Source organism: Hippocampus guttulatus, chromosome 19 (genome assembly GCF_054856545.1).
Source record: "Hippocampus guttulatus isolate MCC_2025c chromosome 19, RoL_Hgut_1.0, whole genome shotgun sequence".
In the NCBI taxonomy this organism is placed as follows: domain Eukaryota; kingdom Metazoa; phylum Chordata; class Actinopteri; order Syngnathiformes; family Syngnathidae; genus Hippocampus; species Hippocampus guttulatus.
The window spans coordinates 6,389,158-6,494,993 of NC_141279.1; the positions used below are offsets into that span (position 1 = coordinate 6,389,158).

Below are 105,836 nucleotides of genomic sequence, written 5' to 3' on the forward strand. Positions count from 1 at the left end.
AGATGGAACACACACTTTATCACATGGGATGAAATTAAAATGACAATTTTGGACAAAATATGAAGGCCGAGGTGGTACCATCTTGACCACGCGCCATGACGTGGATGTATTCTGTAAATTCAACAGACTCACTTTCTTTTTTCAGGGGACATGAAGTTAAGCGTTCCAATAAGATCACAAAAACACGGCAAGTAAGACTCACTTGATGCTGTTGATCCACTCGTCCTTCTCCTCTACGGTGGGGGCGGAGATTCTGTAAAAAGTGTGGTTGCCCTCAACGACGCGGCCGTCCGCCTCCGTTTTGCAGGCCTTGATCACCTGATCTCTGTGGTCCGGGATGAAGAGCTCAAAGCAGTTCTTGGGAACGCGACGAGAATAAAGAGCACCAGTGAGCCGTTGGAAAACCACATCCAGCGTGAAAAGTTCAAACGGTTTACCGGCTTCTTTGAGTCATCCACTTCGCGGATGCTCAAATTTTCCAAGGGAATGATCCCTCTGGGTTCTTTGTCCTTTGCGGCGTCAATAAGATATTTTATCATGAGAGTACTTCACGGCACCAAATATTCATATGGCGGGTTAAAGCCAACTTACTGTTGTGAACTCAAAATAATAAAGGCAGTTATCTGTCAGGATGAACCAGCGCCTCTTCCAAGTTTTTACGCGTCCGCCTGTTGACAAACGACAGGTCAGGCGCGAGGATATTCGATTGCAACTTTTGCTGTTAGATTTGGCTGCAGTAAAAACAACAACAAAAAATAGGTTCAGGGGATAAGAAGCCAGCGCGTTTGTCAGATGAAAAGCACAGCGTGGGGAGATGAGGCGTGATGTGTGGTTTGCGTTGTAGCGTGGAAGCTCAAAGCTAATGCGCACACAGCCGTGAAAGGAGGCAAAGCGGTCGGTGCATTGAAGCCGAGTCGGACGGTACTTACCTCCTGGTTTCATACAACAGAAAGAAGAAGAAGAAGAAAACAGTCAACTTTTTTTTTTGGCCAAGCACGTGCTGACATTCACATGGTATCAAATTCCATCATGAATGAGAGTGCTCCCTTGGGAGGAGCCACTAGAGGGCGCTCCTGCAAACACGTACCGAGTTTCAGCAACCAGCCCTCTCTGTCGGGATTGAAAAAAGTGTGTGTGAGGTCATTGCCGTCATCCTCTGGGATTTTAAAGGGCTCGTTCTTGATGCTTTCAAACAGGTTCTACACACAGAGAGCAAGACAAGAAGTTAAGCATTGCAAAAAGCCACCCAAAATGACGGAAGCTAAGAAGAGAAAGCAAAGTCTCTCACTCGGAGAAGCTCGTCTGGCAGATCTCCACCGTCGTTAATGCCTCGATTCATGGCGGTAAATCTCTGAACGGAGGGCTTGTCCTTCACGTTGGGGTTGTGCAAACTGGTGTTGAGCATGATGACGGCGAAGGACAACACGTAACACGTGTCTGCGGGATAAAAAGTGGTCCTTATTACAAGGGGTAGAGTCAATCGGAATTCTGCGGTTGAAATAATCGCCTCACTCACCTGTGCTCTGAAATACGCCGGGATTGCAGCGGCAGTAGCGCTGGGCGAAGGCCTCCATCATGCGGTCAATCTTCTGGGCCTCACCGGGAAGACGGAAGCTCCACAGGAACTGCCGCAGGGCCTGGACCAGGTTCAGGTCCGAGAACTCGTGCAGCTGCAGGAAGGCGTGCAGCACCTCAATGTTGAAGTCGTCTCTGAAAATCACACACAAAGATTTGTCGATCGAGGGTGGGCCACTCACGGCCCACTCCGCCCCACAGATTGTTTACATTCGTCCAGGAATATTTGTTGGGTTGAAGAAGTTTTTTTTCCTGTTGTTTTGACTAAATTGTTTTTAATCTGTACATCGCATTAAATCTTTGAATGGTAACTTTATTGAGACTACCAGATTCGATGTCGTGCTTCAGATGATCCTTTTGGGAGACTTATCTGGAGGCAGCGTCTGGGAAAAAAAATCACTGACCTCTCTCCGAGGTAATCGCCGATGGCCGTCTTGTTGAGGCCCTCGCCCTTGTAGAGGAAGCGTGCGATGTCGTCGCTGGTGTTTTTCAGCAATGAGCAGTCAATCAGGAATTGGATCCCCTTGGGACAACATGTCACAAATGGATCATAAAGCGACGACTGTTTCAAAACTGTTGTCTACTTTCCAAATGCTCTCTCGTCATCTCTCAGTATACTGCATTGCAGTTTAACAAGCAGAATAATAAATCCATGATCAAAACTGAACGTTATCGTTCCAACAAAAAAATTGTCTTCATTTATTTGTTGGAAGTGTTTCGCTCACCTTTTTGGGGTCCATGTTGAACTTTTTCCGGCCCATGGCCATCTGTTTATTTCTCTGCATGCTTTTCCTAAAGACCCATAAAATAACATGAGCCCCCCAAAAAACAAAAACAAATAAACAAAAAAACATCAAAATAAGGTAATACAGTATTGTATACAGGGTCCCTGGTTTGGTTCAGTTTCTACAGAAAAAACGAAATTTTTACACATGTCAGTGCAGAGCTGGATAAAGTTGAGTTAAAGTTTATTCCAGATTCAAAATGGCCTCTCCGGTGGACCAGGAACTAGCCCGCTGACCCGCTGACAAATAAGCAGACAAAATGGTGCCCTCAATTTTTGAGGGTCATCTTTCATAACCTTGGCGGAGATCTGCACTCGCACGCAGTAGAAGTTGTGGTAGAAATATTTACCTTTCTTCAGTCAGGCCCAGGTTATCAATCTCGCTGGTGACCTCTGCTATCTCATTCTTCAGCCTCTAAGAGAATCAAAACAAAACAAAACAAACAAAAAAAAAGAAGACAATTGACAAACCTTCCAAAACATACACAAGTGCAACTCTATAACTCTCAGTCTCTCTCTGTCCCGACAAGTCTTCTGTGGGATCTGGAGCACCTGTTCTCGGGTCAGCCAGGCGACTTTGCTTCCCCTCTCCTCTGTCCTCGCACCCTGACCCACATTCACTAGCCTGCTCAGCCAACCCCCCCCAACCCCCACTGTGCCCCCCTGACACTTGGCCCAGACTGACTGGAGCAAGTAGTAGGGATGATGAAGAATGGCAATAAAAAATAAAAAAGACGGGATGGGAGACTGAAGGAGCAGAAAAGATACCAAAAATGTTACAAGGAATGCTTATCTGATTCGATACTGCCCAGACACAAGCCTCATCCCGACTAAATAACTTCAGTCTGGACTGCTCCACATGCATCTCCATGGTTACCACCACCCCCGCCCTCCCTCCCTCTTTAGAAAGCGACGGCGTCCCGTCTCTCCATGACTGGAATATTTGACGCCCCATTGCCCATTTGTCCTGAGGGCACGTGGAAGCAGACAAGTGAGGTTCGAGACTGGCTAAGAATCGCGTCAATTGGGGGCGGCTGTAATTTTTTTGTGTGTGTCATGTCTCATACTGTATTACGTAACGCAGAAACTCTAAAAGTGGTACATGGCACATTTACTGGATTAAAGAAAATGCTGCTCATGTCAAACAAAACATGGATTTCAAACTCACTGCAAGACGGCAACAAAGTGAGACATGACGGTGCAGTTTTTGCCACAGGCAAGTATGTTCGTGTTTGTGTTTACTTGTATGTCCTGCAGTAGCTCCTGTTTTCTGCGGCGGATGCTCTCCAGCTCCTGTCTCTCCTCTGGACTGAGGTCGTCGGGCACTGTGGGCCAACAAGAATGTGTAAACACAACAAACCGACAAAAGAGATTGGGCTGGGTCGCTATGGCAACAACATTTTGTATCCATTATGACCCCGCCCCACAACCCACATCCAAACAAACACATCCAGTCCCTGAAGTTCCACATTTCCAACACGATCCATATTCATACAATAGAAAACAAGCGCCGTGGTTGTTATCGAAAAATCTCGAAACGCAAATGCAAACGAAGACACAACAAGTTTCACTTTGATCCCACGCTGGCGTTCAATAGCCACCAGAATGACGGTGATAATAGTTCTGCCTTGTGATTCGGAGGTCCATACTTTGTCACAGCTCCCAGACAGACGTATATAACTCGACTGCAGTCTTACTATAACCCGGGACAAGAATAACAACGTGGCATTGTGAGCAGACGGCAGCGCTAACACAGGATTGACATCAGCACATTTAAAATAACACGTTAAGTTATAACACACACACACACACACGGACTGAAGCAACAAGAGACTGCGGAGGCCCACTAAGTGTGTGTTTTTGTGAGTAACGCGACTCCTCGTCATAGCGCCAGCTGCTCGGGACCGTGCAACATACGCGCAACTTCACACGCGATGTTAAAACGCGAACAAATTCAATTTGACAAATGGTGGCCACTGAAGTTGTTCGGAAAAGTAATAACGTGCCGCCTATCACATGTCACGCTGCTTCTTACCAGTCAGAGGATATGGATGGAACGCCTCGATCCAAGCCAATCCACCTGTCTTAATTTTCAAGTTCATCAGTCCACATTAATGGCCTTGAGTCCTTCCGTTCGGGAATGACAGAGATGGTTTAGTAATTAGGAACTCCAATCCGGATCAGATCAGACGCTCATTCCAGCATGGGAGAACAAAACGATGTGTGACCGCGAGAGAGGGGCAAAACCCTTGAACATCACACTCCCCCCTAGTTCCCCCCTCCTAGGTCTCGTCTATCTGCTCCCTCCCAGAGCGACCTTCGAATTGGGCATCATGACCTGAACGTGGAATTTGATTTATTTAACATTCGCAGAGCTGCTCATAATTTTCTCATATATCGAATGTCAGAGAATATTTAGAATATTTTTAAACAAACCCAACAATGATATAATTTCCCGCTGATTGGTAGTTGCCAAGTTGCCAACAACACCCCGTTCTCAGTTCCCTAATAGTAATTTTTAAAAGTCACCTCTTGCGGCCGTGTCGTTTTAAACCTGGAAATGTTACTGGACAAAGCACCGCTTGTTCCGAAATGGCTAGGAGGAATCGAAGCTGTTTATTCCTCAATTCCTTTATGGTTAGCAGCTGATGCAGTTTTAGCTTTGCACAACATTGATGGTGATGCATTGTAGCCGCCAAGTCCCTGAGGGGAGTGGGCACGCCATCACCACAAAGTAGGCAGTTACTCGAATGAGTCACACGTGTACATCACAACAGCGTCAAATTCAAATTTTCTCGTTTCTGAAAGTCGTTGCCTTTCAAAGGCTATTGCATGCAAACCACAAACTTAAACCATGTCAAGGAATCCTTTTGACTTATGAATAAAAACAGTGGAAAAAGAACTGTAGCTTTATTCGATTTTTTTTTTCCTCCCCAGAAATGTATTTGAGTGGAATGAGGAGCATGGCAGGACAAAACTTTGCTGTGGTCACTCCATGCCAACAGCCACAAATTAAACTTGGGCCGCCCTCCCGGCTGGGTCCAATTTCGTCCAGTTTTACCCCACTGGGACCGTCAGAGGCAGCTGACCCGGGACCCGAGGCCAAACGGGTTTATTTGTGAAGAAAAGAAAATGATGCATGTGGTCGTCTCGCTCCATTCATAAAGCGAGGATTGTCCATCGGCACGGCAGCTGGCCCCCCGAGGCTAACCGGCTCGCCGCAACGTGATATAATCCAGCGGTTACGGTGAACTCGCCCCGAAGACTGGGAGGCATTCAACACCAGAAACTCAAACGTGCATTCAACTCAGCACAGCAGACATGTGGCCAGAGAGAAAGAATGAGGAATGAGCTGGAGCTGTTTTGGGACACAGGACATATGACACAAACTACATAAACTGCAGAAAGTCACACCACTTGCAACAAAACTAATACGGTGTGACTAGTATTTATCTTTTTTTGTCTTGTCAACACACATTGCTGGGTGTGACAGTATAGATATTCGAAAGACGCAACATCAGAGACACCTGCAATAAGAATAATCCTGCTTTTTTTGTTGTGTATTGTACAAATGGGATATTATTGTCTAGTATGCATTTTTCTTGTTGTGTTCTTTTTAGAGTTATTTCTTCTTTTTTTTCAACATAGCAACAAGGGAATATGCTTTTTCTTTCCCCAACACCAATCTTTCCTTAGTTCACACACAAATTGCTGGGTGTGACAGTACAAATATTAGCAAGACAACATCAGGGACCACTGCAATAAAAATGATATATTTTGCTCTGTTAATTTCCAGACTCGTTTACATTTTTATATTTAATACATAAACCGGACTGGATTAACACGTGCATTGCTGGGTGTGGTCAGAAAAACATAAATATTAGCCACCGCCTCTACTAAATGGCTGAACCAACATTGAGAGACAAATTTAATACAATATGAATGAACATTCATGAAACGTCACACAAAGTCCCGATATCTAAAATATCCTTAAACGACGTCAAAAAAAAACCCAAAAGACTTAAAATGGATGCGCGGGTTTAAAGTGCTAATAAATGAGAACAGAACCTCATCAAGTGTGGCCTCGGTCCAAGTTGACTAATAATGGCTCGCTTGTGTGGCCATAAAGAGCTTTTATTGACACAGTAGGAGACGAGTTACTTACTTACAGCACTAACTTAAAAAAATGTGTTTCGGAATAACATCACGTTAGCTGCTAATTAGCTCAACTCGCCGAGCTAACTTAGTTAGCCTCGGTTAAATTAAACGGACCCCCAGGAGACTTACCGACGCCGTCCTCCGACTTTAAAACCATGTTTGCGTCGCTGATCAACGGCCCGCCGGTGAAGCGAGGACCAAGTGGAGCAAAAATACACAACTTTGAGTAACTTTAAAGGGTAAAATGGTGGAGACTTAAAAGTAGCGGTGACCTGGGGTGAAAAAATGACAACTGTATCCATCGGCGAAGACGACCGGTGTTGAGGCTCGGTGTAGTGGGCGTGGTTTCTGTAGAAGCAGCCAATCAGAAAGCGGCTGGTATCTGATCTCAATATCTGACTGGAGGAGCGAATTTTTATCTAAATTTGCACAAATTAAAATTAAAAGTCTCTTTCCAATTAAACAAATTTATTTATATTATAAAAGGAACTGGAGACTCATCAGTTAAAAGTATTTAAAAAATGAAGAGTAGTGTCGATATGGAAGTTTTTGATAAATGTACACAAATTATACACATTACATACAATAAATAGTAAATAAATTAGGTACAAGTTACTGTAGCTCCAATACAATCACTGTATCAACGTCATGCTATCATGTCTCGGTTATTTTACATGTCTCGTGTTTCTAAATGAGATCACTCAAGTATGGGAAATTGCTGAGGAACAATGAATACCTCTCTGACAGTGTAATGACAAAACAAAATCGTTTACTGTGGGAGATGCAGCTGCCGTATTGGATGTGTTTGGATGGAAGCAAATTAGCCAAAGAACGTTGCAGCTGTGCACTTTAATCAGTCATTTTGGACACGCTAACAACAGGATATGCTGCGGATGGGTCAAAGGAAGTGCTCAGGATCTCTCTAATGGCCTTTTTCCTGAATCAGATAATCGACATGGTTACCAAAAAAAAAGTTGAGACTCAATACAAATCTAACACCTGAGTGGAGCAATTTGTTCTTGATTTTACCATGCAGTAAAACTGACAAATCTGCACACAGTCCAAGTCCACTACAACTCTTTTTGACATTTCATGTGTGTTCCAAATGGAGTTTGAATGAGGTAAAATGACACACGGGCTACAAGGGCAAGAGTGGTGGGCCGCCGTGGAGATGATATCACTCGGGCACCCACTTGAGAGGAGGATCCATTCTGGGCCCTAGAGGGCGAAGACTGTGCGTCACGCTCTTGAATCGAGCCCACCATTTCGTGCACGCAGGTTTTTTAGCCTGACTCATGCGTGCGTGTGTGTACACCAAAATGCCAAATAAATAAATGAAATAAAACACAGCATGGCACACACACACACACGCACACACACACACACACACTCAGAAATCACCACGGCAACGGCCGCAACATGTTGCAATGAGATTGACATGAGGGATGGAGATAAAGTCTTACATTCATACTCATGGCATCATCAATATCAAGAAATTACATTTCTAATCTTTCATTTTCAGTTATGCGGAAGATTTGGGTGGACATTACATTGCAGTGGTTTTCCGTCTTGTATGTCTCAATAACATGGGTTTACGATTGTTTTCACTACACCAGCATGTGATTGTTATGTCACATTTAGCTGTAGAAATTTGTATTTTTTTAAAATTACTAACGAGAATTGTTATTTTGACTTTCGTTGTGATCCATCAGTGTGTGACAGTGAAGCAAGACATAGGTTTGATAATGATTGTTTTGATTCACCGGAGTGTTCTTGTTCTACTCAAAGATAGTTTTGACATTTATTGTTTTGACTACCCCTAAGTGTGACTGTTATGTCACATAGAGTTGAGAATGTTTTGACTACACCAGCATGTAGTCATCCTGCATGAAACCATCACTCTCCAACCCATGTGTGGCATAACAATCATACACACACCATATGTATGATTGTTATGCCACACATGGGTTGGAGAGTGATGGTTTTGATTACACCAAGTTGTGATTTACCAGAATGTGATTCTTATGTTAGCTTTGAGAATGTTTGTGTTCATTACACGTGTGCGTGATTGTTATGCCACACGTAGGTTTAATGACTCACAAGAGCCTAATATGCCACATGCAGTGCTACATGTCAACCTATCCATCTACCCATCTATATATAAGGTAAACAAACACCGACCTTTCGTAGCAGGAGCAGCAGCAGATTCCAAAGACGTCACCGTCGGACACAAAAACGCCTGAAAACTGGAAGCGCATAATTCACTGACACTCCCCATAATGCAGTCACTCTTTGGTTGATGACTCCAAAATATTTGAGGCTCACAGCACCATCAGGATTTGTCTCCATCCAAACGACACCAGCACTTTGCGACGGACTGTTACAAAAGAAGCATGTTCTTCTTCTTCTTCTTCATCTCACTCTCTCTCCTCCCTCAGCACCGCTCACACACTTGACCTGACTCTCAAAACACACACACACACACACACACACACACACACACACACACACACACACACACACAGAAACGCCCAATTTGACACTTTGAACAGTTGCTCAAGTATTATTGGAAATGATGGTGACATATGGGCGTGCACACATGCACACAAACGGTTTCTCCCACACACGGACACACATACATATACACAAATTCGCACGAGCTTACACACATACACAAAGCTATTTTAATTTCAGGCGTGGAGGAATTTATTCCCAAGGATTTGTGCTGTGTCTCTGGTTCAAAGTATGCATTTATTTCTTAGTGTGGGTCAATCAAAAAAATAAAACCCAAAGTAAAATAAAATAAACGTATATCCTAAGTTTCTGTGTCATACTGATATTCTCTTTCCCTTGCACGCCATTTTGGTCCAATAATAACTCTCCTTTTCCCCGCTGTGCTGACCTCCTTCTGCTGACCTCTCCCTTTCTCTCACTCTTGAACTTTACTGCCACCAGCCCGTTTCACCTCTTCCACTCACAGCTGTTTGTTGTTTTTTTCAAACATTCTGTTTATTTCCACAATTGCACGTTTTTCCTTCTCGCTGCTGTATGGTAATCGGAACGCGTGTAGGCGGTGAAACGCAAGCAGCCTGGCCAGGTCATTTGCATGCAGTTAATAACAACAACCCAACATTGTGACTCATCGGGAAAAGTGTAGGGTCCAAAGTGTACAGAAAATTAGCATCTTCTTCATTTTTTCTTCAGAGCAAAAACGGCCTCAAAGATTTAACTGTCTTCTTGGAGGAATTCAGAGTTTAAAGACAAAAAACAAGCACTGTGAAATAATTTGTAAAAATGATAAGGATCTATTATCTTCCATTTTGTCTGTAAATGTATCTAATTCAAGAATAAAACACATAGGTGGACTTACAAATTCAAAAACTATCCCCACAATGGCAGAGTTTACTAAACATATTTTGTAAAACAGTGGCATCACGACTGCGGTTGTTGCCATTCGATGGCGCAGCATAATCCGGAGAGTAGACGATTTTACATCGAATGGCCACTAGAGGGAGACAGACTACAGATTTCGCATTGGAAAAGTTTTTCATTGGAAAAAAAAAAAGAAAAGAAGAATAGTTTTACTGGTGGCTATGACACAAAAATCATGTTTACGCTTGAAGTTACATACTAACCTGGAAAGAACATGAGTTTCGAAATAAACGAGTTTTCAGTGATAAAAATCAACTTAAGGGGGAAAAAAACTGAGCGTTTGACCCATTTGCACGTTTGTGCAGCCAGGGGAGTCAACATCCAAGACCAAAGTCAAAGGCAGATCACAAGCTGCTTGACATGCAAGCGCACACAAGCACACGCATAATCACAAAAAAAAAAAACAAATGCAAGCCACGCTCTCTCTCTCTTTCTCTCATGCGCGCGCGCGCGCGCACACACACACACACACACACACAAACCTTAGCCAGAGTAAAAATAAATAAAAGACAGGAATGAGCAGAAATGACAAAACCTGCTTCCTGGGCTGGGCTGTACATTTTCCAAATATTTTCCAAGTGGAGTCAAGGAACTCAGATGATTTGTCTGTGACATCTTTCACACTTGCTAGCAACCTCCCAACTGAGGTTTAAAGATGTATAAAAAGCATTTAGACGTCAAATGAGGTAGTTTGGGATTCCAATTAATAATGAATAAGTAGTTTTGAAATCAGAGGCCCCACAAAAACAAAACAAAAAAAACCCCTCTTTGTTCAAATATGACATCTATTTCAACAGGGCAATTGGTTAAAAAAAAAAAAACCGAAGACAACTTGGAATTTTGTATTTTAGCAAGGAACATGAAGTCAAAAATGATGTGGCGGAACAGATATGGACCCCAGACCTTGAGTTTGACATGTACTGTTGGGGGAAAAAAACATTTTCACCAACTGTTAATTATTATTCAACATGTTTTTATTTATTTATTTCCAAAAAGGACCAACTTCAAAATATTTTACGCTTAATTAAAAAAAAATCACTTGCCTTTTCATTTTAGTTTTTTAAAAATTATTTTTAATCAAAACAATCTAAACAACTATATACATTTTTATAAAGCTACATGAAAAATCGTTCAAACCATTTCCACCATGTTTTATTGTACTCTTTATATTAGTAGTACTGCGTTGTACTTTAATGTTTCACCAAAGTCGGGGAAAGAAAATGCGACGAGAACATTCATCCTTTCAAAGGCATCTTTTTATTTGATAATATGGAATACTTCGGTCCTTTTTTTTTTAACCGGATGTACACAAAGCATCAGACACATGCATGGTGGTCTATTATTATCATCATCACCATCATCATCCTCATTATTCACGCAAGAAAAAAGAAAAAAAAAAGAAAGGAATATTCTCTCTTCACTCTCACGGTGCTCCAGCGCAAGAGGACCTCGCCTCGACGGCTAAACCCATTTTTTTAAGACAATGAATGGAAAAACAGTCTAAAACACACAAAACAGATTTGAGTTTAAATTATGCCTCTAATACTCCTTTTCCATACAAACAATCACTTGCCAATTTATCAGGTTCACTTTAAAGAAAACCAACGAAGCATTCCTCATTTTGAGGGGGAACGCTTTACCATTTAGCGAGATGCAGTGGCTATTTGGGGAAATTATGAACACTTTCAAATTCTAAATCGGTCAGAACAAAATATTCAGGAAAGAGAAAAAAAGACAGGAAAAGCCTACTAGAGCATCTGAACTTTATTCGCGGCACTGGAAATAGCGGGAGGTGTGTGCTGACTCCTATTTCACATAAGTTTGAACGAAAATTGATTTTTTAAAATTATTTATCTCGGTGTCAATTAATAACAACAAAAAAATTATATTTGAACAGGGGTGTGTACATTTTTTTAGATCCACTGTATATGTTGGAATGTGTAATTATTAAAAATGGGTGTTAAAATACATTTTAAATGGTTCCGATCCATCTCGTTTTGTTGGTTTTTATCTCAGGGTGCAGTACCTTTTAAAGTGGAAAACGCCTGTACGCAATTTTGTTGTTTCTTTTTTTCTAAGCTAATTTCTTTGCGTATAAAGCGGCGCTGTAAACGTGCGATCTAAAAGGCGGTGAGAAAGCTTTGGCGAGTAACTTGGTGGGCGAAAAGACAAGCAATGCCACATTGGGCCCTCCATACATTGGCAAACGGTGAAAATGCATGTACAATCAATGAAAAGACACTAACATAAGCCATAAAATTAAAAAAAAAATTAAAATATCTTTTCTGTCACTCAATTCCTTTCACCAAGGACCTGCTGTGGGGAGGCATGCCATCAACATGAAAACACAACTAATACAAATTGTAACATCAGTGTTCAGGCCTTTCGGTAATGCTTCCTCTCCAAAAAAAAAAAAAAAAAAAAAAAAAGTGCAAATCTAGTTAACTGACACTGTAAATAATTCGTAGAAATAATACTAAATGCTCAAGTCAGGACAAAATGACAGATGCATAGGTGCTGTACAGCTGCAGGGTGAGATGCGGTTAGAAGGTGACAGGCTAGTAATGCAATTAATAGTTGATTTGAATTCACTCCTAAAAATATAACACTTGTACGCTCATTCTTGCTCCCATTTAACATGAAATTCAGTACAAAAGTTTAGACGAGAGGCTTAAGAAGCTCGGCGACTCCATTGACACGGTTGGATCATTCCGCCGAAGAATCAGCTGACATGTCACCGCTCACTGATTTGAGTTGGCGGGACTTGGTTGCATCGATCCGCCAGTCGGAGGATTAAGAAGATGTATCACTTCACAGATTGAGTTGGTGGACTTTGTGACGCTTTTGTATCGCTGGACGAACTCAAGTTAGCAGCTCGGGTGACTCGGTTGCACCGGTTCACTAAGTTGAGTCGGTCCACTAAGATGGTATCAGTTCACTGACTTCAGTTAGCTGACTCAGCGGCGGGGAAAAAAAAAACCTTGCGGGCTCAGATGATCAGTAAAATTGATTCGACTTTGTCGACTTGGATCATTTTTACACATTTGTCAAAAATAAGCCTCTCATTTGAAGTCGGTTCACCCTACTTGATGGAAAATGGGAGCAAGCAAATGTGTATCTTTCTGGTCGTGTACACGCACACACACACACACACACACACACACACACACACACACACACACACACACACACCATAGACTGGTCCAGTGAGTCGTTTGTCACCAAACGAAAATGCTGAATCGGGTTGTTTTGAAAGAAGACGAGCCTGACGTGGGCGTGTTTCAAAAAGGACATACAAAAATTTTAAAAATAATAAAAAAAGGCAACTTGGAATTTTGGCTTTGGATAAAATGGACGATGAGGTCATTGAAGTGAATCATCTTGCACAGCTCGGGGATGGATTGGTTTGGACTTAGAAGAGCTTCAGAGGAAGTGCTCCATTGCTACGAAAGGAAAAAAAAACCCAAAACAAAACATTGCGTCCTCCTGACGCCAGCCTCAGGAGGAAAATACATCATCACTTGACCAGTCTCATGCTTCCAATGCGACAACAACAAAGAACCCTCATTTGGTTTAAAATGGACACAGAGGCTACAGATTCTTCTTTTTTTTCCCCCTACCTCTTAATCGAAAAGGCCTGATGATGTTTTTTTTTTGTTTGTTTTCACGGGGTACGAATCGATACTTTCAGGCCTGAGCGGCAGTGCCTCCCCTAGGGATCCTCCGCATCCAGGAACTCTTTTTTGGGCGGGGCCACTCCGCGATACCAAGAGCAGGATCCATCGGCGCGCTTGACGCAGGCGTAGTGGTTGGCCTGGCGACCGTACACCTGCTTCTCGATCATCAGGTCCGTCCACAGGCACTCCTCGGGGGCCGAGATCTCGCAGGGCAGCGAGGGGCAGCGCACGATCTGCAGCAACCCCCCCAAAAACGGACATTTTTTTTTCTTCATAGAACGCAGGAGAGCGTCGGAGAGGACGAGAAAGCGTGGCCACTTTTGGCAAAAGGGGGCCCCAACTCCAAAAGTTCCAGAGCGCGTCACAAATCCTTGGGGTACACCCAAGACGTGCGTGCTGGAGGTGGCTAACGTCCATTCAATGCCACTTGTAGCTTTAATTCTTACTTCTTTTTACGCTAAGCTGCTCATAGCAACTGCATTGGGTGCGAAAAAACTATATTTTCGCGTTCGGCTCTTACCTTGCACTCGCAGCCCATCTGATAGCGCTGACTGAGACTCTTTTTCTGGGTGTTGCTCAAGAAGTCCCAGGGCATAATGTAATCGCACAGAGTCACGTGCATCTGCCCGCCGGCGTCGGCCTTGCCTGCGAAAAAGACACAGCGGACAAGCAAAACAAAATCAGCGGTTTCGGGGGAGGGGGGCGGTTCTGCTTTCGAAACATCTGCAGAGTTTGCAGGATTGTCATCTGCGGAGCGTGCCGCAGCCATCTCGTTTCATAGATGGACACTCCTTGCAGCTGCAGGGAAGACGAGTTATCCCACATCAAAAAGGAATATTTGGGCTGAAACTTTCTGAATGCCTATTTTTTCGGGGTGGGCGCGGGGGTATTCGAATTCACTATAGAGGTGTATAGAGTTCCCATGTGGTCTAATCAATAAGGGACAGGAAAAAAAGGTTTTTTTTTAAAACGTTGCTTACTTCCCTGGATATAAACACATTGACTTACATTTACTCTTGAGAGGTTTGTCAACGATTAATCAGAAATTAATCTCCACTAATTTGATACTTCCGAATTATTAATCCCTGCACCTGCAGTATCGATCATTGTGGGATTCCCACCAGTAGAGTTAAAGGAGTACACACCGGAGATCAAGTACTCCTTCTTGCCGCTGGTGTCCAGGGTGACGCCGCACACGGCCGACATGGGCGCGGTGAAGATGGTGTCGATGTCCTGATTGGGTCCCTTGAACATCTACGGCGCAAAAAAATAAAAACCCGCCAACGTTTCAACGTGAACCTTTGCGGCCGAACGCGCACGAGCCGTCCGATTGGCGAGTACGTACGCACCTTGATCTGTTTGACGTCATACTGAATCCTCTTGATGGGGTTCCCGTAGATGTCGTTGCCGGAGTCCACCTCACGCTCGCCCACCACCTTCGCTCGGATCACTGTGAACGAAAACACAGTTAAAAAAAAAAAAAAAAAAGAGTGGAAAAAACAAGTCGGTTGGAAGAGTGACTTTTTCCATGCCAGCGTGACGGTAAAAATGGACAAAATGAGCTTTAGCGGTCAATAAACATGACATGGGGGGTGGGAGGGGTCTTTGAGTTGCATTTGGACTGACACTTCCTGTTTCCAAACATGAGGAGCTGAACTGCAGACGCCATACGATGACTAAAAAAGGCATTTCATTCTACTCTATTTAAAGAACCTGAAAGCTGAGGCGAACGGTGTGTGCGTGCCAGTGTGTGTGTGTGTGTGTGTGTGTGTGTGTGTGTGTGCGTGTGTGCGTGTGTGTGTGTGTGAGACGACGTCCAGTTTCAGCTATGCTCACACCATTAAACTCTCAATGGAAACTGTGAGCAAGAGAGTGAAATGGGGGGAAAAAATATCCCAAGTGGAGAATACACATTCAGACACACTCTCAAAGTTTATTTTACACACTTTTTAACGTCACGCTCCCTCCACCGTTCCCTGGGGGGGGGGGGGGGCGGTCAGAGGCGCGGTGCTTGAATGAGAAGTCTTTCAAGTGAGGTTTTTAAGCATTTCGTACGGGTTGAATAACGCTCAACTTTCTGCGCTCGGAACTGTGGGCAAACCTCAGCGTTTTCAGTTCCACTCTGCAAACAACACACACTCACACACAAGTGTAGTTGTACCTGGCTGGCGCTCTGGCTTGCATTCCTCTCCGTTTCCCCCCACCGCTCTCGCTTCCTGACCTCATTCCGAGTTGGGATTCTAACGAGCGGAGAGGATCGGCGGCGGGGGCGCGAAGCTGACAGGAAGTTGCCGTTAAACTCACGGCGTCGGCAACGCGCGGGACGCGGTCCCGAACGAACGCGGTCGGCCACCAGACAGATAGGCCAACACGAAAATGACGAACCGCGGAGGATGGAGGAGACCCGCCTGAAGAGCAGATGAAGAGCTCAGAGGAGAGAAACCGTCGAAGATGAGAATCATAGAGAGACTCAAATATCAAAATATTGGGGGGAAAAAAAAATGAACCATAGAAGATGCAACCTAGAAGAAAAGACGAATCAGACTCCAGGAAGACGACGCAAACCCTTTCAAGACGACGAAAGCTTCGAAAACAAAATGCTAACTCCAACGGAAGACGCTAACCGTCGAAGAGGCCGACGCAAACTGCGCCCGGCCGCGCAAACCGGATGATAACAACGCGAGCTGTCGCAGACGCGAGCTGAAGAAGAAAACTCCGCGAACCGGAGAAGTGGCAACATCGAAGAAGAAGCGAAAGCAAGCTGGAGAAGACGCAAACCATCAAAGACGGGAATGCTAGTAGGACGATGTGAACCGAAAACGGGAATTGTAGATGAACCCCAGAGTGAAACAAATCCAAATAAAAACATTTTTGACTTGATAGCTTTTTGCGTTTGATTTGAGTTGCGCTCTTCAAGACGCCCCGGCCGGCCTGGCCGGCCGGACTTTGGACAACCCCGATCCGCATGATCTCACAGTCACGTCGACAGACTGCAGATCAAACACCGCAAGGTCACGTGATCCGCGCCAGGCCCTCCAATCCCAACAGAAAACCACCGAGTGACCCACATTTCGCTTGTTAGCGCTCTCAGGATGCGGCGACATGACTCAGATTTGGAGCAACTTTTCCATGCGCAAACCACTCGGCCCGCCACCACCGTGACGAGCCTCGTCTTCTCCCGTCCGCCGCCACATGTTGAGCCAATTACATCAGGCTGTGCTAAAGCAAAAGCGTCAGCAGTAATTTCCCGTCACGTCAGCCGTATTCCGTCTGCAGCGCTAATGTGCAACAGCGGCGTGTGAAACAAACACCTTTATTTTGAAATCCCCCCCCCCCCCCAGTTTTGGACTTCCTGCGAGCGTGGCATTAAAGTGTATAAATGAACCAGTTTCATATTCTTGCCCGAGTCCTGACAGTACGTTTCTGCGACTCACTGCCACTTCTCCCCGTCCTTTCTCCGCCATGTGGGGTGGCGGCGCCACCTTGTCAACGTCCCAGAAATCACGCCGAGCGACAAGCAGCTTTGCGTAACCTTGAGAGAAACTCTGCCGCACTAATGAGCGGGTTAAAATTGTTTTGTCACCGTCGTTTGCGGCGGCGGGGGTGTCATGACGCCGCACGACCGCCGCGGCTTTGCAGCATCGACGGGCATGAAAACTGCTGGTCATACATGGCAGTTATTTACAGTACGGAAGCCATTTCAACTCCACAAACACCCAGCGTCCGACCGCATCGTTTTGATAGCGTCGTTTGCAGGAAGCACGCGGAGACGTGCGGCCTCAAAACAAAAAAGCCTTTCTATGACCGCGCTGCTGTGTCACGTGCAAACCCCAAACCACATTTGAAACTTCCTGTAATGGTTTATCGACTGACGAAAGACCTTAAAAAAAAGGGCTCACCAAACACAGACGTCCTGTTTCTCAAGGCAAGTAATCAAAGATTTGTTTTTCAAATGTTTATTCTTTCTGTGGAAGCTAATGTAACGGTTGAATGACATCATTGTCGTGTTCTGCAAAAGGGGAAGTTGGATTTTTGTGGAAAAAAAAAAGTTATTCCATTTCAAAGGGCTTTTGAAATCCCTGCTGCACTTTCATGTCACGTCTCTTCCCCATCAAAGGCAGTTTGAGTGAAACCACTAAAACGTTCCCACTCGTCTGACGAAATGAGCCACCGAGTCAGTAAATAGACAAAAAACGATAACAAACAACAACGAAGGGGAAGTGCAACTTCTCCCACCCATCCCCCCCCCCCCCCTCACTGGCATTGCTTTTTCTCTCTCGCTTGAAAACAAACCCTGGATGTCATCCAGATGTCACCCCAGCTGCAGCGATCCGCCACTTCTCCCCGTCCCTTTTTGAGGGAGTGGGGGGGGGGGGCGTTTTAAAGCACGCGCCTATATTGTGAAGCATTCCTTTAATTCCAAAACTTGACCCACCCCTCCTCACAAAAAAAAAAAGGGAGTGGAAATGAAGTAAAAAGACAGACTGGGTCAAGAGGAAAGTTTGCAGTGTGGTTGAGATTCGATTTCTTCTCAAACGCACCCCCACCCGCCCTTATGTGAGACCGACCCTTTCCACACTGCTTCTCTCCTTTCCCTCCGCGGTGCCACGTTGCCCCAGCCAAGCCGCGTCGGCATCCCGAAGGCCTCGTAAAAGGCGCCGTTTCGCTCCCAGATTGTGCGTTTGACTTGCGCATCGACAACAAAAACAGGGGGAAAATAAATAAATCAAGCGAGTATTTTTAATTGCAGTTTAATTTGTTGCTTCTATTTGGGATCCAAAACATGGGAAGAGGACCTTGAAAAGAATCCGATATTAAATCAGCAAAAACCGACAGATGTGGGTCACTGCCCCACTTGGCCCCACGATACAAGAAAAATGAAGAAAAAAAAAAGTCATCCAACAGCAATAATTCATGCTTTAATGCCGACTATTTCGATCCCAGTCAGTTTGACGTTTTGACCTTTTGAGACTCAAATTTGAAAATACCGACAACTTATCCATCCATCCATTTTCTTTTTATGTCTTTTCCAGTTCCGGGCTCGCGGGAAGATGATCCCTTTTCCTAGCCGACTTCAGGCGAAAGGGGGACCACACCCTGGAATGGTCACCAGCCAATCACAAGGCATACGGGAACGGAACTCATCATATTATTCATTCATTCATATCCACAAAGAACAGCCCGCTCATTTACGACGTTTCCTTGGCAAACTTGGGGCAGAGGTCATTTTGGGACAAGCAAACACATTTATGGATATTTTTTGATGTCACAACCGAATCAGCACTTTATATGTAACGTAAAGGCCAGCAAGACACAGACGCTCCCCATCCATCCTTGATGGGAGCTTGAGAAGTATACTGCAAAGCGGAATGGGCAAAAGTGGCCAAAGATCGGCGTGCTAAGCTTGTGGCATTCGATTTAAAAAGACTTTGGCCGCCAAATCCACCAAAGTATTAAGCAAGGGTCGACAATACTTCTTTTTAAAATTGGGTATTGTTATGAGACAAACTGGTAAAAGGAAAAATTACTATTTTGGGGGGGGGGGTGAATTTATTCCATTATTGCACTTTCAGGATGCACTGCGTAAACATGTATTGCATAGATGGCAACACAGTAGAGCAGAACCTTCAAACCTCCGTCATGCGGGCTAACATGATGCAACGACATCCTCCTTCCAGTCCACAAAGAGGAACTTGTACATTTCACAATTTAAAACACCAAAAAGGCTGAAGGTTAAGCCGCATCAAAGCTTAAATTTACAATTGCCAAGTTAGGATCCATGAAAGGTACAATGCACCCCAACCCTACCTCACTTCAGATATTCAGTGAAAACACTCACAGAATTTTGGGGGGGATTGTTCTGTAGCTACCGTAATTGCAACAAGATGGCACCAAAGCCTCGTCTCAGAAAAAAGTAGTAATTGGTGTCAAGAAAGTACGGGGAAGTGATACATCCTGTCTATTCTAAACCCATTTATGTAAGGGAGGAGCCAAGTTTAGCCTGGGTTGTTAACAGATTTTAAGGAGAGTTATTCTGCATGTTTTTTTTAAACAAATCAAATCATCAGTAATTCTAATTTTAAATTCAACATTGTAAAAGGAGAATGAAATTATGTCTAAATTTTGGGATTATATTTCGTGATATTTTGGGTCAAAATAAGCAATTTTTTCACGATGTTTAGTTTAATGGGGTTTTTTTCCACATCCCAGTCCTCAGTTTCTTAATTTAATATGATGCTCTAAAAGTGATGTTTAAATGTACAACAAACACATTTTGAAAGGTTATTTTTGAACATGAATCATTCTTAAATTAGTCGGTCATGACTTGGTGAGATGGTTAGGCAGTATAAATAAATACAGTATAAAAATGTTGGGGGGTTTGAGGCAAACTACCTTTGCAAGAAATCTTGCTGAAATTTGATTTTTTTTTCTTGCTCGGTTAAGACCAGTTTTTGCAGAGTAGGGGGATCTGTGATGGTCTGGAAGGGGGTGTTGCGGAAGGGTGCTGCTGTACGAACACAGAAATCAGTATGCAAAGCGAGTCGTGGCCTTGAGCAGCACATCACCACAACAACGCTAAACAGATGAATGATTTGGATGCGAGTCGTGGGGCGTGTGGAGCAGACGACAACAACAACAACAACAACAACAACAACAGCAGCACAAGCGTGTCGGGGCATGTGTGGGCGGCGTACTCACCCACGTCGGCGTTGCAGAATGCCTGTTGCGGGTGTACCGGGGCGCAGCTGCACGCCTGGGCGAGCTCCTCCGCCCGCCACACGAGCAGGAACCCCAGCGTGCACAGGACCCCGTTCAGCCTCAGCGGCATTGTTGACGCAGAAACGGCGACGCAAGTTTCTCTTTTTTTTTTTTTTTGCAGTGTTGGCAGTGCAGATGCCAACGAGAAGCGACTCTCGTTTTTTTCCCCCTAATATAAGTAGCACAGATTTTTTTTCTTTGTTTTTCAAGGAGCGAGTCACGACGTCAACAAGAAGAGCGTTTGACGTAAGTCGCGAAGATGAAGTCGGATTTTGTATCTCAGTCGAGGGCGAGCGCGCTCCGAAGTGTCGTTCAAAGACCCTTGTTTTCGTCTGGCGCTCGGGTGTTTTATAGAATCTGCTCGCTGGCCACGCCCCCTCATGGGTACGGCAAGTGGGAAGAACCGAAAAGATCCCAATCACGTCAACGCAATTTGGGGGCAAAAATACTGAACTAAACTGGAATAACGTGGTAGCAAAATTGTGCACACCCACATGTAATAGGGCTGTATTAATAATTACGCACACACAGTCTAATTTACGTTAATCGGTAGTCATAGCACGCATCAGACACACATTCACCCTCAGTCTATGGAAAGTTTAGTCAGAAATGGACCTGGCATGCCCAATTGTTGAACCAGAAGCCAGACTAACCCAAGCAAGCATGGTTAGAACATTTTAACACCACGGAGGAAGGCTGGAGAAGAAATTCAACCTTGTACCCCTCCATTATGAGGCAGATGCGCTTACCACTCTCCACTGTGGTGCCTCCGCTAGGACTCAAATCCTTCGAATTCTAACTAAACTGTATCCTTTGTATGAATATTCTTACAACAATTTAAAGGCGACATACCGAATCATAGAAAATTTACTTTTTAGTGTGTTGTATACAGGGAGCTGCTTGCCCCCCCCCACCATCATGTGTAAAAGTAAACAAACGGAAAATCTTTACTCATCTGCCTATTTCTGAAAATGTCTGTGAGCAAATTGTTTCTGCCCTTCCACCGCACTGTTTGCCAAATAAAAAAAACACGCGTGCACCAGCAATGAATATCAAATATCGCAAGTGCTTTAATCCAACGCAAACTAAGGATTGTGGTATCATTTCTTTGAAACAGCTTCAATTGAATCATGCATATCAGAGTCAGTTGTGCCCTCCATTTTGCATAGCACTCCGATATTTCTGAAAGCAGCGGTGTCGTTTGGCCATCTTGAACCCTGTACAGAAGTCCATTTGTGTTTTGGGAACACCCAGGGAGCCTTGTTGATGTCGAGACGTTGTCCAAGGCAAGTACCGGTAAGCGTTAAGACAAAAAAAGAAGAGCCAGGATTTTTTTTGTTCAGTTCCGACCTCGCAAAGCCAGAAAAAGAAAATTCCTGAGAAGAAATTATTTGGTTTGTAATGTCAGAGAAACATAAATCAACACAGCAGATTTAAAAAGCATTCGTCGAGACATCCCCACGAACACGGCGTAAATTCCAGAAAATAAGCACCTCTTTAAACATGTGAGTAACCATTGAGAAAAGGAGTAGTGTGAGTGTGCAGTGAGTCCCGCGGGCGGAGTTCTCAGAGGCCTTTATTGAAGTAGACGCGCTGCACGCCGTCGCCGTACTTGGACGTGATGGCGTCGCGGAGTTCGGGCTCCAGCTTTGACACGGCAATGGAGCTGCGACACAAAGATGAAGACGACCGACGTGGTCAGAGGTCGGCAACCGATCAACAATATATGATTATTTCCACTAAATCAGAGCACATAAGTGGATTTCTTTCTAATGGGCACTCACAAAAATGCAGGCACTATTCTTCACGGACAAACATCAACTACTTGGGGAATATTAACCCTTTCATGCGCGCTGTAGCCTGATAACATGATAAGCTGTCCCTAAAAGGGTTAAGAACTGAAAAGTACCTTATATACAAATAATAATAATAAATCAGATTTGAGTTACCATCTTTGGGGGAACAGGGAGCAGGCTGCCGGCACCATGAAGGTCAAACTGTTCAGAGACAAGCGCAACAAAAGCGAGCCGATCCCACCATGAGAATTGTATGACAAAAACTCCTTGGGGGGTGCCCTTTTACTCGGGCCAGATGTTCTACTTACAAGACGCCCACCATCATCACTTGAATGGGCCCGTGGAGGTATGTGATTCTCTGCAAAATAGACGAAAAGAAGTCATCATGGGGTCCACGCTCAGTCAAGAATTGAGGGGGGCAGTAGGGGCCAACCTGCATGAATTTGTATTTTTCTAGCCGTTGCATGATGATCGGGAGGATGACTGTGGAGGAGAGCGCAAATGAGGGGGAGGGAGACGCCAAAATAAAGAGCTGTTTTAAGACTGGGTTGTTGTTTTTTTAATTTTTCCATATACGTACTCATTCCCGGCGCGGCCATGGTGATCCTGGAGATGACGACTTGCGTGATGCCTTTCACCGCCGCTTTCTGGACAGGGAAAAAAAAAATGAATGGGATGTGAAGCGAATGTATTCGCATTCCCTATTCGTACAAATAGCTCACCTGCGAGTGGCCCAGCTTGTTGCCGTTTTCATCGGTGACGGCGATGCCGTTCAAGATTTCCCTGGAGGCACATTTTAGACACATTTTTCAAACTGAAGAAAATAGAAGCCTATAAATTCGTATCTCAATTTGTAACTCATTGGACGAATAATCGTGTGTCTGAGGGACTCACTGTTGCCTCATCATGGGGATGTTGACACAGTTGGCCGCCGCCACGGCCGCGAAAGGGACCCATCGCGCCACCAGTGGAGGTGCTCTCTGCCGGAGGGCGGGGGGGAGGAGAGTGTGATGTGGAGCCATGGGCAGAGAGACTTCATATCCAAGAGTACTTGACGTAACTCGCCATCCGTGGCAACCGTACCTTTGTGTAGAGGTTGAGTCCCACCGCTGTGGCTAAAGCCGTGCTGGTGGCGGTCGCGTAGGCGACGCCGATCTGCCTGAGACGCGCAAAAGGTGATGTCATTTGAAGGGCGGACCCGAAGAAGGCTTTGAAGGTCTTACTTGGGGGTGATGGGCGAGGCGGCGTTGCGGTTGGTGTAGTTGACTAGCGCGTTGAAGGACTGATTGACCCACTGCCAGAAGACCACCGCGGGCACAGTCCTGGAAAGACGCAGGCCAGCCGCACACTTTTTGAGTCGTGAGTCGGAAGCGCAACGATAACGCAAACGCATCGGTGGCAGAGCTTTATGTTTATCAAAAGTGCAGCCTTTAAATAAAAAGAATATCTAGAAATGATCTCGTGGAGTGAACTCGGTCAAAGCGCCACGTCATCTGATTAACGCAATGCTTCTTTTCTCCTGTCAGTCAAGATAAACCTCCCCGCCTTGCACAATAAAAATCAACAGAACGCTGCAGGCGAACACGTCCGCGGTGACGCTTGCACAACTGCACCTGTAGAACTGCAGCATGCAGCCGGTGATGGCCATGCCACCGGGGACCTGGAAGGACATGCGGCCGATGATGTTCATGCGGTCACCCGAGTCAGGGTGGAAGGCCGAGTCGTACAGCTTCTTGGCGTAATGGAGTTGCTCCTCAGTGGTGCCCGGTGGGACCGAACCCGCCCTGGAGTAAAGAACATGCAATCGAATGTGTCGTCATGTCATGTAGAAATACTGTACAAACATTTGATTTAAGGGGGGCGGGGGGGGGGGGGGCGCACGCTGTATTTCGCCAAGGCCTTCCTACCTGCAGCTCTCCACCAAAGCTTTGGCCTCGTCCAGGCGCGAGTCGGGCAGAAGCGCCGTCCGCCAATCGGTGATATTAAAGAAGTGCTTGAGGCGCCCCATGAAGGTGGTCTGGTCCCATCGCGGGGCGTCGATGTCGAACGCGGGGCTCAGTGCCATGGCGGAGGATTCCCGAGTCGCAGGGGGAGGGCTGACGTTTGTCCTCCGAAAAGGTTCGGATGAAGACCTGAGCAAGGGAGCGCAATTACATTTCTGCCAATAGGGGACGCGGAGATGAAATGTGCCCTTTGCCACCAGTAGTTAACCCAAGTCCCGAAACAAGTCCCCTGCTAGAAATAATTGACAGGCACCGAGTGAATAGTTCCTTGGGTTGTTTCACTGCAGCAGCGTTCCAATAACCGACCAGAACCGCGAGAAGGTAGATTCTAAACAAAACAAAACCTTGTAATTATTCACAGGAGGAGTTAGTTATTCACAGATGTTTGTAAATTGTTGCTTTTAAGAGACTTTGCTCAAGCCTAGCCTGGCTTGATCTAGATGGCTCTCGGTCTGTTTACTTTAAAATGCGGGCTTGCAAAAGTCAACATTTTTCGTAACACTTTCTGAGCTTTACCAGCAACTGATAGGCCCCTGAAGGACATTAACATGCATGGAAGTAGGTCATTCGAAAAAGAAGACGTGGTTTTAAAAAATAAAGTTTTTCTTTTTTGTAACGTTCAAGTTTCCAGATGTTTAGCTCCTCACATGCCTGCTGGGTTAGTAAACAAACGCAACCATCACGACGCTAAACGACTGCAGCAACTTCAGACAGCATTTCAATCCCGATTAATACATTATCGTACACTTACAGCAATTTTTAAAAAAAGCACCTCTGTGCAACTGGTGCTTGACAAACTGGATCTACAAGCTGTAGCGTATCTGCATGTAGCGCACGCTGTCCCGAGAGGGTCTAGATGTTTAAAATGAATTTAATTGCATTAAAACATAACAGACGATGTGATTTAATTGCATTTCGGAGTTAGGAGGAAGTTGGGTTGGGAGGTTATGATAGAAAGAGGAGAGAAAACCTATGTCCTATAGACTGATGCAACTTGTGTGGTCATGTTACTGGCGCTCTTCACGCGGCGACGAAGGAAACCAAGCATAAAAAAACACATTTTTGTGCTTGTGAATGCACGTAAAGATTCAAAACTCACCTCTGTGATCCGCCGGTTGTGATCCAAAAGCTGACAGGTTCGGTCAAGAAAATGTTGCACGTGGCAAGCTTTCCGCCAATAGCGAGGCGGGGCAGCTCCCCACAACACTATAACCCGCCGGGTCCCAAAGCCCGTAAAAATGTACGACCCAAATACTCCTCAGTAAAAATGTATTCATATTCCAAAATATTGAGTCACAAAATATTACGAAAATGTCTCTAAATAAACTCTGACTGACTGGATTGCGTGCTACCGACAGTTACATTCATGATAATTCCATATGTATCTAAATTCTACGGCCACGTGAAGCAACAAGACGCGAGTGCGAGTGAGGCTTGTGATTGGTGAAGAACCCGGAAGCGAGTAAATGTGGAACGAGTTAGTACCCGAGTCCGGTTTCAATAGTTGTTTTCGTAGGTTACGAGACCGGCAATGGCCTTTCAAACAATCGAAGTGAACCTTCTACAAAACAGCCGTACCCCTATGTCTTGTTATAAACGCTACTGTGTTTTTTTGCGAGATAAGATACATTTAGACAGGACATTGTGGGTGCGTGCGTGCGCTTACTTGGCGGTTGTCAGGAAAATTCGGCTCATTCATGCCATCTGTGGCGTGGCATGGAATAGCAGCCACCAGCGAGTGGAGTGGGTCCTAAAGCCCGCAAAGTGAAATAAATCGGTGCTCAAGTTTACGCTCACTGACTCTTCTTGGTCCAGCTACACTATTCACTCCCATGTTGCTGTAGAAATAAAACGAATTAATTTATGACAGTAAATATAAGTAAAATACAAATCGTGTTTGGTGCAAGCAAATTTAGACTCACTGTCGCCACCCATGGAATAGAGTGAGAACAACTGATTGAATTCTTACGTGCACTCGTTTATTTCATTGCTCACCATTTTTAGGTAAGGTCTCTTAGTACATTTAAGCGTGGAGATAATATTATTAAAGTGCTTTCTAAGCACTTTTCCGGCTTATTTAGTCACCCACTGGCGCGCGTGCCTGTGTGAGTGACGTCATAGTCCTTGGTAACCTCCGCGGCGGCGTCTCCACGACACAAGACAACAAGATGGTGAGTGTCCGTAATTTGCTAGGAATGACCGTTAACTGTCTGTAAACGGATAGAAATGTATTCGTTTGGACAGAGGGGGGAGTGCAAAGTGGTTAACGTTGTTCGTCGGGGCGATCCAAACGTGAAAGCCGCCTAGTTGCGTTTGCTTCGGTTGCCAAGAGATTAGCTTCGCAAATTAGCCCCGTTTAGCATCTCCCGTGCTGTCGTTATCCGGGCCCGGCGAAAACACATCAGGACACGATTGCAGAGCTTATTTGGACCAAGATCGTTTAGATTGTACACTGAATACATGTCTGGAAGACGCCAGCAGTGTACAGTAGCGTTTTGCACATCTGCCCCACAATTCTGAGGTTCGGTGTTCGAATCTCGGCTGAGGCCTTCCTGTGTGCAGCATGAAAAATGAAAAACTACACTTTCTCTGGTATTTCTTGCATACAAATTAAGTCTAATGAAAATATACTGTGTCAATTCAGCAAAGACTGCTAAAAAAAACACGTTGTTCTTTAGATGTTGCAGATGAAGAAAAGGTTCATTGCAGGCTCTAAATTGTCCACGAGCGTCAATGCTGAGATTGTGCACTCATGAAGAAGACTATCTATAGAAAAAGGATGGTCTGATGTTTGGAAGATGTACAACAATGGCAGCGATCACCACCGTGCTATGACATGTTATTTATAATGTCATTTGTGCGTGTGTGTGTGTGTGTGTGTGCGCGCGCGCAGGGATTGCTGTCAATCCTGCGCAAACTGAAGAGCACACCGGACCAGGAGGTGAGGATACTGCTGCTGGGGCTCGACAACGGCGGAAAGACCACCCTGCTAAAGCAGCTGGCCTCCGAGGACATCAGCCACATCACTCCCACCCAGGTCAGCACTCACCCGTAACCACCGCGGCGGGCAAATGATCAGATTTCTCAACGCTTGACTAGTACGAGATATCTCTGCAAACCCCCATAAAACAATAATGACTAAGAGTCACAAATGCTCTCCTCCTCCAGGGCTTCAACATCAAAAGCGTACAGTCGCAAGGCTTTAAGCTCAACGTGTGGGACATCGGCGGCCAGAGGAAGATCAGGCCCTACTGGAGAAACTACTTTGAAAACACCGACGTGCTCGTAAGTTTGTAACGTTATCGACAGGTCGTGGAGCTGCTCCGTCACGGTTCATGTGGTAACGCATTGTTTCCTGGTTTTCAGATTTACGTCATTGACAGCGCTGACAGGAAGAGATTTGAGGAGACGGGGCAGGTATGGGATACTGTCAAAGGTTATTAGCGACTTGTGTGACATTATTCGCTGTTGAGCAACATGCTACATGTTTTAACATATTTGGTTTCCGGTACAGTATCAACTTGGCAGCCAGTTTGAGAATCCTCGTCATGCCAACTGACTAACTTGTTCTTGCTTTTTTTTTTGGGGGGGGGGGTCATCTTTTCAGGAGCTGGCTGAACTGCTGGATGAGGAGAAGCTGAGCGGCGTACCCGTGCTGATCTTTGCCAACAAGCAGGACCTCCTGACGGCAGCGCCGGCATCCGAGATCGCCGAGGGACTCAACCTTCACACCATCCGCGACCGCATCTGGCAAATCCAGTCATGCTCCGCCCTCACCGGCGAGGGCATCCAGGTCCGGCATCATTTTTATTGATTTATTTTTTACTGCACACTAAGCTTTGAGTCATACTGTTATTTCTTCTTTTTTTTTTTAATTCTGTTCTTTTCCGATTTGTAAATCTCACCTGCAGGAGGGCATGAACTGGGTGTGCAAGAGCGTCAACTCCAAGAAGAAGTAGCTTGGCTTTTCAGTCATCTTCTCCTCAAGAGGGGAGGGACGTGCGACGACACCTCCTGAGCCTTAAAACACTCCGGGGTACACTTGTGAATGTACACGCACGCACACTACTAATCCGAAATGGAGGTTTTGACATAACTGCTGCATTCCTTCCCCCCCCGTTCCACTTTGACCACGAGTGTTCCCGTCGAACTGCTGTGTTTCAAGAGGAACTCCCGCCTGATTATAGGCTCAAAGTGTGTCATGATTAATCGTTCCACACACACTTTCATGGCTCTGTTTGACGTGCGGTCTTCTATTTTTGTGTTTTATTTATGGCAGGCAGGAGTGAAGTAGAGTGTACCCCAAACCCACTATAGAATGATACTGTACATGTTATGTATAAAAAAAAGCGTGCAGAATTAGGAGTTTTTAAATCCACTGTAAATAGCGTGGGACGTCGCCCCCATTGCCCCCCACCCTTATCCACAGCGTTGGTATGTTTTATGCACATTACTTTGCTTTTTTTGTAGTCCCCGTAGCACTTCTCGCGACACTTTTTCAGGTTAGATGGCTTTTGATATTCCCGAATGTGATCTGTGCAGAAGTGAAATTACTGTATGTGAATAAAAGAAGAAAGAAATAAGGGGAGAGGGTAAAAAAAAAAAAAAAGTGTGTTTGTTTTACTTGCATGAATGGAAGCGGCTTCAAGTGGAGCAGGTGTGCTGGGCAGCTGTCGGTGGCGGCGGAGAGGTCTCTGCGGCACGCGTGCGTGTGGGGGAGACGGCTCGGCTGAACTCAACTGGACAAAAACACTCAAATGGATCTTTGGAGAATTTCTCGTGGTGCGCAATCTGGATCATATACCATGAAAGCAAAGACGAATCCTGCCGTTGCAAAAAGATTATCGGCGGCCTCAACTCGTCCTCAAACACAGACGTCCATTTTGACTCATTTAGCAATTTTCATCCACGTTTAATATTTTGTTTTAATTTTCTGAATTAGCTCTGATGACAAAAGTAGATTGTGCCATTAAATTATTTACATCCACATTTGAACCGTTTTGGCACTTGACAACACATTTGCTCACCAAATATTTCATCCCATTCTTTGCACTTAGGTCGTTTTTCTGTCAACTAATGATCCAACGCAATACCCGCCTTCACCCCCAATTTGACTAACTGCCTCCTCAGATGTACAGTATTACTTATACGTGGGCGACCATATCTTCTTTCCGTTGCGTCGGACAGCTGCACGACAGCTGTGTGTACTTGTGTGGGAGAATGTTAAGGGGGGGAGTGTTTTATACTGTGTGTGCGTCTGTATAAATACTGTAGGAAGGCAGACGAACCATTAAAAAAAAAGAAGAATAAAGCGGTACTGTCAAAGATTCCGGGAGGGAGGGGCGCGTAGGTGGGAGTGGGGTGAGGTCGGAAATGAGTGATGTCATAATGTTGACAAATAGAACGGAAGACGGTCACGTTTTAAATTCCTTTCTTTATTTGGAATTCTCCAAATCACGTCGTGTCATTTTTTTTCCATTTCACAAAATATTTACAAAAAAAGATACTTTCAAGTTGTACTCTCCGTTCTCTTAGTCGAGTGTCCTTAATGGCTTCTATTGTAAGAAGGATGACCGGTCCATTCTCGTTCTTTTAGAAAAAGTAGATCATCGTACACTCTTCTTTTTTTTTTTCTTTAAAACTGCATACATTGTCTCTTCTGAGTGCTTAAAAAAATGTCTTCCTTTGCGTGCTTACAGCTGCAAAGAGGAAGCCAAGAGCTAATGCGCACGCGTGTGTGTGAGTGTGTGTGCTTATTGAAAGGAAGTGACATCGTCGCCCTGAAGGAAGTACATGAAAAAGCGTCATCGGATCGTCTTCTAGTCAACGCCTGATTCGTTTGGTCTGTCCTGCCACTCTGAGGTCTCAAATTTCCGTAAATATCGGGTGGGTGGGGTAAAGTGTCCTCCAAGTGCATTGTGGGTGTGCGGTGGAAGAGCCTGTGAAGCAATAACAAGTGCCACGAGGGGAAGAAAAAAAAAAGTATTATGTCACGACGTAAGGCAACGGACCTCTGTTGACGCTAAACTGGGGACACTCGGGAGAGGTTCTCTTTTTTTTTTGTGGGGGTGCAGAGGTGAGGGGGCCACCCTTAAAAAGTTTGTTTCCATCTCTCACTCCATAAATAAAAATACAACTTGCGTTCATCCTCCTCCCTCAGAGTCTCTTAAAATGACTGATAGGATGTTTCTATACTTTTTAAAGGTTGTTTTCTTTTAGTTAAATGTACATTTTACAACACTGACCGAAAAGAACGTCAAAATAAAAAGCGATCGACCCTGCCCCCGAATGTGTATACATTGTATTCTAGAGGTGTGTGTATGTGTGTGTGGTTTAAATGTGTGTAGGCTATAACGGCTTTAAAGCAGTAATCCCCTGCGCATTTGCAGTTCACAATTAAGGAATTTACATATTCACAATTTTTTTTTTTTTTTTTTTTAGCTCTTTCTGAACAAGATGATGCATTGGTGTTAGTCGCGGACAGAATTTGTTTGAATTACAGTTTTCACTTTTCCATGAAGTATTTTAAAATACTTCATGGAAAAGTAGCCCTAATTTTTTGTTTTTATATTTGACATGATTGAGATTGTTTCTTGGGGGAGGAGCCAGTTTAGCTTGGGGCTGTTGCATTGAGTCTGCACCCCACATGATTTTGACATTTTTTTTTTTAATCAAATCATCTGTAGCCATTAATGTCACAGTAGTGTTTTCTCCTGCTTAATAAAAAATAGTCCTATTTTTCCGTATTTATATTATGTGAATTGTTTCATGGGGGAGGAGCTTGAGTTGTTAGCGGGGGGGCTTTACCACATGTGCATATACAGTATATACACACATTTTTTCTGAGCCCCCCCAAATAAAAAATCCATAATCCATGTATTTTTAGGGGCAGTGTAAAATGAGTTAGAAATGATAATGAATTGTTGCAGTATCCGTTTGGTGGTAATTTACAGTTGAAACTATTAATATCGGCAATTAGGAGTCAATTACTCACAAATAGCAGGGGATTACACATTTTACAGTGTGTGTGTGTGTGTGTTTGTGTGTGTGTTAACTGGTGACGTAGTGCTTCGTGGAGGGCTGCCCGTACAGCCCGTAGAAGTCGGCGTGTCTGTGCGACTGTGAGGCATCGATCCAGTTGCCCATCGACAGGCCCTGCATGGACGGCCCGCCGGAGGCAAGGCCGGGCGGCGGGGGGTAGTCCTGCGCGCTGACCCAGGGGAAGGAGCCCGAGCGCGGGTAAGGTGGGTGGGCGCGGTGGCCCGACACGGACGGGACACCGGAGCAGTAGCAGTTATCCATGGTGCACACCAGGATCTTGCGCCCGCCGTACTGGGGCAGCACGCTCTGCTGGGAGGAGTGCGAGGAGCCGCCGGTGCCGCCGCCTCCTCCGCCGCCCCCGGAGGGAAAGTGAGAGGAGCCGAAGACGGCGCCTGAATGGTGGTTAGTGCCATCCGCGATGTGCGGCGGGCCGCACGGCTGATTGGCCGACTGACCTTCTCCGGAGGTCGAGGAGGAGCCCAGGTAGGGCTGCTTGCTCGAGGAAGATGATGAGGAGGAGGAAGAGGAGGCGTCTTTGAAACTTGCTGCGTTGTTTTTGCCCGGGTTTCCTTCCGGGAAAGCGGCGGAATGTTTCCGTTTCTCCGCTCCCGAGGCCGAGCTCTGGCCGCTGGGGAAGGCGGGGATGGACTGCAGGAAGGTGGAGGGAGGGGTGAGAGGAGCTGTGGGGAGAGACGCGAGAACACGTTTACACAAAACTCTTGAGAAAGGACATTTTGATCATTTCCTTTGGAGGAGGCGAGCAAAACTAGAATCAGACTTTATACCTTCCAGCGTTCTCTTCAAGCTCTTCTCCCGCTTGGAAATCTCAGAGAGGAAGAGCTTGGCGTTCAGATTGCCCACCTTGTAGGGGGGCAGAGCGCTTCCCACGCACGCCTGAGACCTAAGGAACATTCCAGATGAGAATCCGGGGTGGCAAACGAGAATGGCAACCCGCGTACCTGTCGGCGAGGATCTTGACGGGCTTGGTGTTCTTCATGAAGCCCAGCTCCTCCGCCTTGCCGAACGCCGTGTTGATGGCGCTCAGCAGCTTGTGCGCCTCGTGCCTCTGCTCGCCCAGCGCCAGAACCTGGGCGGCGTTCTCTTGGCAGAAGCGCGCCTGCGCCCGCTCCAGCGCTTCCAGCGTGCGGCCCAGGTCCTCCTCCAGGAGTTGGTGCATGCGCTGGTACTGCAGGCGCACATCCTCCTTCAGTTCCAGCACGCGGTCCTTGTGGAGGAGGAGGAACGGAGACCGGCGTCAACACAAAATGGAGGCTCAAAATAAACATTTCTTTTGTGTCAAAGTAACGTTTAGGATTTTTAGCGTTGCAGATTTTTTTTTTTTTTTTTGAAAGCTCTGGTACAGGCTATTGGGAAAGTGCATTGTCTCCATGTGCCAACGCACCTCCACCACGCACTTGTCCGAATCCAGCTTGCATAGCTGCTCCTCGATCTCCTGCACGCGGTCCTCCACGCGCTCCTGCTGCCCGAGTAGGCTTTGCTGCAAGGTGACAGAAAAAACAGGGGGAAGAAGGTCTTTAAAAGAAGGCAACACCCCCCCCCCCACCTTAGTTAGTTACTCCCCATGCGAGGCGCACAATCCCCACAGGAGGGGAGGACCATGCTGTCATGGCAACCAGCAGCTGTTTTGTGCTTGCATAAGTGTATGTGTGTGTGTTGGGGGTTTGAGTTGATAAATGAACCAACATAAGCAGGCAGGAAAAAGCTCTCCGCCGCTTTCGCGGCCGGCTAAAAGCACGGCCGTGTTTTCATGACGATAGAAAGAATGCGAGTCGCCAATGATTGGAATGCTTTTCATTTCAAGTCGTGTTTATTTTCGTTGTGCAAGGTGGTGATTATCATGAACAACTGCTGAGGGGAAGCGGTTGCCTTGCGCATGAACGTGACCCCGATGTGAGCTGTATGTGGGTTTTCTTTCTTAAATGGATTATAGCACCAGTTTGGGTTTTATTTCTGTTGGGAAAGGTGGAGGCTATCATGAATAACGGGCAAGAAAGGTCCAATGACATGTTTATGTTCGATGAACAGATAATGAACAGTGGGTCTATTTATTTTCACACTCTTTGAATGAATTCATGACATTTATGTACTGAATTCCAATATTCCAACAGACAAATGCTGGCTAAACAGAAACGGAAAAGCTACCGTGATTGGCGTGGACTTGATCCAGATTCAAGTGAACAACCCCATCCCCCTTTTGTAGTCACATTAGCGCTCGCAGCTAAATGCTAATGTCAGCGCACAGACCTGGCTGTGTGTTCACCGAGCCCATCTTTTTTCCTTATTTCGCTAGATCGGCGCTAGCATGCTCACAACAAGCCATTTCAGTACATGGGGGATCAGCGTCGCGAGAGTCCATCGTGGCAAACAAGGCGCCCCTTTTAACGTTTACCCGCTAAGTAAACAGCGGATTTTATCATTGGTTCCACTGTCCTAGATAGCACTCTCGCTTTCGCTCTCATTCACTGACTCTCTCTCACACAGTTGCCGTGTTACATGCAGGACTGTGACCTGGTTGTGCTGATTGATTGAGTCGGGCTGCAAGCAGAAAAAAACAAAACAAAACCTGTGAGGTCGGAAGGGAAGACGCTTAGCAGAAGGAGGTTGCAACTATGGATACATAGAGCAGGGGATGGGCGGGTGTGATCGGGGAGTGGGGGTCAAGGGAGGGGGTTGGAGGTCCCCTCTTTAGCTGTCATTTCAGTACAGAGTCTTTTCCATCAGGACCAGGGGGCCACGGGGGAGGGCTGGCTGCCCCTGTTGGTGCAGGGAGATGATTTGCAAGTGCGGGGGGGCTAATGGAAGTGCAGGGGGGAAGGGGGGGGTGGCGTAGCGAGGAGGTGAAATCACATTAAAGATGGCCGACGCAGCTCGAATCAACGGTTATTCATCTTAAAGGCCTGGCTAGCAAAATAAGAGCCATGGTGGATTTGGCGAATATGTAAATCTATGTTAAATAGAGGCTCATATTTATGGACATGAATGCAAAACGCTAATGCAGTGTAAATATGCAGGCCTAAATAATTCAGGGGATTCTAATTAGCGACCATCCAGACCATTAATAATGTAGAGAAAAAGATGGCAAACGTTTTTTTTTCTCCTTCCTTTTTTTCCGGGGGCATGGCTTTAGAGTTCATATGGGCAACCACGCCCCCGACTATAACCCCGTCACCCCTCCTGCTGACTCATAGCGACAGGAAGGACAAGGCAGCGTGACAGGGTCGACGCCGAAAGCCGGTGTCATGTGTCAGTCGACCCTTCACGTTTCCCCCCTCTATGACTAATCTCACCCCCGCAACACACACAAGCCTTTGAAAAAGAAGCATGTGTGTAAAGGGAGGGTTCGAAACAGCAGGAAACCGAGATGTCATTTAAAAATAAAAAAAAGCCACACAATCAAGTGACGAATCACTCTAATCCCTCGCTGGTGATACCCGAACGAGGATGCACCTGTGCCGGGGAGATAAGCCCACCGCTCCTTCCTTCGCAACGAGGGACCCTCATTGTCCCCTCCACCCGCAGCCCCCGCACCCTCCGCCGCTGCATTGTGTGGCATTCCAACAGATGAGAAGGACAACCGCAGCAAGCTGGATGCATATTCCGGCCTTTGAGTAAATAAAACGGGACTCTTTCAAGGCCCCAGTTTAAATAAGGTTGTTGTTGCTTGGCGACAGCATAAAATGTAAAGTGATCGCTTTTGTGCCCGAGTGTGTGTGTGCGATGCAGCCATGAACGCATTTATTGATCTCAGATAAACTAGACAGAATTCCCTCAAAATGTCAGCCATCCGCTTCCCTGGCTAACGTACATGCTAGTCAATAGAAGACAACAACTTATCCATGAACGCACACGTGGGGGGAAAAAATATACCTGTGTAGTCCAATTTCGGCGTTAGCTTGACTTTGTGCCGTAGCTTGACGTTTCTGATCAAAATAATCTATTAGGCATGTATTTTAAATTTATAATCTTCTAATCAATGTAGTGCATCATTTCACAAAATTACCCTGCAAAACAAAGAGCAGCCAAAGTGCATGAATTCTGTCGTAACCTCTGCCGCTAACAACCCAGGCTAAACTCAGCCCCCCCCCCGACATACAAAGCTTCCCTCGCAGTTAAGATGTATCCCTTCCCTTGTACTTGATTGACACCAACAAACTACATTCCCTTTGAACGGTACATTAGCACTATCTTGTAGTCTTAATAGGTTGTTTTAGAAAACAGCACTAAAAACACAACATGGTATCGCCAACAGTGTATTCTCTTCTACTCTATGCGTTACCATGTCAACCTAAACCTCCCCAGGACCTGTGGTGAGCGTGTGGATGCCTTACTCGGATGTCATTGCGGCGCAGCTCCACGTCAGCGACAGCGTGCCCATGGCTGGGGTGGCAGCGGGCGAAGCAACAGTACTGGCACACGGCCGTCTGCTCGGCCTCGCAGTGGTACAGCCGGTACTCGTCGTGCTGCGGGCACGTCCACGCCTTGACCGCCTCGGCCTCCACCAACAGGTGCCCGAGCGCCGAGCATGGTTGCTGCAGGTGTGTCTGCACGTGTGACTGGCAGCAGGGCGCGTTGCAGCGCAGGCACACTTTGACGGCGGGCAGCGGAGGGCCGCGTCGGCACAGGATGCACTGGGGCGGCAGCACCGATGCCTTCTCCACGCTGAGAGCGTTGTACTTCTCCACGATGTTGGAAAGCTTGTGGTTTTTCTCAAGGCTGGGCTTCTGGCTGTATGCATGGTTGCACTCAGGGCAGCGAGCCAGCGTGGAGTCCTTGGCCCAGGCCTCGCTGATGCACGCCCGGCAGAAATTGTGCTTGCAGGGCAGCTGGATGGGCTCAGAGAAGACGTGCAGACAGATGGGACAGATGAGCTCCTCCTCAAAGCAGTTCTTCCAAGTCTCGGCCATGTCGGATGCCATGGCGGTGGGGGCAGGCATACAAAGCCCCCTCCGGATTTCAGTCTGTGTGTTCTCACGAGCGTCCCACCCGACACCACCCTTCCCAGAAAAAAAAAAACAAAAAACGGACGCTGTCCTTAAAGTGTGCGTTTACCACTGCGCCGACACCCTGACTTGTTAGTTATTGCTGCGGCAAGTTCCGGAAAACTGACCAAAGGAGAACACACACATACACAGTGAGGCTGACGTTACAAGATTACTGTAAACTGTGACACACGCGCGGACGCGCGCACCCCCACACACACAAACACAAGGCGTATTTGTGTGTGGCCTGCAGGAAGAAGCAGCCTGTAGGTAAAACCTTGGAATCCAAACAAGGCACAGATAACTCAACCAGGATCAGCCCAATATGCAAATGAGTACAGGACCTCCTGCACGTGCACTCGCAGCTTTGCCTGGCGCTTGATTCATTAACCTGCTTCCACACCCTGATTAACACTCTACTTCTCTCTTTTTTTAACCTGACTCTGAACCTTTAACAGTCACTTTTTTGCCCAAAACTCCCGAGCGGAGCAGCTAAGCGCACAGCGGCCTCGCAAAAGATTCAGAATAATAACGCCTCCGTTTCGTTTTGACATGAAACGCCATTTCCATGAGATGAATAATAATCCACAGACTCGCACACATACAGACAAGGCCGCGGCTCTCTGGCACTTTCCACTCGATAACAAAAGGGCCTACTAATCTTATTAGATGGAGAAATCATAAATTCATAGCCGGACCGTCGCTTTGGATGCGGTTTTACTGCATAGTTGTCGCTTTTTAAGGGCTCCAATCGAAGCTACTTAACAAAAGAGCTTTTATTTAGCTTTAAGGATCTGCAGGAATGTTGCTTGCTTCGACACCCATCGATCGAATAAGCCCCTCTCCTCCACACAAAAAATACACTTATTATTCAATTATTTATTCCTTAAATCTTACTTCGGCGTTCTGCTTATACGCCTTCTCTCGCCTCCACCGTCGATCAACAACATATTTAATCGACTTATCTCGACGAAAATCGTGGGGGGAATAAAGCGAAACGACTCACCTCACCATTTTGTAGTACAGGTACACATTTTAAATCGCACTTTCGTCGCAAACGTGGCCCTTGCTTGAGAACAACATATGCATTATTTTATTAAATATATATTTGTAACTATTCCAAGGTTAGAATATAAAAAATATGAGGCTATTAAAAGGGGACGTCGCTCCGCCGTCCTTGTTATACGGGCTAGCTGCTGTCATCAGCCATCTTGATATTAAAAACACACACACACACAGGATATCCACGGTGATAAAGGTTGGAGGTCGTTCCACCGAAGCTTTTCACCTTTTTACGCGGTATTAACGACGAAACGGAAAGAAAAGTCGGTCGTTTTTGTGGCTCTTTAGTCACCCTCTTCTCCTCGGGTCCAAAAGTCGACAGTCCTGACGTGCTTGTTATTTAGTCACGGCCCATATTTGGTCAGAGAGTCCGGTGGAAGAGTCGCCTACTCCGGCTTTATAAAAATCCAGCTTGCTTTGGTGCTAATGGGAAGACAAAAATATAGCATTTGGCGTCTTCTTCTTCTTCTTTAATGGCCTCCTTTCTTCTTGTGCCTCACTCTGCCCCAGCCAGGCTGTCGACAGAGGAGGAATGCGGGCGAACTGGATGCCTCCTTCGGTTAGCGTCAACGTAGGCGAACCGGCTACTTCCGGAATTTCAAAATTAAGCGGATAGAGAGTTCGGACCTTCAGCTGTCAAGATAGTCCCAGGTTACTGTAAAATAACTAAATAGATAATAATACTAATAATGAAAACAAATAATGATAGTAATAATATATATTTTTAATGTGCTTCTCCAGTGACTTGTGTGCTACCCATTAGCCACGATGCTATCGGACACAGTCTACTGTATTTGTATTTGTATCAGTTTGCATTAGCAGATGTTATATGGTTATCCTCACACTGACTCAAAACACATTAAATCCTTTTGATGCCCCCTAACTGGAGGTTTCATGAGATTTTCAGATTTCACGTGTGATTTCTCTTCATTTTGAAGGCAACCAGTTGTGCAACTGCGGTTCTTTCCAGATCGATGCATCTACCCCCACCTTCCTTTTTTCCTTCCTCCCCAGCTTCCACCTACGTCCGGATGGACCTTGAGGTCATCACGTGACGCACCACGCAAGTGTGTGTGTCTATACAGCAGGAAACTATAAGTTGCCTAACTGTGTTTCAAGGTCCCTTATCGCAGGCCCCATATTGTGTATTGTCTGCCACTGAATGTCTTTGTTTTGCTATGTTTATACATCTGTGAAGGTTCAGTCGGGGTGGTCTGCCTTAAAAAAGCACCTCGGTAATCCTGCATGAAACCTTCTAGAAACTTTTTTTTCTTTCATGACCACCTTAGATCAACAATTCCCGACCAATGCCGAGGACTTACGGCAAAAAGTACTTAGACTGTGTACTTAAATAGAAGTACAGACGTTCGTCTTAAAAAAGTCTAAGTATTGATTTACTTCCTCAATGTTAAGTGAAACTCAAATAGTAGGGCTACAGAATAAATTCGGTACAAATCTAAAAAGTGTATTTTTACGGTCATGAAAATTCATTCAGAATTATTTCATGCTGCATCACTGTTAATCATTAAAAACCATCACCGAAACAGTCCCAGGATTTACTTGGTATCGAATCAATACTAAATCTTTCGGTATCGTACACTGCTTTATGAACGGCTTTCTTTGGATTGGATACAACTTTATTGTCAAATGTGCTGTATGTTGTATGTCGCTACTCCATATTTTGAGTTACTGTACTGAACATGATTTAGCGAATCAAGCTTTGACGTTTCGTGAGTCGTACTAAATACAGCCTTCAGGAGGCGACGAAAGTCTTTTGCTGCTGTGTAAGGTGAGCATCTTTGTTTTGGGCGAGTTCGTTTAATAAAGATGTGGTGAAAGAAAACAAAGACATGGCATTTGTTTCAATCTAAATTGTTCATTATATCTTTAAATCAACAATTACTTTGATTATGACAACTTGATGAATAGAATAGTTAAGCTTAATGTTCAACCCTTTGGTTCACTCTGACACATACAGGGCTTTATTGACTGGTCGACGGGATTTTGGACAGAACGAGAGTAAAGGAGTGAACTTTACGTTTTAATTTCACCAAGATAGAAAGCCCCGCGTTGGCAGGGCATCAAAAAATTGGATAAGACTCTTGATGTTCCTCCCCACGGAAATCTTTAGTAAAAGGCGAAAGATTTATGCGATCTGAAGAGAAACAAGAGTGTACTGCCTTTCGTCTGAAGCAACAGGCAAGTCATCGTAAGTGGTACGACTTAAACTAGCGGTGTAATAACAACAAAAATTCAAAACTCACGCAAAACATCGAAATAAAGACAACAACTTTTGAATAAGATAAATAAATCAAATATATGGAAAAAAAGTATTACTAAACGAGTATAAATCCTTTTAAAAAACAGTTCTTTTGTCGCAAAGCATGCTGGGATGTTATAGGATTTTCGGGTTGGTGGTGTCATCATCGCTGTTAGCTCCTCCCCGCAATACCCTCACGCTACATTGAATCGTTTAAAAACAGCAAATGTTAGGTGAGACTTGCGTGTGATTAATATATATTGTGAATGTTAAAAGACCCCCATGATAAATGAGTCATACGCAAATGAATCCGTCCTAAATATTCCCACTTATTATGTTGTTGTTATTATTGATGTTATAAAATAAACCCTGTTTGGTCCGACAAGCTTTTCAGAGCCCTTCAAATGTCTTTCAAAGTAACGCTATAACCTATTGCTACAACTAAGAATAAGTTAACCCATTGGGACATTCTTCCAAATTATGTTTTATGACGAGGTTCCTTTTGAGGTGGTTCCTTTTCACTGCTTTGATACAGACGCATGATTTTGCTGTTGTGCAGCTTCTCCCAGGTTTTCATTTCCAGAATGTAGTCGTGATTTGCGTAGAAAATCACCCGGCTCTTGTCATGCTTCTCGTAATAGTAGTTGGAGTACTTAGCGTAGTCTCTCGTCATGAAGCCGTATGCATCAACCTGGATAGAAAAAAAATAATTGGATGAGGAAAATATGATTGAGACATTTAATTATTGGGTCAAAAACGAAAACAAGAGCAACTGACAATATCACATGTGTGAAGAGCCAAGAAGACCGTAAAAGCACCGTTGGTTGGTCGGACTATTGCCCAGTAGGTTTTATTCAGGTTAGGAGATCTCAGGAACCTGAAAAATGACAAATATATGCTTGCAGTAGGAACAGTATATTAATGAAACATAATTAATGAGTGAAGGTCGACCTGTTGCGCACATATCGCAGAAAGTCCTGGTGCAGGACGTAAAAACGACTCTCATTGTACTGCCCCGTGTAATACGTCCGAGGCCTGAATGTGAAAGATTTTTAAAAAATCATACAATTGTCAAGTGACAATCTAAAATAAAATGTAACTTTCATTTTGCTCTTAAAAATTCGCCCATAAATTAACACTTTATAGCACACTGGAGTACATAACACGAATGCACCTTTCTGACTCAACAATTACAATAATAATAAATCATTCGGCCCCAATAAACACAACACATTCAGGCCAGGATATACATCACCATTTGTTTTTGTACTGGCCGAACTCCACTCTCTGTCCTTTGAGGAGTCCTTGGAGCCACTGGAAGTCCCTCATGCCCTCTGGAATCATCACATATTTGATGCCCTGCACGAAAAAGGTGCTGCATGAGTGACCGACTCTGATATAATCAATAACTGGAGTTGAAGGTAAGCTGACCTCGTCGTGGGGGGCCGATTCGTAGCCGTATTTCTTGAACAGATACAAAGACGCGGTGATGGAGTGAGCCGTGTGGACGTAAACTGTTGTTTTGTTCCCCACGTCCTCCTCGTAACCCTGGACGACCGCGCCATTCATCCTGACACACATCATTAGAGTTATTAGTGGGGTTTTTTTGTCGACTTTACCCGCATACTCCATCAACACGCTGATGAAAAGTGGATGGTTGGAACTGGAGAATTTACCATGACTCTTCAGTGTAATATAAAAGGTTCAAATTTGGGAGGAATAGGAATGAATATTTAGGACGAGGATCCTTGAAAAGTACTACTTCAAATGTCAGACTTATTTGATATTTTTAGACAGTAATTCTTTTGGAGATTTTTTGTTTTTGTGGGTCTTCTCTGAGTCTTGACAGATATGCAGAACTAATTTCATGTCGTTAAGTGATACTGGCTCCAGGGGAGGCTTTTTTTTTTTTAAATTCCCGGGTCCTGAATAAATGACCCCAAAATGGCCACTGTGATCTTTTCACACAGGGCTTTTTGACACTTTTTTTTTGGAGGCGACACGTGATAGACATGCGAACCAAATTTCATGTCATGTAGTGAAGCTGCATTCAGGGGTTGGGTTGTCCCAAATTTCTGGGTGCTTTAAAAAAAAAAAGAATCAAAACGAACCCTAAAATGACCACTTCAGAACAAAATGGCAGACTTTCGGTCCTTTCCGGAAAGCTGCTTGATACCTTTTTTTTGTTGTCCTTGTAACACGCCTGGCTGGAAGAGAATGTCACTTCTCCTGTCTGGTGGGCAGAACACTTTTGTCTGCTTCATCTGTGAACTTACCCTTTGAAAACAAACAAGAATCCTCGCTGATACAAGATATAAGCCAATGCCGTATGTGTTTTTTGGGGGTTTTTTGTTTTTGCCTCTGACGAGGTGAGACGCATACCATCAGGAATGTACTGTCACACCTTGGAGGACAGCTCCATCCACTTACACGACGTGGACTAAAGTATTGGGACACCCGTGGGTCTCGTGGGTGGTGTGTTCCATGAGATCATCTTCAGCGATCAAGCGATATGATTCCCCGTGGAGTTACGTGTCAATCACTAGAGCCTTCAAAGTTGACGTCGCACATTTATTAGCCAACGGTTTTTAAATCAAAATAGACCGCAACACAATTGCGTGCCGCAGCAATGATACCGCATGAAAGCCCATTGTATTGGACGACGCATGTGGGCGAACTGGTTTTGCGAATAGAATTTGACATTGGCTCTATCTTGCATTCGTTTGGTGCTCATGCCTTGCTCAATATTTATTCAAGACATCCTGAAGCTTACCGAAGGCCAAGTGCAAAGAACGCTGCTGACGTTTTGACTAGAATAAGAATGGACTGAAATAATATTGCATGACGGCTCATCATTCTATCGCCTGATATTGGTGCTTAGTGCAAACGCACTTGACTTTAACCCTTTCGTCCATCCTGCAACCAGATAACATGGTCACCTGTCCACTGGAGTCACCGCTGTTCCTGAAAAGGTTAAAGTGGCTTATCCAGTCCACAAATGAAAAATACCGTCTTAGAGCAGGGATGTTTAGAAGCCGCATGCAGCTAAGCTATAGGCAACTCTACCAAATGGCTCCAAATCTAAACAAAAGAAAATATTACCGAAAGACGTGATCGTGTGCGTCGATTTCTTTCCCCATATTGGAGCCGTTCAGGATGCCGGCATTTCCCACCACAGCGCAACGGATGCAACCGTCGCCGCCAACCTTTGGAGAGAGGAGGGGCTCCTTTGGCTTTGGGATCAACTTGACTGAGGACATGACGTCTGGAAAAAAAAAATGGACAAATTATTATGTGTTTTCCTGTTTTATGGCAAAACATTCAACTGTGCGGCCGTGCTACACTGACATTCAATGACAAAAATTCAATTTCCTCATAATTTAATGTCGCCCGTCAGTGTGGTCGATTTTGTTCAAATCACTCAGCAAATGGAGAAAAATCTCTGGAAGTGTAAAAGTTCATCTTTCAAGGACCCATCGTCCTGGACCCCTTTAAAATGCCTACTCCAAAGTCAAATGGAGCTATTTTTGTACGTCTACTCATCATAGATATGCCTCCAAATGTGAAAACGGTCTTGGCAAAATCACACACTTCATACCAGGATGTCTTTTCAAGTGTAACTCCTTGAGACTTTTTGTTGGTCTACTCATGAGAGTGGGGATTTAAATGTCTTGTCGCGATGTGAAAATTGCCTCACGGCAGAATTTTCGAAAAATTCAGAGGGGGCCTGAAAAACAAAAATGACCCTAAAATGGCTGCTTTGATTCAAAAGGGACGACTTTCTGTGTCTTTTCAGGCAACGGGTTCTTGAGACTTTTTTTGTGGGTCTAATAATATCCGAAAATCTGTAGCCCTAAAAATGGCCAGAATAACCCTCGAACTACCACTTCAAAGCAAAATGACTGACTTTGTAAGACTTTTGGAAGCCATCGGACAAAATCTCTTTCGCTTTAGAAGGGTAACCGGAAAATCCCTTGACTAACCATCATAAGTGTATCCCATGAAGCCAAACGGATTGTTAAAATGGGAGAGTCTGTTCCACTCGCTCATGTTGATGCTGTCCTTGTGCACGAACAAGCGTACGTTGGGAAGGAAAGCCTTTTTGAAGCTCTCGTCCTTGGAGTTCCTCAAAGACTGTTGGCACTTCTGGGGGAAGGGGGGGGGGGGAGAAGGAATTTAAACTAAATTCAGGCTTTACTTTTTTTTTTTCCTGCCATGACGAGCACTTACTCTGTTTCCGGGTGTAGCATCCTGGTTATAAACATCCTCGAAATCCCACACGGGAAGTCTGGAGAAGTTGGCTACAAAGAGGATGGGCATCGGAGTCTCTGGGACGACGGCGGGTGTGGATGTGATTTCTGTCGTGCTTTCAAACTCCGTGGCAGGCGCTGAGGTGACGGATTTGGTAAGATGTGCGATATTTAAAGTGGTGTGTCTGGCAGGGTTTTCCTCATAATCTTGTTTTGAGGTGATGGTGTCAAGGTTCCCAGAGAAAGTGGTCCATCTGAATTGGAGGAGAAGGGATCACATAGCAAGGAGCTGAATGCTCAAAAAGTGCTCAGATGCTTTTTAACACTTAAATTTTCTTTTTTGACACCTTTACAATAAAAAGAACACAACTCTCAATTGTAAAAACAAAACCAAAAACTCCCTCTCTCTCTCTCTCTCTCTCGAGGATTGAGTGTATGTTGACTGTTTTGTCATTAAAAAAAAAATTGACAATATTTTTTTTTTTGCTTCAGTCCAATGGACATTGAACTGCTACAGCTGGTGTGACCCTTGTCCACCTTGGGAAATAGAATACAGCCACAGAGAGAGACACAAAGAGTTTCACAAGTAACTTAATAAGCTGCAGTAATATTCGTCTTTTTTGCTGGATACAGAATGTATGCCTGCATTGTTAAATTGTCTGTCCAACCGTGTTGCTGCACAGTTTGTGGACAAATATTTATTGCTTAAAGGATTGTAATACTGTGACACTGATGCTATTTATCCGCCCAGCTTTGTTGTATCACAATGTGCCACTATAATTAATCACCCCCCCGCCCCACATCCCACACACCTAAAGTCACAGGACCTTTTTACAAAACTAGAATCCTGATTAAATCATAAAATTAGACAATTCTCCCTGCCAAAACGTTTTGCAAAAAACAAACAAAAAAAGAAAGACTTACTTGTTCACTGTGAAATTATCTTGAAAAAGAACAAAAATGACAATTCCGAGTGAGATGACAACCAGCCAAGTAAAAATCCTGGATATGTTCAAGGCCATGCTGTCACCTTAGATCTGTCCTGTTGGAAGCATCGCTGCTCTGCTGGGGGTTGTAGGTGAAGGGGAAGTGGCACCTTGTGGCAAACACGCTGGGCAGGGCTTCTGCTCCGCACTCGCACCCCGGCACAAATACAAATGCACACACATTCCTTAGAAACAAAAAGCACCCGTACACAAAGCACAAAAAAACACCACCTGTGTGTTTCCTGGACTCACTGAATCCACAACAGAGGTTTTAATGGTGCAAGAATCTGCCATTAGCAACAGATGCAAGCTTACATTATTAAGTGGCATCCTCAAAAACTGTTGAATAGACTGACCCCCCCGCCCCCACACTTTATTTCAGTTTAATATCATCCTGAGATACGTTCTACCTTTTCCCATTCTTCAGTAGTCAGCTGTTGAACATACGCTGGGTTCACCAAAAGGAACAGTTTCTTAACGGTGACAACTACCTTTTTGTGAAAAGAACAATATCACGCAATAAAGTGACTTTCATGCAAATATTTTGTAAATGAGTGACACATTTAACAACTTTGTATTGCAGATGTCAGGTGGGATTTTTAGCACCGTTCTAAAAAGGTTTACAACGCCGTAAGAATATAAATCTGCCCAATGTGAACGCTGAACAACAATCGTGTGGTTATTGTGTACTGTGTTGTTTATTTTAACTGTTGGAAAAGTAGATTCACTACACCTACTCGAATACATGTGCGTAATTCCCAGAAGGGAATATAACAACAATGGATCCTCACAATAAGAATGCTTTTTTAAATGTCTTGAAATACTGAGCACGAGCTTCTCTGAACAGCTTGGACGAAATGTTTTTTTTTTAAATGGGTTCATTTTTGACGTGTATCAGTGAGACCTCTGCTGGTGATAAGCAAGGCTGCAGTGGATTTTCAAACGGTGAAAAATATTTTTGACGCTCACACACTGTCACGGTCTGTTTACAAGTGAAGATTTTTGAGACGAGAATGCTGGGGGGGGAATGAGAATATTGTAGGTAAATAGTGTTCAAAAGAGCCCCTCAAAAGTCTAGGAATTGTGCTAGCTGTACGATGTAGCATATGGCTACAACCAAGAAAAGGTGAAACCATTTGGCTGTTCTTTCCCAGTTACCCTTTTGGAGGGGGTTCCTTTTCTTTTCCTTGATAAAGACGGATGATTTTGCTGTCGTGCAAATTCTCCCAGGTTTTCATTTCCAGCTCGAAGTCGTGATTGGTGTGCAAAGTCATGCGGCCCTTGACATACTTCTGGAAATAGTAGTAGGGGTACTTTGCGTAGTCTCTCGTCATGAAGCCGTACGCATCAACCTGTGTAGAAAAAGAAAGATTTGGATGAAGAAAATATTTTGGAGTTATTTAATTATTGGGTCAAAAACAAGACAAACTGACTATATCGCATGTGTGAAGAGCCAAGAAGACTGCAAAAGCACCGTTGGTTGGTCGGACTATTGACCAGAAAGTTTTATTTAGGTTCGGAGAGTTCAGGAACCTGAAAAGGGACAAAAATAAGCTTGCAGTCAAAGTAGTTTCATGATGAACAATAGTTCATGAATGAAGTTCGACCTGTTGCGCACATATCGCAGAAAGTCCTGGTGCGGGATGTAAAAACGTTTCTTGTTAAACTGCCCTGCGTAGTACCGTTGAGGCCTGAGGGGAAAAAAAATGAATCATGCAACAAAGTATCCATCAAAAATAAAAATGTATCTTTTATTTTACAACTTTTGTTATTTCAGGCCACCATAACCTAAATCTTTATTGCAATTATTACAAAAAAATTGGACTTGGAAATTCAACTTTAATTGTATAGGGGAAAAATGACTACTGGTATATTTTTCTAACGTAATACTTACAGAAATGTCAAAAAAATCTTGCCTGAAATCAGCTTGTATCAATGCTTTTATTCTTAGTATGATTCTTTTTAGCAAGATCTCATGAAATTACGATTTTACTGACTTACAAAGCCTCATAATAAGGTCAATAAAAATGATACACGACTGTCTAGTACATACGTGTTGGGCTCTACATATGACACTCCATACATACCGTCTTTAAAATATTTTGTAAATAAGCATTTGAATGATAATTACGAGCGATAATAATGAGGACAATCTTAAAATTGGAGGTAAGTGATACATTTTCTGCGAGGTATCGTATCGGTTCGGAAATTAGTCACATCAACCACCGCGAACAATTCCCAACACATTCAGGCCAGGATGTTCATCACCATTTGTTTTTGTACGGGCCGAACTCCACTCTCTGTCCTTTGAGGAGTCCTTGGAGCCACTGGAAGTCCCTCATGCCCTCTGGAATCATCACATATTTGATGCCCTGCACGAAAAGTGTGCTGTATGAGTGACCGATATATGTACGATACGATCGATAAATGAGGTTGAAGGCGGGCTTACCTGGTCGTGGGGGGCATACATCTGTCCGGCTTTCACAAAAAGATTCGTAGACTGACTGAGGGAATGAGCCGTGTGGACGTAAACGGAGGTTTTTTCCCCCGCGTCATCCTCGCAACCTTTTGTGATGGCGGCGTTGACTCTTGACAAATTTTAAATTGGTGTCAGTCAGTCAACTTTTTGACAGATGAAAATGACAAAAGAACCACAGTACACGGCGTCCTGTTGCTATTTTTTGTATGAGCTGTCTGAAACGGATTTAGAGTAATTTGTTTGGAATGTAAATTTTGTGGTGTGTTTTATTTTAGGGAGCGGGACATGAGTCATGGTTTCGTCTACCAAATATTGAACAGTGTCATTGACACTGCGCTGCCAACACAACACTTTGTTGCCATAACACACTGGTAGGTGTTGAACGTTTAACAGTTTTGTCAACGTTACTTTAACACCAGGTAGGGTACTCCACTTTACCGAAACACGTAATCGTGTGCGTCGATTTCTTTCCCCATATTGGAGCCGTTCAGGATGCCGGCATTTCCCACCACAGCGCAACGGATGCAACCGTCGCCGCCAACCTTTGGAGAGAGGAGGGGCTCCTTTGGCTTTGGGATCAACTTGACTGAGGACATGACGTCTGGAAAAAAATGGACACATGATTTTTAGTTTCTAGGTCTCGGAAGGATAAGTGGAAATGCCTGGACGTACCATCATAAGCGTATTCCATGAAGCCAAAAGGGTTGTTGAAATGCGAGAGTCTGTTCCATTCGCTCATATTAATGCTTTTGTGCATGAACAAGCGTATGTTGGGAAGGAAAGCCTTCTTGAAGTTTTCGTCCTTGGAATTCCTCAGGGATTGTGGGCACCTCTAAGGGGGAGAAAAAAAAAACGAACCTAAATTCAAGCTTTCCTTTTCTTTCCTGCCATGACGAGCACTTACTCTGCTTCCGGGTGGAGCATCCTGGTTATAAACGTCCTCGAAATCCCACACGGGAAGTCTGGAGAAGTTGGCTTTAAAGAAGATGGGAATGGGGGTCTCTGGGACGACGGCGGGTGTGGATGTGATTTCTGTCGTGCTTTCAAACTCCGTGGCAGGCGCTGAGGTGACGGATTTGGTAAGATGTGCGATATTTAAAGTGGTGTGTCTGGCAGGGTTTTCCTCATAATCTTGTTTTGAGGCGATGGTGTCAAGGTTCCCAGAGAAAGTGGTCCATCTGAATTGGAGGAGAAGGGATCACATAGCAAGGAGCCGAGTGCTCAAAAAGTGCTCAGATGCTTTTTAACACTTGCGCCCCTCTGCGAATTTACTCTTTGGACATATTTTTCCCCCTTTGTAATGAGGGTTGGGCAGAACAATTAATGACACTCAAATTGTTTCATCCATCCATTCATTTTCTGATCTGCTTATCCTCACAAGGGCCACGGGCGTGCTGGAGTCTGTCGCAACAGTAGGGGCGGCACACCTTGAATTGGTAGCCAGCCGATCGCAAGGTACATAAACAACCAACCAGCCGCATTCACAATCACACTTCGAGACAATTTTAGCGCGTTCCATTAACCGGCCGTGCATGTTTTGATGAATTTATTTTTGACACACCGCAGAATCCACGCAAACATCTGGCAAGGAGCCTGACCAAAAAAAGGTTTTCAAAGAACAAAAACTTACTTGTTCACTGCCAAATATTCTTGAAAAACCACAAAAAAGACAATTCCGACGCTAATGACAAGTAGCCAAGCAAAAATCTTGGATGTGTGGAAGGTCATACTGTCACCGGTGAATGCCCGGCTGAAAAGATTGCTGCTCTGGCTCTGTTTGTTGGTGCATGCAAATTGTGCCATGCCGCAATCACAAAATGGGAAGGGCCTCTGCTCGGCACTTCCCCATCCACACATCCACAACATATACACGTGCTGCCTTGTCATTGCACAACAAGTGAACAAAGATCCTGGGTATTTTCTGAATCCGCAGGATGATATTTATTTCGCTACAGCAGAGCTGTCCATCTGATTTTTTGCCGCAGGGCACATTGGAGTTATGCCTTCCTTCGGAGGGTTCATTATGACTCGGAACCCCCGATGAATGTACGATTGGCTCATACTACATATACACAAGAAATTGATGAATGGCACATGCACCCATCGCTACTTCTGACGTGCACTTTTATTCACCAGAGACAAGGCAATCAAGAAATACAACATAGTTGTCTATTTATTTCCGGGCTAACACGTAACGCAATACATTTTTATTTAATAGGAATGAACACATTGCTTTGTGCAACGTTGACTGATGTTCTTCCCAACTCTGACTGTAAATTTCCCCATTGCGGGACAAATAAAGGATATCTTAACAGTAATTGGGCTTGGCGAAGACAATGCGACAGATTTGATTTGAAAGAAAGGCGAGCAGAAAAGGAGCGTCAGTTTCTTGTAGCCGACGTGTGCACATTTTGAGCATGACGTCTCTGATCCACTGGTTAAAGGACACTTCGATTCTCTCCTCTTTCATCTCAAACTGCTTCAAACAACAAAGCGTGTGAAGGAAAAGTGGTTAGGACTGCACGACTGTCCATGTTTTATGTTATGTGTTGTGTTTATTATTTTACTTTATGTTAACTGTTTTGTGAAGCGCTTTGTTACAGCTGCCGCTGTTTTGCAAGGGCTGTACAAATCAGCATGTATTGTATTGTGTTGTATTGTAACAGAAGAGTGACTTCTGCACTTGGTATACTGCACAAGTACTGTATTTCCTGTTCTAATTTTGTTGTGTTTTTTACTTGTACTTTAAAAATAAAACGGTTACAATCACACCATGTCACAGAATCCTTTATCAGAAACCAAACTGAACGAGAGCCTTCTAAAATAGCCACAAATGTGAATGTCGCAGCCCATGTTAACTATAGTGTTATTCTTTATTATTCTTATCATGTCGTTTCTTAGTTTTTTTTTGGGGGGGGGGCGCTCGTTTTTACTTCTTTGGTACAGACGAATGATCATGCTGTTGTGCAGTTACACCCAGCATCTAATTTCCAGCTTGTAGTCGTGATTGGCGAAGAAAGTTACGCTGCTTTTTACGCTTTCACCACATTGCTGTTTTGTGATATTTGTCTGCACTGGACTACTTTTGGGGAAATTCCTGGGTGCCCAAAAGCAATATGGTGGTAACGCCCTTTACGACGAATATAACCAAAAGAAGTGCCCGGATGTTGGACTTAATATTCACACGTGCCCAAAGGATGTCACTCCATGCGACAACTCCAGTTCCTCTCGAGCTATCGCCTGCCTGTTTTCGATCCCTCCCTACTGCAACACACCTGATTCACTCTTTCATGATCGTTTCAGGCCTCAACAGAGCTTGCTGATGAGCTGATCGTTTGAATCAGGTGTGTTGGGAGTCGGGAGGGATCGAAAAGAGGAGATGGCGCTCATGGAACCGGACTTCCTTCACCCTGCATTACACGAAAAGGACCAGGATGACTCGAGCAAGTTGCCCATCAGCAACGTGGCGTCAATTCACAAAACATTTTTAACCTTTACTGTGATTAGTAAAACGCATTGTCTAATAGTTGTCTGAGGCTTGAGCACAAAAAAAGTTACTTACCTGACGTTTACCGATAAATTTCCCTGAAATAAAACAAAAAAACACAATACCGATGGAGCCGACGAGCAGCCAAGCAAAAATCCTGGCGATGTGGAGGACCATCATGTCACCTTGCACCTGCCCGGCTAGAGCACCGCACGGTCACAGACACACAAACTCCACTTGCGTGTTCATTTTTTTATTTATTACACAACAGCGGAATGTTACACGGGGGAATCGCGTTTATATTGGAAGTTGATCACTTGGTGTCTTTGTGCTGCGTTAAGTCCAGCCTGGGAATAACCGAAAAAGCAACACTTGTTTTTTTTAGGCGTCACAACAAAATAACGGCTGCTGGAATACTGTCACAAGTATGCTGGTGAGTTTGGTCTTCATGTCAAGGCAGCGTATGTGACGTCGTTCTCTCTCTCCTTCCTCAGATGGAGTAGAGACGCAGCTGCTCCTCCATGTCGCCCTCGGAGACTTCGCCGAACGTCTCCGTGTTGTCCTTGAGCAGTTGGAAGATGGCAGCCAGCTGCTCCCGCTGCACCCTGGGGGGGGGGGGGGGGGGGGGGGAGAGAACAACGCAGGCGGTGATCACTGAAAAAAAGTTTAAGTGACACGTATTTATTGCAATAAAAATGATCAAACAGCTTGATCACACAGGTTTAAAATTAAGTTTCCAAGAAAGGGTGAGGGTTTTATGGCCCCTTAGCTTCCTTGCCTCCTCCATTGAGTCTTTCTCACTTCGAAACAATCCTTGCTTCCTCCCAGGCATCCTTCCTTTCATACGCCCTTTTATCCCTCTTACATCCCTTTGCTGCCATCATTATCCCTCCTTCCTGGCTTCCTTTCACACATCCTTGTTTGCATGCATCATGCCTACTTCCATCCACATCCACAAGGTTCCTTAGATACCATCTTTGTTTTCTTCCTTCCCCCTTAATCCATCCCTTGTTCCTTTCTCTGCCCTTAAATCCTTCCTTACTTTCGTTTCTACCAAGCCATCCTTCCATCTTTTCGCCTTCCTCCCTTGCTTTCTTGCCTTCCTTCATTAAATTACTTTAAAAAGTGTATACTCTACTGTAGTTTTGGTCCACTCTGACATGGACACCATTTAAGTAATTACATCCAGTTTGTGTTCCAGATGCACTACACTTTATTTTTTATAAATTTAACTTTTCAATAATAATTAGTTTTTGGCAAATCAGACCGTTCTCAATAAAAAAATGTGTTGTGAATCGGCCAAAGTAGTCTTTTTCCCCCAAATTGATCTATAGCACCCTCTAGTGGCCTTCATGGCGCAGCAAAAACTGCCTTGAATTTTATAATTCAATTATGATACTCTGGTAAAATTAAGATCAGCTCAATTTTGGTTGACACTGTCAGGAAGGTATTTATTTTAAAATCTGTGTTTTGTTTATGATTGTAGTTTCTACCATTTTGGTTATTTATTTTAATTCGTCTTTTTAAAAGCAACATTTTTCATACAGATTCGGATTGTGGCTACAGGAGCTCATTATGCTTATCTGAAGGACTAATGAACAAGGCTGCAAGTGACTGCTGCGCCAAGAGAGCCAATCAACACTTGGACCCCGACCCGTGACACCCGGGAGTAGCACATTTTGATGAACAAACAGTGCAGGGAGAGGCGATACGTTTCGAAGCAAAATCCGCAGGGCAACTCCCTGTGTCAACGCCAGGCGTCTTTTCTTCTGCTGTGTCCCTGCGTCATGTCCTCGGGTCAAACGTCTTGCATGTTGGCAGGGACTCAATCTGGCCGTAAATCAGTCTAGCCCCCATCGCACAGCGGCTTAAGAGTGCAAAGCTGCGAGTGAAATGCGGCCACCACACAAGCAGAAGCACGTTTTGAACTGACCTCTGCTCCTCTTCTAGTTCGTCTTTGGACATCATCATCTCCAGGTGATGGGAGCGTGACTTTCCGGGGACGTACTTCAAGGAATTGTTGGTGTGGAACTCCGATTTATCTGCAGACATAGACATTTGCTTAATGAATTTATTCTAAAATGAGTAAATAAGTAATTTTACACATATTTGGTGTTCACCATTGACGTCCGGGCTCTCTGCGTCTCCGTCAGTCTGGGGGGAAGAGAAAGCACACTTTAGGAGCTCCTGATCAGAGAGCCCGATGAAGGAGCGCCGGCCACGCCCCGACGATGCCTCGGATGACGAGTCAAAACTGGCATGCCTGGAGTCCGGCCGTGGCACGGACAGGCTGGACGCTGCCGACGAGGAGGAGGAGAGCTCGGCTGGGGCCGTCACCGTGACCCCCGCGGGCTCCAACTCCTCGCTGGCGGGACGGGTTTCAGCCTCCTCCTTTGTGGAACAATGAGACAGAGAGCGGCATCACCTTGGATGGATGCTGATGGTGCCGCTCAGCATCCCTGCTGAGATGATGGACAGTTGACTTGAAAACAACCTTTGATTTTTCTAATGTGAATTGAAGTATTATATCTATTCCAACCTCATGTGTTATGTATGTTTAAAAGTACAGTGTGTAGAATTTAGTGCCATCTGAAAACTACAACCAATTTCTTCAGCAAAGGTATAAGCAAAATGTTATCCCAACCGACTTCTAGTATTCCCTCAAGTGATTACAGATTTTATAACGTCGAGGACTTTCGTTCACTAAGTTTGATTCCTACGAATATCCGTAGCCGAAAGATGGCGACAAAACATGGCAACCGAGCGCAGAGCAGGCGCACCCGTTGTAATATAATTTAGATTACTTCACCTACGAATATATAAACAAATACGTCGATGTTAGAACATACAGTATATTTATATATGGCTGAAATGCATCGACGCTTTTGTTTCGTGTTATATACAATAAATGGACTCACAGTCAAAAATGATGTCGTTTACAAGTTGACGCAGAACGAACTTTCTTTGATCCTTGGCCAGGACTGAGTGGCAGGGGAAGGTAAACTGCTTAAGAGAGTGTCGTAATCTATTACAGTTTTAACATAAACAAATGTAGCTGGAGGACACTCACTGATAGGACAGATTTGACCACGTCCCAGTGGTCGTGGGAGCTGCCGCTCATCTCGCACCAGTCGTCCCCCACCGCCACCTCCTCTGCCGTTCCCTGGTTGGAATTATCCGGTAAATGGCCGTTCTGCTTTGCCTCCGTCTCGCCCCCTCTGACGGCGTCCGCGATGGGTCCATTTGGGTAACTCCTGGCTGAAGACGACCGGGAGGAACCGTTCAGCAGCGACGTCGCGACCACCAGGGCGAGCAGTGTGAAGATGGCGGCGAATAAGATGAAAGTCCAATCCATAGCTAATATATTTTTTAATAGTCTCGTGTGGTTCGACCGGCAGCCATGGCGACGCTTTGAGGATGTAATCTCCCCAAGACAAGCTGCCTAAACGAGCGGTGTTGACTGGATCAAGCAAGAGGCGCTGTCAGTCTGACGTCACGTCACCTGGCACCGCCCCCTCCCTTTCCATTGGCCACCAGGCGAGCCGACGTTCAACGTGCTCGGCTCGTCATCTCGGTGTTAATCGCATCAGCGGACCAGTGTCCAGATGTACCGTGGGTGGATAGCTCGTGACAGCACGCGTGTAGGCGCAGGGTGACTTACACCAAAAAAAAAGTCAAGCAAAGGTCAGCGGAAGACGCTCGCCTGATCCGAGGATGCTTCCGGGTGTGTGATTACATTCGTTTCCATGACGACAGATCAGATTGGCCGGACTTGTCCCAAGTTTCATGAGTAGCATTTTCTTTACGCGGACATAATAGTACACCAAGTGACTTGCAATAACAAGGCGATATCTCAAGTGCAAGTCTCTCTATGAAGGAGCAGTCATAACATTACATATCTGTTGGCATTCGTGTTCAATGCAAATGGGCGGAGTGTTACTTCTGAGTCGGAACCTAAAATTAAAAAGTGCACCATAACGCGTTAAGATGCAAAATGTACCCCCCTTGAATTGTGTTGTATGCCATGTATCAAGATAATCAAATCATCTTTTATTGAAGAGATGCTCACCCCTAATGTATGACAAATACCTACCTGTCGAATTGTGGTAAAACTTCAAATTTTGAATGTATCCAAGTCAAACACAGTAAATCTGGAATAAGGCAAGTTTATAAGTGAGTCTGCACCTTAGTCAACAAATTAAGGACAAAAGCAACCCACTTTCAACAAATACATTTATTCACCTGAAGAAAATGTAAGAGAACAGAGAGGTCAACGGGGAATGCTGGAACAAATAAACGAGGCAGCCAGAGCTGCTGCCCCCTGGTTTTTCATCATCAACCCTGCAACTGTGAGCCACACTGGACCCCCCCCCAAAAAGCAAGTGATGAACCAGACATAGGAGGAGGAAAGAAAGAATGGACAAAGAGCTTTACAGCACACATAAGGGATATCAAAGAGGGCATATGGACAAGGAGGGGGGGGGGGGGTGGATGATCTGCAACACCTGTGAGCTTACAAACCGGCAAACAGCAGCGGAGGGTCGAGCGCCCCGGAACAGTGACCGGGCACTCAGCACCGCAACACGCCACACCATGTCACCACTGCACTGCACCGCATCTTAACAGCTAACCAGCATTACTCAACTGCTACACAACTGCGCCTAGTGCACAAAAGATACACAAGAAAGAGGGTTAGAGTCATAGGAAGCAATTTTAACCAGACAAAGAGCTGACAGAAAAAAAAAACATCAAAGATGAATGAAGCCAGGCTGATTAACATACAGCATGTTTGTCCAATTGAGTGGGGTAACAAACCGATATTTGTAATTGACAACCTCCTGCCAAGACAAAGAGTATAACAAGGTCTTCCATGAATCAAAATAAATCAAGTTTTATTTAAGAGTACAAATTCAAAAATAAAGTCACTTAAAAGGGGAATCAAACAAAACATAAAACAAACAAAATCACCTATTAACTTGAAGATGCCCAACTTTGTGAACGACCAACATGACATTTATTTCGGTAGCGCAAGCAAAACTGGCTATTTAGAAAATGTTTAGACCAAGTTCCAAATAACCTTTCAGTCTGCTTTCAGTGGCAATAGTGGAGTCTCTTGAACATGGTGAGACTCGTCCTGATGTCCTCGGCAAAAAGAAGCAATCGCCCGAGAGATCTGCAACAAAACACAGCATACAGTTAGCAAGAGCACATCGAAAAAGGCACACGCTTAACTCCTGACCTGAGTGTTAACATAATGCGAGTACGCCTCATGTATGTTTACGCACCTTCCGTGGTACCACATGCCCAAAGACTAGCTCTACACAGGACTCTGGCACTGGGGGGTCATTTTCAAACAAACCTTTGGGTTGAGAGGCGGGAGGGCAAAGCGCAGGCGGCGGGTGGGGGTCCGCCCGCAATCCCCGTGAACGTATCTCACCACACCGCCTCAAACACCAACTGACAGCCCAGCACCGCCGCCATGACGACCCACTCCTGAGCAACCAAGCATTGCCTGGGTGACCTGCTCCCGAGCAACCGCCGTCACCCCCCCAGCAACGGGCAGCTGACCTGGGCGGCTCACACACTATAACTGCTCTCACACTGCCACACCCCCATCTCCTCCTCCTCTCTTTGCAAACAGGATTCAGCAGCTTGGAGGAAAGAATTTCACATTAAGTGAACATATGAGTGAAGCACACCCATATATACTCACATTAGCCCAATTCAAACCCTCTATTGTGCGTGTTTGAAATTGTTTATCGTAACAACACGCATGCTTGAGAGCCAAATTATTCTTGGTTATTGCAGTACTAAAATAGAGATGGTTCTGCTGACTTTGTTGCTTGTGCAAAATTTAAAAGAGCAACCTCAAGAAAGCAGAATACTAAACATTGACCATGTATTCATGATATTCCACCCATCCCACTAAATACCGTCATGTTGCATCCAACTTTGAGCTACGGCTCTGTTCCATTGTCCTCTGGAGACTTGGGCCGGCTCTTGGACTTGGACCTGGATCTGGACCCGTGATTAGAGGCGGGGCTTCGGCTCCTTGATCTGGACCGGGACCGAGAGGGTGACTTGGACTTGCTCCGCCGTGGGGTTCGGGACTTGGATTTGGACTTTGAGCGGGATCTGGATCGGGAGTAGGAGCGGGACCTGGATCGGGAGTAGCGACGGCGACTCCTGGATCCGGAGCGGCTCCTGCTCCTGGAACGGCTGCGTCTGCGACGACGGGGGCTCGCTGAATGTCTGCAAAGAGAAACATTGCCATTTCAAGGAAATTACATCTAAAACCTCGCTTTACTGTGGTGTATAGGGACCAGAGTCCAAAAGGCAAACTGCCAGTGTAATAAAAAAAATGGACAAATATACTCAATCTAAAATGTGCCTCTTTCGTCGACATTGTAAAGCTGTTCCATTGCATTTATTTAGGCAGGCATTCCAATAGGAATCGATTGTGTCCTTGTAATTTGTATCTGTACATATTTACACTGTCCTTGTAATTTGTATCTGTACATATTTACACTTAACAGGGACATGAACAAACACGAACTGTTTTTAATGGGGAGGAAATGCACAGTACGACTCGTTTACAGAACTCGATAAGGACTGCAACACCATAAAAGCAAAATTAACATAGTTTGAAACAAAAACAATTTTGCAGTCAGATAGTCTGGCGATGCACGTGGGTTGTGAAGACAAAATGGCGGCATCTCACGAAGTGAAGAAACGTTAAAAAAAAGCGGAACCGGAAACGCAATGTAGTAGACTACCGTCTGAGCGCGTGATAATTTTGACTCGCAATGTAACAACTTTGGCCATTTTTTCACCCCCCTGAGCAGACGTATTCTTTGTACCGTCGCTGTTGAGGTCCTCTCCGGCTGTACATGGAATCAGGGGGCCGACCGTAGCGGGCCATCTGCACGCGCAGCTCCCGTCCGTCGAGCAGCGCTCCGTCCATAGCATCCATGGCGTCCTCGGCGTCGCGCTTGTCCCAGAAGCGCACGAAGGCGAATCCGCGGCTCTCCTTGGTGTACCGGTCCCGCGGGATGTACACATCCCCCACGCGACCGTACTTATCAAATACGCGGCGCAGCGTCTCCGGCGAGGTCCGGTAAGTCAGGTTGTCCACTTTAAGGGAGGTCATCCCCTCCACGTCTGGCGGCGGCCTTCCGTAGCTCATTTTCTCGGTGTAACCAACCGTGGGGGCACTAAAAAAATATTCGTGGGACTTCCTGGCTGTAAAATAACAAGATACAGCTGGTTTTGAAATCTTGGCACGATTCAAAACCGAGTTAAGAAACTCTAGCGTGTGCAGCCCTTGAGCCGTGTCTCACGAAATGGCGGCAACAAAGCTTCTCACCCCCTTTCTTCTCCGCCCGTGGTGGCCTTCTCTGATTGGCTGATGGCCTCGCGCGCTTCATCTGCCTCTACCGCGCCCGATGCCCTTCACTACACCCTGGTGACGAGGAGGTTACATGGCTATAACCAAGGCAACTTCCGTTCCCATTTAGAGAAAACCTTTTCACAATTTTGTAAAGTGTCTCGAACACGCATTTCAACCCATCGAATCAATTGAGATATTGCGGTTGCACAAATGTGCACCCCTTCTTTTAACCGTCAAAGACAGTGGAAATGGTTAAGTTGTGGACTATTTACAGAAATTTGAAAGTGATTGGTTCATTCATGAACACATTACCAATTAAAAGAGAATGTGCACATACTTTTAGTTGTTGTTTTTTTTACTTCCCCTCTGTATAAATTTCATTTTTTTCATTGAGTTTTCCATTGAGTTTTTCCATCGTAGTAATGGTGAATGGTTTTGAAATAATTCACATATTTAGATAACAAAATGTGGTAGATGCACTGGGAGTGTAGAATCACGTCATTACGCAATGACATCATCACGCAATGTGAACGTAACATTTAGCAACTTTTGGCAACAAATTGGCCCGCCTGGTGCAGCACCCCCTGAAAATAAAGAGTTAGGAACCCTGGCCTATCACACCTCTTTTGTTCTGTTCAGTCTACCTCAAAATGTTTCACTTCACCATTAAATCGGAGGATCTCTGATTGAGCAACAATGCTGCTGTGGTGGCGACGTAACTACCCCCGAGGTATCGTGTAAAATGTCATGTTTCGCATAGCTAGCTCATTAAATTACCCCCCCCCCCCCTCCCCAGTTAGCTTTTCCTCGATTGTGTATTACTGTGAGCGAGTTACTGTCCCTGCATTGCAGTCTTCGCCAAGGGGTGAAGGCTCCATATTGTGCGGCTATGTTAGCTGCTAACTTGAGAGTGAAAGAGAGAGAGGACTGCGCCAAAATCAAGGTCCGGATTTGTGACGTCACAGGGATCCAGAGACCTCTTTGACAGGATCGAGGTTGACTTCCAAGACCACCTGGTTGTTCTTCGATGCTGCTTTTTGGTGCTATAAATCTAAATTAAGATAGTTTTTTTTTAAAGAGAATCCTATTATTGCTTCTCCCCCCACCCCTGCCTCCTTCAACCTACCAACCGAGCTCCACCGCTGACCGGCGAGGACAAACAAGCAGCAGACCAGCTACTAATCCCCAGGACGGTCACATCCACGCTGTCGAAGGGCGAACTCGATGTCCTTTTACGACAAATTAACAGAGACAAGGACCGAGTGGATTAAATGAGTCGAAGTAATCATCATCTTGGGGGTTCGACAAAGCGAAGCTGAATGTCCATTGGGTCTTTATTATCGTCACTTGAGTGGAGATGGGGGCTTTCGCGAGCAGACAAAACATAGGCGTGGAAGAAGTCGATATTCCGTCCAATTCGGTGTACCGTTACCCACCGAAATCTGGTAAGTCGCCAACAACAGGTCAGACCAAAGTGTGTGTACGTGTATCTGAGTGTGTGTTTGTCACGGTTTCACGCTGCAGAGCGTGTTGCAGGTGATTGTGCTTTGGGCTAAATGATGAAAAAGTAGCACGTACCTAAGCACAGGGGCTGCTGACAAACTGGAAAAGAGCTGCAGTAAGGCCTTCAGGACAACGGTACATAGCTTGTCATATTTCTGTTCTGTAAAATTGCATTAGTTAAAGCATATAATAACAACAACAACAAAAATCTGCTTTTACAAGTCAGTTTTGCTGAATTTAACAATGCACGACTGAAGATTGCTTCATGCATTGTGTCGTGTACCTAGTCCTAATATTTTGAACCTTTGATGCATCTGTAAAGGTAACCAAAATGAAACTCACCACCTTAATAAACTCATATTTAATTGAAACCTTACGTTGGGTGTTGATTGATGCGAGCACATTTTATCTGTTTTGTGGCACTCCGACTGATTGCCCGCACCTTTACCCAAAGGAAACTTTCATTTAATAAGAGTTTGCTATCAGTCTGGATTTATAGATGTCCTGCAGCACTCAGCCAGCTGAAGTTGGCATGTAGGACAGGATGATTGTGGTGGGTCTCCCCCACCCTGACTTAATTAAACCTAAGCAACATGGTATAAATCCAAATTCCCGCTTTCTGGACCTCAGACTGATACGTGTGTGTGTGTGTGTCTGTTTGTGTTTGTATGTCTCCTATTTGACTGCAGCGTGACTCGCAGGGGAGTTGAGTTGCAATCTCATTTGAAAGATCAGAGATAGATGTTGAAAGAATCATTTCTCTTATCTCGCCATAAAAGACACCTCATTCTGAATTTGGGAATGCGATTGCACTCTGATGTCACACGAATGAATTGCACCATCATTCTTCGTGAAATATAGACGATGAAACCAGTGGCTTTCTTGTTCTTACCTGAGACTGCTGAAAAAAATAAAGGGACGTTCCAAGCTTTCAAAACTCCCCCAAGAAGTACACGTAGACGCAGATTTCTTGCCTTGCCGAAATTTTAATTCTTTTTTGACATTTTGCAAATCAAATTTGGAAATCTGCGCTGCGATGTCACTTCAATTAATTTTGCAATCTATTTTCCGGGTCCGCAGGAAGTTACTTCGCCAGCCACTTCATCATGGGTGGAGAGAAGTTTGATTCAACCCACCCGGAAGGTTACCTGTTTGGAGAAAACACAGACCTTAACTTCCTCGGGACCAGACCAGTAGCGGTAAGATTTTTCACAGTCGTTGCCACTCGTACTCAATTTATTGCTGAATATGTCTGCCCATTAAAAAAAAAAGAAAAGAAAATAATGTCAGCACATAACAACAACAACACAAAACCGCAGTATTTACAAAGTTGAGTTATATATATTTTTAAATTTCTTTTATGATTTCTGCCCATTTGTCAAACAACTCCTTACTTGACAGCCAACTCCATCAGCCGGCACTCATTTCGTGTCGATGCGCCGCACAGCAACCTCGCTTGCCTGCAGCTGACGGCACCCTGCTGCAGCTTTTAGCAACCTTCCACACTCTGCCCGATTGCAATTGACATGCATGTGTCTTCCTGTCAGAGTAATTAAAAATGAAAGGGGAGACTGCCAAGCGAAAAAGGCGTGCTCCTGCGTTAAAATTTTTATTTTTATTTTTTTTAAATCGTGTCACCGGAATGCTGAGCTCACAAGCAGAGAATTTTGAAGTGAAGCTTGCGGTCTTAACGACCGTTTATGTCTAGACTCGGGCTAAAATTAGCTGCAGCGTTTTGTTTTTTTCTCCGCCCAGATTAAATGGACGTTTAAATCCTCCCGCGGGTTGAGAATTCACCAAAAACCTTTTCTCCCCCTCTTCATCTCTCTTTGAATGAGCCGCTCAAAGCAGCGTTATATAATGTTCGGTGGTGTGCTGCGAGCAGATGGCACAGTCAAAAGCCTAAACCCATCTTAAGTTATTGCACTCCGGCTCTCTCACAAATATGATCACGGACAAGCTATATTTAGAGAACCTCCTCCGCCCCTCATGCAATAATCTCCCATAAGGAAGTGAGTGTTTCATCAAACGGTGTTTAGTAAACACAAGCGTGAACGAATGGCCACTGTGGCATTTCGAAAAAGACGTCCACTGTTGTCTACTGAAAGGCTCTTTTCAGGCTCAGCGCGTGTGCGCGTGTGTGTGTTTTACCGCCACAACTCCCACCGAGACCCAGATGTGGATCGCTACTACCATTCACGGTCGCGTAAACACACCAGTGAGGTTTGTGTCGTGTGTGTGTGTGTGCGTGTGTGTGTGGAGTTAGTCCGCACACATCCTCGAGTTGTCCATTAATGCACAGTCAGCATCTTGCGGCGTTGATCAAATCAAAGAGAAGCACAACCGGGATTAAGTTCATCGATTTTTAACCGAGAGCTAATTGTGCCTGAAAGTGCGGGGCTTTCTCTAAGGGTTTGTCAAAAGATGAATCCACAACTGTCGTGGGTACGAAAGGAATGTTTCAGCCACTCCTCATCATCTCAAAGAGCGTGTATTTAACTTACTCATATTATTATTATTTTTCTTCTGGCTTTGCAGTTCCCATACGCAGCCCCTCCACCTCAGGAACCGGTGAAGACGCTACGAAGCCTTATAAACATCCGCAAGGACACCCTGCGGCTTGTACGGTACGGTGGTAATACAACTCCACACATATCCCCCCCACACCACACCCGCGCACAAGCGCTGACTCAGAATATGCAGCAAACGGCTAAACGGAGGTTTTGGAATTCAGCCGCAAAGACCCAACTGTTAGCAACTCTTGACAAAAAAAATAATGTGCATGAAATTTTGGTATCCCGTTGTCTCCGGGGCAACAACCGTCCCCATCTTAAAATCCAGCGCTACTTCATATAATGACTATTTTTAGGACCGAAAAATGAGCGCAGGTTCTTTGCTCGACTTCGCAGGTGCAGCGAGGACGTCAAGTTGCCCGGCGATGATGAGGCGGGCAAGCAGCGGGCCTGCTACAACGTGGAGTTCACTTTTGACGCCGACACGCAGGTGGCAATCACCATCTACTACCAGGCCATCGAGGAGTTTCACAACGGCGTGCCAGTGTAGGTTCTGGAGAAAGACAGCACAATGGGGTACCGGGAGCTTTGGTTTTCTGATTTGTGGTTCCCTCTAGCTACCTGCCCCAGGACAGCTCTCTGCAGTCGGAGACGGTGCACTTCAAGAGGGGGGTGAGCCAGCAGTTCTGTCTGCCCTCGCACACCGTCAACCTCAGCGAGTGGGCGGACGAAGAGGTGGGTTCACCCCCGCGAGTTGTTTGACTCGGGTCAGACTTAAGTCGCCCATTTTTAGGACTTGGTACTTGCTTGGATGCAATTTCTGAAAAGCTCGCCTTGACTTTGACTTGATATTCGTGAGACAAGACTTGTAAATTGATGCTATGTTAAGTCTCGTCTGACCTGACCTTTGCTACATACGTGACTTCGTACCGCCTCTGCCGTATTGAGTTTGACACCTCTTGTTTGTTCTCCCCAGCTACTGTTCGACCCGGACCGGGAAATCTTCCCCATGGTGGTGCAGGCCGCGGTCGACGAGGGCGACGGTGAGTTTCGCACCGACGCCGACGTGGCGCACGTAAAGCTTCAAGTGACGAAACGTCTCCATGTTGTTTTCTATACGCAGAACACTCGGGCCACTCTCACATCCTGCTGGCCACGTTTGAAAAGGTAAACTTGCTGGGACTTTGGTCTTGGAAGATGTGCGATATGCGCATGGAAAGTAGAATTCCTCACCCTGTTTGTTTTCCATGGCAGCACTTGGACGGCAGCTACTGCGTGAAGCCTCTGAAGCAGAAACAAGTGGTGAGTGCACATCTCTTTTGGAAACAAAAGCTTTCATGTCCCCCCTGGAGACGTGACGCTTTTTCTTCCTTTTTCATTTCCCAGGTGGATGGCGTGAGTTATCTCCTGCAGGAGATCTACGGGATCGAGAACAAGTACAACAGCCAAGAATCAAAGGTAAACGCGACAAGAAGGCTTTTGCCGTCTGCCGCCTTACAAAGTGCGCGTTTGTACCAGCGCGGGTCTTTCACCGCCACAGGTTGCCGACGACGAAATTAGCGACAACAGCGCCGAGTGCGTGGTGTGTCTGTCGGACGTGCGCGACACGCTCATTCTGCCGTGCAGACACTTGTGTCTCTGCAACGCCTGCGCTGACACCTTGCGCTACCAAGCCAACTGCTGCCCAATCTGCAGACTGCGTGAGTTCCCACGCACGCACACAAAATGTGTGGAAGTGTTCTTTTGCCCAAAGTTCTCTTAACTGTTTTTGAATTATTCTTTTTTTTTGATAGCTTTCAGAGCTTTGCTGCAGATCCGAGCAATGAGGAAGAAACTCAGCCCTTTGACGCCAACCAGCTTTAACCCCGTCATCACTTCACAGACGTCCGACTCAGAGGAACACTCGGTACTGTCATGGCACTAATCTGAGCTAAACGCAAGCCTTGTAAAAAAAAAAAAAAAAAAAAAAAAAAAGGACGCCAAAACAGAAATTCACGCGCGTTTCTTTTTCTTTCCAGGCATCCGAGCATATCCCCCCGGGTTACGAGGCCGTGTCTCTTCTGGAGGCTCTCAACGGCCCCCTGGCCACGTCCTCCGCGGCGCCCCCGCTCCACTCCGGCCCCAGTCACGTGTCGGGGGCGCTCCCCCCATACGGCAGCGAAGCCCACCCGACGCCGGCCCGTTCCCTCTCCCCTCTGGACCACTCCACCTCAAGTCAGGGGCTCAAACTCAAAAAGAGCGGTTCCAAGTGAGTTGATGAGCTCCTCCCGTGTGCTGTTGATTGTTCGAAAACATCTTCAAAGCCGTTCCAAACCACAAGTCTGCATACTTTAGGTCGCTGTCCCAGAATTCCTCAGTGCTTCCCGAGGAGGAGGATGAAAAGTCTTGCAGTGAATCAGAGGCTCGTCGCCACAAGCGTACAGTGGATCCGCAGGAGGTGTGTCTATTTTGAGAGATATTTAGTCGGGTTTTGACCTCCTGTCATAACGCTCCTCTTTGCTTTGACAGTGCGGAGCCACGCCAGACAGCGAAAACCTGACTCTCTCCTCTTCTGGGGCCATTGACCAGTCGCCATGCACCGGAACGCCGCTCTCTTCCACTATCACTTCCCCCGAAGGTAACACGAAACGTTGTAATCCATCAAATCATCTTCAAAAACAACGTCAAGGATACGCCGTTTGAAAAGTATGCGGTGGTTGTTACAAAGGAAGCTGCTATCGCTCCTAATATTTACCGCACGCCAAAAGCAGAAGTTGTCGGGAAGAAGATTCCAGGATGGAACGTATTATGGTTTCCATTTACAGTATAAGTACTACTTACCCTTCTGGAGGGCAAGATGTACCCAGTAATTTGTAAATGTCGACAAAATGTGAAACTCCAAACCCTCGGTGCAGTTTATGGAGCGTTTTCACATGAATAAATTATGAGCCGGTTCCATCGCAGCAGTTGGCGAATCTGATGGGGAGGATTTTTGGCATCAAACGGGCAGCGTAGGGACACTTCTGAGAGGAAAAGCTGGCCGAGCTTCAATCAGTCGTCTTGCGCGGCGGGAGCGATGCTTTAAAAAAAAAAAATGGCGTCGGATCGTGATGTGTGTCTCCGTGTATCTGCCAGACCCAGTGAGCAGCAGCCTGGCCCAGTCAGTGATGTCCATGGCCTCGTCCCACTCGCAGCACTCCCACATCAGCACTGACACCATGTCCTCCATGTCAGGGTCCTACCTGGCTGGGGCGGACGGCGAGCCCGGGGGGGGCCAGGAGGGGGTTGACGCCCAGGGCGAGGAGAACCGGGCCACCCCCATGGAGAGCCGAGGACCCTCACAGTTTGAAGGGGTAAATATTAGTGACGGTGGATAAACGGGCTGCAGCGATTATTTTAATCCTGATTAATCTGTCAATCAAAAAAAAATGTAAATGCGCAGCCATTGGCAACAAGATCCTCCCGCCTCCTCTCCACCTGAATTTTCACTGACTTTTGGCTCACTCCCTTTCCAAGGAGTCAACCGACTTGAACTACTCCGTAGCCGTCGATGAGCAGGACTCCGAGGTGACTGCCACTTGATGACTCGCATCGGTGCTTCACGTCAACCTTTTATTTGAGCTCTTTTCTTTTTCTTAGGGGAACGATGTCACGGAAGAGGACCGCTCCTCACCATCGAACGGCAAAGGTAACTGCGGTGACCACCCCTCGCTTTACACCGCTGACAACATGCTCCAGGCAAAACCGATGGGCCAAACATCATTGGGTCCGATTAAGTCAATTTGGATCATTTCTTGATACACACTCGATAATCGCTCCTGGTATACTAACTGTGGTTGGAAAGTCCCCTTTTCATGGATGAGAGTACAGAGAGTTTGTCGGCCATTTCAAGCTTGCCTTTGCACGTCATGTACTACACCTTCATGCCATTCATCATAATTGCAGTTTGACTTTATTTGCTCCGTTATACACTCTGATGTGCGCGGCGAGCCAAGAAACACACAGCACAGGGCTTGAAGCAAACAACAAACAAGGTCACCTTTCAACAGACAGCCCGTGACATGTAATTATGTACGTGTGGTTGTGTGAGCACACTGAATGATCCTTCAGTTCTTTCAGGAGCAAGTGCTGCCTGGCAGGACGTGCGTGTGTGTGTGCGTGCGTGTGTGTGTGTGTGTGTGTGTGTGTGTGACAGCACCAGCACTGCCAGATGGCTTATGCGTGTATGTGTTTGTGTGTTGCGGTGCCAGTCATGTGGCCACCCGTGCCTTTTTGTCCTCGTTAGTGCCAACATGCACACAGCTGCTGTGACATGGTACGCATGTCAGAAAGTCGTTTTTTTCTTTCTTATTTCAACGTTTGCGTGATTCCTCAATAAATTGCAGCAAACATATTCACATCAGTTGGAGCAGAGCATTTGTCTGTGTCATGGCTGAAATGACCCCCCCCCCCCCAAAAAAAAGTCAAGAAAATAGCAACGACGAAAAACCACAGTTAATGCTGTGCCACTCCAGTCCTGTAGGTGGTGGTAATGCACATTGCAGAGTGATTGTCAACAATCGGACAAAAACAAATGGCATGAAGCTCAATGCATTCAGCGGCGCTTCATTCTCGCATGGCCGCCCACCGCCCTTCCCGCTTGTCCCCCACCCTCCCCCTCCCCGCTGTGCCTGGCTGCTCTTGTTTGACCTGTGCCCTCGCTTGCAGGTGGGCGGAGCAGGTGTCCCGAGTTGGCCAATAATAATCAGGGCGTGGCCCTGTGTGACACGCCCTCTTTGGGCTTGGACAATGAGCAGGCTCCTGACGGCCGATTCGCCGGTGAGTGGACGCCGACCAGAAGTGATGGGATGGGGCACGCGAGCGAATCACACGTTAGCTCGCCAGGCTAACACCAAGAAGAACGAATGGCAGCAGAAGCTAACGTGGGCTTCTGTGCAGCTCTTCTTTTTTTAAAATTTCTTCCCTCTGCTGCTTCATCGCTTGTCGATAGCGAATAGCCGTGCGCTCCCTCCGTCCCTCAGCCCCGATGTGTGTGCATGTGTGTGTGTTCATGATTGTCATGCGTGCTTCATACAAGCATGTTCTCTGTCAGCGCAGCAGCAAAGAGTCTTGGTCCAACATGTTCCCTATTGTCCTTTCCTCTCCTTCATACCAACCTCAGGACGGACTCACACGACGCCATTTGAACTGTGTTGAGTCGCTTTTTATTTCTGTCGTTCAAAGTCCGGGTTATTAAGACTTCCTGGCGAGAGGAGTGAGCGCATAGTCATGACACAAGTCCTAGATTATTTTTATTGCGCAAGGTGGCGGCCATTGTTGAGGACTTACGAGGAGCAGTTAGATCTTTTCGAATGTGCCAGAATTTTCTGACCAGTGGCATATTTCAATTCTCTAGGTCGCTATACTTTACCTTTATTTCTATTGTGCAAAATTATGTAATCATGAGTGGAGTGTAATGGACGTTGGTTGTCAAGGAGGCTTGAGCACAGTTTGAATGGCCTCGTGTGACTCAAATAAGCTAATGCGTTCATTTGCTTTGTATGAACATTTCTCATTTCCCCAAGGGTCACTTGTTTGCCTCGATATCCTCCATCCTCTTCACAAACCCGTTTTCCCTTCCCCGTGTTTTGTGTTTTTAGCTCAAAGGTAGCGCGTGGCGTCTTTTTCTCTCTGTGTGTGTCGTAAAATGTCTTCTGTTATCTCTCCCTCCTTCCTGTGAATTCCTCCCATCCCGTATTCTCCTCCCTGCCCTCCCTTTCTGCCCTTCTCTCGCCTTCCTTTGGATGGAAAGATGAGGAGTCGTGCCCAATACATATTGAGGACTAGGTATGCAGTGTTTGCCTCAGACCATAGAACTGACTCGAGAGTTATTTTCATTTTATGATTACTTTTTCTTCAATAACACACTGTGTAATCAATCAGGACTTTGTGAGGCTGATTCAGATTCTGACAGCTGGCATACAATACATTTTTACTTCCATGACACTTTAACAACAGCAGCGACCCATAACAAAGGACAGAAAATCCATCCATCCATCCATTTTCCGAACCGCCTGATCCTCACTAGGGTCGCGGGGGGTGCTGGAGCCTATCCCAGCTGTCTTCGGGCAGTAGGCGGGGGACACCCTGAATCGGTTGCCAGCCAATCGCAGGGCACACAGAGACGAACAACCATCCACGCTCACATTCACACCTAGGGACAATTTAGAGCGTTCAATCAGCCTGCCACGCATGTTTTTTGGAATGTGGGAGGAAACCGGAGTACCCGGAGAAAACCCACGCAGGCCCGTGGAGAACATGCAAACTCCACACAGGGAGGCCGGAGCTGGAATCGAACCCGGTACCTCTGCACTGTGAAGTCGACGTGCTAACCACTGGACTACCGGGCCGCCAGGACAGAAAATGATATTTTTTTTTGTAACTTATTTTTTGTTTCCTTAACACCACCATCTCTGTTCCCTTTGTCATGTCTTGTTCAGGTCTAATGTACCTCGGCGGCTACAGGCCCATATTGGACTCCACCAGCAACCGGGAAGAGCAGGGGGTGGAGAACCTGGAGGGCCAGAGTCCCAAACCCTCCCACCGTGGACCTCTCATTGTGTAGCGCGCTTCCACACACGCACACACACGAACAAACACTACTACTACTATTAGTACTACTAGCACTATCTACTCAGTGCTTCATCGCTGGATAACGGCCGAGCAGGGAACCCCACCACCACCACCACCAACCAATACCACCTCCGGGTTCTTCTCCAGTGAGGTGTCATCTGAGCACTTTTATAAGTATTTTATTTCCCGGTCTGTTTTTATTTATTACCTGTAGTTTGAACTTACTCGTGATCGTTTCATGTTGTGACTTTTTTGGTTAGAAGTTGCTGCTGCTCCTCCTCCTTCACCAGCCAATCAGTCAGGGGCTACTGTGATCTGCAATCACCGTGTCAGTGCGCTAAATGCTCAAAACAAAACCTGCTCCTCTCTGGACGACTTTTGCTGAATGTGAAATCGAAAGCAGACTCGGGACCTGAACATTAAATGAATGTAGGAAGGTAAACTCCCAGAAGGAGGTGCTACTATTAAGGTAGGATGAGACTCGTTTTCCTTGATTATTTGGAAAATGAGCACGCTTGATTCATCGCTATATGCTATACCCCCCCCCCCCCCCAAAAAAAAGTAAGGCGTAATGGGCTTTTGGGTTATATTTTAGGATGAATCTAAAATGCACTAACCTTTACTGGTGGACTTAGTTTGAACTTCTGTCAAATTTTGAATGCTCACGTCCAACTGCTTGATGTTTTAGATTTTTTTGGGGGTACAATTTGCTGTAAGGAGCTGAATGATGAAATTTTACAGCCGTTAATCGGCCAATAAAGTTTGTGGTTTGATTAGAACTGATATTTGGACACTCCTCTTCCAAGATGAAACCCAATAATTGATCGACAGAAGTGTGGCCTCTTATCTTGGAGCGTCACAGAGTGTCATCAGCAGGTTGCAACAGAGAGACTGGAAGAGTCACTGAAAGGCATAGAAGTAGATTGAACTTGTGAATGGATGTTTTGATTTTGCCATTCAGGTTTTTTTTTTTTTAAAGAAAAAAAGCAAGCTGTACAAAAAGTACTGTAACATTGAACGGTTGGATCGTAATTATTATGCCCATCACCGGCTACACTAATCCATTCCTTGAACTGGAATCAAACCCCCAACCACCCAGCCTGTGTTAGCATGTCAGTATTGTTGCAGTGCGACTCTCGAAGCCATCACCCAGCAATAAAAATGGCTTCATTTTTCTCCTCAGTTTGCACTGAACGGATACATTTAGACACTTTGTTATTGTCATGAGAATTTTAGTAAGAGAGATTCATATCTTGATTTTTTTTTTAAGTTAACCTCTTCTTGATGTCAATTTGTGTTTTTTATCCGTTGCAAAGCACTGTGTTGTTGATTAGAATGTGGATTAAAACCATGTGAAACGTTTGTAAAGCTTTACAGCAGACTCTCTCTCACATGTACTCACGTACTGTAGCCGGTCGTAAAGGGACATGAATGCACTCTTAAACCGTTTCCTAGGCGACGTAACGTTGCGGTGCATGAGGCCGAAGGTGAAGCATTATACGTCCGGGTGGCAGGTCTCGCGTCTTTTTCGTGAAGTGGTCGTCTCTCGGGTGGGAACACCCATTTCCCGGGGCTGTCACATGATCACAGTCTAAATGTGTCGTCAGCGGTGAATCCGAATCTGTAAGAGCAGCCCAATTTTTGGAGGATTGTAGGCGTGAACGTGAAACGGACAATAAAGTTTTGTTTGTTTTGTTGCAACTACATCGTTGAGTTGGAGCGTGTTGTTTTATTAATATTGTAATTGTGCTGTCAAAGTCAACTCACCGCTATGCGGTTCCGTTCTCATCAGGGTGTGGTTTATTTATTTTTTCCCCCTTCCATAAATTAGGATCTTGTTGTCAAAATCACTGAAGGTAGTTTTGAGACACAATGATCATGGGAAAAATAATATGTGTATATTATCTATTTGTTTTTCACAACTTTTTTTTAAACCAGAGATGCAACTGAACTTTTCCAGATATCTTTTTTTTTTTTGCGCTGATTCCAAATCTGCCCTCGTTTTTTTTTCTCCAACACATCAGGTTTTCATCATAATATGATATTCAGATTCAGAAAACTTTATTTATTCCCGTGGGGCAATTAGAGTGTGCAATATAATATATGACAATATATTTAGGGGTTAAGGGTTGGTAAAATCCGTACTGAGCAGCCTTTAATAATAATAATAATAGATTTTATTTATAAGCGCCTTTCAAGACACCCAAGGACACTTTACAATAACAAAAAACTCAAAACAATACGGGTTGAGCAGCGGCAGCCAAAACGCGCCAGCGTTACAGGTCAAACAAAGAAAAAGAAAATATTTCAAAAACCTAACGTGATAGAAAAAAAAAGAACTAAGGACGTGTTTCAAATCAACGTCAAAAATATGGGACATATAAAGCCATCTGTGATTCAAATTTGCCGTTGTCCGGTGTAATTACTGTCAAAAAATGTATTCTTGCATTACCCAGACGAGATGAACACGAACTATTAAAGTTTTAGTCCAGGAAAAATGTGAATCATGTTATTAAATCTCCAAGCAAAAGTGCAGTAAAACTATTGAAAGTCTGAACCAAATGCGGTGTTCTAATGGACATAATTCAGTTATATGAGCCTTGAAAATCAATTTTGCAACTTCACTGGACAATAATTAGCGAGCCGGTGTAAAAATGAGTGTGTTTAATGTTACAACGTCATTTTGGTGATCAAGTGTCACTAATGGACTTTTGTGCACAAGCTTTGTCATTTTTTTCCCAACCGTTTGATTATTTCCCCTCACGGTGCTGCAGGGTCCTCTTCAAAACCGCATGACGTTTACCTGCTTCTTCTCAACCACCTCCATTTTGCCCACCTGCTTTTATTTCTCACAGTGCAGCCTTCAAAGCAAGAACGGGCCCCATCACGTCAGCCCTTCCGAAAGCCACGCCAACGCCGGATGTATTTCCTCTTTAGCGCCCAATGTCATTACAAAAGCCAGTGGGAGGGGATTCTCATCTCCGGGTTTAAAAAGCTCTTGGACCATCGAGCCTCACATCGCAGTGAGGATGAAAGTGCCGCTCATTGTCCTCATCCTCTCAGGTAAGAGCAAAATTGATTCCTGTGTACAAATGCATGTCTGGCAAAAATCTGATGCTTTTAATTCATATGTGAGAACTGTATCAAACATTTTTGAGCCAATTTGTGAAAACCTTTATCAAAACCAAAATGTGTAAATCCTTAAAGGTTCACTAAGTAACTGCCTCCCTAGGTGTGGGAGGGGCCTCCCCGGACAAGGTGTGCAGCTACCAGGATGTCGTGGACCATCTCAAACTGACATCAAGCAACAGAGCCTTCCAATTGACCCGGCCCGTCCTGGACCACACGCATCCCACTCTGGTGGAGCTCAACATCATCCTGTACGGCATCCTGGGCGTGGTAGGTCGTCGCGTTTGCTCGGTTCACGTTCGGATGAATTTGCCGGTGACGTTTTCCACATCCCCCGTGTTCTCGCAGATCGAGAAAACCCAAACCTTCATTCCGTTTCTCTGGGTGACGATGGTGAGTGGACGATCACGTCGTCGTGTGCGTGTTTCACGCTGTGCCCCCTCCTCTTAACCGCTCCGTCATTCGTCCTCTCCAGTCCTGGAAGGACGAACGCATCTTTTGGGAACCGGGCGACTTTTGCGGGATCACGGAAATTACCATTCCCACCGACATGCTGTGGAAACCCGACGTCTTCATTTTAGAGATGTAAGTCTATGGCACACACACACCAAATTGTATAAATTAGTCACGTAGAAGGAAAACAGGTTGTTGCCCTGGCAGTGCTGCAGAATTGTGCTAAATTAGTGTCACTTCCTTCCACCCGCCATCCCTTCTTTTATTCTTTTGAGAGGTTCTGATGTGTGCTGACAAATATGAGGCTGGGAATGCCAATAAGGAGCAATTGTTGGATCACATACAGTATATGGTCTCTCCTTCTTGTGTACATACACTTATGACTGTTTAGACTCCATTATGTTTGGAAAGCACTGTAAACACCGCCGCGGTCAGCAGCAGAACACATGACCCAGGCGGAGCGCAGCTTGTCCCATTATTGCGCGTGTTTTGTCAGGGTGGAGAAAGACAACTCGCAGTACAACCCTTACTTGATCGTCAACCACAACGGGAGCGTCGCCCTGGATCAGGACATACGGGCCGTGAGCATGTGCATGATGGACGTGCACAAGTTCCCCTTCGACACGCAGAGCTGCAACATAACGTTGGTTTCCGCAGTTCATCTGTGTAAGCAGCCTTACGGTGAAGTAAAACACTTGATGGTTTGGGTTTTGAGTCTGCCTTGTTTCCAGCCTTCCAAACATCTTTTCTATCTTTCGGTATTTTTCCAATGCTTATCTTCTTCTCTGCGCAGACGAACACTTGCGTGTCATCCCAGTGGTCAACTCATCACGGGCGACCCAGTTCACCAAAGCCATGATGCATTCCCAGGGAGAGTGGGACTTCCTCCATTTGTCCGTCACCAGCCACAATATCACCATAGAGAGCCAAGTGTGGGACCAACTGGTGTACACGGTACAGCAGTTTCGAAAAGTTCCCATAAAACGGGGGCAAGTGCGCCATGAACCCCCCCCCCCCCCCCTTTGTCCTTCCAGTTCGTCATCAAGAGGCGACCCCTGCTGCACGTCATCAACTTCCTGCTGCCCATCCTCTTCTTCCTGTGCCTGGACCTGGCCTCCTTCTTCATCCCGGATCGCCACGGGGAGAAACTGGGCTTCAAGGTCACCGTGCTGCTCGCCATCTCCGTGCTGCTGCTCATCCTCAACGACATCCTGCCTTCCATGTCGAACAAGACGCCGCTCATAGGTACGCGATAGATATTTGTGCAGACCGCACTAGTCGTTGGGAATGACTTTCAATGTCCGACGTGACAGTCGTTAGAGTCAAACTGCAGTGTGGGAACGCTGGTCAATAACAAGCGCAGACCGAGAGTCGCTGGTAGCACGACAGGGAAACTCGCATTGTGATGTCATTGCGGTGCAACATTAACCAGCCATGAGGACTGGCAAACAGAAAGCAGGGAGTGCCAAGGCAGAACTTGTAGTTGTTGGGGGGGGAGACTGAGGTGAGTAAGGGAACTAATGGGGTGGGCGTGGCGAACTGGCAGAACAGCAACAGTGGGATGAACGCAAAATCCCACAGCGTGACCAGTCAAGCAAATGGAAACGAATTGACTTTCGACATGACTTGTGCGTACCCTCGCTTTGGCGAGGCATAAAAGAATGACATGTTTTTCCTCCCGTAAGCCACCTACTGCATCGTCATCTTCGCCCTGATGCTGATTAGCCTGCTGGAGACCATCATGGTGGCCTACCTGTTTGAGGGGGACTCGCCGGAGGACCCGGCGAAGTGCGCCAGGAGCAAACCGGAGATAAATAGAACCGATAAGTCCGACGCTGGTACGTTTCCCTTTGGAACTTTTGAAACTATCACTGATTTTGTCATTATAACCCGCTTATGTGTTTTCAGAAGAGAAAAAACAGACCGAATTTTTGTGTACGTGTGTTTTGAGCGGAGAGAAACAACACGACCTGCGACCGGAACCAGAAGAGGTAAGCCGTCACTCATCAAAATGTGTGGACAAAAATATTGGGACACATTCCCCCATACAGAATCATTCGAAGCTGTCATATCGTGTCAAGCAGGTCGATTGCAGCGTGCCGAGCGCCGAGGCTGGGCTGTTGCTGCTGCTGGTGAACGAGCTGAAGGAGCTACAGAGGATGTTGAGCGTGCAGCATCGCTGCAAGAGAGGCCGCAGGAAGTCTGCGCGCTTGGCCAGCAAAATCAACAAAGGTTTCTTCTTCATCTATCTCGCCGCTGCCACACTCTTTCTTTCATTCCTGTACCGGGATTGGATGAGTTAGATGGTTTAAATATCCTCACTGTAACTTTTTTTAAAGATGCATCCCCAAAATGCAGATTTCTTTACTCCAATTTATGTATCTTTGGTCGACCATCGATGCCAGTGATGTAGAGTATGGCGACAGGAAGTGTAATGAAATTTTCATCCACTAGATGGCAGAAGGTACATGCTGTCATTCATAGAACATGATCATCGTTTTTTGTTGAATTTAACGGGCTCAGATTTTGTAATTAAATTAAGAGGAGATCATAATTCTTTTATTATGTATACCTTTTGTAATATTTTTTTTGTTTTTGTGGCGTGCCTTGGCTTAATAAAGGTTGGGAAACAACATTCAGTTATCCCGGAAAGTGTTTTATATACCAAATCTGTTCATATTATCACGTTGTTTTCTGTTTGTTTATTTTTGTTTTGTAATACTTTAGTTTGTTAATAATACGTCAGATTATCCATCCATACATCCATGGGGGGGGGGGCTGTTTATTATGACAGTTATGTTGAAATGAGGATGTATGTATGATCATATTTTGGCTTACTACGATAAAACAATCCATTACTTTTGGTCGATGTAACAAACACAAGGGCTATTTTTCTTATTTATGAGGCTATTTGAGGCCTCTCCAAATCCGCAAGTTTGATTGCCGATGTTCGCAATTAGTTCATGGACGCGTGTGTATGGTCATCTCTTGCACAACTTGTATTGAGTTAACTCTTTGATCACAAATGAAATATGGACATGGAAGAACCGCAACTCCACATCCGCTCATCGCTCCTCCTTCATAAAGGACACCACCGAAGCGACCACTTGACTGTGTGTCAGTGACTTCATCATGTTCGCAGCCCTCCTTTCCCTTCTCGTCTTCTCCGGTAAGCAGGCTCACACTTGACCTAATGTGTATTGATGTTTAGAATACCGCTCGCATTTATCGTGACTGTGTTTGTGGTTAAAAATGTCCAATTGTGGGCCCCCCGAGGTCTGTCACAGTTTGTTTCATATGGAAGATGAGCAGAATTTGCCAGATGACTTGTTCGATACTCAAGTCAAGATGATGTTTTAATGGGGTGAGACTGATGCCCAGCTGCAAATGGATGTTCAATTGCTAACTTGACACACGTTTTGGATCATCAAAGCAATTTTTAAATCTCATAAAATGCAAAATGCAGTTTCTAAATAATGAAATGTAAAAGGAGGGATTTGTGAAATCATCAGCGACAATTTCTAACAGTTTCTGTTCAATTTCACCTGCCACGCCCAAGCCTGATCCTGCCAGATTTGTTTCAATCAAGAAGCAACTTGACTCATACTTGTCAGACAAAGTGAAGTAAGCTATAAAACATGTCTTGCCGTCAATCAAAAGCACTTAAAGAAGAAATGAGAAACAAAGTGAAATCATTTGGGCACTCGTCAGCCACAGTCGGAGAGAGCCATTATCCACTAATGGAGAATTTTGGGAACTGTGGTGAGCCTTCCCCAGTAGTGGTCAGCCACCTAAATAACTCCAAAAGTCAATCGAGGACGATTCCAGCAAGTCACAAAAGATCCCAGAACGACATCCAAACGGGGCAAAAATGACATTCATGGTGAAAATCACTATCGACAATAAAGAACATTCACTAAGAACCATCCTGATGTCCCATAAAACTTTTGAAGAAATATTATATGGATTGATGAGATTTAAAAAAAAAAACTTTCTTGGAGTAAAAATAGCATTTGACAAGAACAACATCATGTCTATAGACAATCGTATATGGTGGTGACAGCGAGATGGTCTGGAGCTGCCCTGTAACTTCAGACCCTGGACAACTTGAACACTCTTGAACTAAAATCCGAGCAAGTCCCCATTTGGATGGCAAAGGAAAAAAGAACACATTTTGAACAGCCGTCGAGTCAAAGCCAAAAAATAATAATAATAAACAGTCGTAGCCTTCGAAGTCTGCTCACTCATATCTCAAGGCAAGGATGTTGGTTGTATTATCCATTTTAGCAGACGCCATGGCATCGGAGCCAGCGGGCTGCAGTTACCAGGATGTCTTAAACCACCTGGGCCTGACTCGAACCAACGAGCTCTTCTCCATGACGCGGCCCGTCAAGTACTACAAGAGGCCGACTCACGTGTCCCTGGAGGTGCTGCTGTACGCGATCCTCAATGTGGTAAATGTTCCTTACGCTTATGTTAACTGTAGTTGGCGTTCTCATCGAAATGTATTCAAATGACATGGCCACTTTCCAGGTGGAGAAGGAGCAGAAATTCGTTCCGTACGTCTGGACCGTCACGGTGAGTTCTGCTTCGTAGATAAATGATGGCACGACTGTACTGAATGTATTCTCTTTTCCTTTATTGTTCTTCTGTGGGGATCCATTGGTGGTTAGCAGACCACCCATCGGTGCATTCGTGATCAGGTTGCAGGGTGCATGAAAGGGTTAATAACAATAACGGATGTTGTTTACTGAAAACCTCATGCAGTCAAATAAGACAAAATATATCATTCAAGCAAAGCACGTGAGTTAAAAGCTTTTTTTTTTTTGTGTTTTTCAGAGGTGGCACAACGAATACATCTCGTGGGATCCCCAAGCGTTCTGCGGGATCAATAATGTGTCCATTCCCGTTGGAATTCTGTGGAAGCCGGATCTCACCATCGAGGAGATGTAAGTGCCAAAGCGTCCTTCGCGTCCAGCCTCCCCATCCCTGTGCCACCAACTCAAAATGTCTCCCTACAGGGCAGAGAAGGACAAAGCCCCGCCGAATCTGTATGTCACCATAAGCGCCGATGGCCTGGTGGAGGTCACGAACGACCAAGTGCTCTTCAGTATGTGTCGCATGAACATTTACAAGTTCCCCTTTGACACACAGAGATGTAACCTCTCCTTCAAGTCGATCATACACTCGGGTGAGTCGCGCCAAATGACAATGAAGTGCAACGAAGGTCACTGGCATTTCAAAATGTATTTTCGAGTAAAATAAAGGTTTAAAGAGAAGCCCCCAAAAACGTCGAAACGGACTACAGGGGTTTAAAAAACTATCATCTTAAAATACAATTTCAAAAATTATATTCACCTGTAAATGTTAATTAATTATTCATAAAATACATTTAAAAAATAAAAATGTGAAATGAAATTCAAAGACACTTGGAACAAATAATTATGAAATTAAAAAGACACATTTTTTGCTAAAATATTTTAAAACTATTAAGTGTTTGAAAAATACAATAAAAATGTTGATGCATGGTTGTTTAAAATGAATTAAAATGTTATCAATGGATATTTAATTCAAAATACATGAAAGAATATTTAACAATATTAATTGTTGAAAATATTTACAACATTTACAGTAGAATTGAAATGTTTTGGCAACCTCCTCCCCCACTTTATTCCAGCCAAGGACCTGCGCCTGCAGCCCAGCAACAACTCCTCCGAGGCCACCGAGTGGTCACGCGATTTGATGCCCACACAGTTCGAGTGGATCTTCCTCCACTTGAACGTGACCGCCATCAAAGCCAGCAGCCCGGACCACCAGGACGTCATCGTCTACACGGTTGGCCTGCTGCTTTGAGACCCCCCCACCCACAACATCGGTAGAATCGGTGTGGGTTATTCATTTGACCTAACTATTTGGGTTCAGTGAAGAACCCAAAAAGTTGGGTCAGCCCATTTTTCAGCCAATTCGGGTTATTTTTGACACAACTGTTTTTAGAGTTGACACCATTTAGGATTGGGGTTTCATTTTAGTATATACAGTACAGCAAAAAATACTGTTGCAACTTCATATAAACGTTAAGTAGGCTTGAGGTTTCAAGTTAGGATCCACGGAAGTGTGATTGTGTCGCCGAATGGTGTGAAGCTGACGTTGCGATGAATGCCCAGATCAGCATGCGGAGGAAGCCCATCCTGTACATCATCAACTTCCTGCTGCCCGTGCTGTTCTTCCTGGCACTGGACTTGGCCTCCTTCTTGATCTCGGATTCGGGCGGCGAGAAGCTGAGCTTCAAGGTGACCGTTATGTTGGCTGTCACCGTGCTACAGCTCATCCTCAATGAGATCCTGCCCTCCTCCTCCAACTCCATCCCTCTCATAGGTATACACGTTTTATTTGCTGAAGAACTTTTTTTCTGAGAGGCTAGAACAGATGAATTGTATTTCCATTCATTTTAATGAGGAACCATGATCTGAGATACAGTAATTCCTTCTCCAATGAAATTCCATGGTTGCGTAATTCTGCTGTAAACCACTAGATGAAGGCTAACGATGATATCTGAAACTGTAAAATTTGAAAGAAGAGTAATGAAACCAGGACCTATTTAACATCCTCTTCAATCCTGCTTTTTAACGCCTACACAAAGTGTGCTCACTTTCCGGATGCGCTGTATATGATAAATGACTCCTTTTTTATACAGTCTATGAAAATTGCAATCTAAATGACGCTATCCTCAGCTGTTTACTGCATCGGCATCTTTGCGCTGATGCTGCTTAGCCTGCTGGAGACAATCTTTGTGATGCACCTGATGGAAAAAGACAATAGTGACAATAGTGAAGACGAAGACGCCGACGGAGATGGAATTAGCGAGGAGCGAAACATGCAAACGAGCTGCGACAAACAACCCGGAGGTGAGAACCAGCGGGCACAAGTACTCTGCGTGAACACCAGTGATTGGTCGCTCTGCTTGTAGAGGTGCAAGCTTGGACGCAAGGTGGAGTCTTTTTTTCGATGCCTGAAACTCCAACGGGACTGATGCCGGTAACTAAAGAAGAGAGTCTCAACATCCCTACTTAGTGTCAAGATCAGACTGTACGATTTAACCCCACTTTGTGTTTTTTTTGAAGGCTCAGAGCAGCGCCCTGTGCCAAACGCTGGAGAAGCTGTCGGGCGAGCTTGGCCAGATGGAACGAACTCTAACCGTGCTGCTCAAGGGCAAGAAGGACAAGGACAAGATGGGTTACTGGACACAAGTGGCCGCCAGGGTCAACAGAATCTTTTTCATCTTCTATCTTGCTGTGGTCAGCCTCTTTTTGACGATTCTCTTTTCCAAGTGGACCTAGCGCTGTTTGCAGCGCTCATCATTGAGGCACATTACTGCCATTAACGTGTGTCGAAGTATGTTTGTGTGTGCTGTCTTTGCTGAGCATGATTATAAAGAATAAATGTCGGAGCAAAAAAAACAAAAACCCCTTGTACTGATCCTCTTCATTTAAAACACGACGCTGAAGTTGGCTCCGCAATCGCGCTGCCGGCTATTCAACCTTCCATTCGATTTGAAAAGGCCGTAATTGCACTTTATCGTAGGTGGCGGTATTTCCCCTCATTTCCATGAAATCCAAATGGCGTGAAGTTTGTCACCCGTTTCACACGCTACACGTACCCCCAGCTTTTAAATAAGACCCAGAATGAAAAATACGACTGGCAAAATAAGTAAATATATAGATTGCTTCAAGTGTGCAACATCTGCATTTTCAATGCCAAGATAACACCCATTTGGGATCAAATCAGGGGATTTGGATGGGCTGCCATTACGACAAAAACAAAATGGCCTTTCGTTTCTCACCTGGCCACAAAAACACTAATCCATGTCATTCAAACACGATATTTCACAACAAAAACAACCAATTCTTCATGAAAACACTCTGTTTTTGTGAAAAATCCATCCATTCTCCGTGCCGCTCATCCTCTTATTTTGAAACAGCAATGACATATCTGACTGACACCTAAACATAATTTCTTCAAAGAAGCTAAAATATTTAAGATTTCACCCCCTACCCCCAAACCACTTTTTCCCCTTCCAAACAAAATATTTAGTCCCAGAGGCACTGTTTTTGCATTGACAAAATATTACGAAAACACTTTTTCTTTCAATAACATCAACATCTTTTATCACTGAATATCAAACACAGAGCAAGAGTGACATTTGAGTGTTAAAGTGGTCAGTCAGACAGACACGAATGGAAATGACCACAAATGAGGAGGTGACGAGCAGCTTCTGGCGCCATGCATGATTGCATTTGCAATTTGGACGTGAGGGATTTAAATGTGGCCCAGCCCCACTTTCCTTTTTTTTTTTGATACCAATCAAAGAGAACATGCTCACTGCATCAGGATGCTCGCTTCTGGATACTTCTTCTTCATGCTACTCCTCACGGGTGAGCTCATGATTGCCTTTATCGTTGGTTGTACTTGAATTGTGTTGGGACAAATTTGATTTTTTTTTTTTTTTTTTTTTTTGCTCCGTGCAGGAGTGGCGGCATCCTCGGAGCGAGTGTGTTCTTACCAAGAGGTGCTGGACCACCTCAACTTGACCGCACGCAGCGCTTTATACTCCATGACAAGGCCTGTCAAAGACTACAAAAAGCCAACGGTGGTGTCACTGGAGGTCGTCCTCTATGCCATTCTTGATGTGGTAATTTTATTTATTATTTTTTTAACAGCTTCGGTGTCTCACGTGTCCCCTGGAATGTGTTAATTCAATTGAATAAGATGTAACATATAAATGATGTTACAGTGGACGGTTCATTTAAAAAATCGGATTGTGGATTAGCGAATTTCAATGAGGAAAGTCAAATATCTGTGTTGCAATCAGGCTGACATCAAAGCAACAACATGCATTCATAATGATCATCTGTAACCCGATCACATGATAAGCTGTCCACTGTAGTAACCGCCGTCCCCGAAAGGGTTAAATAAAAACGAAAGACTTCAGAATCACTTTGCGGTTAACCCATCCGACAGTAACGCAGCTTGAAGGCTGTCTAAACTGTCATTTGTGGCTTCCATCATATTCAATGAATAATTAACTCAGCCATTAATGCTTTTTTTCTTCGGGGTGGGGAGGGGGGGTGCCAGATTGGGGCTGGGTCATCCTCCCCTTCAACAACAACTTGCTGTTTAAACTTGAATGCATTTTAATATTTGTAATTTTCTTTTTGCCTGTCAACAGAGCGAGATAGACCAGACCTTCGTTCCCTACGTTTGGATTTTCACGGTTCCTTCAAAGCACTTTTTTGCTCTACCATTTTTTTTTCTGTGAATTTTAAAATGGACAGCCTTTCTAAAATATTTTTTTCTAATTGTGTTTCCTGCATAGAGCTGGCAGAATGATCACATCTCTTGGGATCCGGAGCAGTTTTGCGGGATTAAGAGCATCTGTCTTCCCACTGAATTGTTTTGGAAACCAGATCTCACCATTGAAGAAATGTAAGTCGTTCCATTTATTCAACTCACCCAACCTTAAACCTCCCTCTTAACGTTTGACGGGAAAGAAACAAATCTGATAAAATGTCGCCAAGTCTGCTGGAGCCTGACTTTCTGCATCTTGCTGTTGCCGCGCAGGATAGAGAAGGACAAGGCCCCGCCGAGCCCCCACCTCACCATCATGAGCGACGGTCACGTGCACGTGCAAAATGACGAGGTGCTGGTCAGCACGTGCAAGTTGCACATCTACCAGTTCCCCTTTGACCGGCAGAGTTGCAACCTCACCTTCAAGTCTGTGGTCCACTCATGTGAGGCTCCTCCAAAAACTCCGCAGGTCGGTCGAAAAGCCCAGCAAACACCTGATACCTGTCTCAGTGCAGGAACTCCAGCTGCTTCACTTGCTCAGCTCTGCCGAGGCCACTCAGTGGTCGCGAGAGGTAATGCGCACGCAGAACGAGTGGATCTTCATCGGTATGACCGTCGTCAACAAGACCGGCAGCGAGTTCGGCTTCGAGCAAGGCATGATTGTTTATACTGTAAGTCGTTTCCCACAGATACTGCACCACACTTTGAGAATTACTGTCCACGACCTCTGAATTTTGTTGTTGCCAAACTTTTGTCGGGATGTCGCAGATCAACATGAGGAGAAGGCCAATGCTGTACATCATCAACTTTCTGTTCCCGGTCCTCTTCTTCCTGGGTCTGGACTTGGCCTCCTTCTTCATCTCAGACAGGGGAGGCGAGAAGCTGAGCTTCAAGGTGACCGTGTTGCTGGCCGTCACCGTCATGCAGCTCATCCTCAACGAGATCCTGCCCTGTTCCTCCAACAGAATCCCTCTCATAGGTCAGCCGTGCGAAATTCCAGCTCCCAAACATAAACGGAGTCGCTTTTGCATTCACTGACGCCGTCTGCTACTCCCCCCTCAGCCGTCTACTGCTTTGGTATCTTTGCTCTGATGCTGCTCAGCCTGCTGGAGACCATTTTTGCTATGTACCTGATGGAAAAAGATAACGGCGGCGAGGAGGCGACGGCCGGCGGAGATCAAAGCGGCACTGGTGAGAAGGCTTCTTGTGATGATGTTTCAAATGTTGTAAATAAATTGTGCCATTTAAATTGTATTGCTATGATCAGAAGACATTTTATTTGCTTGCAGAGAACAAAAATCGAAATTGTGCATGCATCTGTAAAGGGCCCACAGATGAAAATCCACCTGAAATCCCAAAGGTGTGTGTGTGTGTGTGTGTGTGTGTGTGTGTGTGTGTGTGTGTGTGTATAACTCGGTAAAATCAGATGTTCTTTGTCACTCGGATATTCGCAATAATCTACCAAACCCTTTGCAGGACGCCCGAATGACGGAGTCCAGCTCTCTGGAAAGACTCTCCGATGAGACAAAAGACTTGATGAAGGCCCTCACACGGCTTCTGGACAGCAAGAAGGAAAAGGAGGACAAGCCCGGCTACTGGACCAGACTGACCTTAAAAATCAACAGAATCTTTTTCATCATCTATGTCGCTGCTGTGTCTTTGTTTTTAGCCGTCATATGCTTCAGTTGGCAAAGAAACCACCAAGAATGAGGGACCAAAAATGTCGTTATAATGGTGACACCTCAGAGTAAACAGGCTTTAGACAGCATGTGCATGCCATTGCTATGTAGTATTACTGACACACAACAGATTTCTTTTTAAATATACGGGTTAAGTAAATTGTTAACAACATCCATCCATCCATTTTCCGAACCGCTTGATCCTCACTAGGGTCGCGGGGGGTGCTGGAGCCTATCCCAGCCGTCTTCGGGCAGTAGGCGGGGACACCCTGAATCAGTTGTGTTAACAACATGCATGCCTGAAATAAAAATTGGATTCACAACCTTACCCTGTTTTATGAAAAAAAAAACTTCCTTCTTATTTCTATGGTGAGGCAGACGTGCACAACTTGCTATTTTGTAACAATGAGCTGAATAGCAAAATTCCCTGCAGTTTTTTTTCCACTTTTTTTAAATGGTCATGTAGGAAGATATCGTGTAATAGCTTATTCTAAGTAGTAATATTACTTTATTATTTGTTTTACTAATTTCACATTGATTTGATACATTGTGAGTAATTTTTGCAGTGCAACGTTGATTCTCTCCTCTTTCATCTCAAACGGTTTTAAACAACAAAGCGTATGAGGGAAAAGTGGTTGGGATTGCACAACTGTCTGTGTTTTATGTGTCGTGTTGTGTGTATTATTTTACTTTATGTTAACGGTTTTGTTCAGCGCTGTTACAGCTGCAGCTGTCGTGGTTTATTGTGTGTGTGTGTAATGCGCCCTCCGGGTGTGGAGGGGGCGCTAGTCTGTATCCCGCCTCCTCTGTGCGGCTCAAATCAGTGACGTGGATTTTCATTCAGACTCCAAGTCGCCCCAAAACAGCACACGTCGACCCAGCGCCTCTTTTTGCTTCACTTTTCTGACATTTTCAACAAGTTCCTGTTGTCTTTGTCGCTTGCCTCGCATCGAGACAGTTTTTGAAACGACGTAAAAAAAATAAAACAGGTGAGTGTGCCATGAACAGAAAATGGTAATTTTGTATATGTGTAATATAAATAAACATATATTTTTACACACACATATTAATAATCAGAAAAAACGCCGTCACGCGAGTAATTTTTTTTTCTTTCCACAGGGAGACACAATGAGTAAAAGCAACAAAGTGCTTAATTTAAAAGATAAAATAAGCGATAATGAGATGGATTTGAGTCTGTGCAACCTCACCGAGGTGCCCTTTAAGGAGCTGGTGAGTTTGCGTTCGTGCGGTGTGAGCTTGAAAAACGCACCGTTATTAATATTTATGGTCGATTGAGTGACAAGACTTTGTCATTTTCTTTACTCAACAAATAATAGTGAATTAATCCCAACAGGCTTTATTCACCAAAGCGACTATTTTGGACTTGTCGTGCAACAACCTCCCCTCTCTGCCGGTAAGTAAATCTTTTTGTATTTTGTGTATTTTATGATTAGGAGGTGAAACGGGTGTGTCACGTGGATGCAAAATGGTGGAATTATGTAGTTTTGAACGAGTTTCACCTGCTTTGAAACCTTAATTTGAAACCACAACCCTAATTAAAACCCTTGCCCAGCTTTGAAATTGAAATTGTAACCCAGCCCTGTTTTAAAAGCCCTTTGAAGTCATAACCGTGGTTTGAAATCATTTCCAATTTTTCTCCTTCTCCTTCACATTGCAGCCAGAGTTCTGCAACCTAACCCATTTGGTGAAGCTGGACCTGAGCAAAAACCAACTGACCCGTTTGCCGGATGACCTGGGGAACCTTACCAGCCTGCAGCACTTGGACTTGTACAACAACAAGCTGCGCACGCTACCTGTCAGCTTCTCTCAGCTGCGGGTCGGTGGACGCATGCACCAAACAAAAGTGGCATTTCTCTTCTTGCTGCTAACTGTCATTAGGATAAGCTAAGCTAATAGCACGGGTTTTGTATTTGGTTGTCAGAGTCTGAAGTGGTTGGACCTGAAGGACAATCCTCTGGATGCGGGCCTGGCCAAAGCCGCGGGAGATTGCCTCGACGAGAAGCAGTGCAAGCAGTGTGCCACCAGGGTAAGTGTTAGGATAGACAAATACAATGTTGTCATTTTTTAAAGTTTCATTTTGTTACATGCTTGATTGACCTCGAAATGCTTGTGCTCAGAACATCTTGCACAAAATGGAAGCACAGAGAATCAGGGGTCAGTTTGAGGTCAAGGGACCCGAGCGCATGGTACCTGACCACATCTCAGAGAGAAAGATTTAACCCTCATTAGTAGACACACTGGCGCCTGTTATCTGACAACTTGGAAAGGAAGATTTAACTTTGGACGGAAGGGAGTACTCTGTAGGAGTACTCGTACGCTCCATCATGAGAAAGGGTCATGAGCCAGGTTAGAGACTTACCAGTTCATGGAAACACCGCTCATTAAAATGTCTACGTTTCTGTTAGTTTATGGATGTTGGTGCTGGTACCAAGGGTATGCTTTGTCTCAACTTATTAGGTTCTCAAGCACATGCAGATCCTGCAGGATGAGGCTGACCGCGCACGAGAGAAGCGACTTCTGAGGGAAAAAGGTGAGGAAACAGAAAGTTCAATCTCTCACAAATTGTGTGTGAACTTAAAATTACACATTAAAAACAAACAAACCAAGTAATTTCTTTTTTTCTGAAAGACATTTTTGCGGGGGGTTAAAAACATCACTTTTTCTCATTTCATCAGAGTTGGAGAAGAAGCGAGAGGCCAAAAAGCGGGAACGCGAGGCCCGTGAGAAGGAGGCGCGTAAGCGAGAGAAGGCTGAGGAGAAGGAGAAGCGCCGGAAGGAGTACAACGCCCAGGTGGCCGCCGCCGCTGCCGTCATCCAGGAGCAGAAGCAACAGCAGCAGCAGCAGAAGAAGACCGAGGAGCGGAAGAGCAAAAAGAAGAACGGACAGGCCTCGGGTAATGCACGTGCACTCCAACAAGCTCAGTTCAAATACTAATGTCAGAACAGAAAATCTGCAAGACTAAAAAAGGAAAGGACTTTATTTTTTTGGGTCATAAACAGGCAATTTTTGGAAGATGACTTTCTAGGATTAAAAAAAAAAACAATCAGACTTTTTAAAAACAATCTTCTGTCTTTGTGTCGCATCAGCTGGGAAGAAGTCCGGAGCGGTGGCGGCGTCCAAGCCTTGCCGCTCGGTGCTCGGCGTGCTCTTCAAGCTCTCCCTGGTGCTGCTCCTCTGCGCAGCCATTATAATTGCCACCTGCCGATTGACGGAGCTGAAGCGGGAGGACGTGTGCGTGTCAGTGGATGCCGCCTTGGACCAAAGCCTGACCTGGGCCCGTAAACAAGAGGGCGTGGTCCGCCATCTCCTCGGCGACCTGTCCGCCGCCGTCAAGGACTTCCTGGAATCCATGCAAACGTCCAAAAGCTAAAACTGGGATTTGAAGAAAAAAATCTTCTCATTAAGGTGGCCGTCGCTTCTCGTTCACGCAGAAAGACAAAAAAAAAAGGGGGGGGGCACACGTGTGAAAATTCCTATGGAATTGTCGCTCTTTGTACAACCGGCTGTTTTTAAAAAGCGTCCTTTGTCTTCTCACGCCACTTTGCGGCGTTCCTCTTGTAATGTGATCACGCCATAAAATAAACGTGCTGAGGCTACGCCTGAAGCTCACATGGGAGTGTCCGTGACCGTCTGTGACGCCGCTTCCCGTCTCACTCCGCGGGACGCTCGGTAGTCCCGCTCGATCACGTGACCGACTTCCTGCAACAGCCTCCGATGAAGCGACTCGTCCACCGCCGTCTCCAAGGTAACCTCCTTGAACACCTGACACACGGACACCTGCATCACACGTACAGTACATTTGTATTCAAATACTGTCTAATGCCTCATGGTCCAATGACTACAACCTTTTTTTTTAATCACAAGACCTCCGTTTTTGCAATCAAAACAATAGACTGTCCCATTTGTATTATTTTTACCTGTTGGAAGTATAGTTTCTTGAACATAGCAATGCTGACCTCGTTGTCCAAGCCAATTTTTGCTTGAAATTTGCTGATGCCTAGTTTGGCGACTCCTGGTGGTAGACAAGGCAATGATCAGTGAAAACAAATTTTTAAATCAAAAACAAATTTCACTATATAATCATTTTCATTTCGGGGAAAAATAATCCCCAAAAAACATGACCATAGCTGCTATGAAAAAAAACGTTTGTAGTGTTTTAATAGCGACTGTACAAGTATTAATGTGCAGTAAAAAGCTCACCGTAGTGCATCATCATCTGCGTCACCTCTTTCCCAATGCCTTTACCCCTATAACTGGGCTCTGTATAAAAATAAAAATAAAAAATAGTGACTTAAGTCAAACAAGAGGGCTGGTGGCGAATCTCGGTTGTTTGTTGACCTGCTATCATGATCTCCAGCTCAGCCAAGGAAGGATCCCCGGGGTCGGTCAGGAAGATGTTGACGTCTCCGATCATGCACTGCGCCTCCTCTGCGTCAGAGTCCGCCCAACGCCTCTTGTCCAGGATGATGAAGGTGCACTCTGTGACAACACGGTATCATTCAACCGCACTTGAAAATGCTTCTTAATGTCTATGAAATGTGTGGCTCAAGAATTGTAGATATTTTTTTTTCAGCATTTATTTTGCAATGGTGTCATTGCCTCTTTGGACTTACTGTCGGCATCTTCCCTCCAGCTGCGCTGCATATCATATTCTTGCTCGAGAGTCAGAGGCTCTGATGCCGTCAGCTGCTGCAGCTCCACAGACTTCATCCATTCGTGGTACCTCACACAGATAAATACAAACAAAAACCTTAATGAGACGTTACAGAGTAAGCAAAATGTAGGTATACACATTTTTAATTACATTTACGCCCTCCCCCTCCCTGACCTCCTTCCTTCTTTCCCTCGGATCCACTTTTGATTCATGCATTTTACCAGTTTTTCTGTCTTTCTTCCACCTCTGACAGGCTTTTTTTTCTTTTACCTCCTTCCTTTTTTCCGTTCGTATTCAAACCCGATTATTTGCACCCTTCCTTCCATCACGTAAAATATCCCATTATTTTCTACTTAATTTACCATTATTCGCCGTACTTACCCGTAATAAAATAAAAACATTCACGTAAACATGTAAACATATAACTTTGACCAACCCCATGTACATATATAAATAAATAGACAAAGTTAATCTTCTGAGTACCCTGATATTACTCTGCGATTACCTCGGCACGTGTTCCGCATTGTATGGCACCAAAACGACTTTTTGTCCTTCCAGTAATGTGTTCTCATTTATTTTCATAATGAAAATCTGTATTTACATCTGACTAAAGCGTCGCTACGTCAGCACACGCTCGCGTGAACTGGACTTCCGCGTTCATTCTCACTCTACGCTACTAATTCAGCGGCAAAAGAGACGATGTGCGCCACTTCTGGACATATGCGGTATTTAAATGTGTGTACTGAAGCACGTCATTTTTTTCTCTCCCCTTTTGTGTGAAACATTTCCCCACAAACAACTGAACACCTTTTATTGTTATATTTGACTGAATTAACCCTTGATTCAGTTTGTTTTAATTCTGTTCAGAAGCTTCAGCGGAATATATTCTGCGGATGCACACGACACATGTTTGCTTTAATTGGCTGTGCAGAGTCCGTGCCACAGTTTGACCGGCTGGAGTGGTGTGTTGACCATGTCCATCCAGTGTTGCAGCTGCGGGCCCCGAGCATACATGAACGGCCCCAGCACCACGACTCCCAGTGGGACTGAAGGTTCTGGGCAGAAATGGTGAGAAACAATGAGAAATTCAGATAAATAGATCGGCTTGGGTGGTTTTATGGCATCCCGCGGTGTCTAGTACAGTCACATATTTTGCAGTCTACAATCAATGACTGACTCTCCTGTAGGAGGTAGTGAGTCACCTGAGGGAAGGTGATCAGTCTGCCGCCGCACCTCCAAGCGCAGGCAGGATTCGTCCATGTGCTCCACCCGCAGCTTGAAGCTCGTCCTGAATTCGAAAGCCGGCTCGCCGTCCGCCTTCACCACCCCACTGCTTTTGATTTTAATCACCTGAGTGTGGATTTGCAAGCTCGCCCGCATGCACACGTCTGGGAAGAGAAGAGATGTTGAAGTGAAGCACATCGAGCAAGAAGAGACCACCTGGAGGAGCTCCCACCCGCGTCCATGAGAGGTTGCATTCCTCGAGCCTTCGGGACCTCTACGGATAGGCGCTGTAGAGTTGGGTTGTAGCTCAGGGACACTAAGACGTCACCAAGTTCTGAATACTGACAGGTACACAAGCATTAGTACAGTGAACCTCAGTTTACCGTGAGGAATCCATTCCAGACTGACTCCCAATACAGGTATAGTGAAACTAGATTAAAAATGTTGGTCTTTCAATTAAGGCCATTTCTATTCATTTCAATTGGGAAATGATTTGTCCCGAGTTACGAATTCCACTGATAAATCAAGGCGCCACTGTGCCACCCATGCACATACGTGATGGTGCTTTTCGGTGTCCAGGTCCCTCCAGAGTACCCTGCCGGCCTGTCCCAGTTCTCCTTGCAGCGGAAACAGCACCTGGCCCACTGCGTGCCGTTTGCCATCATGTGACACGCTCAGCACGCACACACTGAGAGTGCTCCGTGACACCTGCGCTCCTGAGACCTGCGTGTGTGGCGACTACTGAATACTGGAATCACTTCATCAAGTGTGTGCTCACATTCTCACCTGGAAAACAAAGGAGTCATTGAACTCCGGGTCAGGCCCGGTGGTCCTGGCCTTGGCCTGGCGGGGGCGCCGGTCGTCGGGCAGCAGGCGGAGCTGCACCATGGTGACGTTAGCGTGAAAAGGAGGCGGAAGGTTGCCCAGGCGGAGCAAAGAGACGGCCAGCTGCTCGCCGCCGTGACGGTACTCCACCGAGAAGCAGAGGCGAGTGGCCATGCCGGGCGGGGGCGCCACCACCTCACTCAGCCCCGGGCCAGAATACAGGCCGGCCAGCACCGCCCCCACCGGGTACCAACCTGCAACATGAATACAAGTAAGATGCGGAAGTGCATAGGTCTGTACTGACCCCATGTACATGTATGTCCCATGTTTTTCAAGGACGCAAATGTTAAGTCAATCCTCATGACCTTTAACCCTGGAGAACCCAAGAACCCTTTTCTTCTTTGGAAAATGATGAATTTGACATTAAATGACTGCTATATGTTCACTGAACACCAAAATATATGTTTTTCCAAATATTTAATGCTTTAATCCTAATTTAGGATTAGGGCCAAATTTGACCCTTTGGGATTTAAGGGTATCAGAATTTATAGGGGCCAGATTTGACCCCGTGGGTTCTCCAGGGTTAAACGAACAGTCAACGGTTCTTGTGAAGACAAAAGAGATCGCCGCCGAGGGGTCTCTCTGCGTGTGACTACTTTTTATATATTACAAACCTGTACAAAAACACCAAACACGATTACACCTAAAACCTTATGTGACGTGGTGACCTACTCTGAACGGAGAGAGAACCCCGATGGGCCAGAATGTCCCTGTGAGCCTCCGTATTTATCACCTCTGCCTTCCCCTCGCCCTCCTCCGTGTCCCTCTGAGGTGTTGTAAAGCGAGGGGGCAACGCGAATGGGATCTGGCCAGGCCTTCATAAAAGAAAGAAAAAAAAGCATAATGCTACATCGTGAGAATCGCTGTAGTGTGCACAGCTAGGTTTGAAGTTTTTCGTTTTTTTTAAAGGTACTGACTTGGCGTAGAAGCCTTGCGAAACTGGGATGACCGCCGGAGTGCATGGTGGGATGTGAGGCGTGGCGGCCACCAGCTCCTGGTATTGTCTGCGATCACGTCTCCTCTTGTTCCTCCACAGATAGAACATCACCAAGCCCAGAAGGAGAAGAATGAAAAATAGCAGCACCAGAAGTCCTGCCGTGAGGCCCACCGGAATCATCGGACCTGAATCGGATGATAAACGGACGCAAAGTCAAGCGGCGCGGGAGCTCACGTGATGCGTTTTCTCTTACCTTCAATTGAAAGTTTTCTTCTTGATGCTTTTCAGCGACGTTGCCTGTTGAAGTGTGTGCATGTGCTTGCGTGTGAGATGGACACAGCTGGCTGGTTCTCAGATCTCCACGCCCTCTATTGGTCAGTCATTTTATTCGGGACAGAGTGGAATCGAACTCGATGAATTGACTGAACCTAAATATGACAGATTAGCACATCAGTTATTGCCATAATTTGGACCCCCCCCCCCTGCCTGAATAAAATCAGCAGGGGTGGAAAATGGATGGCGAGAGTACATTTTGGGGGGAAAGAGTCATTAATCCTATCCTGTACAAGAATAAGTGTGCATGCAAATCCTGCCAGCTGACCTGATTTTAACTCTTGAGCCACACACACACACACACAGACAGGGTGTCCAGAGATTGGCCATCAGCTAATAGGATGACAGGTGGGAAGTTAATCCTCGGTGGCCAAGAAGCGCCACACCCACGGCACCCGCTTTCTCATGCATGCACTCGACTCGCATGCTTGATCAGCGCCATATTTGTGCTACGGTTTGTTTCACAGAAACCACACTCGCTCACCGGACCAGAGGATCACCCGGAAGAAGTGAGGGCTGTTTTTGAGGGACCGAGAAAAGATGTCAGGAGGAAAATGGGACGCCATTTAGCCGCGAAGAAAAGGACGCTACTTTAAGGTAGGAAGTGGGGAGTTTCCTATTCTTTCCAAGTCGTAGTAGTGTGTGTGTGTGTGTGTGTGGTGGTACCCCCCCCACCCCCGCTCGAATATTATGAGCAACCAGCTCGTAAAAGTAAAATAAGTCAAAGAACCCCTATATCCCGACCTGAACGGAATCCTAATTTTCAGGTTGTTGCCATGGCAACGAGGCCCGTGCGACCCCACTCCGAGATGTACCCGCCGGTGTGTTGTTCCGTCAGTCCGTCCGTGTCCTATTCCAGCTTGACGGAGGCAGCGGCAGATGACGTCGAGGCCCAGACGCCCATCTTCTCTGTCTCCAAGAGCTCCGTGGACGTCTTCAAGCGCGACCCGGCGTGGAGCGGCGCGGATCTGCGCCGCAGCGCCAGCGCCGAACAGGGCCCCCCGCAACAGTTCCACGGGCGGCGGCGCGTGGGCAGCCTGCAGTCCCCGGACGCCCACAACCCTCCCGCCCTCGGCGAGCGCTGGGTGTCCAACGTGCGGCGCTGGAGCCGCTGCAGCGGCGGAGGCAGCGCGCACAGCCGCAGTAGCACGCCCGACACGGTGGTGTGGGGGGGTGGGACGTCGCGGCCCGGCAGCCTGGCGAGGGACGTGGCTTGTTGCGCCGTGGCTGGCTCTCCGACCGCTCTCGCCTCCTCGCCGTTCATCTCCCCGCTGCTGACGCCCACTCTGGAGTCCGCCGGCGGACCACTCGCCCAGCAGGGAGACTCGCCGAGATCCGCTCCGGCATCCACCACCCCGCCTCCCGAGCCCTTTTTCCGGGCGGCGAGCACAGAGGAGGAAGGCTTTCCCGGCAACCGTTTACTTTATTTTCAGTACCCCTCCCCGATAGCGTCATCCATGTGTTCAGAGGAAGGCGCGTCACTGTTCCTTGGATGCCTCCCTGAGGAAGAGACGCCCCCGATGTCCGATCCCCAAGGTCGGGTGTCGAGTTCGGTGAACGAAGGGCGAGAACCCGACAAAGTAGCTTCGGTGCGCCACCTCCAGTTGCCGGGGCAACCACAGTTCAGTCGACCACCTCTGGTCTCCTCACTGAGCGACTCCATTCTTTGTGATGGGCGCAGATGCTCCGGGGGAGGCCCCCAACCGGAGCCCTTCCTCAAGGAGAAGGCCAGGCACAAAATGGTGGACGCGGCTGTGCAGACGCTCTCCCCTGCGCAGACGCTCTCCCCAGCGCAGACGCTCTCCCCAGCGAGTTCCTGGTTGGACCTTCGCAGGAACGCTTCCCACTCCCTCCTGGGCTCGCCACCCGGATCCAAACTGGACCTGAAAGCCTCGGTGGGCTCCAACTCCAACCTGGTGTCACCCTCCTCCAGCATGTTCCCGCTGAGCGAGGGAGAGGAGGACGAGAATCCGAAAGACATTTTGGAGCGACGAAGGTCGTGTCTGAAGGCACAATCCGCCGAGGAGAAGGACGAGCTGGGGGGGAAAAGGAGGAGCAGCATGAAGCAGGTGCAGTGGGATGAAGACGGGATGACGTGGGACGTCCACGGCGCGTCCGTGGAGCCGGAGGTGCTGACCGAGGCCATACGGAAGCACCTGGAGGTCCACAACAGTCCCCGAGCTGTCAAGCGGCCCTCCAAGAAGAAGACCAAAGCACCCGACCCTCCTGCTCCTCCCGCTGCGGCGCTCCCCGATGCGACCGCTCCGGCCAACGGAGGGGAGGCGACGCAAGACGGCGGAGGCGAAACGGAGGAGGCGCCTGGTGAAGCGAGCAGAGCGGAGGAAGGAAACCACAACGTTCCGAAATCCCCCTCGCTCTCGCGCGGGACCATCCGGAAGAGGAGCGTGATGAGGTCACTTCGACCGGGGTGGTGTGGAGGCTCGAAAAAGGAAGACGAATAAGATAAAAGATGAGATCGATTCATCCCACGGCAGGAAAATTCACAGCTTACAGTAGCGAAGGACAGTGCAACAGATTTAAAATGTACCGATGGAAAAAAAAAAAATAGAGAAAAAAGTTAGTTGATAAAAGGGCTCAACAGATGTATTGCACTTTATGCTTTATGACACATAAGTGACATTGAAAATGTTATTTTTAAACAACTAAATACACACGGCTGCTTCTCTATCGCTGCTCTTTGCACAGACAATTTCAATCAAAGTCACTCAACTAAAATGATTTCTTGTATTATTTTATTCATTTGACTTATTTTATGTACAGTATTCATTGTGTTTAACTTATTTACTGCAGGATCAGAATTCTTGACTACCTTGAGTCCAGACAGATTTATGAACAAAAGCAAACAGAAAAAAAACAACAACAATATCCTACAAGTCAAGTCCCGGTCTACTGTACAGTGTTGAGTTTGGCAAATAGTGAAGAAAAATTCCCCAAAAAGATACTTCAAGCCGTGTGTTGCCTCTCCCAAATTTACAATCCAACTAAAAGAATGACATATAGTGTCTCGTGTATTTAAAATAAACATAGCCCAGCCTTCAAACGAGCTACTTTAATGCGAACGCTAATTAGCATCGACGCTGAGTTGCTATCAAGAAAACATAACAGTCGTCGCAGTCGTATATTCTTTATCCTCATAAATTCCTTATCCCCCGCAAAGAACGACGAACCTCAGTGCCGTACTGATGAGCTGAGAGGAGTGCAGGAGTCTAAATGGGCATTTTATTCGTCTGTCTGTTTCATATTGACCTCAGGCTGGGCATACCAAAAAAAAAAAACTCATGCGACGTGACAACAACAGTTGAATGCTATTTAATTACGCCATTCCTCGTTTTTAATCGTACGACAGAGTTATGCCAAGACAGCACTGATAGCACGTGAGTCATGAATTCTGTCTCACCCTGTACTTCATTTATTATGAATAGACTGTAATTGTAGTTAAAATTTGTGCACATGTTTTATATATTATTTATGTGTTAGTTTATGATTTGATTTTCATCCAACCTGATGCGTTGTAGTGGAGGACGCGTTCATTCCGTGAATTCTGTTCACATGGGGAGATGCTCGGTTAATAAATATTAGATTGATGAATTACGAGCCGACGTGATTTAATTCTAACAGTGGATTAAAAACACGTCGAGAGACATTTCATTCGGGACGTGAGCTTGCGTGGCGTCCAGCACGAGACCCTTTTCGAATATCGTTGGCGCCGTTTCACCTGATCGCTTGACATGCCTCGTTGGTTGGACGATGCGGCTGCACCTCGTGTTATGCTCTTCCGCTGCAGTCAACTTGTTGAACCGTGTTGAGGGGCTGCGACCATTCACCGTTTCAGATGAGCGTGCACATTCCCATTCAGAGTTAAAAAAAAAAAAAAAAAACAACAACAACAACTCACTGGTGATTTCCAGTGTGCTCTTATTTTCACACCACAACATGCAGAGTAGCGGTGGAAGTTGCAGAGCAATACGGTTATCCATACATGCAGTCATGTATTGATATCCTTGCTGAAATCAATAAAAGCATTGTTTAGCACCTTCTACCGTTACACAACTATCGTGGTTCATTATTATACGCGCTGTTGTGCTTCTCACGATGTGTCTTGTTGGATGGATAGCAGGTGTTTTGCCTCGCAGAATATGGATCGTTGCGCAAATATCTCGATCACAACTAAGGCCTGATTGATTAATCGACCGGCCGATCGAATTGGCCAGCTTTGACTCTTTTTCAAAGCGTTGTTTATCCCCACATGTCATTTGAAGGTCACTGTGCCACTGCGGTATGCCACATGACATGATGTTTGCTTACACTGACGTGTGCATGTGAAAAGGAGAACGATCCAGCACCTCGTTGTGATACAACTCATTGTGTGTTTGCGTGCGTGTATCTACCCGCTGCTATAAAAACGGCGGGCGGCGCGCGGCCTGGCGATTTTTAGCGTGGAAGACGATGGCCGCCGCGCTTCGTGTCGTGTGTTTGCTGATGCTGCCCCTGTTGAGCGAGGCCGCGTTCACGTACATGCCTGGCAAGCAGCATAAGGTGTTACACCTGGGTGAGAATACACACGCATAAAATCATCGGAATCGTAACATGCTTGACGATACCGGCTGTGTGATTTTCCTTGTAGACTGGCCCCGAGATTGCGGGATGGCCTACTTCAATCCCAACATGGCCGAGAGGATTGTGTCGGGCAACGAGGCCAGGCCGCACTCCTGGCCCTGGCAGGTCTCCCTGCAGGTAGATTCATAGGAAAATAGAATATATGCCAAAGGGTGGGAAAAGTTTTCCGCTCACGAGGTCACTTTTGATCTCTCAAAAGGGGCGGATGGGCTTGGTGGAAAGAGTTTGAGAACCACTGCGGTAGAGAATGTCACATGATGATACTGAGGTGCCTTCCGGTCTGTTTGTTTGTCAGGTTCGTCCCAGAGGCAGCAGACATCACATTCACGTCTGTGGAGGAACTCTGATCCACAAGAATTGGATCCTTACTGCTGCTCACTGCTTCCAAAAGTAACCCTGAAATAAAAAGCCAATTTTCACATTCAAGTTGTTCAAATCAACCTCCTTTTTCCAGAGGGAAGGCGGAGGATGCCAGCTCGTGGAGGATTGTACTGGGCAAGCACCAGCTGAGGCGTTCCGAAACGGCCGAGAGGGTCTTCCCTGTTAAGCGTATCTACCGGCACGAAAACTTCCGCTACCCGGCGCACAGTGAGCTTGATTACGACATCGCCCTGGTGAAGGCCACCGCCGACATCCTCCCGTCCAACTTCATCCGCTACGCATGCCTGCCGCGCAAGAAAACCATCCTCAAGCCAGGACAGTACTGCTGGGTCACCGGCTGGGGTGACACCCGGGGTGAGTTTGAAGGAATTAATATCACGCAGACAAAAGTATTGAGACACACCGTCACCAGGAGGTCTCTGCTTTTTAGTGAATTTCAGCAATACAGCATTTTTATAGATGCCAAAACATTGCTTTGGAGTAAAAAAAACTCATAGGGATGGTTGAGAACCGATAGCAGGTATTGGGCTGTTACCGTCCTTATTTTAAGCGTGCAATTTCAAGATTTTAAAGATGCCAAAACGTTGCTTTGTAGTTAACTGTATGGCAAATTAAAACCAAAGGACCATTTTGTAAGGAAAAGTGGAAGCTTGCAAAGCAAGCGCAAAGTTTGAGCCCCAATATTGGTATTTCGATCAAACTAGTGCCAGCTTTACTTTTTAGCAAATGCACCATTTTAAGATGGTATGACCAGCAAAACAGTGGCTTAAAAGCTACCAAAGTATGTCTTTATGTATTTGACTGTATGGAAAATTAACAGAAATGGCCAGTTTTGGCAAAGACAGTGTCTGTAATACAGATGCAGACTCTGTATCCGTCACAAATTGATGCGTTGAACCACCATATTGGAATTGGGCAATACCAGTTTTTTTTTAATGGCAAAACGAATATTCTCAAGATTCCGATAAGATAGTTCCTATTTATCTATGTTATCTTATGAAGTTCCTCTGGCTCAAGCTATAATGCTATAAAATGCGCACTTACCGGTACCTTGTTTTTTGACGCGCTTTGGGGTACAGCTATCATTTCGCAGAAGCGCCACTTGAGACACTTTAAAATTGGAGGATTTCATTACGTGAAAACCTCTAACGGAACCCACTAAACAATGTCCAAAAAAAGTTTAATTGAATAATGATCTCGTCTCGATTAACTTACTCAATTTTCTGTTGTATGAACGGCAACGAGTGGAGACAGGTAAATTGTACATTCTGCCCTCTAGACGAAGAGCAAGTAATTGTCCTGCCAGCCACTAAACATTGCAGAGATTAATATTTTGTTGGAAATGTAAATGTTCAGACTGAGTTACATAATTATATACAATTTCCCAATAAATACCCATATGATCTATCACAGCACAGTCATTGGGAATTATTGACATGGGCGACTACTGGTACATTTCTACATAAAAACGGTGGCCAAATTTAGGGGATGTTCAGTTGTCCTGCCTGTCGGAAAACTAGCTTCTTTATTTTCGTGAGACATTTTGGCCGATTGTGTGCATTGTAAACGTTTGTGTAAGGGACTAGAGAAGCGGATACATCAGTTTCATTGAAATACTCCAGGTGGGAAGGAAAATGTTTCCCTGGCAGAGGCCCTGAACCAAGCCCGCCTCCCCATCATCGACTTCAAAACTTGTCGGCAGAAGAAGTTCTGGGGTGACCGCGTGCGGGACTCCATGATCTGCGCCGGCTTCAGGGACACAGAGGATCCGCCCGCCGCCTGTCAGGTTCGTTTCCGCTGCCTGCCACGTTCCTCCCAGCCTCGGCGGGGAAAGAAAACAATCATGGTGTTGTTCGATTCAGGGGGACTCGGGCGGTCCACTCTTGTGCCAGCTTGGCCGCGAGCGCTGGGAGGTCCACGGCGTGGTGAGCTTCGGCCCCATCGGCTGCACGGTGGAGAACAAGCCCAGCGTTTTCACCCGCACCGGTGCTTACATCCCCTGGATCGAGGCCACGCGCATCCGAGACTTCTTCCTGCACTGACGCAGCTTCCACAACAATATGATGTTGCCTTTTTTATGGTATTTCCCCGTGATTTATTTCATCAAATGACGGTTGACATGTACTCTTCTTCTTACAGTACAGCTTCTAATGATGATCCCCGTGAAATAAATACAAGAGTAGCACTGACTGTAAGGCAAAGTTCATCATTAAAAGATCCACTTGCGGACCTACAGCCACACACACATATACACACAGAAAGCACTTCCATCCCAGAGTCTGCGCACTGCCTCCTGGAGATAGTTTGGCCCTAATGTCAGAGGAAAAAAAAAAAGAGGACGAGGAGCAGGAACTCAGTAAAGCCTCGAGGAGGATGGTGATGATGTTCCAGTCAGGTGGTCCCAGTTGTTGTAGACGGCGTAGGCACTGGACAAGGCCAGGCCGGCCAGACCCCCGCGGGCTACACCCTTCAGGCCGCCTGCAAAAACACAGTGAATATAAAAAGTCTAAACACCACTGTTGAAATGCCAGGTTTTTGTGATACAAAAAAAAAAAAGCAAACAAGATAAAGAGACACATACCGGCCGCCTTGAAGAGCATCCCCGTTAGCGTGCCGGCTGCTACTGTGTTGATGTCGTCCTCCGCTCCTCGAACCTTCTCGATCACCACGCCAAACGCGCTGTACAGCAAGGCTGCGATCACGTAACAGACGTCAATGCCACATCAACGACATCAATGTGTTTGTATGATGAGTCCGCATTAGGTCTTACCTACTGAACCCAAAGTGTTGGCCCACGAAGCTCCTTGCCTTGTCACCATGTTGATGATCCTGGTGAGACAGCACAACATTTTAACATCTTATCACAGGGGTATAACATCTATTTGATTAATTTTGAGGGGGAAAAAATTCCCAATTTATGCAACAAAGGACTCTTTATAACATCTGTAAATGCTCGGTGTGCCTGATTGTGACCTTACTTCTTCGTACTTATGGTGTTTTATCTGCTGCATACACTGAGGTGGTATAGAACATCAGACTCAATACTCACTGTACATTTCGCGGTTTGGACCAAGCCATGTCTCTTGTCTCCTTCAGGCCCATCCTCAGGCCATTTAAAGCGCCGAACGAAGCTCCTGTAACCAAAAAGAGAAAAGGCAAATTGTAACTAGAATGGCAATCTCATGGTCGTGTGTTGGAATGTTGTGGAGTAGTGAAGTTGACTTGTAGATTAATTGCTTCAACGATAATTACCTATTTTTTTAAATGCCAAACATACCAGTGATGCAGGACCCCCCAATTGTGAAGAAAGCCAGCTCGAACCTTCCTCTCGTCTTATTAGCGCCCGTAGGCAGAATGAACTCGTCTGTGTCCTGAAAACACACGATTTGTAATTAGTGTTCTGCCATATCTTTATCAGAGAACATTGTCTAATTTTAAGTTCTGCCTTACTTGAATCAGGTAACGAGGGTCGACGTTAAGGTACGGCGACAGAGGGCTCATTCCAGTCACTAAAATGTCAAAGAGGACCCAAATATCAACATCAAATAGCACCCAACACTGACTTCAACGTGCTAGCCGGTTAGCTTCTAAGCTAGCCGCGAAGCTACCAGGGTGCGTACATGGAACACCGGCGAGCTCGGTGTTGGAATATTCCGGCGCTCCACCACCGAAGAGACCACCGAGACTAGCCTTGAGTCCCCCGGAGCCTTGTGGATTGTTGTCCATGTCTGGGTGAATGGTAGGAACTTAAAAATGGAAAAAAAAAGAACAGGTCCTTGCTTCGGCTAAGGAGCGATACTTATGATGCAACGATCAAGATGGTCAACGTTGAGCTGTTCTGTCAACGCCAATATAATGATCACAATAATGTAGTTGACCGATCGCGTCTATTTTTTAAATCAAGTGTATTTTACAAAGAGAAGCAGCATGTCTGTATCGGGAACTCGCTGTTCTGTCATGCCCATGACCTCCACACACACACACACACAGCAACAGCAGCAACAGCACGCTCCTGCCGTAAAGCAATGCTGTCAAGTTACCTCAGCAACGCTTGTCACCGAGTGAGAGGGAGAGAACGAAATAAATATCGCTGTGAGTTTTGGATGTTCACGACTAAATGACGAAGTAAGTAAATCAGGAAATGAGTGTTCACACCGTTTTAAGAAGAACGTGTCATTCTATGAGCCACAAACCTAGCATCCATTTTGCGCCAATTAAGGACGAACTACGGCAGTAGCAATACCCTCTTGCCGTAAATCAATGTCGTAAAATTACGTCAAGAACACCGGTCATCATGTGCGAGGCAACAAAAAAAACGCCACGGTTTTGTAAGAAATATCGGTGTAAACTTGAAATTTAACGACCAAGTGACGAAGTAAGTAAATCATGAAAAGCGAGTTCACATCGTTCTAAGTACGTTTTGTCATTTTATGACCCACGCATATGCCATTAATTTTACACAAGTTAAGGACAAACTACGGCGGCGGCATCTCCCCTTGATGCCGAAAACGCAAAAAATGTGAGACATTTTCTTGAATCCAAATATTAATACCCTTTAAATGTACCAATGTAGCAATTTGGTTGTATAAATTCTCGAAACTCGTCAACCAAAGTGGACATCCTCCTTGGGGGAGCCATAGGTCCCAAATTACACTGTAAAATAGGCCTGTCAGCAAATATTTCACAAAACAAAAGATTCAACCAACGTATACTTTCCTTATCGACCCACCTATTCATTTACTTGTAAGTTTTCTTTTGTAAAACAAACTAAAACCATAAAGAAACATCCAGTCATAAATTTGAACATTGTTTCAATCAATCAGCTCTAAAGTGTGTCCAAAACCTTTGAATGGTTGTATGGATAGAGGGGAATAAACCAATTAAAAGTAATTTTTTAAATTAATGTTGATTTTCAATGTTGTAATGAAAAATATTTTATTTCCAAACATTTCCCCCAAAAGGAAACCGTGCGCTGACTTTTGGGCCTTGCTTGTAGTTCATAGTTACTGCGCTAGAGGGAGGCAAAGATTTAACAATCAGGACAAGCAGAAGAGTCAAATACTTTTGATTCTGCCCTAAGGAGACATGTTTTTTTTTAAATTAAAAACAATTTCCAGGTTTCATAATAACATGCCTGTGGTATTCTTTCGCCAAAATAACTCAGATCAGGAATTATGCACATGTTTTTCCAGCGTATTTCCTACCATGGTGAAACGGACTCATTTTAGGACTGTCTCTGGTTCATGCAATGTGCCAGCCAGCCTTTATACACCCCCACATATTGTTGGGACAATGCCGAGACAAGCTTTGGTTTCGCAGAATGTGGAAAACAAGCGAGCAGTCGAGACAAAGACAAAACTTTTGTGGCTCATGCCCAAATTTTCCAAAGTTGCCAAACACAAGGACTCGACCACCTCGCCAACCAGTTCATGGAGCAATCAAATAAGCCTTGCTTGTAGTTATCTCTATTATCTCACTTAACACCAGAGAATGTAGCATTTCATCACCAAGCCTGTACAGTATTATACTTGTAGTGTAGCGGTGTGGTACATGTACCGTGTTGACAACTTAGTTGAACTTATTATTGGAAGCAAATTTGTGTGAACATTGCAACTCTGCTTACCTTAGGGCTTTCATATGATGCTCCGGCCACTGAATCAAAGTGATACATTCTGAAACTGTGTCCTGCCCAGCTGATCGTGTCAATAATGGAGAAACATGGTGTGGGGGTGGTTCGTATGGTAAGCAACACCACTGTTAGCTAATAGTTGGTTAACTTGGGTACGCGGTTGTTTAGTTACAAAACCGAAAATTACTATTCAAAATGTAAAAAGCCGATGTTCCATATGTCACTTTCAGTACAGCCTCACTTGAAAGCTTTCGTTCATCTTGATGTAAGAATTATTTGCTTAGTTTGATGCAGAGAATGCAGAATCCTTGGATACTGCAGGCCTTGCCGCACCTTTTTTCCCATGATGCAACGATGAGATTGACCACACGCACGCTCCCGTACGAGCACGTTTTAAAACGCGGCCCCCTCCGGTGGCCCATCTGTCTGCTCAAAGGGCCACTGAAGGAATTCAGTGTGCTGTTGCTGAATTTCCCAAATAACACAGCATCTTAGGCCGCGTATTCTACCATTGTGTGTGTGTGTGTGTGTGTGTGTGTGTGTGTGTATTCACAAGGGGCCAAGTGGAGCGATGAAGTTTGCCATTGTCGCCCAATGTGGGTGTTTTTCAGACTATCTGGCATCATCTGTGAGTTAGTGTTCTCTGTGTTGCTGCCCAGTGTGCCCACTGTCTTCCCACAATGCCCCATTGAGGCCCCAGGGCCTCTCTCTCCCACTCTCTCACTCTCTTTTTTTTCAGCTTTTTTTTTGTACCCGTTAGGAGGAAGGGGTGCCATAATCATCAAATTTTTGTCAAATAGCTGTGATGTCATCTTTTATTTTTGCTTGTCATCCCCTCACTCTCTCTCACTCTCTCGTTTACTTCCCATCTTCCTTCCCTTCTCTCTCTCTCTCTCAAATCCCAAACACAAAAGACAAGGGGGAGGCCGCGAAAGGACCCCAGTGTATGCTGGTTGCCAGGGAGACGGAGAGACAGTGTCGGGTCTTTAAACTTCCCTCACTGAGGGGTGTGTGGGGTTTCTATGGGGGGTGCAGTGGGGGGGGCTTATTTACATGGGAAGAGGACAAGGGTGAGAGAGAGGATTGGAGGTTTTAAATCCACTTTTTTTTTTCCTCCCCACCAACCCCATCGTCACTGCTAAAAATCATTCCGCCGCATCAAATATTTACAGAGCGGAGGAAATGTAGAGCTGTTCATTATGTGGAGAATGCATAGCATTTTAAATCAACCTGTCTCGCACACACACATACACGCACACACACACACAATTTGATTGTGGTGGGAGCTTCGGTGTGTGTTGGCTCGCTGGCCGGAGCTGACTGCAGAATACATTAGCGAAGCGATTTAACCCTCCTGCTTAGTCAGATTGACCCGCTTGCAAGTGAAAGAAATGCAACACAAAGTAAAGCCGCAATTAATGGGCCCCTTTTTTTTAAAATAGAAAATCCTTTGATGTTCCCAAGCTTTGACACCACGCAACGGCAAAAAAATGTTTTGCAATTGAGCGTCATCCATCTTTTCCAATCTACTTGTTTCTGCTTGGGGCTTATCCGGGCAAAGTTGTAGAATAGAGTCATAGAATTAGCACAAAATGGCTGCTCCAAACCAAAATGGTTAACTTCAGGTCCAAGTTTGGCCACGGGGTCGTTGAATTTATTTTATCGTTCCTCGCACAGTAGACGTTTGCCCATATTCGTGTTCATCTGTGAAACTGGTGTAGAGGGATTGAGGAATTTAAATTCAAACTGCATGCATGAGGTTTTGTTTTCATTCCACTGTAAAATTTGAATGTCAATCCTCAAATTGGCAAGTTTGACTGAAGAGTGCCCCAGCTTACAATTAATTCTTTATTTTATGTATTTTTTTTTTAAAGTGATGAAAGCCATCACACGAGCTTAAGATACACCGCCGAGCAATTTTTACTGTCATGCCATCAGATCTGGGCAAGGAGCCCACGTGACCACTTTCGGTTATTGAACAGGGCAAACACTCAACACCACAAACATAATGAAAATATAATGAAAAATGACTGAATGGCTCAAAATGTTGTTGTTTTTTTCCTCTCTTTTTTTTAGACATGCTTGTTGAATTTCGGGTTGATCGGTGAAACTTTCCAGGAAATGCTACCGAGTGAAACCTGGGATAAGGTACGTACACTCTCACTAGTATACACAAGCCTGAAAAAAAAAATGTATGTTTTTCTGCACAAGTTAATAAAGAAATACAATTTTAGGTTTTGTTTCTGACACTTGGATAATTTAACTCACCCCAGGTCGAAATGACCGGGGGAACAATATTGCTCTTCCTGAGAAATGTAACAAGAGGGTTAGAAGACTTGATTGAAAACAGGAAAAACAAATGAGAGCGCACACACCCATCCAAACACATCCATGAACCCCCCCCCCCCCGCCCTCCGCTCCCCCTACCCCCAAACCACTCACACCCCTTAAAAAAAAAAAAACCCTCTCCCTTTATTGCTATCTTCCTGTCCAGAGGACTGTCAGCGGCGGTCACATTATGTTCTTTCTCTCTCAGTGATCAGGGGAGGGGGGTGAAGCAGGCTCAACTCCAAGCCTGAAGTTCAATATCAAGCCCCCGCCACCCCCCTCTTCAGCACCCACCCCAACAAAAACTCCACAATGAAAGCAGGAAGGGCAGGCAGAGGACGAATGAACCACCCATGGCTGCATTCACCGTGGAAAAACGCTGTGTTGTTGTTTAACTTTGGGATTTAAAGGGAAACTTTGTTTGAAGCGCGCGTGATGTGACTATATTTTTATGTCAAGGGCCCGAGTACCCTGTGCCAAGAAGGCCCCTCTTGAAAGTTTGGAGTTTCTTCGTCCTCCTTTGAGAGCTTTCCCATACTCCCCCCAGACCCCCCCCCCCCCCCCCAAAAAAAAACCCAAACAGCAATCAAATTTTTTTGTTTGGTAAGGGAACTTTTTGAAAATACAGCAACATGAAATTTGGTAGACATTTCAAAAAAGTCTCTAGAGGCACACAAAGTCAACCATTTTGGATCAAAGCACTGATACGTGGCTCATTTTGGCCAATTTAAGCCTTTGGAATTTTGAAAAATTTAGCCGCTGATCCAGGGCCACTTAACAACATGAAATTTGGAGACATGTTTATCATATGTAGCCCCACAAAAAAAATGTATGAAATGACAGGAAGACTGCCATTTAGTCATTTTATGGTCACTTTGACCATTTCGGATCCTGGGAATTTGAGAAAAAATTCATCCCTCAAGCCAGTTACAGTTGGGTGGACCAACGAAATAGTGTTCAGAAGGCTTGCCTGAAAAGATGCAGGAAGTCTGCCGATTTTATTTTTATTTTATGGCAATTTCGGCTTCAAAAACTACCAGAGATTTTGTCCCATGGCAGCCAAATTTTAAGAAAATATACTTGACAGCTAGGTGACATTGGATGACTCGCCCTAAAAATTCAGCTCCACTAATCGTCTTGTGTGTGATGAAGGTCTCATCCTCTAAAGATTAATCGGGGCCTCGCCCTCCGCTGTAAGGGTACCATACATGAAATCGTTCTACTCCTGATGCTCGCATTTCCTTAAAGTTGTCTTCGTCTGGAGTCGCTGTTGTTGTAGGAGTTGCACTTTTCGCCGTGATCCTCCGCAGATGTTTTAGGGCGAGCTTGCACAATCAATTTCCCTTATATTCCCCCGACATTTAGCCCTCCAAACCTGACACCCTCACCGGCCCCCGCCTCCTTAGAATGCATGTGCGTGCCTCGGAGAAACCATGGCGAGCCGGGTGTGTTT

The 105,836-nt window shown here is 45.6% G+C and overlaps 19 protein-coding genes and 1 non-coding gene across 42 annotated transcripts in view; 8 read left to right on the top strand and 12 right to left on the bottom strand.

Moving 5' to 3' along the window:
- Positions 1 to 8,941, bottom strand: part of LOC147189854 (cytohesin-1-like) — a 9,400-nt gene extending 459 nt beyond the window's left edge. Inside the window, exons 1-11 of one of the 4 annotated variants that reach the window (XM_086138029.1) lie at positions 8,699 to 8,941; positions 3,602 to 3,684; positions 2,710 to 2,774; positions 2,301 to 2,367; positions 1,980 to 2,098; positions 1,517 to 1,710; positions 1,289 to 1,437; positions 1,088 to 1,199; positions 592 to 932; positions 438 to 509; positions 203 to 357 (exon numbers count right to left, since the gene is read on the bottom strand). In XM_086138029.1, coding sequence (XP_085994155.1) covers positions 203 to 357; positions 438 to 509; positions 592 to 932; positions 1,088 to 1,199; positions 1,289 to 1,437; positions 1,517 to 1,710; positions 1,980 to 2,098; positions 2,301 to 2,367; positions 2,710 to 2,774; positions 3,602 to 3,684; positions 8,699 to 8,795 — 1,454 coding nt within the window. In that variant the 5' untranslated portion in view covers positions 8,796 to 8,941. Of the gene's footprint in view, positions 1 to 202; positions 358 to 437; positions 510 to 591; positions 933 to 1,086; positions 1,200 to 1,288; positions 1,438 to 1,516; positions 1,711 to 1,979; positions 2,099 to 2,300; positions 2,368 to 2,709; positions 2,775 to 3,601; positions 3,685 to 4,394; positions 4,557 to 6,646; positions 6,822 to 8,698 lie in introns of those variants that run through there. The other 3 variants (XM_086138032.1, XM_086138031.1, XM_086138030.1) reach the window with 3 other exon arrangements.
- Positions 8,942 to 11,187: 2,246 nt separating this feature from the next.
- On the bottom strand, positions 11,188 to 20,709 carry timp2a (TIMP metallopeptidase inhibitor 2a). Its single transcript, XM_086138591.1, has 5 exons — positions 20,326 to 20,709; positions 14,976 to 15,076; positions 14,772 to 14,880; positions 14,147 to 14,271; positions 11,188 to 13,859 (listed from the first exon to the last, which is right to left on the bottom strand). Exons 1-5 carry the CDS (start codon positions 20,453 to 20,455, stop codon positions 13,662 to 13,664), a joined length of 663 nt encoding a protein of 220 aa, XP_085994717.1. The 5' UTR covers positions 20,456 to 20,709; the 3' UTR covers positions 11,188 to 13,661.
- A 722-nt stretch (positions 20,710 to 21,431) lies between these two features.
- On the bottom strand, positions 21,432 to 25,852 carry sfxn2 (sideroflexin 2). Of its 3 annotated transcripts, XM_086099366.1 has the most exons (13): positions 25,284 to 25,851; positions 24,438 to 24,512; positions 24,089 to 24,313; positions 23,795 to 23,965; positions 23,405 to 23,503; positions 23,265 to 23,340; positions 23,076 to 23,161; positions 22,904 to 22,964; positions 22,762 to 22,828; positions 22,615 to 22,664; positions 22,490 to 22,539; positions 22,335 to 22,382; positions 21,432 to 22,051 (listed from the first exon to the last, which is right to left on the bottom strand). In XM_086099366.1, the coding sequence occupies exons 3-13, from the start codon at positions 24,244 to 24,246 to the stop codon at positions 21,952 to 21,954; spliced, it is 966 nt and encodes a 321-aa protein (XP_085955492.1). In that variant the 5' UTR covers positions 24,247 to 24,313; positions 24,438 to 24,512; positions 25,284 to 25,851; the 3' UTR covers positions 21,432 to 21,951. The 3 variants fall into 3 exon arrangements, with proteins under 3 accessions (XP_085955492.1, XP_085955493.1, XP_085955491.1); XM_086099367.1 differs by lacking the exon at positions 24,438 to 24,512 and having other exon boundaries at positions 25,284 to 25,852; XM_086099365.1 differs by lacking the exon at positions 25,284 to 25,851 and having other exon boundaries at positions 24,438 to 25,277.
- Positions 25,853 to 26,159: 307 nt separating this feature from the next.
- Positions 26,160 to 28,798, top strand: arl3b (ADP ribosylation factor like GTPase 3b). The gene is made up of 6 exons (XM_086138119.1): positions 26,160 to 26,355; positions 27,078 to 27,221; positions 27,353 to 27,469; positions 27,551 to 27,601; positions 27,792 to 27,977; positions 28,096 to 28,798. The coding sequence occupies exons 1-6, from the start codon at positions 26,353 to 26,355 to the stop codon at positions 28,141 to 28,143; spliced, it is 549 nt and encodes a 182-aa protein (XP_085994245.1). The 5' UTR covers positions 26,160 to 26,352; the 3' UTR covers positions 28,144 to 28,798.
- Positions 28,799 to 29,598: 800 nt separating this feature from the next.
- On the bottom strand, positions 29,599 to 37,850 carry trim8b (tripartite motif containing 8b). 2 transcript variants are annotated; one of them, XM_086138117.1, is made up of 6 exons: positions 35,575 to 37,850; positions 32,628 to 32,723; positions 32,185 to 32,450; positions 32,011 to 32,126; positions 31,681 to 31,905; positions 29,599 to 31,617 (listed from the first exon to the last, which is right to left on the bottom strand). In XM_086138117.1, the coding sequence occupies exons 1-6, from the start codon at positions 36,178 to 36,180 to the stop codon at positions 31,235 to 31,237; spliced, it is 1,692 nt and encodes a 563-aa protein (XP_085994243.1). In that variant the 5' UTR covers positions 36,181 to 37,850; the 3' UTR covers positions 29,599 to 31,234. The 2 variants fall into 2 exon arrangements, with proteins under 2 accessions (XP_085994243.1, XP_085994242.1); XM_086138116.1 differs by having other exon boundaries at positions 29,599 to 31,905.
- A 1,293-nt stretch (positions 37,851 to 39,143) lies between these two features.
- LOC147189859 (alpha-N-acetylgalactosaminide alpha-2,6-sialyltransferase 1-like) lies at positions 39,144 to 44,976 on the bottom strand. 2 transcript variants are annotated; one of them, XM_086138648.1, is made up of 10 exons: positions 44,828 to 44,976; positions 44,722 to 44,740; positions 43,778 to 44,051; positions 43,531 to 43,693; positions 42,650 to 42,812; positions 40,979 to 41,117; positions 40,803 to 40,906; positions 40,499 to 40,582; positions 40,325 to 40,424; positions 39,144 to 40,238 (listed from the first exon to the last, which is right to left on the bottom strand). In XM_086138648.1, exons 3-10 carry the CDS (start codon positions 43,865 to 43,867, stop codon positions 40,026 to 40,028), a joined length of 1,056 nt encoding a protein of 351 aa, XP_085994774.1. In that variant the 5' UTR covers positions 43,868 to 44,051; positions 44,722 to 44,740; positions 44,828 to 44,976; the 3' UTR covers positions 39,144 to 40,025. The 2 variants fall into 2 exon arrangements, with proteins under 2 accessions (XP_085994774.1, XP_085994773.1); XM_086138647.1 differs by having other exon boundaries at positions 44,722 to 44,954.
- LOC147189860 (U5 spliceosomal RNA) lies at positions 39,349 to 39,462 on the bottom strand. Its single transcript, XR_015097560.1, has one exon. It is a non-coding gene; the product is annotated as a U5 spliceosomal RNA (small nuclear RNA).
- A 41-nt stretch (positions 44,977 to 45,017) lies between the features above and the next one.
- On the bottom strand, positions 45,018 to 49,047 carry LOC147189861 (alpha-N-acetylgalactosaminide alpha-2,6-sialyltransferase 1-like). Its single transcript, XM_086138649.1, has 9 exons — positions 48,893 to 49,047; positions 48,167 to 48,440; positions 47,935 to 48,094; positions 47,701 to 47,863; positions 47,233 to 47,371; positions 47,052 to 47,155; positions 46,391 to 46,474; positions 46,217 to 46,316; positions 45,018 to 46,135 (listed from the first exon to the last, which is right to left on the bottom strand). The coding sequence occupies exons 1-9, from the start codon at positions 48,988 to 48,990 to the stop codon at positions 45,938 to 45,940; spliced, it is 1,320 nt and encodes a 439-aa protein (XP_085994775.1). The 5' UTR covers positions 48,991 to 49,047; the 3' UTR covers positions 45,018 to 45,937.
- A 1,939-nt stretch (positions 49,048 to 50,986) lies between these two features.
- mxra7 (matrix-remodelling associated 7) lies at positions 50,987 to 54,268 on the bottom strand. 2 transcript variants are annotated; one of them, XM_086138651.1, is made up of 4 exons: positions 53,820 to 54,257; positions 52,870 to 53,140; positions 52,683 to 52,791; positions 50,987 to 51,354 (listed from the first exon to the last, which is right to left on the bottom strand). In XM_086138651.1, the coding sequence occupies exons 1-4, from the start codon at positions 54,102 to 54,104 to the stop codon at positions 51,240 to 51,242; spliced, it is 780 nt and encodes a 259-aa protein (XP_085994777.1). In that variant the 5' UTR covers positions 54,105 to 54,257; the 3' UTR covers positions 50,987 to 51,239. The 2 variants fall into 2 exon arrangements, with proteins under 2 accessions (XP_085994777.1, XP_085994778.1); XM_086138652.1 differs by lacking the exon at positions 50,987 to 51,354 and adding an exon at positions 51,411 to 52,616 and having other exon boundaries at positions 53,820 to 54,268.
- Positions 54,269 to 55,339: 1,071 nt separating this feature from the next.
- Positions 55,340 to 58,136, bottom strand: srsf2a (serine and arginine rich splicing factor 2a). Of its 9 annotated transcripts, none has more exons than XR_015104108.1 (4): positions 57,610 to 58,135; positions 56,683 to 57,001; positions 55,827 to 55,922; positions 55,353 to 55,410 (listed from the first exon to the last, which is right to left on the bottom strand). XR_015104108.1 is itself a non-coding variant. In XM_086138654.1 (3 exons), the coding sequence occupies exons 1-2, from the start codon at positions 57,933 to 57,935 to the stop codon at positions 56,707 to 56,709; spliced, it is 621 nt and encodes a 206-aa protein (XP_085994780.1). In that variant the 5' UTR covers positions 57,936 to 58,136; the 3' UTR covers positions 55,616 to 56,400; positions 56,683 to 56,706. The 9 variants fall into 9 exon arrangements, 3 of the variants coding, with proteins under 3 accessions (XP_085994780.1, XP_085994781.1, XP_085994779.1); XR_015104106.1 differs by lacking the exon at positions 55,353 to 55,410 and adding an exon at positions 56,318 to 56,400 and having other exon boundaries at positions 55,616 to 56,242; positions 57,610 to 58,136; XR_015104107.1 differs by lacking the exon at positions 55,353 to 55,410 and adding an exon at positions 56,109 to 56,242 and having other exon boundaries at positions 55,616 to 55,922; positions 56,318 to 57,001.
- A 509-nt stretch (positions 58,137 to 58,645) lies between these two features.
- rnf157 (ring finger protein 157) lies at positions 58,646 to 70,450 on the top strand. Its single transcript, XM_086138642.1, has 19 exons — positions 58,646 to 59,584; positions 60,723 to 60,841; positions 62,181 to 62,269; positions 62,552 to 62,701; positions 62,773 to 62,890; positions 63,132 to 63,198; positions 63,279 to 63,322; positions 63,410 to 63,457; positions 63,542 to 63,613; positions 63,696 to 63,855; positions 63,949 to 64,061; positions 64,174 to 64,403; positions 64,490 to 64,592; positions 64,664 to 64,772; positions 65,270 to 65,487; positions 65,651 to 65,701; positions 65,774 to 65,822; positions 66,842 to 66,952; positions 68,614 to 70,450. The coding sequence occupies exons 1-19, from the start codon at positions 59,497 to 59,499 to the stop codon at positions 68,736 to 68,738; spliced, it is 2,064 nt and encodes a 687-aa protein (XP_085994768.1). The 5' UTR covers positions 58,646 to 59,496; the 3' UTR covers positions 68,739 to 70,450.
- Positions 70,451 to 70,584: 134 nt separating this feature from the next.
- On the top strand, positions 70,585 to 74,963 carry LOC147189865 (5-hydroxytryptamine receptor 3A-like). 2 transcript variants are annotated; one of them, XM_086138643.1, is made up of 10 exons: positions 70,585 to 71,809; positions 71,979 to 72,145; positions 72,224 to 72,268; positions 72,351 to 72,460; positions 72,825 to 72,994; positions 73,122 to 73,282; positions 73,363 to 73,573; positions 74,014 to 74,166; positions 74,237 to 74,319; positions 74,410 to 74,963. In XM_086138643.1, exons 1-10 carry the CDS (start codon positions 71,539 to 71,541, stop codon positions 74,629 to 74,631), a joined length of 1,593 nt encoding a protein of 530 aa, XP_085994769.1. In that variant the 5' UTR covers positions 70,585 to 71,538; the 3' UTR covers positions 74,632 to 74,963. The 2 variants fall into 2 exon arrangements, with proteins under 2 accessions (XP_085994769.1, XP_085994770.1); XM_086138644.1 differs by having other exon boundaries at positions 71,761 to 71,809; positions 74,413 to 74,963.
- A 145-nt stretch (positions 74,964 to 75,108) lies between these two features.
- Positions 75,109 to 79,779, top strand: LOC147189866 (5-hydroxytryptamine receptor 3A-like). Of its 2 annotated transcripts, none has more exons than XM_086138645.1 (10): positions 75,109 to 75,497; positions 76,616 to 76,782; positions 76,862 to 76,906; positions 77,168 to 77,277; positions 77,350 to 77,519; positions 78,006 to 78,163; positions 78,493 to 78,703; positions 79,060 to 79,233; positions 79,296 to 79,363; positions 79,450 to 79,779. In XM_086138645.1, the coding sequence occupies exons 1-10, from the start codon at positions 75,461 to 75,463 to the stop codon at positions 79,663 to 79,665; spliced, it is 1,356 nt and encodes a 451-aa protein (XP_085994771.1). In that variant the 5' UTR covers positions 75,109 to 75,460; the 3' UTR covers positions 79,666 to 79,779. The 2 variants fall into 2 exon arrangements, with proteins under 2 accessions (XP_085994771.1, XP_085994772.1); XM_086138646.1 differs by having other exon boundaries at positions 78,498 to 78,618.
- Positions 79,780 to 80,579: 800 nt separating this feature from the next.
- LOC147189867 (5-hydroxytryptamine receptor 3A-like) lies at positions 80,580 to 83,589 on the top strand. The gene is made up of 10 exons (XM_086138998.1): positions 80,580 to 80,760; positions 80,854 to 81,017; positions 81,555 to 81,599; positions 81,702 to 81,811; positions 81,947 to 82,116; positions 82,184 to 82,344; positions 82,442 to 82,652; positions 82,736 to 82,864; positions 82,963 to 83,033; positions 83,150 to 83,589. Exons 1-10 carry the CDS (start codon positions 80,649 to 80,651, stop codon positions 83,381 to 83,383), a joined length of 1,407 nt encoding a protein of 468 aa, XP_085995124.1. The 5' UTR covers positions 80,580 to 80,648; the 3' UTR covers positions 83,384 to 83,589.
- Positions 83,590 to 84,192: 603 nt separating this feature from the next.
- Positions 84,193 to 86,983, top strand: lrrc59 (leucine rich repeat containing 59). Its single transcript, XM_086138545.1, has 8 exons — positions 84,193 to 84,341; positions 84,472 to 84,582; positions 84,707 to 84,766; positions 85,031 to 85,189; positions 85,295 to 85,399; positions 85,831 to 85,903; positions 86,049 to 86,267; positions 86,461 to 86,983. The coding sequence occupies exons 2-8, from the start codon at positions 84,481 to 84,483 to the stop codon at positions 86,742 to 86,744; spliced, it is 1,002 nt and encodes a 333-aa protein (XP_085994671.1). The 5' UTR covers positions 84,193 to 84,341; positions 84,472 to 84,480; the 3' UTR covers positions 86,745 to 86,983.
- nat9 (N-acetyltransferase 9) lies at positions 86,334 to 88,675 on the bottom strand. Of its 2 annotated transcripts, XM_086138547.1 has the most exons (7): positions 88,534 to 88,675; positions 87,988 to 88,097; positions 87,713 to 87,853; positions 87,575 to 87,634; positions 87,292 to 87,386; positions 86,985 to 87,151; positions 86,334 to 86,746 (listed from the first exon to the last, which is right to left on the bottom strand). In XM_086138547.1, the coding sequence occupies exons 1-7, from the start codon at positions 88,608 to 88,610 to the stop codon at positions 86,704 to 86,706; spliced, it is 693 nt and encodes a 230-aa protein (XP_085994673.1). In that variant the 5' UTR covers positions 88,611 to 88,675; the 3' UTR covers positions 86,334 to 86,703. The 2 variants fall into 2 exon arrangements, with proteins under 2 accessions (XP_085994673.1, XP_085994674.1); XM_086138548.1 differs by having other exon boundaries at positions 86,334 to 87,151.
- Positions 88,676 to 88,927: 252 nt separating this feature from the next.
- syt15 (synaptotagmin XV) lies at positions 88,928 to 92,334 on the bottom strand. Of its 2 annotated transcripts, none has more exons than XM_086138544.1 (9): positions 92,223 to 92,334; positions 91,328 to 91,502; positions 91,055 to 91,259; positions 90,810 to 90,952; positions 90,039 to 90,331; positions 89,808 to 89,975; positions 89,485 to 89,593; positions 89,231 to 89,416; positions 88,928 to 89,083 (listed from the first exon to the last, which is right to left on the bottom strand). In XM_086138544.1, exons 3-9 carry the CDS (start codon positions 91,252 to 91,254, stop codon positions 88,944 to 88,946), a joined length of 1,239 nt encoding a protein of 412 aa, XP_085994670.1. In that variant the 5' UTR covers positions 91,255 to 91,259; positions 91,328 to 91,502; positions 92,223 to 92,334; the 3' UTR covers positions 88,928 to 88,943. The 2 variants fall into 2 exon arrangements, with proteins under 2 accessions (XP_085994670.1, XP_085994669.1); XM_086138543.1 differs by having other exon boundaries at positions 92,152 to 92,284.
- Positions 90,200 to 95,016, top strand: LOC147189871 (uncharacterized). Of its 3 annotated transcripts, none has more exons than XM_086138539.1 (4): positions 90,200 to 90,348; positions 91,174 to 91,448; positions 91,875 to 92,004; positions 92,175 to 95,016. In XM_086138539.1, exon 4 carries the CDS (start codon positions 92,184 to 92,186, stop codon positions 93,867 to 93,869), a length of 1,686 nt encoding a protein of 561 aa, XP_085994665.1. In that variant the 5' UTR covers positions 90,200 to 90,348; positions 91,174 to 91,448; positions 91,875 to 92,004; positions 92,175 to 92,183; the 3' UTR covers positions 93,870 to 95,016. The 3 variants fall into 3 exon arrangements, with proteins under 3 accessions (XP_085994665.1, XP_085994668.1, XP_085994666.1); XM_086138540.1 differs by having other exon boundaries at positions 90,216 to 90,348; positions 91,047 to 91,448; XM_086138542.1 differs by having other exon boundaries at positions 91,174 to 92,004.
- A 153-nt stretch (positions 95,017 to 95,169) lies between these two features.
- Positions 95,170 to 98,616, top strand: LOC147189872 (elastase-1). Its single transcript, XM_086138546.1, has 6 exons — positions 95,170 to 95,977; positions 96,053 to 96,162; positions 96,341 to 96,435; positions 96,500 to 96,780; positions 98,049 to 98,212; positions 98,289 to 98,616. The coding sequence occupies exons 1-6, from the start codon at positions 95,875 to 95,877 to the stop codon at positions 98,466 to 98,468; spliced, it is 933 nt and encodes a 310-aa protein (XP_085994672.1). The 5' UTR covers positions 95,170 to 95,874; the 3' UTR covers positions 98,469 to 98,616.
- timm23a (translocase of inner mitochondrial membrane 23 homolog a (yeast)) lies at positions 98,613 to 100,441 on the bottom strand. Its single transcript, XM_086138549.1, has 7 exons — positions 100,047 to 100,441; positions 99,877 to 99,935; positions 99,704 to 99,797; positions 99,476 to 99,560; positions 99,197 to 99,255; positions 99,008 to 99,118; positions 98,613 to 98,904 (listed from the first exon to the last, which is right to left on the bottom strand). Exons 1-7 carry the CDS (start codon positions 100,150 to 100,152, stop codon positions 98,780 to 98,782), a joined length of 639 nt encoding a protein of 212 aa, XP_085994675.1. The 5' UTR covers positions 100,153 to 100,441; the 3' UTR covers positions 98,613 to 98,779.
- Between the last annotated feature and the right edge of the window lie 5,395 nt (positions 100,442 to 105,836).

Excerpts from the sequence above, each read along its gene's own strand:
- timp2a (XM_086138591.1), bottom strand. The coding sequence starts at position 20,455 with ATGCCGCTGAGGCTGAACGGGGTCCTGTGCACGCTGGGGTTCCTGCTC. Across the intron at positions 15,077-20,325 it reads ATTCTGCAACGCCGACGTGG|TGATCCGAGCGAAGGTGGTG; the intron begins GTGAGTACGCCG and ends TTTCGTTCACAG. Across the intron at positions 14,881-14,975 it reads ATGACGTCAAACAGATCAAG|ATGTTCAAGGGACCCAATCA; the intron begins GTGCGTACGTAC and ends TTTGCGCCGTAG.
- sfxn2 (XM_086099367.1), bottom strand. The coding sequence starts at position 24,246 with ATGGCACTGAGCCCCGCGTTCGACATCGACGCCCCGCGATGGGACCAG. Across the intron at positions 22,965-23,075 it reads ATCCCCATGATGAGGCAACA|GGAAATCTTGAACGGCATCG; the intron begins GTGAGTCCCTCA and ends ATGTGCCTCCAG. Across the intron at positions 22,665-22,761 it reads CATGGCCGCGCCGGGAATGA|TCATCCTCCCGATCATCATG; the intron begins GTACGTATATGG and ends TCTCCTCCACAG.
- arl3b (XM_086138119.1), top strand. Across the intron at positions 27,602-27,791 it reads GATTTGAGGAGACGGGGCAG|GAGCTGGCTGAACTGCTGGA; the intron begins GTATGGGATACT and ends TCATCTTTTCAG. Across the intron at positions 27,978-28,095 it reads TCACCGGCGAGGGCATCCAG|GAGGGCATGAACTGGGTGTG; the intron begins GTCCGGCATCAT and ends TCTCACCTGCAG.
- trim8b (XM_086138116.1), bottom strand. The coding sequence starts at position 36,180 with ATGCCTGCCCCCACCGCCATGGCATCCGACATGGCCGAGACTTGGAAG. Across the intron at positions 32,724-35,574 it reads TGCGCCGCAATGACATCCGA|CAAAGCCTACTCGGGCAGCA; the intron begins GTAAGGCATCCA and ends GTCACCTTGCAG. Across the intron at positions 32,451-32,627 it reads CGGACAAGTGCGTGGTGGAG|GACCGCGTGCTGGAACTGAA; the intron begins GTGCGTTGGCAC and ends CTCCTCCACAAG.
- LOC147189859 (XM_086138647.1), bottom strand. The coding sequence starts at position 44,819 with ATGGCCTTGAACATATCCAGGATTTTTACTTGGCTGGTTGTCATCTCA. Across the intron at positions 44,052-44,721 it reads GATAATTTCACAGTGAACAA|ATGGACCACTTTCTCTGGGA; the intron begins GTAAGTCTTTCT and ends CCTCCAATTCAG. Across the intron at positions 41,118-42,649 it reads GCACACGATCACGTCTTTCG|GATGAATGGCGCGGTCGTCC; the intron begins GTAATATTTTCT and ends GATGTGTGTCAG.
- LOC147189861 (XM_086138649.1), bottom strand. The coding sequence starts at position 48,990 with ATGACCTTCCACACATCCAAGATTTTTGCTTGGCTACTTGTCATTAGC. Across the intron at positions 47,156-47,232 it reads TGTATGCCCCCCACGACCAG|GGCATCAAATATGTGATGAT; the intron begins GTAAGCCCGCCT and ends CTTTTCGTGCAG. Across the intron at positions 46,475-47,051 it reads GGCCCGTACAAAAACAAATG|GCCTCAACGGTACTACGCAG; the intron begins GTGATGAACATC and ends TTTTCCCCTCAG.
- mxra7 (XM_086138651.1), bottom strand. The coding sequence starts at position 54,104 with ATGGATTGGACTTTCATCTTATTCGCCGCCATCTTCACACTGCTCGCC. Across the intron at positions 53,141-53,819 it reads TGGTCAAATCTGTCCTATCA|GAGGAGGCTGAAACCCGTCC; the intron begins GTGAGTGTCCTC and ends TGTTCCACAAAG. Across the intron at positions 51,355-52,682 it reads GAACTAGAAGAGGAGCAGAG|GGTGCAGCGGGAGCAGCTGG; the intron begins GTCAGTTCAAAA and ends CCCCCCCCCCAG.
- srsf2a (XM_086138654.1), bottom strand. The coding sequence starts at position 57,935 with ATGAGCTACGGAAGGCCGCCGCCAGACGTGGAGGGGATGACCTCCCTT. Across the intron at positions 57,002-57,609 it reads AGAGGACCTCAACAGCGACG|ACATTCAGCGAGCCCCCGTC; the intron begins GTACAAAGAATA and ends TTCTCTTTGCAG.
- rnf157 (XM_086138642.1), top strand. The coding sequence starts at position 59,497 with ATGGGGGCTTTCGCGAGCAGACAAAACATAGGCGTGGAAGAAGTCGAT. Across the intron at positions 60,842-62,180 it reads TCGGGACCAGACCAGTAGCG|TTCCCATACGCAGCCCCTCC; the intron begins GTAAGATTTTTC and ends CTGGCTTTGCAG. Across the intron at positions 62,891-63,131 it reads GCGAGTGGGCGGACGAAGAG|CTACTGTTCGACCCGGACCG; the intron begins GTGGGTTCACCC and ends TGTTCTCCCCAG.
- LOC147189865 (XM_086138643.1), top strand. The coding sequence starts at position 71,539 with ATGACGTTTACCTGCTTCTTCTCAACCACCTCCATTTTGCCCACCTGC. Across the intron at positions 72,269-72,350 it reads CGTTTCTCTGGGTGACGATG|TCCTGGAAGGACGAACGCAT; the intron begins GTGAGTGGACGA and ends CGTCCTCTCCAG. Across the intron at positions 72,995-73,121 it reads GGTTTCCGCAGTTCATCTGT|ACGAACACTTGCGTGTCATC; the intron begins GTAAGCAGCCTT and ends TTCTCTGCGCAG.
- LOC147189866 (XM_086138645.1), top strand. The coding sequence starts at position 75,461 with ATGTTCGCAGCCCTCCTTTCCCTTCTCGTCTTCTCCG. Across the intron at positions 78,704-79,059 it reads CAACTCCATCCCTCTCATAG|CTGTTTACTGCATCGGCATC; the intron begins GTATACACGTTT and ends CGCTATCCTCAG. Across the intron at positions 79,234-79,295 it reads CTGCGACAAACAACCCGGAG|AGGTGCAAGCTTGGACGCAA; the intron begins GTGAGAACCAGC and ends CTCTGCTTGTAG.
- LOC147189867 (XM_086138998.1), top strand. The coding sequence starts at position 80,649 with ATGTGGCCCAGCCCCACTTTCCTTTTTTTTTTTGATACCAATCAAAGA. Across the intron at positions 81,018-81,554 it reads TCTATGCCATTCTTGATGTG|AGCGAGATAGACCAGACCTT; the intron begins GTAATTTTATTT and ends GCCTGTCAACAG. Across the intron at positions 82,653-82,735 it reads CAACAGAATCCCTCTCATAG|CCGTCTACTGCTTTGGTATC; the intron begins GTCAGCCGTGCG and ends CTCCCCCCTCAG.
- lrrc59 (XM_086138545.1), top strand. The coding sequence starts at position 84,481 with ATGAGTAAAAGCAACAAAGTGCTTAATTTAAAAGATAAAATAAGCGAT. Across the intron at positions 85,190-85,294 it reads TCAGCTTCTCTCAGCTGCGG|AGTCTGAAGTGGTTGGACCT; the intron begins GTCGGTGGACGC and ends TTTGGTTGTCAG. Across the intron at positions 85,904-86,048 it reads GCGACTTCTGAGGGAAAAAG|AGTTGGAGAAGAAGCGAGAG; the intron begins GTGAGGAAACAG and ends TCATTTCATCAG.
- nat9 (XM_086138547.1), bottom strand. The coding sequence starts at position 88,610 with ATGAAAATAAATGAGAACACATTACTGGAAGGACAAAAAGTCGTTTTG. Across the intron at positions 88,098-88,533 it reads AATGCGGAACACGTGCCGAG|GTACCACGAATGGATGAAGT; the intron begins GTAATCGCAGAG and ends TATCTGTGTGAG. Across the intron at positions 87,152-87,291 it reads AGAAACTATACTTCCAACAG|GTGTCCGTGTGTCAGGTGTT; the intron begins GTAAAAATAATA and ends CGTGTGATGCAG.
- syt15 (XM_086138544.1), bottom strand. The coding sequence starts at position 91,254 with ATGATTCCGGTGGGCCTCACGGCAGGACTTCTGGTGCTGCTATTTTTC. Across the intron at positions 89,594-89,807 it reads ACACCGAAAAGCACCATCAC|TATTCAGAACTTGGTGACGT; the intron begins GTATGTGCATGG and ends TGTACCTGTCAG. Across the intron at positions 89,084-89,230 it reads GACTGATCACCTTCCCTCAG|AACCTTCAGTCCCACTGGGA; the intron begins GTGACTCACTAC and ends ATTTCTGCCCAG.
- LOC147189871 (XM_086138542.1), top strand. The coding sequence starts at position 92,184 with ATGGCAACGAGGCCCGTGCGACCCCACTCCGAGATGTACCCGCCGGTG.
- LOC147189872 (XM_086138546.1), top strand. The coding sequence starts at position 95,875 with ATGGCCGCCGCGCTTCGTGTCGTGTGTTTGCTGATGCTGCCCCTGTTG. Across the intron at positions 95,978-96,052 it reads GCATAAGGTGTTACACCTGG|ACTGGCCCCGAGATTGCGGG; the intron begins GTGAGAATACAC and ends TTTTCCTTGTAG. Across the intron at positions 96,781-98,048 it reads CGGCTGGGGTGACACCCGGG|GTGGGAAGGAAAATGTTTCC; the intron begins GTGAGTTTGAAG and ends GAAATACTCCAG.
- timm23a (XM_086138549.1), bottom strand. The coding sequence starts at position 100,152 with ATGGACAACAATCCACAAGGCTCCGGGGGACTCAAGGCTAGTCTCGGT. Across the intron at positions 99,798-99,876 it reads ACCCTCGTTACCTGATTCAA|GACACAGACGAGTTCATTCT; the intron begins GTAAGGCAGAAC and ends GTGTGTTTTCAG. Across the intron at positions 98,905-99,007 it reads GATGCTCTTCAAGGCGGCCG|GCGGCCTGAAGGGTGTAGCC; the intron begins GTATGTGTCTCT and ends GTGTTTTTGCAG.